General features: G+C 40.5%; 2 protein-coding genes across 8 annotated transcripts; one reads left to right on the top strand and one right to left on the bottom strand.

Moving 5' to 3' along the window:
• The first annotated feature begins 41,332 nt into the window (after positions 1-41,332).
• On the top strand, positions 41,333-93,985 carry NCOA3 (nuclear receptor coactivator 3). 4 transcript variants are annotated; one of them, XM_079321725.1, is made up of 25 exons: positions 41,333-41,472; positions 48,098-48,137; positions 64,673-64,743; positions 68,723-68,877; positions 70,064-70,171; positions 71,933-72,105; positions 73,602-73,708; positions 74,692-74,866; positions 75,393-75,581; positions 75,791-75,892; positions 76,686-76,826; positions 77,958-78,105; positions 78,978-79,366; positions 79,635-80,509; positions 82,049-82,184; positions 83,277-83,465; positions 83,985-84,224; positions 85,614-85,740; positions 86,421-86,592; positions 87,436-87,732; positions 88,200-88,304; positions 88,694-88,919; positions 89,145-89,316; positions 89,850-89,991; positions 90,825-93,985. In XM_079321725.1, the coding sequence occupies exons 5-25, from the start codon at positions 70,083-70,085 to the stop codon at positions 90,834-90,836; spliced, it is 4,206 nt and encodes a 1,401-aa protein (XP_079177851.1). In that variant the 5' UTR covers positions 41,333-41,472; positions 48,098-48,137; positions 64,673-64,743; positions 68,723-68,877; positions 70,064-70,082; the 3' UTR covers positions 90,837-93,985. The 4 variants fall into 4 exon arrangements, with proteins under 4 accessions (XP_079177851.1, XP_079177852.1, XP_079177850.1 ...); XM_079321726.1 differs by lacking the exons at positions 64,673-64,743; positions 68,723-68,877 and having other exon boundaries at positions 71,945-72,105; XM_079321724.1 differs by lacking the exons at positions 64,673-64,743; positions 68,723-68,877.
• Positions 93,671-143,069, bottom strand: SULF2 (sulfatase 2; the record flags this gene model as incomplete). 4 transcript variants are annotated; one of them, XM_079321735.1, is made up of 21 exons in its annotated part: positions 142,701-142,950; positions 136,835-137,081; positions 132,994-133,233; positions 128,440-128,591; positions 124,975-125,144; positions 120,546-120,696; positions 118,513-118,688; positions 115,348-115,476; positions 114,325-114,381; positions 113,540-113,669; positions 111,120-111,327; positions 105,506-105,749; positions 103,568-103,664; positions 101,781-101,875; positions 99,720-99,779; positions 99,141-99,310; positions 98,522-98,664; positions 98,194-98,317; positions 97,677-97,706; positions 97,337-97,392; positions 93,671-96,298 (listed from the first exon to the last, which is right to left on the bottom strand). In XM_079321735.1, the coding sequence occupies exons 2-20, from the start codon at positions 137,007-137,009 to the stop codon at positions 97,361-97,363; spliced, it is 2,583 nt and encodes an 860-aa protein (XP_079177861.1). In that variant the 5' UTR covers positions 137,010-137,081; positions 142,701-142,950. The 4 variants fall into 4 exon arrangements, 2 of the variants coding, with proteins under 2 accessions (XP_079177861.1, XP_079177862.1); XR_013776312.1 differs by lacking the exon at positions 97,337-97,392 and having other exon boundaries at positions 97,677-98,317; positions 142,932-143,069; XR_013776313.1 differs by lacking the exon at positions 97,337-97,392 and having other exon boundaries at positions 97,677-98,317; positions 142,701-142,919.
• Between the last annotated feature and the right edge of the window lie 1,110 nt (positions 143,070-144,179).

Below are 144,179 nucleotides of genomic sequence, written 5' to 3'. Positions count from 1 at the left end.
CTCTTGCAAGCTGGATAATTCCTGCCAACACCAGGATGCTGCCTCTTAGTCGGCTACAAAAAAGAAAAGTAAACATCAGTGTATCCTCTTAGCAGCACATTGACCAACACCAGATAATGCCACTACTCACCGCCTCCCAAAAATGCCCGGGTCCTCAGGGAGCTTTAGCCGCTCTCAGTGCCTGATGCCATCTTCACAGGATAGACCTGCAATAAGAGGAGACAAGGTGATGTGGCAGGGCTGAAACTAGACCGGACCCACGCTCCGCCCCCCAAACTCCCCGACTCACCGCAATAGCTCGGCCGATGCCAAAGGCTGCCCGGGTGGCACCTCCAAAGAGGAAAAGGCAAAGGGTTCGTCAGACATTCTTCTGATACTTCTGGAGAGCTCCCATGAGCGGTGAACAGAGTCTGTTGCCAGGTCAGTGAGGAGATCTCAGCATAATAAAAGAGCAAACACAAACAGTAATGGATACTTAGAGTCGCACCAGAAACGGAGACCTCGGCAAAAACAGCTGCTTCTGTAAACAGGTCACTGCTCACCTTGCCCACTTCAACTTCACTGCAGATAGCCAGCTTTAATTCCTATGAAAAGAAAAACAAAATGCTGTAAACACACTCATCATTTACTCTAGCCCCGGTAAATGCAAACTGTGACTGACCTTCTCAGGGGAGCCCTCTCAGCAGGGATGGGCCCTCTGCCTCACACTGAATCCATCTGCAGCTGAAAAAAGGTAGGACAAAAGTCAAAGCCCTGCAGGGGAACTTACCACCTCCAGATATCTTGGCTCAATCTGCATATTATCTTCTAGAATCCAATACACCCCACTTTACAAATTGCAAGTCCCTAGGACCGGTCCTATCCCACCTATGCCCGGACTATGCAGCAGGGCAGAACAGCTCCGGCCCAAATATGTGCAGGCACCCTGTGACACGCAGGACATGACAAAGGAGGGGAAGATGCTAGCTAAGGTAAAACTCTGACTGAAGAATGACTGAGAAGAACAAGAGAATGCAAATGAGATGACTGAGGGGAGACTGAAAGCGAGCCATTCAGGTTTACTCCACGAACTGCAGAGATGGATCCCGAAAATCTTCTCCCTATCTTCGCATTCTTCCAAAGCCCCGATCTGCTGGAATGGATCTTTGCAGGGCACGGCTGTCAATACAGCTCAGAAAAAGGCCTTGAAAGACATCTGACTGGATGCTTCAAAAAAAGAGATGAGATTCAGATGGCTGTCCAAGCTCCTGAGTCAAAGGCTTGAAGGCACCGGTGCCGGGCCAAGGAATGAAGATAGTGCAGGTGCTATGAATGACACCAGGATGTTTGATACTGCACTCAAAGGGCTAAGGAAAGACACATACAATACAACACACACAAGACGCAGACAAGTGAAGTGACACCCACCGGAACTGCTCTACCCTGTGCACCTCAGCAGGGAGATCAAATTGAGATTTGCCCTTTATGGGGCCTAAGGGGCTGCTTCATGGACATCCCCACTTCTATAGCTGCCTTAAGAATCCCTCCTGACAAGTCCAGACCCAGCATCCCCCTCTCCTCCCCTCAGCGAGTCATGCCCCTTCACTTATCTGTCTCATATCCAGGGAACCAGGGAAGAGAATCCATGTCAGGTGTGATCAAAAGCCTCTTGCAAGCTGGAAAATTCCTGCCAGCACCAGGATGCTGCCTCTTAGTCAGCTAGAAAAAGAAAAGTAAACATCAGTGTATCCTCTTAGCAGCACATTGACCAACACCAGATAATGCCACTACTCACCGCCTCCAAAGAATGCCCGGGTCCTCGGGGAACTTTAGCCGCTCTCAGTGCCTGATGCCATCTTCACAGGAGAGACCTGCAATAAGAGGAGACAAGGTGATGTGGCAGGGCTGAAACTAGACCGGGCCCACGCTCCGCCCCCCAAACTCCCCGACTCACCGCAATAGCTCGGCCGATGCCAAAGGCTGCCCGGGTGGCACCTCCAAAGAGGAAAAGGCAAAGGGTTCGTCAGACATTCTTCGGATACTTCTGGAGAGCTCCCATGAGCGGTGAACAGAGTCTGTTGCCAGGTCAGTGAGGAGATCTCAGCATAATAAAAGAGCAAACACAAACAGTAATGGATACTTAGAGTCGCACCAGAAATGGAGACCTCGGCAAAAACAGCTGCTTCTGTAAACAGGTCACTGCTCACCTTGCCCACTTCGACTTCACTGCAGATAGCCAGCTTTAATTCCTATGAAAAGAAGAAAAACAAAATGCTGTAAACACACTCATAATTTTCTCTAGCCCCGGTAAATGCAAACTGTGACTGACCTTCTCAGGGGTGCACCCTCAGCTGGGATGGGCCCTCTGCCTCAGATTGAATCCATCTGCAGCTGAAAAAAAGGTAGGACAAAAGTCAAAGCCCTGCAGGAGAACTTACTACCTCCAGACATCTTGGCTTTAATCTGCATATTATCTTCTAGAGCCCAACTACTCCCCACGTTACAAATTGCCAATGCCTAGGACCTGTCCTTCGCCTATGCCCAGACTAGGCAGCAGGGCAGAGCAGCTCCGGGACAAATACCTGCAGGCACCTGTGACACGACAAACGAGGGGATGACATTAAGCAGAATAAAGAACTCTCGCAGAATAAAAAACTCTCAGGTGGAAGAAGGGCTGAGAAGATCAAGAGAATGCAAAATGAGATGACCTAGGGGAGACTGATAGCTAGCTGACAAGACTGGAAAAAAATGCTAGCAGAAGCCTTCTTTCTAGCAATCAAAGAGAGGGATGCCTCAGAATCCTGTGGGCAGAACCTTCTCCCTATCTTCACATTATTCCAAGTCCCAATTTGCTGTAACGGACCCTTGCAGTGCACAGAAGTCAATACGGCACAGAGCAAGACTGTAACAGACATCAGACTGGGGGCTTTTAAGCAGAGATGCTACTTGGATGCTTGCTCAAATCCAGAGGGGGATGTTCCACGGTCCGGGCACCGGGCCGAGGAATGCAGACATCTGAGATGCTAAGAACAACTCCAGAGTTTCTGATATGCCCATCAAAGGGCTAAGGCAAGACACTTACAATGCAACACACGCAAAAGACGCAGACTGCACCACGGACAAGTGAGGTGACACCCACCGGAGCTGCTCTACCCTGTGCACCTCAGCAGGGAGATCAAATTGAGACTTGCCCCTTATAGGGCCTAAGGGGCTGCTTCATGGATACCCCCGCCTCTATAGCTGCCTTAAGAATCCCTCCTGACAAGTCCAGACACAGCATCCCCCTCTCCTCCCCTCAGCGAGTCATGCCCCTTCACTTATCTGTCTCATATCCAGGGAACCAGGGAAGAGAATCCATGTCAGGTGTGATCAAAAGCCTCTTGCAAGCTGGATAATTCCTGCCAACACCAGGATGCTGCCTCTTAGTCAGCTAGAAAAAGAGAAGTAAACATCAGTGTATCCTCTTAGCTGCACATTGACCAACACCAGATAATGCCACTACTCACCGCCTCCAAAGAATGCCCGGGTCCTCGGGGCGCTTTAGCCGCTCTCAGTGCCTGATGCCATCTTCACAGGAGAGACCTGCAGTAAGAGGAGACAAGGTGATGTGGCAGGGCTGAAACTAGACCGGACCCACGCTCCGCCCCCCAAACTCCCCGACTCACCGCAATAGCTCGGCCGATGCCAAAGGCTGCCCGGGTGGCACCTCCAAAGAGGAAAAGGCAAAGGGTTCGTCAGACATTCTTCTGATACTTCTGGAGAGCTCCCATGAGCGGTGAACAGAGTCTGTTGCCAGGTCAGTGAGGAGATCTCAGCATAATAAAAGAGCAAACACAAACAGTAATGGATACTTAGAGTCGCACCAGAAATGGAGACCTCGGCAAAAACAGCTGCTTCTGTAAACAGGTCACTGCTCACCTTGCCCACTTCGACTTCACTGCAGATAGCCAGCTTTAATTCCTATGAAAAGAAAAACAAAATGCTGTAAACACACTCATCATTTACTCTAGCCCCGGTAAATGCAAACTGTGACTGACCTTCTCAGGGGAGCCCTCTCAGCAGGGATGGGCCCTCTGCCTCACACTGAATCCATCTGCAGCTGAAAAAAGGTAGGACAAAAGTCAAAGCCCTGCAGGGGAACTTACCACCTCCAGATATCTTGGCTCAATCTGCATATTATCTTGTAGAATCCAATACACCCCACTTTACAAATTGCAAGTCCCTAGGACCGGTCCTATCCCACCTATGCCCGGACTATGCAGCAGGGCAGGACAGCTCCGGCCCAAATATGTGCAGGCACCCTGTGACACGCAGGACATGACAAAGGAGGGGAAGATGCTAGCTAAGATAAAACTCTGACTGAAGAATGACTGAGAAGAACAAGAGAATGCAAATGAGATGACTGGGGGGAGACTGAAAGCGAGCCATTCAGGTTTACTCCACGAACTGCAGAGATGGATCCCGAAAATCTTCTCCCTATCTTCGCATTCTTCCACAGCCCCGATCTGCTGGAATGGATCTTTGCAGGGCACGGCTGTCAATACAGCTCAGAAAAAGGCCTTGAAAGACATCTGACTGGATGCTTCAAAAAAAGAGATGAGATTCAGATGGCTGTCCAAGCTCCTGAGTCAAAGGCTTGAAGGCACCGGTGCCGGGCCAAGGAATGAAGATAGTGCAGGTGCTATGAATGACACCAGGATGTTTGATACTGCACTCAAAGGGCTAAGGAAAGACACATACAATACAACACACACAAGACGCAGACAAGTGAAGTGACACCCACCGGAACTGCTCTACCCTGTGCAACTCAGCAGGGAGATCAAATTGAGATTTGCCCTTTATGGGGCCTAAGGGGCTGCTTCATGGATATCCCCACCTCTATAGCTGCCTTAAGAATCCCTCCTGACAAGCCCAGACCCAGCATCCCCCTCTCCTCCCCTCAGCGAGTCATGCCCCTTCACTTATCTGTCTCATATCCAGGGAACCAGGGAAGAGAATCCATGTCAGGTGTGATCAAAAGCCTCTTGCAAGCTGGAGAATTCCTGCCAGCACCAGGATGCTGCCTCTTAGTCAGCTAGAAAAAGAAAAGTAAACATCAGTGTATCCTCTTAGCAGCACATTGACCAACAACAGATAAGGCCACTACTCACCGCCTCCAAAGAATGCCCGGGTCCTCGGGGCGCTTTAGCCGCTCTCAGTGCCTGATGCCATCTTCACAGGAGAGACCTGCAATAAGAGGAGACAAGGTGATGTGGCAGGGCTGAAACTAGACCGGACCCACGCTCCGCCCCCCAAACTCCCCGACTCACCGCAATAGCTCGGCCGATGCCAAAGGCTGCCCGGGTGGCACCTCCAAAGAGGAAAAGGCAAAGGGTTCGTCAGACATTCTTCTGATACTTCTAGAGAGCTCCCATGAGCGGTGAACAGAGTCTGTTGCCAGGTCAGTGAGGAGATCTCAGCATAATAAAAGAGCAAGCACAAACAGTAATGGATACTTAGAGTCGCACCAGAAATGGAGACCTCGGCAAAAACAGCTGCTTCTGTAAACAGGTCACTGCTCACCTTGCCCACTTCAACTTCACTGCAGATAGCCAGCTTTAATTCCTATGAAAAGAAGAAAAACAAAATGCTGTAAACACACTCATCATTTACTCTAGCCCCGGTAAATGCAAACTGTGACTGACCTTCTCAGGGGTGCACCCTCAGCTGGGATGGGCCCTCTGCCTCAGATTGAATCCATCTGCAGCTGAAAAAAAGGTAGGACAAAAGTCAAAGCCTTGCAGGAGAACTTACTACCTCCAGACATCTTGGCTTTAATCTGCATATTATCTTCTAGAGCCCAACTACTCCCCACGTTACAAATTGCCAATGCCTAGGACCTGTCCTTCGCCTATGCCCAGACTAGGCAGCAGGGCAGAGCAGCTCCGGGACAAATACCTGCAGGCACCTGTGACACGACAAACGAGGGGATGACATTAAGCAGAATAAAGAACTCTCGCAGAATAAAAAACTCTCAGGTGGAAGAAGGGCTGAGAAGATCAAGAGAATGCAAAATGAGATGACCTAGGGGAGACTGATAGCTAGCTGACAAGACTGGAAAAAAATGCTAGCAGAAGCCTTCTTTCTAGCAATCAAAGAGAGGGATGCCTCAGAATCCTGTGGGCAGAACCTTCTCCCTATCTTCACATTATTCCAAGTCCCAATTTGCTGTAACGGACCCTTGCAGTGCACAGAAGTCAATACGGCACAGAGCAAGACTGTAACAGACATCAGACTGGGGGCTTTTAAGCAGAGATGCTACTTGGATGCTTGCTCAAATCCAGAGGGGGATGTTCCACGGTCCGGGCACCGGGCCGAGGAATGCAGACATCTGAGATGCTAAGAACAACTCCAGAGTTGCTGATATGCCCATCAAAGGGCTAAGGCAAGACACTTACAATGCAACACACGCAAAAGACGCAGACTGCACCACGGACAAGTGAGGTGACACCCACCGGAACTGCTCTACCCTGTGCAACTCAGCAGGGAGATCAAATTGAGACTTGCCCCTTATAGGGCCTAAGGGGCTGCTTCATGGATACCCCCGCCTCTATAGCTGCCTTAAGAATCCCTCCTGACAAGTCCAGACACAGCATCCCCCTCTCCTCCCCTCAGCGAGTCATGCCCCTTCACTTATCTGTCTCATATCCAGGGAACCAGGGAAGAGAATCCATGTCAGGTGTGATCAAAAGCCTCTTGCAAGCTGGAAAATTCCTGCCAGCACCAGGATGCTGCCTTTTAGTCGGCTACAAAAAAGAAAAGTAAACATCAGTGTATCCTCTTAGCAGCACATTGACCAACACCAGATAATGCCACTACTCACCGCCTCCCAAAAATGCCCGAGTCCTAGGGGAGCTTTAGCCGCTCTCAGTGCCTGATGCCATCTTCACAGGAGAGACCTGCAGTAAGAGGAGACAAGGTGATGTGGCAGGGCTGAAACTAGACCGGACCCACGCTCCGCCCCCCAAACTCCCCGACTCACCGCAATAGCTCGGCCGATGCCAAAGGCTGCCCGGGTGGCACCTCCAAAGAGGAAAAGGCAAAGGGTTCGTCAGACATTCTTCTGATACTTCTGGAGAGCTCCCATGAGCGGTGAACAGAGTCTGTTGCCAGGTCAGTGAGGAGATCTCAGCATAATAAAAGAGCAAACACAAACAGTAATGGATACTTAGAGTCGCACCAGAAATGGAGACCTCGGCAAAAACAGCTGCTTCTGTAAACAGGTCACTGCTCACCTTGCCCACTTCAACTTCACTGCAGATAGCCAGCTTTAATTCCTATGAAAAGAAGGAAAACAAAAGTGCTGTAAATACACTTATCATTTATGATTCCCCTGCAAAAAAAACCAAGGACTGACCTTCTCAGGGGAGCCCTCTCAGCTGGGATGGGCCCTCTGCCTCAGATTGAATCCATCTGCAGCTGAAAAAAAGGTAGGACAAAAGTCAAAGCCCTGCAGGGGAACTTAACACCTCCAGACCTCTTGGCTCAATCTGCATATTATCCTCTCGAGCCCAATACACCCCACTTTACAAATTTCAAGTCCCTAGGACTGCTCCTATCGCACCCACACCCTGACTAAGCAGCAGGGCAGAGCAGCTCCGGGACAAATGCCCGCAGGGACCCGTGACACGGGACATGACAAACGAGGGGATGGCACGAGGAGGAAAAAACTGGGCTGGATGAATGACCGTGAAGATGAGAGACTGCAAAATGAGATGACCGAGTGGAGACTGATAGCAAGCTGACAAGGCGAGAAAAAGATGCTAGCGGAAGCATTTCTTCTAGCAGTCACAGAGAAAGATGGCACAGGATACTGTGGGCAGAATCTTCTCCCTATCTTCACATTCTTCTGAGTCCCAATCTGCTGTAATGGGTCCTTGAAGAGCATAGCGGTCAATATGGCGCAGAACAAGACTTTATAGACATCAGACTGGAGGCTTTTAGGCAGAGATGCTATTCGGATGCCTGCTCAGATCCAGAAGGGAGGTTCCGTGGTACGGGCACCGGGCCGAGGAATGCGGACATCTGAGATGCTAAGAACAACTCCAGAGTTTCTGATATGCCCATCAAAGGGCTAAGGCAAGACACTTACAATGCAACACACGCAAAAGACGCAGACTGCACCACGGACAAGTGAGGTGACACCCACCGGAACTGCTCTACCCTGTGCACCTCAGCAGGGAGATCAAAATGAGACTTGCCCATTATGGGGCCTAAGGGGCTGCTTCTTGGACATCCCCGCATCTAAAGCTGCCTTAAGAATCCCTCCTGACAAGTCCGGACCCAGCATCCCGCTCTCATCCCCTCTGTGAGTTTGAACCCTCCACTTATCTGTCAGATATCCAGGGATGGGAATCCATGCCAGTTGTGAGGAAAAGCAGTTCAGCCGTGTAGCAAATCGCTGCAATCATCAGGCTGTAGTCTCTTAGTCAGCTGCGATAAAGAAAATCAAACGACTGTACTTGCTCCGAGCAGTACAACAGCCAAAATCAGGTAATTCCATTAGTCACCGCCTCCCAGAAATGCCCGGGTGCTTGGGACGCACTCTTCATCCCCCCTCGCAGGGTGATGCCTTTTGGTGAGAGCGATCTCGGTGTAATTCAAGTGCGTCGCATAAAATGCGCAGATAACAAATGCTGAGAGTTGCGCCAGAGATTGAGACCTGATCAATAACAGCTCCTTCTGTCTGCCAGCAACTACTCACCTTGTCGCTTCCCCATGACTGCCAATATCCAGCTTCGTTAACAACAACAAAAAAATATTCCCTTAACAGAATCACCATTTATGGTTGCCCTGAAAAGGCAAACTGTGACCGACCTTCTCGGGGCAAGCCCCTCGCCTGGGATGGGGCTCTCTGCCGTGGATTTGATCCGGCTATACCTGAAAGGAATTAAAGACAAAAGTCAAAGCCCTGCAGGATAACTTAATACCTCCAGATATCTCACCTCAATCAGCAGATATCATCTGGAGCCCAACTACACCCCACATAACAAGTTGCAAGTGCCTGCTACTCAGCTACTCACCTGCTCCTGATCAGTCCTTCTATCTCTGGCTTTATCCTAAGTTTAAGCCAGTGGCTGTTATTATGATTGGCACCTGAGTTAGCAAGAGACAAAATACAGGGCATTGCTGTGAGCGAGGCAGCTATATCTATGCCCTATAAGGCGTGTAAATGCATCTGCTGCTCTCATGAAAAGCATTGGCGACCTACAAAAGGACATTTTGCACTGTGCTGCCTTCAAAACTGGCCCCCCATCCCCCACCAGTAATTTCTAACTGCATACCGTGCTCAGCCTCCTTCTTCTGGTCACAGTCCTCAACTTACTCATCTGAAGCCTTGATCTCAAATATCCTCTTTGAGACAAAGCAGAAGCCTTTTGTGAAAAGACAAACCTGCTTAAAAAAAATCTCGTGTGCCAGGTTGACACAACCTAGAATTTCAGGAAGTTGTATTCCTCCTAAAAAAAAACAAAATTAAAAAAAAAAAAACAAAAAACAAACAAAAAACAAAAAAAGCCAAAAATTGCAAAAGTGCCTTGTTGCCTCTGAATATGTGACCCAAAAGGAGAAACTGAAATACTCCCTGTGTTTAATGCTAATTCCTTTGCTGTATTTTCAAATCCTCTGCTGTTTTAGATACCCAAAACCATCTATTGAAAAAAACAAACTGAGACAAGGTGAAACAACCACTTCAGAGAAATGAAAGACCTCTTATCTCAGCTGATTCTCTCTCTGATTCCCAGAGAGGGAATGAAGGCCCTTAGCAAAGCCTGGAGTTAATATACCCCTGATTGGGTCCTCCTCCTCCTCCCACAGAAAAGGTGGAGCAAGTTCCACGAGGTATAAAAGGCCTCAGAAGACCTGCAGCTGTTTGGCTCCTCTGAAGTGAAAGTGAGGTGAGTGCATGCAAGGAGAGAAAGGTGAGTCTTTTTTCAATATAAAAGAAAACTTTATAGGAAATGAAAATGCTATCCTTTATAACAAAAGTACTTTGACAAAAAGGGCAGAAATCTGGTCAGAAAGAAAACTTTGTGTTTCAGCGGCATAGTGAGATAACTTAGATAATTTATTCAGCTACATAATTATTCATTAGCTATTGCAAAGAAGTACTACACCTATGCCTAAGTAGGGTGGATGACTAGGAATGACAAAAACTGTGTAAGTCTTACAGGGAACTCTACTTAGTGCTATGGTACAAAAAGAAAGGGAAAAATAATAAATTCTCTATAAAGAAAAACTCATTTACACCCCCCCCCCCCCCCCCCCCCAGTTCCATGATATTAGTCGAGAAGAGCTGTTTCACACTACAAAGGCAGCCAGGGTTCTAAGCAGTAGCAGCTTGGGTCTGGGAGAAATCTTGATACGTTCAGAACTTTAGTGTGTGGAGGCTTGTACGTGGCCACAGACCCATAAACATAAACTTGGGCCGTTTTCCCGGTGAAACAAAACTCACTCTCCTGGTTTCCAGATACCAGTTTGGAGGAAGAGTTTGTCACTCCAAAGGAAGTCAGGGTTCTAAATGGTGGCAGGCAGGACCTGGGAGAAATCCTAATCCGTGTGGAATTTTGGAAGGCAGAAGTCCGCTCCTGGATGCAGACTGTGACCTATTTCGCTGTGAAATAAAACTCACAACCCGGTAGCAAGAGTTTCCCTGGGCAAGAACATTGGTACTTTTCGCTTTGAAAAAGGACTCACCCTCCCAGTTTTCCCATACCGGTCTGAAGGAGGTCTTTGTCACTCTAAAGGTAGCAAGTCTTCTAAGTGGTGGCAGCTGGGGTTGGGGTAAAAACCAGATTTGTTAATACTTGCAGAAGACAGAGCCCACTCTCGAGCACAGGGACCTGGACACAAACAGGGGCTGATTTCACTGAGAAATAAAGCTCACATCGACACTTTGGTAAGGTCAATTTAGAGCAGGTGTCTGGCACTCAAAAAACAGCCAGGCTTCTAAGTGGTGCCAGATTGTTCTTGTGAGAGACCCTGAACTGTTTGGAATTTTAGCAGGCAGAAGCCATGTTTAATTCACGGGGCACTGGAGATAAAGAGAGGCCTATTTCTCTGTGAAATACAGCTCACTTCAACACTTTTGTAATATCTACTTAGAGGAGTATTTTGGCACTCAATGAACAGCCAGGCTTCTATGGGTTGGCATCTTTAGTCTGGGAGAAATCCTGATCTGTGCGGAATTTCAGCATGCAGAAGCTCAGTCAGGCACAGGATCACAGACATGAACATTGGCCTTTTTACTTTGAAAAAATATTCACCCCCCAGTTTCTCAATACCAGTTTCGTGAAGGCCTTTGTCGCTCCAAAAGCAGACATAGTTCCAAGTGATGACAACTTGCGTCTGGGAGAAAGATTGATTTGTTTGTTGTTTGAGCAGGCGGAGTAAATCCTCAGGCCTTGGGCACTGGACACGAATACTGGCCCTTTAACCTGTGAAGCAAAAACCCCGCCCCCACATTTGTAATGTCAGTTTAGATAAGGTGATGTCACTCAAAGAACAGCCAGGCGTCTAACTGGTGCCAGTTAGTATATGGGAGATTTTTCAACTCTTTGGAATTTCAGAAGACAGAAGCCCTGTCTCAAGCACAGGGCCCTGGACACAAACAGGGGCCTATTTCTCTGTGAAATGAAGCTCTCTTCAGCAGTTTGGTAATGTCTATTTAGAAGAGGTGGTTGGCACTCAAAAAACAGCCAGGGTTCAAAGTGGTGCTAGTTTGCATCTGCAAAATATGCTGATTGTTTGGAATTTTAGCAAGCAGAAGCCCTGACTCAGGCACAGGAACCTAGTCACAAACAGGGGTCTATTTCACTGTGAAATAATGCTCACTTCACCACTTTTGTAACGTCTATTTAGAGCAGGCTTTTGGCACTGGAAAAACCTCCAGGGGTCTAAGTGATGGCAGTTTTAGTCGGGGAGAAATACTATTTGATTTACAATTCTAGCATGCAGAAGCCCAGTCCCAGGCAAAAGGACATGAATAAGATCATTGGGCCTTTTAGCTGTGGAAAAAAAACTCACCCTCCTAGTTTTCTGATACCAGTTTGTAGGAGGCCTTTGTTACTACAAAGGTAGCAAGCCTTCTAAGTGGTTGCAGCTGGGGTTTGGACTAAATCGGGATTAGTTCATCCTTTTAGCAAACAGCCCAGTCTCATGAAGAGGGACCTGGACAAAAACAGGGGATTATTTCACTGTGAAATAAAGCTAACTTCACCACTTTTGAAATGTCACGTTAGAGGAGTATTTTGGCACTCAAAGAACTACCAGGGTTCTAAGTAGCTCCCATTTCTATCTGGGAGAAATCCTGCTCCATTTGGAATTTTAGCAGGCCGAAGCACAGTCTCAGGCACAGGGCCCTGGGAAAAAACATTGGCACTTTTCACTTTGAAAAAGTACTCACCCTCCCAGTTTTCCCATACCGGTCTGAAGGAGGTCTTTATCACTCTAAAAGTAGCAATTCTTCTGAGGGGTGGCAGCCGGGGTTTGGGTAAAATACAGTTTTGCCAATATTTTCAGCAGACAGTGCTCAGTCGCAAGCACAGAGACCTGGACACAAACAGGGGCCTACATCACTGTAAAATAAAGCTCACTTCAACACTCTGTTAATGTCAGTTTAGAGCAGGTGTTTGGCACTCAAAAAACAGCCAGGCTTCTAAGTGGTGCCAGATTGTGCCTGTGAGAGACCCTGAAGTGTTTGGAATTTTAGCAGGCAGAAGCCATGCTTAATTCACAGGGCACGGGAGGCAAAGAGAGGCCTATTTCTCTGTGAAATAGAGCTCACTTCAACAGTTCTGAAATGTCTAGGTTCTAAGGTTCTAGGAGGAGGATTTTGGTACTGGGCTCGATGTATAGGTACAGGATTCTAAGAGATTTGTCTGTGAGAGTCCCCGAACTGTTTGGAATATTAGCAGGCAGAAGCCATGTTTAATTCACTGGGCACTGGAGGCAAAGAGGGACCTATTTCTGTGAAATACAGCTCACTTCACCACTTTTATAAGATGTACTTAGAGGAGGTGTTTGGCAATGAATGAACAGCCAAGTACTAAGTGGTGCCAGATGGTGTCTGTGAGATCCTGGACTGTTTGGGATATGAGAAGGCAGAAGCCCAGTCTCAGGCTGACACAAACAGGGGCTTATTTCACTGTGAAATAAAGCTCACATCATCACTTTTGTAATGTATATTTAGAGGAGCATTTTGGTACTGAATGAACTGTCAGGGTTCTATGTGGTGTGTCTGTGGGAGATCCTGGACTGTTTGGAATTTTAGCAGGCAGAAGCCGTGTTTAATTCACTGGGCGCTGGAGACAAACATGGGCCCATTTCTCTGCGAAATATGGCTGAATTCACCACTTCTCTAATGTCTATTTAGAGGAGGCTTTTGGCACTCAGAGAACTATCAGGGTTCTAAGTAGTGACAGGCTGCGCCTGGGAAAAATTCTGATCCGTTCGAAAATTTAGCAGGCTGAGGCCCAGTCTCAGGTGCAGGGCCCTTGGCAAGAACATTGGCACTTTTTGCTTTGAAAAAGTACTCACCCTCCCAGTTTTCCCATACCGGTCTGAAGGAGGTCTTTGTCACTCTAAAGGTAGCAAGTCTTCTAAGTGGTGGCAGCTGGGGTTGGGGTAAAAACCATATTCGTTAATACTTGCAGAAGACAGAGCCCACTCTCGAGCACAGGGACCTGGACACAAACAGGGGCTGATTTCATTGTGAAATAAAGCTCACATCATCACTTTGGTAATGGCAGTTTAAAGCAGGTGTTTGGCACTCAAAGAACAGCCAAGCTTCTAAGTGGTGCCAGATTATTGCTTGTAAGAGACCCTGAACTGTTTGGAATTTTAGCAGGCAGAAGCCATGTTTAATTCACTGGGCACTGGAGGCATATAATGGCCTATTTCTCTGTGAAATGCAGCTCACTTCACCACTTTTGTAAGATTTATTTAGAGGAGGTGTTTGGCAATGAATGAACAGCCAGGTTCTAAGTGGTGACAGATGGTGTCTGTGAGATCCTAAACTGTTTGGCATATGAGCAGGCTGAAGCCCAGTCTCAGGCACAGACACAAACAGGGTCTTTTTTCACTGTGAAATAAAGCTCACATCATCACTTTTGTAATGTATATTTAGAGGAGCATTTTGGTACTGAATGAACTGTCAGGGTTCTATGTGGTGTGTCTGTGGGAGATCCTGGACTGTTTGGAATTTTAGCAGGCAGAAGCCGTGTTTAATTCACTGGGCACTGGAGACAAACATGGGCCCATTTCTCTGCGAAATATGGCTGAATTCACCACTTCTCTAATGTCTATTTAGCGGAGGCTTTTGGCACTCAGAGAACTACCAGGGTTCTAAGTAGTGACAGGCTGTGCCTGGGAAAAATTCTGATCTGTTCGGAAATTTAGCAGGCTGAGGCCCAGTCTCAGGCGCAGGGCCCTGGGCAAGAACATTGGCACTTTTCGCTTTGAAAAAGTACTCACCCTCCCAGTTTTCCCATACCGGTCTGAAGGAGGTCTTTGTCACTCTAAAGGTAGCAAGTCTTCTAAGTGGTGGCAGCTGGGGTTGGGGTAAAAACCAGATTTGTTAATACTTACAGGAGACAGTACCCAGTCTCAAGAACAGGGACCTGGACATAAACAGGGGCCTATTTGACTGTAAATTACAGCTCACTTCGACACTTTGGGTCGTGTTAGTTTATAGCAGGCGTTTGGCACTCAAAGAACAGCCAGGCTTCTAAGTGGTACCAGATTGTGCTTGTGAGAGACCCTGAACTGTTTGGAATTTTAGCAGGCAGAAGCCCAGTCTTACAGACACAAGCAGGGGCTTATTTCACTGTGAAATAAAGCTCACATCATCACTTTTGTAATGTATATTTAGAGGAGCATTTTGGTACTGAATGAACTGTCAGGGTTCTATGTGGTGTGTCTGTGGGAGATCCTGGACTGTTTGGAATTTTAGCAGGCACAAGCCGTGTTTAATTCACTGGGCGCTGGAGACAAACATGGGCCCATTTCTCTGTGAAATATGGCTGAATTCACCACTTCTCTAATGTCTATTTAGAGGAGGCTTTTGGCACTCAGAGAACTATCAGGGTTCTAAGTAGTGACAGGCTGCGCCTGGGAAAAATTCTGATCCGTTCGGAAATTTAGCAGGCTGAGGCCCAGTCTCAGGCGCAGGGCCCTGGGCAAGAACATTGGCACTTTTTGCTTTGAAAAAGTACTCACCCTCCCAGTTTTCCCATACCGGTCTGAAGGAGGTCTTTATCACTCTAAAGGTAGCAAGTCTTCTAAGTGGTGGCAGCTGGGGTTGGGGTAAAAACCAGATTCGTTAATACTTGCAGAGCACAGAGCCCACTCTCGAGCACAGGGACCTGGACACAAATAGGGGCATACATCACTGTAAAATAAAGCTCACTTCAACACTCTGTTAATGTCAGTTTAGAGCAGGTGTTTGGCACTCAAAAAACAGCCAGGCTTCTAAGTGGTGCCAGATTGTGCCTGTGAGAGACCCTGAAGTGTTTGGAATTTTAGCAGGCAGAAGCCATGCTTAATTCACAGGGCACGGGAGGCAAAGAGAGGCCTATTTCTCTGTGAAATAGAGCTCACTTCAACAGTTCTGAAATGTCTAGGTTCTAAGGTTCTAGGAGGAGGATTTTGGTACTGGGCTCGATGTATAGGTACAGGATTCTAAGAGATTTGTCTGTGAGAGCCCCCGAACTGTTTGGAATATTAGCAGGCAGAAGCCATGTTTAATTCACTGGGCACTGGAGGCAAAGAGGGGCCTATTTCTGTGAAATACAGCTCACTTCACCACTTTTATAAGATGTACTTAGAGGAGGTGTTTGGCAATGAATGAACAGCCAAGTACTAAGTGGTGCCAGATGGTGTCTGTGAGATCCTGGACAGTTTGGTATATGAGAAGGCAGAAGTCGTGTTTAATTCACTGAGCACTGGAGACAAACATGGCCCCATTTCTCTGCGAAATATGGCTGAATTGCCCACTTCTCTAATGTCTATTTAGAAGAGGCTTTTGGCACTCAGAGAACTATCAGGATTTTAAGTAGTGACAGGCTGCGCCTGGGAAAAATTCTGATCTGTTCGGAAATTTAGCAGGCTGAGGCCCAGTCTCAGGCGCAGGGCCTTGGGCAAGAACACTGGCACTTTTCGCTTTGAAAAAGTACTCACCCTCCCAGTTTTCCCATACCGGTCTGAAGGAGGTCTTTGTCACTCTAAAGGTAGCAAGTCTTCTAAGTGGTGGCAGCTGGGGTTGGGGTAAAAACCATATTCGTTAATACTTGCAGAAGACAGAGCCCACTCTCGAGCACAGGGACCTGGACACAAACAGGGGCTGATTTCCCTGAGAAATGAAGCTCACATCGATACTTTGGTAATGTCAGTTTAGAGCAGGTGTTTGGCACTGAAAAAACAGCCAGGCTTCTAAGTGGTGCCAGATTGTGCTTGTGAGAGACCCTGAACTGTTTGGAATTTTAGCAGGCAGAAGCCATGTTTAATTCACTGGGCACTGGAGACAAAGAGAGGCCTATTTCTCTGTGAAATGCAGCTCACTTCACCACTTTTGTAAGATTTGTTTAGAGCAGGTGTTTGGCAATGAATGAATAGCCAGGTTCTAAGTGGTGCCAGATGGTGTCTGTGAGATCCTAAATTGTTTGGCATATGAGCAGGCTGAAGCCCAGTCTCGGGCACAGACAAAAACGGGCTTATTTCACTGTGAAATAAAGCTCACATCATCACTTTTGTAATGTATGTTTAGAGGAGCATTTTGGTACTGAATGAACTGTCAGGGTTCTATGTGGTGTGTCTGTGGGTGATCCTGGACTGTTTGGAATTTTAGAAGGCAGAAGCCGTGTTTAATTCACTGGGCGCTGGAGACAAACATGGGCCCATTTCTCTGCGAAATATGGCTGAATTCACCACTTCTCTAATGTCTATTTAGAGGAGGCTTTTGGCACTCAGAGAACTACCAGGGTTCTAAGTAGTGACAGGCTGCGCCTGGGAAAAATTCTGATCCGTTCGAAAATTTAGCAGGCAGAAGCCCAGTCTCAGGCTCAGGGCCCTTGGCAAGAACATTGGCACTTTTCGCTTTGAAAAACTACTCACCCTCCCAGTTTTCCCATACCAGTCTGAAGGAGGTCTTTGTCACTCTAAAGGTAGCAAGTCTTCTAAGTGGTGGCAGCTGGGGTTTGGAGAAAAACCAGACTTCTTAATACTTGCAGAAGACAGAGCACAGTCTCAAGAACAGGGACCTGGACATAAACAGGGGCCTATTTGACTGTAAATTACAGCTCACTTCGACATTTTGAGTCATGTTAGTTTATAGCAGGTGTTTGGCACTGAAAAAACAGCCAGGCTTCTAAGTGGTGCCAGATTGTGCTTGTGAGAGACCCTGAACTGTTTGGAATTTTAGCAGGCAGAAGCCCAGTCTCAGGCACAGACAAAAACAGGGGCTTATTTCACTGTGAAATAAAGCTCACATCATCACTTTTGTAATGTATATTTAGAGGAGTATTTTGCTACTGAATGAACTGTCAGGGTTCTATGTGGTGTGTCTGTGAGAGATCCTGGACTGTTTGGAATTTTAGCAGGCAGAAGCCGTGTTTAATTCACTGGGCACTGGAGACAAAAACCGGCCCATTTCTCTGCGAAATATGGCTGAATTCAACACTTTTCTAATGTCTATTTAGAGGAGGCTTTTGGCACTCAAAGACCTACCAGGGTTCTAAATAGTGACAGGTCCTGCCTGGGAAAAATTCTGATCCTTTCGGAATTTTAGCAGGCAGAAGCCCAGTCTCAGGCACAGGGCCCTGGGAAAAAACAATGGCACTTTTCGCTTTGAAAAAATACTCACCCTCCCAGTTTTCCCATACCGGTCTGAAGGAGGTCTTTGTTACTCTAAAGGTAGCAAGTCTTCTAAGTGGTGGCAGCTGGGGTTTGGGTAAACACCAGATTTGTTAATACTTGCAGAAGACAGAGCCCACTCTCGAGCACAGGGACCTGGACACAAACAGGGGCTGATTTTCCTGAGAAATAAAGCTCACATCGATACTTTGGTAATGTCAGTTTAGAGCAGGTGTTTGGCACTGAAAAAACAGCCAGGCTTCTAAGTGGTGCCAGATTGTGCTTGTGAGAGACCCTGAACTGTTTGGAATTTTAGCAGGCAGAAGCCATGTTTAATTCACTGGGCACTGGAGACAAAGAGAGGCCTATTTCTCTGTGAAATGCAGCTCACTTCACCACTTTTGTAAGATTTGTTTAGAGCAGGTGTTTGGCAATGAATGAACAGCCAGGTTCTAAGTGGTGCCAGATGGTGTCTGTGAGATCCTAAATTGTTTGGCATATGAGCAGGCTGAAGCCCACTCTCGGGCACAGACAAAAACAGGGGCTTATTTCACTGTGAAATAAAGCTCACATCATCACTTTTGTAATGTATGTTTAGAGGAGCATTTTGGTACTGAATGAACTGTCAGGGTTCTATGTGGTGTGTCTGTGGGTGATCCTGGACTGTTTGGAATTTTAGAAGGCAGAAGCCGTGTTTAATTCACTGGGCGCTGGAGACAAACATGGGCCCATTTCTCTGCGAAATATTGCTGAATTCAACACTTTTCTAATGTCTATTTAGAGGAGGCTTTTGGCACTCAGAGAACTACCAGGGTTCTAAGTAGTGACAGGTTGTGCCTGGGAAAAATTCTGATCCGTTCGAAAATTTAGCAGGCAGAAGCCCAGTCTCAGGCGCAGGGCCCTGGGCAAGAACATTGGCACTTTTTGCTTTGAAAAAGTACTCACCCTCCCAGTTTTCCCATACCGGTCTGAAGGAGGTCTTTGTCACTCTAAAGGTAGCAAGTCTTCTAAGTGGTGGCAGCTGGGGTTTGGAGAGAAACCAGATTTGTTAATACTTGTAGAAGACAGTGCCCAGTCTCAAGAACAGGGACCTGGACATAAACAGGGGCCTATTTGACTGTAAATTACAGCTCACTTCGACACTTTGGGTCATGTTAGTTTATAGCAGGTGTTTGGCACTCAAAAAACAGCCAGGCTTCTAAGTGGTACCAGACTGTGCTTGTGAGAGACCCTGAACTGTTTGGAATTTTAGCAGGCAGAAGCTGTGTTTAATTCACTGGGCACTGGAGACAAAAACTGGCCCATTTCTCTGCGAAATATGGCTCAATTTGACACTTTTCTAATGTCTATTTTAGAGGAGGCTTTTGGCACTCAAAGAACTACCAGGGTTCTAAATAGTGACAGGTTCTGCCTGGGAAAAATTCTGATCCGTTCGAAAATTTAGCAGGCTGAGAACCAGTCTCAGGCTCAGGGCCCTGGGAAAAAACAATGGCACTTTTCACTTTGAAAAACTACTTACCCTCCCAGTTTTCCCATACCAGTCTGAAGGAGGTCTTTGTCACTCTAAAGGTAGCAAGTCTTCTAAGTGGTGGCAGCTGGGGTTTGGGTAAACACCAGATTTGTTAATGCTTGCAGAAGACAGAGCCCACTCTCGAGCACAGGGACCTGGACACAAACAGGGGCTGATTTCATTGTGAAATAAAGCTCACATCATCACTTTGGTAATGGCAGTTTAAAGCAGGTGTTTGGCACTCAAAAAACAGCCAAGCTTCTAAGTGGTGCCAGATTGTGCTTGTGAGAGACCCTGAACTGTTTGGAATTTTAGCAGGCAGAAGCCATGTTTAATTCACTGGGCACTGGAGACAAAGAGAGGCCTATTTCTCTGTGAAATGCAGCTCACTTCACCACTTTTGTAAGATTTGTTTAGAGCAGGTGTTTGGCAATGAATGAACAGCCAGGTTCTAAGTGGTGCCAGATGGTGTCTGTGAGATCCTAAACTGTTTGGCATATGAGCAGGCTGAAGCCCAGTCTCGGGCACAGACAAAAACAGGGGCTTATTTCACTGTGAAATAAAGCTCACATCATCACTTTTGTAATGTATGTTTAGAGGAGCATTTTGGTACTGAATGAACTGTCAGGGTTCTATGTGGTGTGTCTGTGGGAGATCCTGGACTGTTTGGAATTTTAGCAGGCAGAAGCCGTGTTTAATTCACTGGGCACTGGAGACAAACATGGGCCCATTTCTCTGCGAAATATGGCTGAATTCACCACTTCTCTAATGTCTATTTAGCGGAGGCTTTTGGCACTCAGAGAACTACCAGGGTTCTAAGTAGTGACAGGTTGTGCCTGGGAAAAATTCTGATCCGTTCGGGATTATGGCAGGCAGAAGCCCAGTATCGGGCACAGGGACCTGGACACAAATAATGGCCTATTTCTCTGTGAAATACAGCTCACTTCACCAGTTTTGTAATGTTAGTTTATAGCAGGTGTTTGGCACTCAAAAAACAGCCAGGCTTCTAAGTGGTACCAGATTGTGCTTGTGAGAGACTCTGCACTGTTTGGAATTTTAGCAGGCAGCAGCCACGTTTAATTAACTGGGCAGTGGACACAAACAGGGGCCTATTTCTCTGTGAAATGCAGCCTTAGACTGGGCTTCTGCCTGCTAAATTTCCGAACTGTTCCGGATTTCTCTCAGACTAAAGATGCCGCTGCTTAGAACCCTGGCTGGACTTGGGCTGCCAAAACCCACCTCTAAATGGACATTACAAAAGAGTTGAAGTGTTTCACAGAGAAAGTTCTAATCCTTAACCTAAATTTCTGACCGCTTTTGTTTGAAAGATACTGTACAGTATGTTGTCCAATAATTAAAAATTGCACAAAGAATAAGATTCCCAGACCAAACCAAACCACCCCCTTCACTGCTCCATCTTAATTTTGGGAGAAAGAGCTATAGAGTTTATAAATGCTCTCCTTCCATGCTATTCAGTCCTTTGCTGCACATCCCCAGAGAGGATTTACTCCTGCTTTTGTTCCCAACACCACCTCTCTCTCCAGCACAAATCCCACTGGTCAGACAGAGATGGAGCAGACCTAAGGCAATGGTTCCGGCAGCACCTGCAATTCCCAGCTCCCTGTTTCCTGGAATGCTCATCCGAGCGCTCGTGGCAATCTCGCTTCAGCCCAGACTTTCTGTCCTCAGAGGGAAACGCAGTCTGATGGGACACGGCTCTGGCACCCCATTTCCTCTTGCTGGAAAGCCCCAGGTAAATGTAGTCCCTCAGACCTTGCATCCCTGAACACCAGGAGAGCTGGCATTTCACCCAGATCCAGGATTCCCTAGGCAGCCAATCCCAGCAGGGAGGAAAAGAGGAACGCAGCATCCCTGTGACTTACCCCACAGCACGGACAGGACCAGGAGCCCTCAAGCACAGACCCCTGCTGCTGAAGCCTCTTGGCTTTGGCTGCTCAAACACCACAGCTTTTGGCAAAGACGGGAGCAGTGTAATGATTTTTCCTGTCCTGAAAGAGAGGAGGAAAAGAAAACAAAATTAAGTTCCCTGCAGAATTCAAAGGATCCCGGCTTTCACATTTCTGCTCTGATTGCTCAATACGGGGTTTTATCCAGGTGACACCAATTCAAATACAAAAGTGCCTTTTCCCAGCATTTTTATTCCAAACTATTTCAGAAATTAAAAGGATGCTCATTTTTCTTATTGCATTCTTTGCTTGATTTTAACAGAACCATTTTCATCCCAGACCCTGCTTGTCAGTTATTCAATCCTTTACTGCTGGACTTTGCACAAAGGGACACCCAGGGTGCAGCATCCCAAGAAATCCCAAAGAGAAACCCCTCCAAAAGGTTTTGAGGCGCTCCAGAACACAGCTGTTCATGCCTTGTCAGGCCACACCAATTCTGTCACATCCACCTGAGCTGTGCAGGTGAGACAAAGATTCCCCTTCCTCCTAGCAAATTGCTGTCTGAGACCACACATGTCCATCCAGGGCAGGACCTGAAAACAACGTGGGAAAGGCAAAATGAAAATGATTTCTGTCAGAAAATGTGTAATAATAATAATCAGAACTTATGGACAAATTTAGTAACATCAGTTTCATATGATAAATACAGGCCATGCCCATCCTTCCAGCCCAGGTGAAGGCAGGAAGGAGAACTACAAGAAGAGTCCCTTTTATGGATGTATATCCTAAAGACTCTTCTGCATTTTATGCTCTTTGTGTTCTTTTAACAAATGGATTGCTGCTAAAAACATCTGCGGGGCCAGAGGCACCAGGCAACCCAAAAGTATCAGCACTCACACCCACTGCTAGTACGGACGTATTCACAGTTCATCTTTGGCCAAACAAATCCCAGGTTGGTTTTGCTTTCCTGACAGACTTGGCCAATTTAATTCCCATTTAGCAAGGCAACAGATCCTGTTTGGCTTGGGGGTCAGAGCCCACCTCTGGCACGAGAACTCCAAATTAGATTGGAGAGAATCCAAGAGCAAATTGAAATCCCAGCTATGCAATAAAGTCCTGCTTCTGGCAGGTTCCTTGTGGCTTTTGGGGCACAGGAAAGGCCTTTAGACCAGAAAAACTGACATGAAAACCCCAAGCGAGCACTTGTCATAAAGATGTTGCGCTTAAGGTTACAGACGCAGAATTGCTTTGGCATTTCCTGCACCCACACAAACACATTAAAAGAATTAAGTGCAGAGTCCTGAAGCTCAGTTCTTCCAATTCTATTTTGGTCGTGTCACTTGACATACCAAAATCCACAGTAATACTTCAAAAAATGGAAAGCAACTCCCACCCTATTCCATTTTCCTGTTGAACAGTCCTCTTAAGAACAGGTTAAAAAAAACCAGAAGAAACAACCAAGACCTAGTAGCAACTGGTGTACCAGCCACCCACTTTCAGTAAGTTTTCATTACATCTGCTGGCTTCACTAAGAAAATTAATTTGTATGTGTAAAAACCCATCCACAAGGAGCAAGTGTTTCTGAGCCCACAGCTTGCAGGTAAAGGATCAGAGGGATCCAAAAGTGCCCAAAAAAGATTCAGGTTCACGGGACTGGGGCAGCATTATTTGAAACCGAAGTGCTCTGCAGCTGTCCCAAGCCAGGAGCTCACAAACAAAATGAGCTCCTCGTCCTGCCTCCTCTTCCCCTTTCTTCCCTTTCAGACACGCACAGTCTGAAGCTGACTAGCCCCAGGTGTCCCTAACGTCGCATGCTGGGACTCGCTCCGGGGCGGGCGTCGCTCTGCGGAGTGAGGGGACGGCGGCAGCGGCGGCACTCGGTGCCTGGCACAGCCCCGCGCTCGCGGCGCCGGGCGGGGGGTCCGCGAGGGAGCGGCGCGCGCGGCGGGGGGCGCGGAGCCGCGAGGGAGCGGCGCGCGCGGCGGGGGGGGGGTGGCGCGAGGGAGCGGCGCGCGCGGCGGGGCGGGGGGCGCGGAGCCGCGAGGGAGCGGCGCGCGCGGCGGGGGGGGGGGGGGGGGGGGGGGGGGGAACGGGGCCGAGAGCAGCGCGCGGCGGGGGGCGGGGCCGCGCGAGAGGAGCCGGAGCCGTGCCGGAGCGGCGCGGCCCCCGGGGCTAAAACCGCTCCTCTGGCGGGGGCTGCGCCGGGCGAACCGCGCCCGCCCCTGCCCGCCCAGCGCGGCCGGCACCGGGCCCGGGCGGCCCCCGAGCCCCCTCCGGAGCGGCCGAAACGGGCTCGGTTCCTGCCGCCGCTCCCGCCTGCCGCTCCGGCACCGCTCGGCTCGGCTCTGCGGCTCGGCTCTGCACGGTTCTCAGTCGCCCGCGTCTCAGTCCCCCTTAAGTCACAGCTGGAGGGCTATTTCCCGCAGTTTAAGCACACACAATAACAGAAGAGTGCTACTCCCCTCAATTTAAATTTCTTTTGTCCTCATAGCCCCCCTTTTTTATGGAGGAACCAGGGAGGGATGGACAAGATAAAACTGACTATGGAAAAGAAACAAGTTCCCACTACAAAGCCACACTGGTTCACCTGTTCAGCAGTTGCTTCCTCGCACAGTTTGTCCCTCAGCACCTCGCTGAAGCAGCGCTCCACATCCCAGCGCTCCCCCAGATCCTGTGAGGTGCTCTCACCTCGGTTCCACGAGGTACCCCCGGGAGCCCACCATAAACTGCTCTCCCCCAGCAGCTCCACACCGAAGAGAGCAGTGAAACCCTCCCTGTAACACAGCCCCCAGCAGGACCTGCCCCTCCTTACTGTCACTGCGAACACCTGGGGCTGCTCACCCTCATCGCTCACACCTGGGGCTGCCCTGTTCTCTCATCACCTTAAGTGCTCACACCTGAGCCGAGGCCCCGCTCACCGGGGAGGGGGCCACGCCCCCAGGAGAGGAGATCCCGTCCACCGGGTAAGAGACCTCTGCCCCCAAGAAAGGAGGCCCCGCCCACTGGGACCACAAAAGAGAGGGAAATAGAATAAGAAAGAGTCAATATAAAGGGAGAGGAAAATAGAGAGTTAGAAAAAGAAACAGAGTTACAAACAGGGTGAGAGAAAGGAAAAGACTTAGGGGTTAAAAGAAAATAGTAAGATACAGTTAGAGAAACAGAGAAAAAACAGACTTAGAGGGAAAGCGGGGTAGAGGGAAATAAGGAAATAGTGAGAAACTTAGAGAACCAGAGAGACACAGAGTGTTCAAAATAAAAGAGCAAAGCCAGAAATACACTGAAAAGTAATGTGAGAGGCAAAGCAAGAAAGACAGTGAAGAAAATTAATAAATCATACCAAATAAAGACAGGAGCCGGGGGAGAGGGGGTTGAGGGGAGAAGGAGTGGGGTATCTTTATTATATTCAGCTTTATTAAATGATTTTTTTTTATTTACACTTCATTAAAACACAGCCAAACAATGTATACAAAGGTGAGTACAGATACAAATTGAATTATAAATACAATCCATATACACGCTGTTAAATGCAAACTTACATACAGAGCAATACATGGAAATGCAGCAGCAAATGCACAACAATACCATTGACTGCAAGCCAAATACATATTAATGCAATATATCCATCCTCCTATTTCAGAACTGCTCACCGTAGTTTGCTTTATTTATACAGGAAATCCAAAGGACAATCGGCACACAGAAAACTCTCGTCTGCCACACGCAACTCCCTATGCTTACCTGTGACTCGCTGTCGCTCTCCTGGTTCCCGGGAGCCTCGGGAAAATCCTCCTGCCTGATGAAAACCCCGGGCCCTGGTCGGTCTGCGCCCGAACTCTGGCCATGAACGTCGCCTCGCAGACCGGCCGGGACCGAGGAAAAAAAAACCCAGCCGAGGGGAAAAAAAAAAATCCAGCCGGGGGGAAAAAAAAACCCAGCTGGGGGGGAAAAAACCCAGCCAGGGGGGGAAAAAACCCAGCTGGGGGGGAAAAAAACCCAGCTGGGGGGGAAAAAAAACCCAGCTGGGGGGGAAAAAAACCCAGCTGGGGGGGAAAAAAACCCAGCTGGGGGGGAAAAAAACCCAGCTGGGGGGGAAAAAAAACCCAGCCGGAAAGGAAAAAAACCCAGCTGGGGGGGAAAAAACAACCCCCCTGCCTGGGGATTTTTATTCTAAATGTAAAAATTAATTAAAAAACCTGAAAGGTAAAAGTCATGCACGCCAAGGTTAGAGCCTGTCAGCACACACACTCGCACAGGTGACGCAAGCATCGGCAGACAGACGCAAACTCTCACAGACAGACATGAACAGCCCCACAATCTTCAGCTGACACGCTGACTGCAATCCTTTCTTGAAACGCTCTGAAGAGGATGCTTGAACACATCTTCTGGCTGCTGGTCTTCAACACCGAACGGCAGATTCCGGGAAAAGCATCGGCGGCTGCGGAGACGGATATCTGCCTCGGGGCCTGTGAGACAATGGGAGGAGGTCAACGAGGGTTTACCTGACAGTTAGGAGATACCCCCACACATTTCCTACCCAAAATCCCATGGAAAAGAGATCAACAATAAAGTTTCATAGCTGCTCTACCTAACTGTGACTGTGTGCCAGGGCAGGGCAGCTCTGGGTGTAAGCACATACAAGGCACATACAAGGCATGACAAAGCAATCACCTTACAAGGCTTGGCAAAGTAAGCCCATATAATGAACCAGGGTTCATTCCCTCCTCTGGCTGATGGAACCTAAACCCAGGTGTTGTGGGATTCACAGCTTTGCCACCTGCTGTTCCACTCTGTCCCATGTTTGCAAAGCAGGAATATTCCTGGCTTCCATATTACATCTCAAAGCAGCAGCCCTGGGAGTACTGCTCAGACTCCAACCTGACTAGTCAGCCTCACATTCCTCCAAGGGCAGAAAAACCACAAACTGGTAGAAAATGGGTATTTTAGACCAAACAGGACCCATTGTAGAGGTCAAATATTCCACACTGTGTTCCTGAGCATTCCCAAGGCTTTTTGACAGGGAAGTAAAACTCCACATGTGAAGGACCACTTCCCATGTAACAACTTCTTCAGTAAAACTTCCCACATAAAAGCCCAGGTGTCTGTAGCATCCTCGGTAACACATTCCACATACAGTATCAGGTCCCTTGGTACATGGGCCACAGCAGAACCTTCCCCATTAAGGGCCATTTCCCTTGGAACAACATCCTCAGTAAAATGTCCCAGATGAAGGACCAGGTCCTGTGTGGCACCAACCTCTGTGCAGCAGTAAGCTTTATCTGGAACTCACAGAATCAACAGAATCACAGAATCAACGCCCGCAGCCCCGGAATTTTAACACAGGATTTTGTGGAACCAAGGAATGGAGGAGCTGTCCTGTCCCAGTTCTGCCTCCTCTGCCAGCAGCAGGGGTGATGCAGCTCTCAGCCATGAGATCACTTCAGTTCAACCTCCCAAAGGGAGGGAACACTTACTATGAATCCCAAAGTTCCAGTGCATCATCTGTCTGCTATCTCAGAACTTCAGTTGGTCTTTGTGGGAAAAAAAATCTGCGTTGGGTCCAAGAACTGACTCTAACCCCTGTTACCTGAACTGTCCATCTGCAGGATCAATGTTCAAAATAAACATTGGGTCCTTAAGGGCAGAGTCTGTTACCCTCTGTAAAACCCAAGGGAAGAACAAGGCTCAAAAGGCAGTCCCTGATGCCTCCAGCCCCTGCTGCTGGAAACACTGCCCAGGATTTTGTACAGACAGGACAGAGCCTTTGCACAGCTCTGTCCCGTGGGACCGAGGGTGGCAAACCTGAGAGACTGACAGAAATAGAACAAATGATTGATTCAAATGGACACTGGTGAGCCCCTCCCCAGAACTGTACCCAGCCCAGCTCAGGAGCTGGAACTGCTGTTGCAGGGCACAGCATCTGAAGGAACACTGCAGCCGTGACATTAAAGCCAGCAAAAACAAGGACTAAAGAGAAAAAGATCCTTACCTGGTCCAATGTCCCAATCTCTGGCTCATCCTCACAGGGGACACTGCTCCAGGAAGGAATCTCCACACAGCCCGTGAGACCGAGGCTAGGACGCTGCCCTGCCAGCAGACGACAAAGGTTAGTGAAGCTTTTGGGACATACTCTGTCCTCAGAGTGGTGTGACAAAACACCCATCAGTAATAAGGACAGCTTGCACCCAGGCTTGCAATAGACTTTCGTACGTTATTTCTTCAAAGTCTGTGCTTTAAAATATTTTGATATTGAAAGTGTTTAATCAAGATTTACCATGAGCTCTGCACCCTGCCATGCACCAAGCCCAAAGGAATAACTGGATATCCTCACACTCATCCAGCCTGAGGCAGCTCCCATGTAGGGAGAGTAGTTACAAAAGTATCCCAATAAAAATTTCATTTACTTCTAAATATCTTCACTGAAATTATTTTTATTCTTGTTTACTGTATAACGTGTGCTTTATTAATGTATTCCTTATCATCAATAAAGTATACGAGTATATTATGCTAAAATATAGTTTGCACAGATACCTTTGCAAATTCTGAAAGAAGCTGGCCATTAATTAATGCTGAACAATCAGCATCCATCTGGATAAAAACCCATGAGCAGAGCTGAAACTTGTTTTCATTGGCAGCTGTACCTTCCTGCAAGTTGTGTTATTGTACCTACCTAGCACACACAGAGATTTCACCCTGCTTATAAACCTTCATGTACTTCCCCCTGCCCCCCACTTGTGCTGCTGCAAAGATGGAAACTGCTAATGGAAGGTTTCAGAAATACAAACCAGCACCATCTGTATTTTTCACCAGGTATGAATGTAGGATGAGCATAACTTCATCACATATGACAGGTGCTAAAATTCCAGATGCTCCTTCAGCTTTCTGACTAATCTAAGATGCTCCTTGAGCTAGAAACCAACAATTTATGCTAGAAAAGGAAACCAGGTTCAGAAGAAATTCTTTTCTTCTATTTTGCCCTAATGATAAACAGGAAGGTTACTGAAACACAGTAATGCACATCATGCTAAAACTCATTTTGCTCCTATTTTCCATCTCTTACTAGCTTAGCAAAAAGGGTGTCCACAAATAGAGCAAGATTGCTTAAAATGAAAAGGACAAAGAACTCAGATATTTTAAATGAAGAGGCTAAAACAAAAATTTACATGGTTCATGCAGAATGTTTTAGGTGGAATAATTCTGTTCCATTACTTCAACTTCTTTGCACTTTGAGAGGACAAGGACTAACAGAGTTTGGAATGTAGGAATCACCATGTAATTATTCAATTTTATTGAAATAAAACTAATTTTTTTCTCCAGTACTAGAGAATCTCAGCTGCTTATCAATGACAATCAATTCATACCAATAGTAAATACTTTTTTTACCTCTGAGAAGGTTACAAACCTTCACAATAGCTTCCCCACAGCTGGATCTCTGCAAACACTTTTGGAAAACATTTGTGTAGATTCAAAGTCCCAGAACACTGCCTGGATTCCTTCTCTACCATGCAGGAGAGGGTCCAGGCTGGGGCACCCCTGAGGTCCTGGGGCAAAAAGGAAAGTCCCAATTCTAGAAAAAATTCCCCTAAATGAATGCCCCAAGAAAAGCCCAACCACAACTAAAAAACTTCCTGCCCCTAACCAAATAAAACAAAAAAAAAACCCCTTTAAATACAGAAAACTTATACCTATTTATACCTATTTAATTTCTGGTCCTATCCATATTTGACATTATATATTCTACATATATTACTCAATAAATTTTATGGAATTTACATTATAACATATACTACACTTTTATTATTTATTATGTACATGTTTACATTACTAGATCTTTTTTCTATTTTATGTAGATATATCTTTACATATATTTGTATGTTTATATTTTTAATATTATTTATTGAAAAGCTCTGCCTCTAACCAAATAGAAACAGAAAAACCCTTTATTTTTAACTATATTTAAATGTATTTTTCTACTTATATATATCATACTCTTTGATATATATAAAGATTTGATTAAGTTGATACTTAGTATGTATATATTAAGTATATTATACACTATAACATATATTATTTATATTATATCCTACATATATACTTCTATTTGTTTATATTTTAATTTATATATATTTACACGTACATATATTCATAAATGCAGATATATTTTTAGTTTTATGTTTGTATATATTGCATATTTGTGCATTTATATTTTTGTTTATACAAACTACATTTATATTATGGATTAAAAATCCTGCCTCTAACCAAATAAGACCAATAATAAATTTATTTAAGGTTTAGTTAGGTATTTTTTATATTTACATTTTTTCTGTCTTCTACACCCAGCCCACCCCGTCCCCCCCTCAGCCTTTTTACCTCCCAAAGAAGGCACAGAAAGGCTGCAGCTGCCCCGGGCAGGAGCACGGGGTTTTATTCGAACCCTTCCCACGGTCCATCCCCCCAAAAAGGGACTGTGCTCACACTGGGAAGGGGGGGCAGCCCACAGTTCCCCAGCCCCGCAGACACAGGCGGCGAGAGGCAGAGCGAGGGAGTGACAGCAGAGAGGACAAAGGAAGAAATCCCTCCCGCAGCTCTCACCTTGCTGGCTGAGAAAGCAGCTGCCTCCTCCTGCCGGCTGATCCCGGCTGCGGGCAGGGCGATGGCTCGGCAGCTCTGCAGAGTGTTCGTTCTTCCTCGATGTATTTGTGTTTCTCTCCATGTCCCCGGGGCCGGAGGGGAGCGGGCAGGGAGCGCGGAGCGGAGCCGGGACGGCTCGGGAAGGGCCCTTCCTGCGGAGGAGCCCCGCAGAGAAAGCCGCTCCCGCAGCTGCCTGCCGGTGCCCGCGGGGCTCCGGCGTGCCCGCGGTGCCGCTGAGCGCATGGCCCGTGTCCGCACGCCTGGCACTGCCGCGGAAAACAGCGCCGGGTGGGGGGGATTGGCACCGGGGCGCAGGCAGGCAGCCAAATAGCCGAGCAGGGACCTTCATTTCCCGCCCTTTCTGCCGCCACCTTTGGAAGGTCAGCCGAAGCACGAGCGAGGTGCCATCATGGGAGTGGCATGAAGCGACTTCCGCCCTTCCTCGCCGCCATCTTTGTGGTGGCCGATGCCACTTCCTGTCGGTCGCCATCTTTGTTGTGGCGGAAATGACTTCCGGTCGGCCGCCGTCTTTTTTGTGGCTCCCTTCAGGGCCCTCGCCCCTCAAAATGCATCATTCTTGTCACCTGCCTGATCCCGACGCGACTCTGACACCGGTCGACCGACCCTGCGCTCTCGACGCGGTGTTTCGCCGCCATTCCGACGCTAGAAAGCGTTAGGGTCGTGATTCCGGTTAAATATGGCGGTGTCGGTGCCCCGTACGTACTTCCGGTTGAATATGGTGGCATTCTTGCCCCGTACGTACTTTCCGTACAACATGGCGGCGCTCCTGCTCTTTACGTATTTCCGGTTCAAAATGGCGGCGCCCATGATTGTCACGTGTTTCCGGTTCAAAATGGCGGCGCCCATGCCCGCCACGTGGTTCCGGTTTAAAATGGCGGCGCCCATTATTTCCACGTGTTTCCGGTTCAAAATGGCGGCGCCCATGCCCGCCACGTGGTTCCGGTTTAAAATGGCTGCGCCCATGCTCGCCACGTGTTTCCGGTTCAAAATGGCTGCGCCCATGCTCGCCACGTGCTTTCGGCTTAAAAACGCGGCGTTCATGCTCGCAACATGCTTTCGGTTTAAAATGGCGGTACCCGTGACGCCACGTGCTTTTGGTCAAATATGGCGGCTCCAACGCGGCCACTTGGTGCAGGACAAGTATTACTGCGACTAAATAATCACGTGTTGCCGGAGATTATGGCGGCGGCCTTTCGGCCTTGTGATTGGGGACATTCCGTGCGGCGCCAATGAACGTGGTCGGGCCGACGGGGTGATGCGGGACGCCGGCCTCACCCGATGACATGGAGGGCAGGCCGACCCCGTGACGCGCGGGAACGGTGACGGTGCCGGGCGGGCCGACCCTTTAACCCGGGGGGCGGGCAGTCGCTGTGAGGCGAGGGGCGGGGCCGTTGCTATGGGGCGGGGGGGCGGGGCCGTTCCTGTGGGGCGGGGGGCGGGCAGTCGCTGTGGCGCGGGGGGCGGGGCCGTTCCTGTGACCCGAGGGGCGGGGCCGTCGTCGTGTCGCCGTGTCGCCATGTCGCCGTGTCGCCGTGACCCGATGCCGTAGTGCCGTGGGCGGAGCCCGGGCCGCTGAGGTGGGCTCCCCAGTGGGACCGGGGTTCCGTTCGGGTGCTGTCGGTGCCGGCCGGGGATCCCGTGCCGAGCGGTGCCGCCGCTCCCTCGGCGGGCGGAGCGCGGGGCTCGGGGACCGGGCGGCATCGGGACGCGTGCCGGGGCCGAGCGCGGCGCTGCCGCTGCCGCTCCGGGGTCCCGCCGGGGCTCTGGACTCGCTCCCGCCGCGGCGCGGGGACCCGGGGCCGTGTGCCCGCCGTGCGCGGGAGGGCGGCGGCCGCGATTGCCCCGCGCTGAGCGGAACCGGCCGGGGCGCGGGGACCGCCCGTGCCGACCCCGGCACCTCCAAACCCGCCGCTCCCGCCGCTGCCGGGGAATTTGGTTCCAGCGTAGGCAGAGAATTCTGTACTCCTGTAAGTAATTTCTGATGTGATTGTGCCACTTTAACAGTATTTGAAATGCCTCTCCATGCCCTGGCAGCAGCATTTTTTAACTAAACTGGAAATTCAGCCCTTCTGCCTGGGTCTCTGCACAGAATCATGGAATCCCAGAATGGTTTGGGTGGGAAGGCTCCTTAAAGCTCCTCCACTTCCACTCCCTGCCGTGAGCAGGGACACCTTTCAGTAGCTCGGGGTGCTCCAAGCCCCAGTGTCCAACCTGGATTTGGACACTTCCAGGATTCCAGAAGCAGCCGCAGCCTCTCCTTGCTGGACAGCAGCATTGAAAGGCAGAGGGAAGGTTCAGCTGTGATGCTTGTGTTGCATTTAACATTGTACTGTGTGACAAAGGTGCCTTTCATCTTTTTTTCTTTTTTTTTTTTATAAATTAAAAGATTGCCTTGTATTCTTAGAGTGTTGCATTCTACCTCTGTTGTTTTTCCTGGTAGTCTGGATCCTCTGCTTAGTTTTTTTTCTTCATTTATTAGATGCCCTGTGTGTGGTGGATGTCCTGATTTAGGGCAGTGATGACTTTCATGAAGAAATCTTTAAATGAAGACATGATTATCCAAACATTTCCCTTCCCTGCTGTTGTCCCTGCTGCATTAGAAGCTACTGCTTCAGTCCGAGGATGGAACAGGTGCAGGTTTTTTGGTATTGTGTAATTTCTACCAGTGGAGTGAAAGGGGCATCATTTTTACCCATTTTTAATATTTTTTTACCATTTTTTCCTTGAGCTGTTTTATTGTCTTCCCTGCAAGCAGAAGGGGGTGCAGATCCATGGTGTTTCCTCCTCAAGAGAGGCACTGAAGCTCTGTAGGTGCTTCTGCCCTTTTCCCCTGACCCTAAAGAGAAGAGACACTGTCCCTGCATGGACCACCTGGCTTCTGTCACAGTGTTTTTAGGACAGTGAGGTGATCAGGGGAGGAAGGTGGTTTCTGTGGCTGTGGGCAGCTCTTCCTGAGATCAGGGAGAGAGGACTGTGCTGTTAAGTAGGAAATGGATGCATTTTCCAGAGAAAGCTTCTTCAGGAATGAAGCTCTGGTGGCAAATATTGCACAGTTCTACCAGCTCCTTGAGAAAAGTCACAGGGGAGTCACAGGGGCATCAGTTGGGCTTGGAGCAGGATTTGCCAACCCAACAGAACCTCACTAAGTTCTCTGTGAGTATTTGGTGCTCAAGTACCACCTGGGATGACTGAAAGAAAATTCAGTTTAACTTGTACATGTTACCTGGGGTGTGCCCCACAGTACAAATCAGTTCTTCTCTGAGGTGGTGCTTGGCAGGGGGCTTTTCCTGTTAAAATACAGGCATGCTTGGCACAGCACAGTGAGGATGGGTTATTTACTTCAGCAGGAACTAATGTGTGGAGGATTTTTCAGGTTCCTCAGTGGTCAGGAACTCTTGTCTAACACTTCTTGATCTTACTCAGTACTTTTCTGAGTGATGCTCTGTGGGCTGCTGCCAAGGCCCAAGGTGAGGAGGGTTGCCCCAGTGTCTGCTCAGGTCAATAGCTAAATTTGTTTTTGCTTTTCTAGGAGCACACATAGTGGAGAACCATGTTGCTGTTTTCACTGAGCTCCTGCACTCTCAGAGAGAATCCTTTGCCCTCTGTTTGATGTTCCAGCTCTATGATAAAGATCTCGAGTCCCTGGAAACTGCTAAGTATCCTGCCAGTTTAACCAGTACTATAAACTCTGGATACCCAAGCAATCTCAGGAACCTGTGGTATGGAATACCGGAAGTCACTGAATTCCTATAAAAACCTCACAATTTATACAGGTCACATTTCCATCAGAAAGAGCATTTCTGTCGAGCTAATTCTGTATTTCTTGTTGATCATGTTAGACACAGATTTGCTGCAGGGCTTTTCTCTGATGACACAAGAGGTCTCTGTGGTGTTTGGGAGGTGGCTCAGGGCTCAGGGGTGGGTCGTACACAGGCTCCTCACCGGGCACAGCAGAGCCTGCTGCATACAGTGGCCTCAGTTCAGAGTGCCTGGAGTTGCCCCTGGCTGGGTTGGGGATCACAGGCCCTCTGGGCTGGGTTTGGTGAGTTTTTCTCTAAGGCCAGCAGTGAACACTACAGATTCCCTGGGGGCACTGCTGGATGGCTCTGTTCTAGCAGGACTGCACACTTGTGCTCCTGGAGCTTTGCCCTGGGTTCAGCCCACAGCTCATCTCAAAACATGGATAGCTGAGGAGATTTTTGTTTCATATTCATCATTGTTTTTCTCTTATACTTTTTTCACTTTTAACAGTTTAAAAATCATGAGGAGGTAAACGAGGAACCTGCTGTGCCCCTGGATTCTGTATTTACCACTTTGCTAAAGAGAGCCTATGAGAGAGGAAGCAATACCCTCCTGGAAGGTGGTGTTCAGACAAAATTGGCTTCCTGGCTCCCATCTGGCCAGCTTTTGTTGGGAGTAAAGCACGTGCTGTTGTACCTGAAATCCACAGTGGAGAACTTCAGCAGTGTAAGAGCAATACTGTAATAATATTGTGGTCATGTTTGGTTTATTTTCATGCAGAAGGTACAAATTACTTAGCTGTTAAAATTTAGGTTCCAGTTCTGTAGCTCTTTTTTCTGTACTTGTCTCTGAGGCTGCACAGCACTGTACAAAACTGCATGTAATTTATAAACAAATGTCAGTTCTTATTATTGAGGAGCATTGAATTTACTTTGCATGGGTCACCTTGCTGATCAGTGTGAGTGCAAATAAACTTGAGATTTCAATCCAGCTCCTGGGTCTCCTGAGAAGCCTTTGCAGAGAGTAACATTCACTGGCCTGTGTACCTCCAAATGTCACAATATAAATGAAATTCTATCACTATTTATTTGGCAACCTGAGACTTCTCCTAGAATCAGGTTTCTACATAGGGAAGTGGTTCCTTCCCCTAGAAGAGGCTGTAATCTAAGTAGTTCTTAATTAACTCCTATTCCTGTTGTATAATTACCCTTCTGCTCCCATCCTCCTCTTTTCTACACTTCCAAGATGTCTTTATTTTCATAGCTTGGTAAACTTTGGGTCCTCAGCTTGCTGACCTCTGTGTGGACCTGCTGAGCATCCTGTTGTGCCGGGGCAATCAAATAAAGCCGGAGCAGCAGCAGGAACAGGAAGAGCGTCAGGCTGATGGGATCTCTTTGTGGATGAGGAGCCTCTGATGACAGAAGTGTCTTCAAATGACAAGGTACCAAATCCCTGCACACAGAGGTACCTGCTAGTAAACTTGGATTTGGCTGATTCTCTAGGGAATAGTTTGCTGAACAGAGAACTGTTGTTAAGCTCTTGGAGGAGAATTTAGGAATGTAGAGCGTGAGGTTGCTAAACTACTGTGTGGAGATGTGACCCAGCTGCATCACCCACAGTCCCACCCTGAGCTGGAACATGTCAGGAGAAGTCCCAAATGAGATCACCTTTGCAGAAAAAAATGTATTCCTTCAGCCCTGTGTAAAGCCTTATTGAAAATTATGTACTTGAGGAGGGAATTTTTCCTCCTTTCATCTGTTCTGTGAATTTGTGGAGATTAGAGTGTGTTGATGAACCCCAGAATACTGAGTTTTCTTCTGCAGATGAGCTCAGACATGTCCAGAGTGTTCAGTATAACAACATAAATCCCACAGCATAAATGTTGGGAGAATGATATTTATGTGCTTGTAATTCATTAATATTGTTTATCCTCTGGCCAGTGAGTAGACAATTTCATGTTCAGTGAGTGTAACTGATAAACTGTGGAAAACAGGCTGATGAATGAGTTTATTTTTTACCCTGCACCGTGATTACCCATTCAGTGACACTGTTACCTCTGTGTGTTACAGACCCTGGAGGATACACTCACCCTGATTTTCAGATTTTCCTACCCTGGAGAGCTGGTTCCTGGCGTTGGAGCTGCGCTCTATTCCTCAGCCTGGTCTGAACCCTGTCCCTGTGAAGCTCCTGTCAGCTCATCCCAATTCTGGGGTGCTCCAGCTGCTGAAAACAGGCAGCCCCACCCTGCAGAGCATCACAAGGGATCACAGACACGTCTTGTCCAAGTATTTCGAAGCCATCACCAAGAGTGTCCTGGAAGAGCTGCAGACTGTGGGGAAGGACAGAAGCCAGGTCTATCCCAGGAAGTCTCACCAGCAGCAGGCTCTGGAGGAGCTGCACATGTACATGACTGCAGCCCAGCTGAAGGAGATCCCTTTAACCATGCTGCAACTTCCTGAGATGAGTTTGACTTGTCAGAAATCTGAAAAATCCCCTAAAATAGGGAAGCAGTTAAGCTTCTATGGACAAATCTTGGTGCAGCTCCTCACAGACAGCTACCAAGGACATCCCCAGCAAGGAGAACTTCTGCTGTCCGCAGAGCACGTTCAGGCTTTGGGGAAATTGATGTCAGCATCGGCCAACAAAGATTTGGAGTGAGTTTTCCTTCAGGCTCTCCAGAGTGAGCCAGTCCTGGCTCTCGCAGGTGGTGTCGAGGTGCAGGCTCACTGTCTTGCCCAGTGCTCACACACCTCCCTGGCCATTGTGGCCATGCTGATCCAGCACTCCAGGACTCACCTGCTGCAGTTGGAGCTCTGGTGTCTGAGCAGTGCCACTGGGAAGTACCTGAGGAAGCACATGGAGAGCTTTCTTCCGCTCGTTCACGTGTATTTGCAGTGCAGAGACCTGGATGGTTTCAGCCGACCTTCCACAGGTAAAGGCACCTCTGAGCCCTGCCAGTGATGCAGGAGCCACATTCCCTGTGCAGGATCTGCTGGCCTTAAGGGCTGGCCATGTTCACAGCACAGATAAAGGTGATAAGACTTGGATGTCTGACCTCTAGTGACTGTCTTGGAAGTAAGGTGAAGAGCTGTTCTGAGGCTTGCCTGTTAGACTGAAGCCAAGTACTCTTACAGTTACTGCTGCCCAGATTTCTCTTTTGAAGCCCTTATTTAATGCTTAGTGATTGTGGAAATTTGTCATTGTGCTTCTCCTGGTTTAGTACAGGATGTAAAACCTTTTTCTCAGGCATGGATAGAAGAGTGTCATATATACAATATTATTTTTTGTTATTTATCATATACATAATCTTTATATTGCTGATATTTTTTGTCTATTTTATGTTTATCTATATCTTGATATATTATATATTTGTATGTTTCTAATTTTAGTATTATTTATTTAAAAGCTCCACCTCTAACTAAATACAAACAAAAAAACCTTTATTTTAAATGATACTTAAATATATGTCTCCATTTATATTTTTCATATTTATATCTTTAATATATCTCACCAAGATAGGGGACAGTCAGGGAGGAGCACTGGCCAGCAGTCAGACATGTGCAAGGCTCCTTTAGCAGAGGAATGTTTACAGATAGAAGCAATTCCCTCCTTTGCATCTCCTTTTTATTTAACACCCCCCATAACTCAATTGCTATCACAAGGAATGTGCAGTCCTGCCTTTTCCCTGCACAGTGTTTGTACAGAGGACCTGGGCCCAGCAGGCACCCGTGAGTCATTGAATAAATCCTGATTTATATATCAAAGGTTCTCCTTCTGGCACTGCATGTTTGCAGATCTGGGCTGGCATATTCGACTCCCCTCACGGCCACAGCCAAGAACAATTGATCAGATTTTGCAGAGAATTCCCACTAAAACTTAGGTACAATCAGTGAGCAGAAAATCCTTTGGGGTTTAGCTCCGTCTCTCATCTCTTCCAAGTGGAGGAAGATGGCCTTTTGTCACACATCACAGCAGCAGTGATGGATCAGGGCTTTTTTTTTTTTTTTTTAATTTAATAAAAGGGGTATAAAAATAAACCAGGTCTGATATAAATGTCTCCAAAACCCATTAAAGCTTTTTAAACCCAAGATGACCATCATGGTTCCCAAGTTCAGTCTTCTATTTGTACTGGTTTTGCTATAATGAAATCAATCAGGTTATTTTAAGAAATAGCAAATCATCATGACTAAACCTCTGGCTCCTCGTTATTTGCACTTACAGTCTCTTGTAGGAAGGTCTGCGGCCTTTTTCCCATACTACACTGGAGAGAGGATGGACATTAATGACACACATATGCACAAACAGTCTTTCTGGTTCTTCAAAAACTTTTAAAAAGCCTGTAATAAAAATGATATAAAGTAATATTGTGTCTCAGACTGTTCAAGAAAAGGGAAAGGAGAGCTTTAATGTCCCACTGGGAGATGTTGAATAAATCTTCCCCATGGGTTTGCACACAGTAATAAAATCTTTTTGTCCAAACAAAAATCAGATTTTTTTGATCAAACAAGTTAGGTCTGTATGAGAACAGCTCAGGAGACTTTCAGGGCACACAGTGAGGATGGCAGAGTACAGAATGTTAAAGATGAAGTGTTAGTGCCCTGAATTATTGCTCTGATGTAGCCAAATTTTTTCACAAAGAGATGTAATAGTTTCTCCTCCTTGTTTCCGAGTTCCCAAGCCATCCTGCAATTCATCACCTGCACTAGTGCAGAACAGCCTGACGTGGGTCAGTAACATATCCAGCTCCTGAGCTCCGAGCCACACGTCCCTGACCTAAAGAGAAGTCAGGAACACAGAAACAGCTGTGGGAGAAAGATCAGACAAAAACCTTCTTTCCCTGTAGGTGAACTCCGATCCACTCCTCACTTCCACTGGTCACCCCAGTGTCCATTCTGCTGCCCACAGTGACCCCAGGCAGGTCCCTTTGCCTTTCTCCTGCCCCTCTCCAGCCCGAGGCCGCTCCTCTGCTCGCTCTCCCCGGCCTTCTTTTGTTAGAAAGATACTGGACAGTAAATCGTACAACAGGCTTTAGAAACTGCACAAAGAATAAGAGATCCAGACCAAACCCAACCACCCCCACCACTGCTCCAGCCCAATTTTGGGAGAAATAGTGATAGAGTTTATAAATACTCTCCTTCCATGCTATTCAGTCCTTAGCTGCACATCCCCAGAGAGGATTTACTCCACCTTTTGTTCCTGACAGCACCTCTCTCTCCAGCACAAATCCCACTGGTCACGGACACAGATGCAGCAGACCTAACGAAATGGCTCCGGCAGCACCTGCAGTTCCCTGCTCTCTGTTCCCTGGAAGGGTCATCAGAGTGCTCGTGGCAATCTCACCTCAGTGCAGAAGTCTAAGGATCCTGGCTTTCACACTTGTGCTCTCATTGCTCACTATGGGGTTTATCCATGATAGGTGACACCAATGCAAATATAAAAGTGCCCTATTAGTCAATTTTTATTCCTAACTATTTCGGACATTAAAAAGATGCTAATTTTTCTTATTGCACTTTTTGCTAATTTTAACAGAACCATTTTCATCCCAGACCCTGCTTGTCAGTTATTCAATCCTTTACCGCTGGACTTTCCATAAAGAGACACCCAAGGTGCTGCATCACAGGAAATCCCAAAGAGAAACCCCTCCAAAACCTGACAGAGAAAGGTTTCGAGGCGCTCCAGAACACAGTTGTTCATGCCTTGTCAGGCCACACCAATTCTGTCACATCCACCTGAGCTGTGCAGGTGAGACAAAGACTCCCCTTCCTCCTAGGGAATCGCTGTCTGAGACCACGCATGTCCATCCAGGGCAGGACCTGAAAACAACGTGGGAAAGGCAAAATGAAAATGTTTACTGTCAGAAAATGAGTAAAAATAATAATAATCAGAACTTCTGGACAAATTTAGTAACATCACTTTCATATGATAAATACAGGCTGTGCCCGTCCTTCCAACCCAGGTGAAAACAGGAAAGAACTACAGGAAAAGCAGAATCCCCTATTTGGATGTATTTCCTAAAGACTCTTCTGCATTGAATGCTCTTTGTGTTCTTTGTGCTGCTAAAAACATCTCAGGCCCATATTTTATGAGCCACAGGCAGGACAAGGTGAGGTACACCTGAAGAGCCAGAGAGACACAGGACCTTGGCACACCAAGGATAAGAGCAGAGGAAGCAGGGGAGCTGTGGGGGGAGAGCTGGAGAAGTGAAGGAACAGGCATATTCTTGTTTACATTCGTCAGTGCTGGGAATTTGGGAAACTCGTGGTGCTGCATGCATCGAGGACATAATGCCCGCAGCTTGGTTGTTTTCCTTTGCTGATAACCCTGGGCTGCACCCCCTCTCCAGAGGAGCAGAGAATTCCTGCAGGCTAAGGGTGAGTCTGGTCCCACTCCAGGAGTGTGTCCAGTAAAGGAGGAGAGTTGTGTGGAGGAACTGACCCCAGAAATCAAACCCCACAAACATTGAAATGAACTCCACTGAGCTGCAACACCAAGCCTTCAGAGCAGGCAGAGGCACGGGGCGCAGGCAGGACCGACAACTACCGGGGGGCGGAGCGAGAGGCGGGGCCGTGCGGTTCTGGGCGGGGCGAGAGGCGGGGCCGGGAGGTGTTGGGCGGGGCGAGAGGCGGGGCCGGGCGGCCCCCGGGGCTAAAGCCGCTCCTCTGGCGGGGGCTGCGCCCGGAGAACCGCGCCCGCCCCTGCCCGCCCAGCGGGGCTGGCACCGGGCCCGGGCGGCCCCCGAGCCCCCTCCGGAGCGCACAGAGCGGCTGAAACGGGTTCGGTTCCTGCTGCCGCTGCCGCTCCGGCACAGCTCGGCTCGGCTGTGCACGGTTCGCAAAAAACCCAAACTAAAAAACACCCAAAGCCCCAAAATTCCACTGTACAACCCCCCCAAAACCCATCAAATTCCCAAAAAAATCCAAAAAACCCCCAAAATCAAAGAATTAAAAATTCCCCAAATCCGCCTCAAAAATAAAAAAAAGATCCTCTAAAAGTACCAGAAAAACTGTAAAAAAAATTTCTTCAAAACACTTTTAAAAATCCCTAAAAAATACCCCAAAACAACATTAAAGACCCTCTAAAAAAAACCACAAAAGCTCTTTAAAAACCCCTTAAAAAAACCTCAAAAAGCCCCAAAATTCCCATTTAAAACTCTCCCCAGAAAACCTTTTAAAACCCCCCAAAAAACCACAAACCCTCTGTAAATCTCCAAAATCCCGCCAAAAAAACTCCTTTAAAAATCCCTTAAAAAAAAAAATATTAAAATCCCGAAAAATCGATCGGCAGGCATTAGCGATCGAGCCCGGAGCAATCAATTGGCAGGCATTAACCTTATTACCTTATTTAATGGGGATTTTTGGGATTTTTTTCAGAATTTTGGTGGGTTTGTTGTTTGTTTTTTGGGTTTTGTTTTTTTTTTTTTAATTTAAATGGGATTTTTTGAAAGGCATTTTTAAATGAGTATTTTGGAGGAAGTTTGGAGTTTTTAAAGAGGTTTTGTGGTTTTTTTGGAGGGGTTTTTAAAGGTTTTTGTGGGAGGGTTTTTAACACCGGCGCGCTGGCGGCAGGCTGATCCTGACAGCTCCGGCAGCGAGCCCGGCGCGGACTACAAGTACCGTGAACGCCGTGTCAGGGGCGTATGGGTTCCGTAAACACCCGCGGAGCCGCACTACGAGTCCCACAATGCCTCACGCCGCCTGGTGTCTCTGCTCGGGTCCCGATTTAAATCCAGGCAGTGAGGAAAATGGCGGTGCGGAGCTGAGTGTGGGACACGGAGATGTAGCTAGGCTTTGGCTCATTTCCCAGGTGAGTGGGGCTTGGAAGCATGGAGGAAATGAGGGAACGATCGGAGAGAGGGGAGTTCTAGTTCGCGTTTCTCTGCTTCCCTGGTATGGGACGGCGACGGCGGAGGGAGAGCTGCCTCTTGCCGGGGAAGGGAGAAGCTTGGGGGTGGCCCTGAGGGGCGGATTTTTTCTGTCTCTCGCCTCTCTCCTCAATACGAACGTGGCTCCCTGAGGGGAGGCGGAAGGGGACCGTAGATGGGCTCTGTGTGAGGAGAATTCCCAGGCCTGGAGATGAGAAGATTCCCCGGGCAACGTGTCACTGCCTTTACCTCTTTCTAGCTATTGTAAGTTCACTGGTGGCTGAGTTTTGAAGGGGCATTCCTGCGGCAGTCGGGGGAATTGATGCGCGGACTAAAGGCTTCCCGTATCGCTGTGTGATGCATATCTAAGTATGGTGATTTGGGGTGGAGGCTCCTCGTAGAATACAAAGAGACCTGAGGTCACTGGGGACTTGGCTTTAGAATCGTCTGACCCACGGTTTCTCAGAGCAGAAGGCGGGGTGTGGGTAAAATAATTCGGTTAGAATGGCCCTCCCTGCCATTCATCAGGGCTTGTCCGGTACCGAGGCGGTTCCAAAGACTTTGAGACCGCATTCTCCTGGTCATCCTATAACCTCGGTGAGTTTTAGACCTGACTTCACTTGTCTCCTTATCCCTGGTAATAAGAAAAGGGATGAAAAATCCTGCAACTGAAAGATCATTTTCGTGCCTCTTAACCATTTCTGCCTCGTAGTTGTAATGAAACCGTGTTGTTGAGGGTCGCGCGCTACTGTAGGTGTTAGTGTTTCTGGGATATAGATAAGGTTAGAGTGAGTTAGAATGTAGCGTGAGGTTGAGATAATTCCCACAGTTCTCTTCCTTTGGTTCTAAAGTTGGCTCTGTTTGTGGTTTTTGCGCCTACTCGTAAGCACGGTCAAATTTCCCTTTAAAAGTGAAGTTTCTCTATTTGTCAGCTCATATTCAGACTCATTTGAATCCTCTATATCTTCTTCCCCTTTTAGATAGAAGTTAACAGAAAATGTTCTAACTGCACTATCAGGACAAAACAAAACGAAATCTGAAAGTGTGAGGGATGGCAATATCTAGTGTACAGTATCTGTAATCCAGTTAAAATGAATTCTTACAATAAGCTTAAGATTCTATCATCACTACTATGAAAATAAATATTTTCTTATGGAATATTTCTATCTTAAATGTTCTGCTTCACATGAAACAAAATTGTATATTCTGAATATAAAATAGAGCTTCACAGAAACTAGTAGTATAGGAGTGAAAACCAAAGAATAAAAGCTTGGGTTTAGAGAAGAGAGACAAAATTGGATGCTTTTTGGGAGGTTCGGGTTTTTTGGGTTTTTTCGGTTTTGTTACTTTTGTTTTATAAACAAGATTGTGCATTATAGCATGCAAGTTATATTTACTGTTAACTGCTGTTACAATGGGCTGTTCAACTGACTGTTGTAAAGAATTTCCTTCAATTCTGTTACTACTATTACTGTATTATTTTTTTTTAACTAATGCCAATGGATTTGATGGATCCATTGCTGACATGTGAAGATAGAAGCTGAGGGATATAGGAAGCAATAGACAAAATAAGCTCAGCGTTCAGCCTCACTTTAAGTACCTCTCCTGTTTCCTGATTACAGTGTATTGTTGCCAGTCTGATTTTATTTGGAAAATTACTTGGGTGCATTTTGGGCATTATACCATAATGTATAGCTGAGACAAAATGCAGATTAGGAAGAAGATGCAGATCTATTTTATAATAGAACCTTATCATCATGGTGGGATTTTTTATATTAATAATGGACAAGAAATCACAATCAAAAAACCTTCAAGATTAATCCCTGTGGTACAGCTTCATAGAGAAGGTGGGGGGCATTTTTATTTTTCAAGAACGCTGGTAAAGAAAAGGTGTGTTGATTATGTTTGCCTGCAGAGTTAAACCATTTGTAGCATGTGAAAAGGTATTGGACACTACAGTCTGACACTACAGGCTGCTTCAGCTCCTGCATTTAAATGAGTCTCTCTTGAATAAGTGATCTTCAGTGACTGTATGATACAGGATCTTCTGCATTTCATGTTCAAGCTTTTTGAGTATTTAGATATATCTGAAATATTCTTCTGACTTGATTTAATAATAATTAAAAAAAAAAAAAAGGAGGAGAGTGGGGTGGGAGGATTAGTATAATTTATGCCAAGGATATAAGAGGGTGGTGAAGAATGTCTAGCCTGAATGCTGGAGCAGCCTGCCTATGCAGGTGTTTTCATTTGTTTCCCCCCCTTTACCCCTGGCTAGATCGATTGATGTTTCTAGATGTGGGGTATTAGGAAAGAGGCAATTGTGAAACAATTTGTCTGCTACTGATTTAAATCTGTCATGGAGTGTATTACCACTCACTTTGATTTTTGTGTGTTGCATTTAGTTGAGTGAAGGTGCAATTATTTTGTGCACCATATAAATGGGATGCATACTTCATATGGATCCTGTTACTAATACTTAATTGGTGACTTTTTAAATTCGCAGTTATCAATAAACTAATTTTTGAAAAGTGAAACAAAATTGCCTTGCCTTCGATCTCATGAAGGATTTTTAGTCTTTTGTGTTCAGTGTCTAATAACAGAATGCTCTGCCTCACTGAAACATTCCAGAGTGAACAGGTAATGGAAAAGAAGTTGGATTTGGTGACTTTTGTTGCCATATCTTTTAATGGAAGGGTAAAATAAAAGATGGAGCAAAACAATTTACAGTGAAATACTTATTCTCTCCAGTATTTTGGGGAAATAATTGTTCAGGACAGCCAGTCAAGAAAAGAGTTCTCTGTTCTGTGTAAGTAAGTCCAAAGAACTAAATCTAAATCAAAGATGGCATTCTTCTGGTTTTGCTTTGTGCATTCAATTTGTAATTCTAACACTTTACCTGTTGCCCTGTAGAGTATATTAGCACCTTAACATTGCTGGGTTTGTTGCATCACGTTCTCTGGAGGCTAGTAAGTCACAGAAAGAGATAAACCGTGCTACTTGCTTTTTGCTGCTATGTGTGTGTCTGAAGGAGTAGCAGTTAATATAGTCTATGTGGATAAACTTTTTCTGAAACGTTTTAGACAGACATTAGGAGCATACACAAATGTGCATGCGCACATAAACAATCACTATACGGAAATGTTAGTGTTTTTTCTGAATCTTATGGAAGAACTAGTAAAGGTTTAAAAATTAATTTCTTGTGTTAATAATGACAGCTTTAAAATGGTTTTCCATTTTTGGCAACTTACATCTTAAGGAGATGATTTCAGACAAAAATTTTCAATTTCTTTGCCAGTGATCTGAATAGGCTTTTCAGACATATTACTCTTTAATATCTTTTCTTTCCCCATAAAGACTATGCTAGAGAGGTTAGGTGGAAATAGGGAATTGTGACTTGATTTGCAGTTCTTTTTGTGCTCGGTCCATCTTTGCTGCTGCCATGAACTAAAGCAGACATAGGCAGCATCTTCTGTTATAGTACCCTCCTCATTTTATCTTCTATGGCAGCCTTTTTGATGTTTAGAGTAGAGATTTCTGGGTCAATGGGCAGGACGTCAGTCAGTATATGGCTTAACTTTCTTAGGTAGTAATTGAAAGAATCCCCTCCTGATCAGTATTTCAAATGTTTATCTAGTCATAGATCCAAAGATAGTGCTAATGGCAACAAAAGCAAGAGTACTTTATCTGCAAACCATTCACTTTATTAAAATAGAGCAAAGCCAACATCTCCTTTTAACCTAGAGTGTACATTTGATCCATCCTTTTAAAGGAAGGCAGTTTTTCTAATCACCGCACAGAAAATTGAGAAAAGAAAACATCTTCCCTGGCTGAAGTAACTTTCAAATACTTTCATCTTACAACTGTAGGTTTTTTGTTGAAGCCCCTAATCTTTGATGTACCTTCAAGGCTGATGAATAAGATTTGTAGTGGTAAGGTATAGAACTAGTGCTAGCAAACTTGCCAGACTGGGATTGACTGTGTGAGAGACAATAAGCAGGTAACAGGGATGATGCGTAGGATTCAGGAACAATGGAAAATGAGTGCAAATTTGGGAAAGTTGATGGACAGCAATCACTTGATAGTAATAGAATAGCTTGTGTTGTCATCCACTGTAATTTCTGTTCAAAAGTACAGCTGCAAGGTAGTTTTATCAACTGCTTTGTCTTCTCTTAACCCTCAATCTCTCTGCAGCTGAACCTCAAGTGACTTCTGTCAAGATTACACAATACACAGTTTGATAATATTTCAACTTGGCCAAGCAATTCTTTTGGTATATGAGCAAAATTTTTCTTTTCCCCCTCATCTTAGCTCCGCTTTGTAGTGATGAAACTTTTGCTTTAAACTAAAGAGAAGGTCTAGACAGAAGTTCTTTGAGCAGTATATTTGAGGAAGCTTTTTAAAAACAGTGGAAATTTCCAGGCTTCACAAAAGAAAACAAACAAACAAGCAAAAAAAAAAAAAAAAAACACCACACCCCAAAATCACACACGCAAAAACCAATAATCCAAAAACCAGCCAACCAAACAAACACATTTAGGGTCGGGTTTAATAACTGCTTTGCAAGAAGAGAAATATGAAAAGGAACCGCAGACATTCTGGATGTCAGCCTGAGAAATTTTCCACTGTTTTCTTTAATAACATGCAGCCATGCTTTTATTGCCGGAATTTCAGTTAGGAATCTTTTCCAGACTGAAACTTCAAGCTATTTGGTGAGCAAGTGCTTGCTGAAAATCAATTGTCAAGAAATAAAATCTCATATGCAAGATTGTGCATAAACCACTCTCATGTTGGGTATCAACTACTGATTATATTACTTCAGTTTCTTGTTTCACAGTGTGTTAACTGTTTTTGTTTCTACATGATCACTGCTAGATGACAGTACATCTTTTCTTGCTTCTGGAATTCTAGACCAACATTTCCAGTAAGGATTGTATGCTGCTAAGCTAGAAACCTTCATTATCTTATCTTTAATACACAAAGGAAGAAAGACAATAGGAAACACATCTTTTGTAAAAGAGTTAAGTCTAAAGACCATTTAATGGTTATTTTTAAAAATGATTGTAGTTTCAGATACAAACTGAAGGCATCTACAGGTTCAACCTCATTTGTCTACCTTAAAGCTCTTTTCTGAGTAAGTTGCTCTTATTAACTAAAAGCTACCTGACCTTTTTCCTAGATGTAGAGGACTCTGTACTCGGAATTTGTCTTGTCTTTCTGTCACTACAGATATTTATTGTTGGCTTACGCTGTTTTGGGGTAGGGCCTAAAGAATCTTTTGCATATTGGTTTGGGGGTTTTGTTTTCTTAAATGCCAAGGTGGGAGCTAAGCTACTGTATTGTGTAAAAAGTAAGCAATATCACAACAAACTCTTGTCTTTCTAGTATTAATTGAAAATATAAAACCAGAACCCTTTACATGCATTTTAATGTAATTTTGTCTTCTTAAGACAGCATAGTACACTTTAAGAGCTCTCAAGCTAAGTCAGGGCCATTGTGCTTCCTTTTCTGTTACCTCTCTTTGTTGGGTTACTTTATTTTTATTTTTTAATAATTATGTAAAAATTTCAACATCTGACTTCCTGACTGCTCATAATCTTTTCTCACATATTCAGTTACTGCTAATGAGAATTCTAATGACTAAAGTTAAAAGTAGAGTACCTTGTTGAACTTGACATGAACCTTAATATGTTTTCCACCTTATATAAGGATTGTGTTGTGAATTGTTCAATTGGTTACTTGCTGATTGAAAGTACTGAAATTACTGCCGTTGCTTTGTATATCTGTTGGATATCTCATATAAAATTATTACTTTACGAATTTGATATAAGGTTTAAGCTTGAGATGGGATTTCTAAGTCATAGTGAGACTTCTTCTTCCTGAAGGCAAAAATGCATTGCTGAAAACATAAGACAACTGAAATGTGTTTATTGTCAAAGCCTAAAACCAACTTACTCTGTTTATTTGGACTTTGGATAAAGTTAGGGTGGCAGATGAGATATTTCATTATAGTGCTAGATGCTACCCCCTTACAGAAGTTCCAGTGTTCTTTGAGCTTGGTTTTACATTTATCTTTATTCTGCTTATTGCAAATTCTTTCATTGACTTAATTGGTAAGTTTGCTAAATACTTGATAGAAATTAAGATTGATCTTGACTGAAACAACTCTGCACTGAGCAAAAGCTTAATGTGTGAAGATTTGGTCAACTTAAAGAAAAAAAATTAAATACTTCTTGTTGTTTTGGTAGTAGTTTCTAGAGTGGTTTGCTTACCTCTGATATTTTATTCTTGTCCTCTACAAATGTAGATTCAGTAAATATAGTTTGTAATTCCAGTCAGAGTGGTCACTGCAGAAGAAGCCATGGTGATGTAAGAGAACTTTTTTTCCAGGGTGACTGACTGGATAATATCCCTACCACTTGGCTTAGGAAACTTGTCCTTACTCTAGTAATGCTTTGGTCTTTATTCCTAGTGTTTTACGTGGGGAAGAAGAAGGTATGCTATAGCCAGTAGATCTTTGTTCAATTTTCCTCCACTCAGTAAAATAAAAAATATGCTTTTCCTTTCTAGGCATTCCTATTGGCTTCTGCTGTAGCAAACACTGTGCTAGGTAAGTTTTCTGTCACAACTACTTTTTCTCTGCATCAATTCTCATAAACTCTTGGTATTTAGGGAGTTAAAAAAGAAAAAAATTATTTCACTTCCCTTAGAAGAATAAAGTTTTTTGTTTTTTGGTTTTTTTTTTAATGTTGTATGTTAATATGGTATATAGTTTGCTGTCTTCCACCCCAACTTAAACTTGAGGAAATGCATGGTATGACCTGGCCTTGGTATGTGTCATGATATCTATCACTCTTAGGCTTTTGGGGAATACTTGGACCATTAAAGGTTGCTCGTCCTAAGATGTGGGATATAGAGTGCTAGTATCCTTCTTTGTATGTATCTGCCTTTGGTTTTTAATTCTCTCTATCATAGGTACTAGAGTTTTCTTCTTCCTGAGCTAACAGATAATTGTTCTGAGCAAAGTATTCATGTTATGAATGATGAAATAGGATTTCTTAGCTAGATCTGTTCTGGGCTCAGTGCAGATATAATGCAAATCACAGTTGGGTATTGTTTGTTTCAGGTTTGGTCATAACTTCTGGGTTAAGCAATTTAACCTTCAATACTCAATTAGATTGATGTGTCAGCTTCTATACCTGTTGCTGGAGAGTAGTGAAACTGAAAGCTTGTCTGGACATTCTATTCAGTGGGATTTTGGTCACAAGAGAGGAAGCACCTCCTTTGGAATAATCTCTTGTCGCAAGTTCTGCCTCCATACTCTGCAGTTTAGCAGGTGCTCTAAAATAGACTTTAGGTGAGCTGGCTTGGTTAGAATAAGGTAGGGTTAAAACAAAATCAAGAAAATGAAAGTAGTCGGTTGAAGACAAACTTTTGGAGAATGATCTCTTCCAAGGACAGAAGAATTTGTGGGTTTTTTCAGATAGTTGTGCTCATCGGTTCCTAAGCCATGTTTTGCAGACATATGACATCCTGAGGTAAATAGTATGAGGTGGAGACAAGTGATAAATAACTTTTGGTCTTGACTGGATGCAGGTACTTGTCTGAGCACATTGTCTGTCATAAATCTACTTTCAATACAAAATGATCACATCAATTTTATTCTTTAAGAGGATTAATTATATCAGGCTTAAGTTTTGTGTGCTCTTGTGTTCCCTTCATGGTGTGCTGTGATTATCCTGTTACTGTTTGTACTCTGTTACTTACAGGCCTCTTCTATATGAGCATATAACAAGTTTTTGTACTGATGAAAGCTCAGGAGTAGGTAAAGCATTGTAGCTTTTGAAACTTTCAGTGGACTATTAGGTACACTAAAAAATACCTACTGGACTTTGAAAAGAGAAGCTATTCTATGCCCAGAGACAATTACTAATCACTTTTCTCCTAAGGATTTTAACAGGGCTCAAGAATATAAACTGACTGCAGTGTTCCTAAACATAACTTCCTGTGCTGTGTGGGATGAACTGTAGCAGAGTCATTCACTGGATGAAGGCACTGTGGCATTTACTGATAAGAATATGCATTGCACTGATCACACTTCATAGCCGATCTCCTCCAGTTGCATGACATGAATGTGTGACCGTGTGCTCCTCAGTTAGTTACTATGTTTTATTTGCTTATCAGATGCTAATATGACAATTTTTCAGTTGATGTGGCAGAATACTACCTTTGAAGATCAAACAATGACTCTCCAGCTCTGGGTTTTGTTGAATGTTAGATACAATTTATTTGGTCTACTGGTAATGGGCACTGAAGAAAAAACACACATAAAGAAAAAGTAATAATAAAACAACTTACAGCTCTATCCTGGCATTTCCACCAGAGCACTATATAAGAATACATAAAATTTGCTTCCTGATGATGTGAAACTGCACAACTGCTTAGCCATTTATCTATAAACAAGGAAGGAACTGGATCTGAAGACATTATAAATGCTTTTGACATTTGAAGAGGAAGGGTATCATCCCATCTGGTTTTGGTAGTCATTGACCTTTTGTGCTAGTTTCCAGAATGGCTGCTAATCTTCCTAAAATTACTTGGAATTTCTATGCTAATGTTGATAGTGTCATTTTGGAGCGTCCTGCAGATAAACCTTAGTGTTTTAGAAGTGCCATTTGTATAAAAACTTTCTTGAGTAAGACTGATTTTCTGCCTGCTTGAGGAATCCTTGGGAGCTTAATGTGAAATTTGTTGACGAATGGCTTTTTAATGAAAATGAAGATCCTGCTTCTTTAATAGAACTTTAGAAAAACTAGAAGCATAAAGTTTTTATGCAATGGAAATTCCTCGTAAAGAATAGAAAAGCTTGGACCAAAAAAAAAAGACACCAAAAATAAACACAAACAAAACCGAAACCAGAGGGCACTGAGAGCTTTACTTAAAAGCATGACATTTTTTATTCATAAATGGGAGGGAAAAAAGATCCATGATGGCAGGAATGAATGTTGTGGTCAGGATATTGTGTGTCCAGTAAAGATGGGACTGTTGATGTGTGTATGCAAATTCTGAAGCGTACATGACATTAATAAAACATGCCTCTTAAATCAGAACCAAAAAGACCATGGTAATATATCTTAAACAAAGTAGGATCAATTGTAATGTTACTTTCCTGTCTTAGTGGCCCATTGTTATAATGATTTATCTCAGTATATTATATACTACATCTCAGTTTATCTTTGGGCTGTAGTACATAATTCCCTGATGAAACTCATTGTTTAATTATGCTAGCATCGATCCAAACACCGTGAGCAAAGTTATTGCTGGTTGATTAAGGTGTTGTTCAGTCAAGTATTAAAAGTCTCTAAGGACAGGGATTCTGTAGGCTATCTGAAGGTGGTTCCTGTGTTCAATCACTGTTTATAAACTGAAATTTAACTTGCTGTGGGTAGTAAAGCTTGCCTATTGCCCTTTTCTCATAGTCCTTGGAGAAGACTCTGTGACTCTCAAATCTCTAATACCTCTCTGGGTAGTACTGCTCTGTTTTATGTAGCATTGAATAAAGACAGCAACCTTTTTATTAATCCACCTTGCTTAATTTTAAGATAATGGAGCCCTTAAATCTAAGACTTCATTTGACAAGAGACATACGCAATACCACTACAGTTTTTTTGGAGCAGTAAATTGTAGCAGATGCTCTGTGATAACCTGACTGTATTGTGGAAAGATTAATTAACCCGACTGGGGGGGCGGGAGCTAGTTTCCACTCTGTCCATACTTTGCAATTCCACTGAAGATACTCTACTAAGCTCCGTTTGCTAGGAATGAAATATAGTAAGGAATTTGAAAAACAAATAGAGGAAAGGAGATCCTAATTATTGGAATGCTCAAATCTGTTAGGATAACATAGGTAGACAACTATATATACTGTATATACTCAATATATACTGAGTATATACTGTATATACTCAATCAGTTTTTAACTACAGCATTGAGCTTGAAACATTTCCATATTTCAAGGGCAAATTTGGGTTTAGAAAGGGCAACTTTGTATTAAGTAGCTGTACTTACTCCTTTCAATTAAATTAATCCTATATAAGCGCTGATGCTATGCTTGGAAAATTTGAACTATTTTGATTTTGTTTCTTCAGTAGCTTATTTTGGTTTTAGTCATTTCTGATCTTGTACTCTCAAATCTGGGAGTCTAGTCATGCCAAAAATTTATTGACTTAATTAACAGGCCTTTTATTATTTTTAGTCCTCTAATTATTATTAGATCGTCAAATACCAAGATCTAATCTTAAAGAGGATGTGTAAATTTTTAAAAATTATCTATTTTAGTAGCACGATGGAAAAGGATACTAAGTAGAATTCTGAAAAGCATCCTTAAGACATTGGGCATTTAACTCCCCTTAAAGCCAGTTTGTGCGAGTCTGTGTAGGCTTGCACAATATGAAATCTGTAATGGATAGATGCCCTCCCCTCTCCCCACAGCACTCAAACACTTTTTCAGGATATGAGTCTACATTTTTAAAAGCGTAATGTTTCCAGTGTAAAATAATATATTCGCTGACATTAATTCTCTAACTTAGTTCTTGTGCAAATAACACGAATAAATGTTCATAAGTACTGCATCTGCCAACTAGCAAAACGGGTTAAAGGCGAGGCAATGTGATTTATGGAGTATATTTCTTTCATGCTCATGGGCCCACCCTTATTGATCGGTATAAATATATTCCAACAGTGATATTGGTGATTTAAAGGTCAGTTTGAAGTCTGCTCTAAAATAATGTTCTTAGTCAGAAGTAGTGATCTGTCATAATCAAGACAGTATATGTCAGTGTTGTTTACTCTCCATTGGAAAAAAACTGTGCATTCTGATTTGATTGTCTCTGGAGCTTTCTGAGTACCTATACTGGACAAAGGCCAAGTTAAGATACAGGTCCTTGACAGACATCTGATGTCCATTTATGATACGGTTGTCTATTACTGTGTAGTAAATGGGAAGTGATTGCTGTGTTACTGCTTATTAGATTTTGTGTGGAATTGGCCCCCATCAGTTCACAGTAAAGACTACTAATAGTCTTATTTGTCTGTTGTATTGTCTATGCAGTGCACAGCATCAGGAATCTGCTTGCATTAAGAATGTGCAACAAGGATTAAAGAAGTGTTGAGAGATGAAGCTGACAATACTGTCTGAAGGTTTTTTTTTAATGACCTCAAATCCTTAGCACTTTCAGTGTAAGTTTTTGTATGTCTTTAAAAAGCTTAAGGAAAAAACAGTACAATTTGCCATAAGGAAATTTCTACTCTGTTTGCCAGCAAGGTAGTCATTGAGCAGGGCGCTGCCTTGGTCACTAAACTGACTGCACCTTCTACATGGGTTACTTGCCGGAAGGCTGGGAAAGTGGGTTTTTAGCACTATTGGCTGAGACCTCCAGCTACCGCTTCAAATGAAATCTCGATTTAGGAGGGGAGGTAAGGGCGGTCTTTGCTAAGCCCTTGATCCTGCTGCTGCCTCATGCTTTGTGGATGCTGGTATGGGTGTGGCAGTATAACCTAGAAAAATGTCATGGTTCAGTAGCTAGTGTTCTGCCAGGCACTTTAACTGCTTTGTAGCTGGCAGGTTTATAGAGAAGTTGCTCTTGGTCTTGGTAATATAATGATAAAGCGTGTTTTGGTCTGTCAGCATGGAGGAGCTGTGCTGCAACAAAGCTAACTTGGTTAGATAAAATACTTGAAGATCTTGGACACCAGTTTAAAACAAATCTGAGCATTTTTGAGTACTTTGAATAAGGCACTTACCAGCTATACAGTTATCTTCATTGGAGCAGCGAGATAAAGTTCTGTTTGTTTAGACATTTGACCAATTTCTCTTCCAAAGCTTTAATTTCTTGGACTGAATAAAAGGCTACACTTTGTTCAACAAAATTCTCTGTTCATTGCTTAAATATCTGCACCAAAAACTAGTTCTGAGGGGTATGTCAGGGACAGGCATTAAAGAATTAGAATAGGCTGCTGCAATGGAAAATTTTAGGCATCCTTAAGCACAGATGTAGTTGTGCTTGCAGAGGCACTGATATGCTGTAGTTTATTTTTCTATTTTAGGCAAAGATGCCCACTCAAAATGAGCAAGGTTCCTTTCTTTTTACTGTAACAATTTGTGAAGTATAAGTTTAATTCAGTAGATCATCCTAATTTCGGCCTGAAATTAAACATCTGTTGCAGTCCTGGGTGTATCAAGGCCATTTTATTAAAGATTAAGTATATTAAATTGAGGGTGTGTATGTCTATGGGTCCCCAGATGTCCTTGTTGGAAATGTCTGTTGATGTATGGTTTGAAATGTTTTTTTCAGTAATAGATTTCTTCCACCCTGCTGTCAGTGTGGTGCTCCAAATTGTAGAAAAAGCAAAAATAATTCTATTTCAGTTTGGTAGGGTCTTACTTTCATGACCTGTTAGTTTTAACAGGGTTAAAAGCTACATCTGATTTGCCTCATGCATAATGCAGATGTGGCATGTTTTAAAAACAACTTAACTTAAAATATCTTTATAGGGTTTAAAATGTCTTTTCATATTACAGGTGAATACGGTTTACTTCTAATTGTTTTTGTAAGCTAGGTGCAGTATTCAGAAACTGGAAAAATGCATACTGTAGGCTTCTGTAAAGAGCTTGCATGCTTTCCTAAAACACATTTTTCCTACATGACTTCAGAATAGGACACTGTGGATTGGGTGGGGCTGCACAGTCTCAGTAGGACTGAGACACGCTGTTGACTCAAGGGCAGTCTCTTAATATCTTCGTGAGCTGCATGATAAAACATACACAGGGGGAAAAAAAGAGGTACATTTTTGAGGAAATTGCATACAGTTTAGTAAAGGGTCCTCAGAATTAGTCATTTTTTGCAGGCTTGCTGGTGCATCATTGTGAATCTTGTTTGCTTGGAACAGTAATTATACACTCAGACTTTAGTTATTAGGTTACTTACATAGCGATGTAGTAAAAGATTCTAAATTTTACTCAACTTTTGTAATTGGTATATTTTTGGAGACAGTCAGTGCTAGCAATTGCCAGGATGGGATGTCTTCCCATCCCCAGCTGCAGCAGTAGGCATCTTTCTTTCAGGAAGTGACCTTGGCTTGTATTAATCAATTTCAGAAAACACAGAAAAGCTTCTTGGTAGCATGCTGACTTGATATAAAATTTTATAGTATCCATTTGCTTGTAAAATGAGGCCATCTTACAAAAAGAAAATTCATTTATGATATCTTACTGTAAAAGAATTTCTCTAAAATAATACTGCATTCAGAGAAGGCAAAACAGCAAAACCAAACTGCACTTTCTACTGAGAGGAATGTATTGAGAGCTTTTTGTAAGAGTAATTGAGTCAAATTGGTATTGGCAAAACTACATCCTAATCTAGCTAAACTGTGAAAATACAGCATTATTTGATGGCATTTTCTGTGATGTCTTTCCATTTTGAACTACAATAGGAAAGCTTGGTAGTAGGGCATGAACTCAATCAGCTAAGATTTTATGATGTCTTCAACTTTCTGACTTTGTGTTTTAATCACTTCCTGCATCTTTTGTTAGCAGCTCTCGAGGCATTAAACTTAAACTTGTAGTAGCTGCCTTAAGGTGCCGCGGTGTCTATTGGTGTAGATTAAGAAAGGAATCTACCTGTGTCAGTTCAAGAAATCTGTTTAACCTTGTTTAACCTTGTTTAACTGTTTAACCTTGCCCACGAGCTGGAAATTGGTTTTCTTCAGCTGCTCTGAAGTGGAGTGGCTGAGTATTCCTGAAGCAGGTTTTAAGAGGTTTTGCATTATTATCTTATTGCCTAAAACTATTTTGTGAATTGAGTTGCACAAGTATGATTTGCAAAAGTATGACATACGTAAATTTGATTGGCAATGTTTTCAGCTGGCATAGCTGTTTTGTAACAATCTTTATCCTTTTTCTGGACCTATGTAGAGGTCTGAGACCAGAGTATCTGTCACCATTACAAAGTGCACTGAAAGCTTTTAGTGTTCCGGGTAAGGTAGTTCACTGATTTTGAAACTACATGCTGATGGAAAATTAGTAATAGCTGCCAACTGACTATTGTTTTTTCCCCCTTAGCTTGTCATGTGCCTTATCTTGTACAATCTCTCTTGGCGTTGGGATTTGGAAAACTGAGATGTATTTTCACCGGCATCCTTACCATATACCTTTTCTGTATGTCATTGGCATATTTTGTCATTTTACCTCTTTGCAGTATATTCAGATCCTTGTCACCCTTTCTGCACCTTGTTGGAGATCAGACTATGCCAACATACGTGCCTTCAAATGTTTCCCAGTTTGACTGTCTCCTGGTTTGGAATGGTTAGTTCCATGTATTTTACTTTGCACATTAATGCAATGACTTGCCATTCTACTTGGTATCAAATCAGTGCTGCTAAAATCTCTAAGTAAGGCTACCCCTTTCTGCTGTGGTGAATCATACTCTTAGGTTACAAAGCTAAAGACTTTGCCTGAACTACATATTTACATACTTCCCTTCATGCTGTCTAGTATTACAGTGTCTCTCGCTGCACTGAGCTGAGAACTCTATCCACATCTTCACAGGAGCTTTAGTCCTCTTTCCTTGCAAGACCAATAAAGGGGTGATAAATCCGTTTCTCTCTTTGCTTAAGTGTAGTTGGACATTGACTTTTTTCAAGTTCAAATGCCAAAACACAATCATAGATTGTGTAATTCAGATTTGCTGTCATCAACATTTTCTCCAATCTCCCAGAAAAAATCTGCTGTGTGGCAGCACAGATTTTAATGTACCCCACTGTGGACTGATTCACCTGATTAATCTTTAGTTCCTGAGGTGAAAACTGCATTGTTAGTAATGATACAGTGGAACAAGGAGTCTGTTCTATGTTTGTGCTCCAGTTCTGAAATAACATAAGTGAAGATGCATCTTTACTTTTTCAGTGCTAAACCAAGACAATCTATTACAAATCTCGGGTCCAGAGCATTTTTTACTTTTTTGGTAAAGTTTTTTGTTTTCCTTTGCTTTTGCTTGTTTTCCTTTGCAAGGCTCTGAAGATCTGAGGATTTTTGAAGGCAAGAGCCATGAATACCATGTCCATCCTTCATGGAGTGGATGATATCCTGTTTTATAGTTGACATCTAGAGCCAGGCTATTATTACTGGTACTATGAGGACTGGACAGCAGTACTTGTTGGGCTGCCCAGCCTAATGCCACAGCACAGTGAATTCCGCATTTGACGTGAAGCAAAATGTATGACTGCAGCTCTGGACTGTGCATTCAGAATCTTTTCTGACAGTTTTGTGTTGGTGCTGTCCCTCCCCTTTCTCAAGGTTGTTCCTGTTTGCCAGCACAAACAGGCAGCTCATAGCTGTAGCACCTCCGGAGGTAAGTGATGCTTTGATAATGCCTAGTAGCAGTTCTAGCCCTCTGCTTACTGCCATGTTTTTCAGCTAAAGCAGGGGAAAGGGGCCCTACTTTTGCAGGTCTCAATTTCTGTCTCGCTGCCATACTGTTTCCGACGACTCCTCTTTCCTTTTATTTCCATGCTGAAAGCAATGCTCACTCCGGAGGCAGCTGCTCGTTGTTCTGCTGTTTGCTGTTCTGCTACTCGTTGTTCTGCTCATTCGAAGGGAGGGGAAGGCGAGGAGAGGCCCTTTTCCCTCTCTCTCCGCTCCCCGGCGGGCCGGGCCGGGCCGCAGGGGGTTAAGAGCCGCTGCCGCCCGCGGTTCTGTCTGGAGCCGCCGCTTGCTCATTGGTTGCGAAAAGGTGAAATTGAAACCACGGTAAACTTTTGACCCTGTGGCAGTTCTTGTGGAACGCCTTCCTCTTGCCAAGAGCAGAGGGCTTCTTTTCCACCCCCCTCCCCTTTTCCTGTGTTTTTTCTCTGTGATCGTGCTGTGCTGCATGCAGCCTCCCCGGCGGAGGGGGAGGACGAGAACAAGCGAGTAGTTTGGTTGTGTGTCGCTAACGGCAGAGCTAGAATTTGCTTTAATGAACGGCTAGTACCAGCTATATTCTAAAAGTCCCATCGCTGAGGTACTAGGAGTTCATTCTTTCACTTTCCAACATGTTTCTGTATTGTTGAAGGAAAAAAAAAAAACCCAACTAAAAGCAACCTGAAAATTGATGCCTACGATCGGAGCTAATCAGAAAGTGGGGAAGGGAGGTAAAGTCACATGGTGCGTTGCTTAATAAACGTGTTGAGTTTTTTAGAAGATTGAAGTGGTGTCTCCTTACTGAAATCCGATGTAGAAATGTCTCAGTATTACTGCTTAGTTCATACGTCTGTGAATTAAATGCATACTTACCTAACTAACTACTTTTCTATTCTTCATCTTCCTTAATCAAGAAAACACCCAACACCTCAGTCTGAGAGACAAGTAGCGTCAGCTGAATTTCACTTCCAAATTGCGAAGTGTCGGGGACCCAGAGTAGCCAATGTTAGGAATTTTTATTTGGGGTGTGTGACACCAGCAAATTCTGGACCTAATTAATGTGTGTGTCGTTTTCATACTATGCAGGTTTATCACAAACCCAAAATATCGGTGGCCAAGAAAATTCATCTGCCCTGTGCAGCTTTGCCAAAACAGACAAGTAATAGCAGCATTGCATTTTCGATGAAATATGAATACGAAATTTATTTATTTCACGTTTCTTTCCCCTTAAATATGTGTCTTTCCACTGACAAAAGAATCGCTGACGATTACTTACTGCATCAGCTTCCATTTCCTCCCTCACTAGGTCGGAGGCACAGGTATCTGGGCGACCTGTTCTTGCTGGAACAATAAATTTACTGACATTTAAGTGCCACTTAATCAAGGAGTCACTCAGCACCTTACCTAGGGATAACGTTCAAATCTCTTCCTCAACAAAGAAACCTGATGACTGACTATTTCAGTTTGTTGTTTTCACACCTCTTCTGTCTTGTTCTTGCAAATAGTTTCATCGGATTTATACAGCGTGCTCTTTTTCCTAAGAGATTAAGCAGGGGAGGGACCCACGACTGCTGTGATTTGGACTCTAAAAATTCAGTTCTGTAAGCAGTTTAGTGGTTAAGAAGTGTTTACTTTACAGCAGTGTTAATATGGTAGGACAGAATTGTGGCGATTTGGTGTGGGCTGGTCTTGTAGTGCTGCTGTTCTTGATGCCGCTTTTTCTGGGAATTGAGGGAGTCTCCCAAAGCATTGCAATATTGAGGGAACAGTGATTATTAAATTATTTATAGCAGATCTTCTGCACCCTCATGTATGCAATTCTCCTTGCAACTGCAGAAGAAACTTGCACTTAGAGTGATCATTTGTAGCCTCCCTGTTTATTCCAGCTAGTGTTCCTAAGCAGCAGCTGTTTTACAGTTTATTTTTTCCCATTCCCTGTGATTCTTCGTGCTGTCCTCCCTGTGCCTGTGTACATCCCGTCTGCTGCTCATTGTCCTCGTGGCAGTTCACCTGCCTTCATGGTGGAGCTGCAACGAAGCTGCACATCATATTGCCTATCACACTAAAATGGATAAATGCTCTTCTAAAGGAGAGTCAGTAACAACTGTCAGAAATTAAGAATGACTTCTGAACTCTATTTCTGAAGCATGGTTTAATGTGTCTTAGACTTCTCCTGAACAGTTAGATGATTGCATTGTGATAACATTGTGTGTACATGTCTTTTAGGGGTAAAAGTCCATGACTAATATTTTTGCTGCCCATACTAGCAGTAGGGTGGGAAATGGGAAAAAAAAGGTGGCACTGATATTGAAGCTACAGAAGCACAAATTTTGTTAGTCTTGTAAATACTATAATTTCAAAGGACCCCACTGGAGGGAGTGTTTTTCAAGGCATTATTGAGAGCTAATTGCTGATAATGAAAATTGCTAGTGTAACCATTTCATGTAATGAATGTGGCTGAAAAGAATGGTCTCATGGATACTGTGAAGACATTTTGTGACCAAAGAGAGTTAAATGAGCACTCACAAACTGCAAATATGTGTTGGTGTTGTATACTGCTTTATTCTGTGTGTTTATTCAGAATAGATCTTGATGTTGGTTTCATCTCTCCATATTCCACAATGGGGTCTTGCCAGCTGCTTTACAGCTGCCATTTTAGAATTTTCTGCCCCGCCAAGGTTTCTACACGGTGAATGAGAAATTTGCAGAGAAGTTCATGCTATGGTGTTTTAATCTATTTTTCTCTATCTAGAGCAAGCAGTTTCCTAGCTAGAAAGCAGTTTTATATCTACTTTCTTCTAAGCAAAAGGATGGAAAGGTGATTTAGAGGAAATTCTAGAGCACAGCCTCTCAATTTGGAAAACTATTATATGTTCTGAAGCTCATCAGAAGTATTAGTGCATGCTTCAAACGTCTATTGGTTTATTAAGGCTTGGCAGTTCCCTGTAGATCAGCTCCTCACTGTCATGCTGGCATAAATGATGAGGAGTAGATATGTAGTAGTTGGACTTCAGATTTTTCTTTGGTTTTGAAATATTACCATTGTATCTGTCTTTTCTACTTTTATATCCATTTCAGTTGGTGGTGAAACTTACTACCTTCAGTGTCATGGTTTCATCGTGGGAAGCAGTAAGTGGTTTTTCCTGGCTTCTTCCTCAATAGGTTTGGCTCAAAATCATCCTGTCCAGATCCTTGTTGCAGCTTTTCAGTGATAGGTGAACTCTTGGTCTTCTGCAGCAATAATGGCTTGTGTTTCTGGATTTCAAATGCTATTTCAAAGAGCATGTTTATAGCAACTTATTGAAAGACATATTTTTAAAAGTTTTTTGATGTTTTTGTTCTCTGCTCCAAAAGCTACATAGGTGTGACAGTTCTTGTCCAGAATTCACTTGAGAGGCAGCATCACTTTCTCTCTCACTCCTGTTATTACGATACAGTTGTAAGAGGGCCACTGTAATCACTTTTATGTCTTGAGGACTGGGGATGTGTGGTGATGTCCTCACATATGTCTAGAGATGTCTAGATTAATATTCCACACTGCTTCTAAGCTGCATGTAGTTCTGTTAAACACAACAAACCTCATAGGACAATTGTACTATCTTTCACAATTTCTTTGATTTGTGTGCACAAGCAGTAATTGATTAATTTCCTTTTCCTTCTTTCCCTATTAATACTGTTTGATGAGATACCTGATTTTGATAGTTTAAACAGGAGCTACAAATGATGTGATGTAATGAAGAAATAAATACAGTGTTGTAATGTGGTAGAAACTTCAGAATATATGTCTCATGCAGTGTATATGCCTGTTTAATGAGGGAATGTCTACTTATGTTTTCTTTTCCTGTTTCTGTGTTTGTTTCATGACTGCTGCCTGATTCATCTAAAAATCGAATTCAGCAGAGAGATTCAGCAAGAAACAGACTAATTTAGTTATGCTACGTGAGGCTTCTTAACTGCATTTTACAAAATTATACATGTCTTTGTGTTACAAACAAAAAAGGCTTGCAAGCCTTCCTTCCCCACACCCTCCAGTATAGCTGTATAAGGCTTCTATTATCTCTGTTTGTATTGAGATGTCACAGATGTGTACACTCTTCTGGGTTCTTTTCTCACATGAAACTCTAATGACCATTCCTCCTTTGATTCCTTTCTCAGGCAAATTGGCATAGGCTATACAAAATGAAATTTAGGTCACAAATAATTTTTAAATTATTCTATTTGAGTGTTTGGAAGATTTAGCTGCCAGTATTTGTATATACTGGAAATCTATGGTAAAATATGGTAGAAGATGGTCAACTTAAAAATATTGCCAAAGGAATGTGCAGTTTTAGTGTGAAATGTAAGTGTGCGGTTAAATTTTAAAGCTGTATTTCAGCTATCGTGAAATGTAAAGGCAGGTCTGTTCACCTGTGCTGTTAAAACGACTAGGAATATTAGGAACGACTAATTTTAAAATAAATTCTTAATTTATGTATTTTAATTTCGATATGAACACATATGTTTTTGCTGTGATTGCTGTGATTTGAGATTGACAACTCTCAATACCATATTTCCTGTCTTGTCAGAAGAGTGGATTTAGATTTTAGATCTTATCACAGATGTAGATTTTCTTGAAGTACAGGGAACACCACATGCGTTTCATCTCTTGATTCCATATATTGAGGTGTCATGGTAGACAATTTATATTTGCTCAGGGATCCTTTTAGTTGCACTAATGTGCAAATGGTTTAGTTGAGCAAGTAGTTGCAGTGGTCTTCCATTCATTAAAAATGATTTTGCTATAAGCAAACATTTCTTTTTCATGGTCTTTAGATAGGTTATTTATGTATAGATAATGCAAGCATTTACAGAAACAGGAAACTGTTCTTTATTTCACACTACTTGTACCAACACTCTTTTATGTTTGGCTACTTTACTTTATTTCTCTGCATTCAAAAGGTAAACAACTGTTGATGCGGCATAATTTTTAGTTGTTTGATAGGATTCTGAGATTAAATTAAACATTTAGCTAAATTATTTAAGGTGCTTCCTGTTACTGTTTATTGTGTTGAATTCTGTTCCTTCAAATACAAGTGTCCTTGAAAGTATTGTGTATTTCAGATGGCCTCAAATTCATGACTGCATGCCTCCCAGTTTCTTGCACTTTTTTTTTCAGAGGGTGATCAGTGCTCCTGTTCAGTACTAGAGGTTTGGTTGTGTGGAACTGCCTTTCAGTATTTAGGAGGAGGGACTGCCATTATTGTGAGCATGTTGTTACATGTTCAGTATCACATCATATCACATCACATCATATCACATCACATCATATCACATCACATCATATCACATCATATCATATCACATCATATCATATCACATCATATCATATCATATCATATCACATTAGTGGTGTTCTGTTGTTTCCTACTAGTTACATAAGTTTGAAGTCCCACTGTAGTAACCCAGGCATTGCATCCTATTTCTTTCTTTCTGGTATTTGAGCTAGAGATTTTTCTGTTTCCATATATGTATATATTCAGTAAATATCATGTTGTTTTTTTTAAAGTAACTGTTTACCACCTCTTTTTGGATACCAATCTTGAAGGACTTACATTAAAAATATTCTGAAATACATTCTATAACAACTCAACTGAAGCCATCAGCTGTAATGAAAGCCCAGATTGCCTCTTCCAGCAGAGTGTCTTGGAAATTAATCAAGATCGAAGATCCCCCTTCAATATTTTCTTGACTGGCTGTGTTTGAGCATACCAATTCTCACTTCCAGGATCATGCAAGTAAGTGGCATGACTGCATCATGCGCAATTGCCTGTTCCTTACAAAAGCTATATCCTGAACAAACTCAACTAGCTAGATAAGCTGCTACCTGTTTGCAGCTGGGTTCTGAGGACAGTGATTGTTCTGAGCTAATAACATGGCTCATGTAGCTTTGGAGCTGCAATGAGATCCAGTGACCACTTCATCACAGTGCTTTTTTTGGAAGCTGACAAGTGACAAATTCTTGCAAGTGTTTGCCAGTGTGTGGTGAAGGCATAAGGATAAAAAATAGTCCTTTTTATAACTGTGTGTTCACTGAGGCTTTTCTCTGTCATACATTTTGTTTGCTGTTAGCGCAGTCCTTTATCTGTTGCTCTGACTGGCAAACCAGGATGCCTAGGAAACAAACTAACGAGTAATGACGTCCCAAAAATAGATCACACACGTTATTTATCAGAGGAACAGGAGACAATCTCCAAGCATCTTCCACCTCTGACAATCTCTTAACAGAAAGTGTCCTGTCATATTAATACGTGCAAAGTGGAAAAGGCTCAGGTTAATTGTCATGTCTGAGAAATAGCCCAGGAGTGCATGGTGTTTACTAAACATAAACACTGCAGGGGAATTGGTAGGAATGTGGGGCAGAGAAAGAGTTGAGAATGATCAAATGCCTGTGTTTTGGAATAGTATTTTATTATTTACTGTACGGATGGAGAAAGTGCTGGATTAGCACAGTGGTATATTAATACAACTAATATTATGTAATACAACTAATTTTATATAATAATATATTATTATATAATTTACTGTGTGCTTCATAATATAAGTATAGGTGCTTTAATCTTAAAAGGTATTGAAAGACTTTTTAGTATGAGCTACTTATAGTATATAAAAACCTCTTCATTTACTCAGTGTACGTAAGTCTGTTTCAGTCGTTTGTTACATTGCACTTTCAGACTCACAAAGCTGTATAAAAGGTTCAGTGGCATTTTTTATCTGCTGCCCCTGCCTTAGAGGTTTAAAAATACGTGGGTCTTACACACTGTAATTTTAAGTGTATTGTATTAGGATTCATTTTTTTAAAAGACACGTTCATTATCTCTGAAACATTTAAAGATGATTGCAAATGCTACCTTTCTTATGTCTTCTTTTAAGAAGTGACTGTTGTGTTTACCATATCTGGCACATTATATGTAGGTATATTTGTAACCTGAGCACAGTGTAGGGTGTTCTGTCTTTAGGTGCCTGACATATTGTTGTCTGTGGCACAGGTGACAATATGACTTGTCATTTAGCTATCTCATCCAGACTGTAATGTAATGATCTTTCTTTATGTGTTTTAAAAGTTTGGTCAAAAAACCTACCGTATGTAAACTTAGATTTGGTAGCCAAAGCTGTGTTGGATGCTAGGTTTCTACATGGTGTGAATTGATTATCTTTGTAGCTCATTCATCCTGAGAGTGGGTAGATCAGTCAAAGGTCAGTATGTTGAGCTCATTGAGATCAAAACATTCTGAATGATGTTTTTGTTTCAGCACTCTTGGATTTTGGTTGAAAAGGCTTTAGACAGGACATTGTATGCTCACATGTTGAAGGTTGTGCTGATATGATGAGATCTGATGGGGAAGTTGACCGCACAGCCCCAAATGTCAAGTGTTTAGTGCATTCTGTGCTTTGATATAAGCACCCTAATAACATAAACTAATTAATGTGAGGCAAAACAGACAACAGTGTTAAAAGAAAATGTGTTTTTTGTTGTTTGTTTGTTTTTTTAAAATTTAAGATGTTAAGCAGTTGGCTAATATCTCTGTATTTAGAAGAGGAGCCTGTGAGTTTATAGTAGGGACAGCAGAGTTTAATGGTCAACTGTTCAAGGTATAGCAGAGAAGACCGTTACTTGCAGTTACATACTATATATTATTTTTGTTTTCCAGGACTTAAAATGACTTCTGATTCTGAAGGTCTTCTGAAAGATATGCAGTGCTTGAATGTTTGCTAAGGACTAGTAAGTGACTGATCTCATATTTGGACTATATATACCTGAACATTTTTAAAGCTACACTTTAGTATATGAGAAGCATGTACTTAAAAAAAGGAAAAGGATGGGAGGGAAGAAAGAAGAAAAAAACCCAACTCAGACCAAAAAAACTTACTGCACCACTGCCAGAAAATGAAATTGCTGCTTATATTCCTGTGGATTCCTATGTAAGTGGAAACATAAGTTGTTTCTGTGGTCAGTCGTAGACCAAAAGAATCTTTGCATAATATCAGGAATATTTTGAATCAGAAGCTTCACAGGAAACCTTTGATATTTTTAACGTGTATTTGAGGAGATACAAGGTTGAAATAACAAATTTCCACTAAATATACAGAGTTGTAGAATGGAATATCCTCTAGTTTTATTTATTATCAAAATTTAAGTGTTGCAATCTGCATCTTGCAAAAATTTGTGACTTATATTTTGGCTTTTAGGAGGGGGCGGTTATATTTAATATTTTAACATTATATGCAATTTTTAAAATTCCAGGGCATCTTCATGATTCATGTGTTTGATTTAATTCTTTGTAACTGATTTATTCTGAGTAATGCTAAGTTCTGCTTAGTCAATTTTTCCAACAAGAAATCAGCTCAGACAGAAGAACTTCCAAGGATACAGGATACCACAAGTACATATACTTAATATGGGAAAAACTTGGTGGTTGCATGGGACCAACAAAGTATTAAAAATGTTTTCATGCAAAAAACATTATTTAAGAAACATTTTGTATTTGTTTTGTATTGTATAGTTGTGTGTTTTGGAGGGTAGTCAACAGTTTCAACAAAACAGGTATAAAAACTAAATCTGAAGAAAGCATGCAATTGTTTGTATTTTTGGGCCTCTGCTAGGACAAAACCTTCTTACTTGCCATGTCCTGTTTGGTGAACAGGTCTTTCATCTACCAGTTTTTGAGAGCAGGGGCACAAGGGAATCATGCTTGAGCTGGACAAGGAAACAAGTGCAATGAAAGATGAGCTAGCAGAAAGCAGTCTAAGGGATATAAAGTTAATAGCTTTCCAAATTCTATGGGGATAAGTTGAGTAAGACCAGGGAGGAAATATTTGAATCAAACAGAAACTTTCACAGTAGAAATGACTACTGTGCTTAGTAATTTCACCATAGTTTTGGCTTGAATGCTGTGTAGAAAATGGCCTAAGGACTTTGCCCATTGCAAACATGCTGCACTGTTGGCATGTGCATCATTTTCTTGTTACTCCAGGGTGGAATTTTAGAAGGCAATGGATTTTACCCTGTCGGAATACTGAAACCCTGGCAGGTTGGGAACTGATGCTCGTAAATGTTCATGATTTCTTTAAATTCAATGGTTTTGTTTGGAAGGCTGTACATACATTGTTGCAATGGATAGATTACTAATTACTATAACATATTTTATCTGCCATGTGCAAAACCCAGTACCTGTTTAGCAACTCATTCATGCTTTTCACTGAGAAGTGAATAGACTTGATATATGGAAAGGGTGTAGGCATGAGCACCTTAATAATGACTGGTGTTTTTTCAGCACAGTTACTGCTGAACAAGAAGATCTTTGTTATTTTTGTTTTCTTGGATTGAGAAGAATGTTGGAAAATTTAAGACTTTGTGTTGGGAAATTTATACTGATGTAAAATTCAGCAGAGTTTCTTGCATTTGCCCAGTTTTATGTAGTAACTGAGCTATTCAGTCAAATTAAACTAGCTTTTAGATTAATTTTAATCATGCAAGTAACAGAAATAATTTCACTCTAATTCTTTTCTTTAAAAAATACTTCATTTAGGTAGGTAATATTGTGTGATATAATTAGCAGAGAAGCCTTCCCAGCCACCATTACTGTCATAAGCCAGAAATAACATTGTTGCCTCTTAGCTCAGAAAGTAAGTTTACAAAGATGCCTGTGTTAATTTGTTTTACTTTTAGTAGTTAAAATGCATAAAAGCATCAACTTTTGAAACCTGTGTTTCAAAGCTGTCTTTTGAAATAATTAGCTCCAGGAAAACTCCCCAAAACCCCTCAATAGCCTTCCTTTTGGAAAAGCTTCTTAGCCCATTAGACATTACTGGTTCATCTTCAATGAAGAAATGTAACACCTGGTACTTTTAAAACTGTCAATTTCTTTCTTTATTAACTCACTGAGTAGTAGCTTCTTTTGCAAATACTATAGCTGGGAAATTAGTTTGGCTGTTAACAATTTGTACTGTAAATCGATTTGTATTAGTAAGCAACTTCTGTTATTTCTTTAGCTGAACAGTTACAGAGTTCTAGACATGCCTTGCGTGTACAGCTTGTAATGATATTCTTAGCAAAAGGAAAATGCATGTGCAGCAACTGCAGCTTCAGGCCTGAATAAACTACCACTGGCTACTTGGGTGTAAGAGTAGTAGCGGAACAGCCTGTGCAAAATTACTGATTAAAAAAAAAAACTGATTAAAAATATCAAAATTACTGGTTTTTCCTTCTTATCCAAGGTCCTATATTGATCACGTTTCTGAGACAAAGTGTAGTAAGTTTTGGTTTTCTACTGAATTACATTGTGAGTTATCTCTCAATACAAGTAGATGTTAAGCCCAAAATGACATTTCTAAATAATTTAATACTGCCATGTAACCTTCAAAATTATGTTATAGTGAAATGTCTGTCTTAGCTCAAATTTTCAACTGCTTAATATGTTTCAGATGCTTCCTTCTCTTAAACAGAATTTACTCTTGGCTTAAGACATACTTGCTTTGTCCACACCCTTCCTGAGCTAGCCTTAAGACTTACATTTTAAGCTCTTCCTTTCTCTTTCCACATTAGCTCTTAAACCTTCAGGTCTGTCTATATTCAGCCTGTAAATGTAGTTACAGGGAAGGAAGCAGCACATCCTGGAAGTGTATGCAGGTGTCATCTTCAGCATGACTGATGATACAGCGTCAGCTGTGAGGTCTATAGACATAAGACCTTGAGTCATATGTAAAGAATGATAAGTATCAGCTTCAGATAATCAACTGCTTCTTGCATGATCATAAGCTATTTTTATACTCTCTTTTTCCCAACTGCTTACTTGTTCAGATGAGTGAAGCTAATTGAAGGAAATACGATCCCTGCAGTTGTCCAGTTCTGTACTGTCATCTAGTGGCCCAACAGTGTATTTTTCTTGAACTTTTTGTGAAGTGAGCCATTATGTATGTATTTGGGAGTTTTTTGCCCTGGAGAAATATATGAATGGATAAAGGTCTCCAGACTTGCTCTTCCATCTCTCAGTTGGGTTTGTTTTATTCATCCTGTTTCATCAAATATTTATATGTAAGACCAAGTTCTTATCTGTGCAGTTCACGCCTGTAGTACAGTGTTAGGCATCTTTTGTAATTGTTTATTTCAAATGGAAGATTATGTTTGATTGTTGGGTTTAATTCTGTTGTCATTTCAAAAACATGTTATCCTTCCTTTTGTGATATATATCGGGTTGGCATGAGGACTATTATGATACAGTTTTATGTTAAGCATTGTAATATTTTCTTAGCTACAAAGAGAATTTGTACTTTAAAGATGCCATTTTATTTCTGGGCTTCTTAGACATGCTAGAGTAGTCCAGTCCTCTGTCCTGTCTAGCTTTCAAAATTTTGCACTGCTGCGAAAACAATGTTCTTTTAAATTCCCCATGTGTAGAATTGAAAATCTCCATGCTTCTTCGTGCAAATCTGTTCTTGTGTGCCTTTGTCCTCTCTGTTTAGACTTTTGAAAAAGCTAAAGCAGATTTTCTTCCCCTCCCCCCCACAAGAAGCCAATAAGCAAAAATTCAGTCAGTCAAGGTTAGTAACCTCAAAAGTAATGCACACACTTCTTTTTTTTTTTCCTTAGATATCTTGTCCTGGAAGTGGTTAGTTGATTGGCTGCTCTTTCTTAGGGACTGGCTGTCTTTGCTGCAAGAATACACTGCTGACTTGTGTTTAACTACCTTCTTGTTCCATAGCGTGCTCATATTGTGTTCTGCAGAGCTGCTTGAGCCAATTGGCCATCAGCCTCTGCTATGTTAACGTAAACTTCATTTAGTTCTATCGTGTCCTTGGGATATGTGATCATTGACTCCTAGGAATTTGGTCATCCCAGGCCAGTTTCTTTTCACAGGTATCGTAATGGTAGTTTTTGCTTGTGGAGACAAAGAACTTTTTCTGTAAAAGATTTTAGTGCCTAGATTATGTTATGCAAAAATGTTCTCTCTAACTGACAAGTCTAACTCTATAAATTAAATATTTAGCACCATTTATTGCCATTGTAAAGAACTGCAGTCTGAACTAGAATGCAGTACATTAAATTTACACTTACTTTGGAAATTTCTGTAAAAAGGATAAAATAACTGCCCAGATTTGTTTTGTCTTGCTATAGTACAAAAGACCAAAACCAATTTTTTAGATTATTTTATAGTTCTAGTTGTGTTCTAAAATACTCCAACTAGATACATAGCATGGTTCCATTAAATTTTTCCCTCCCTCAGCATGTTGTTGATCCTAGCATAGCAGGACCAGACACTGCTTTCTTCTTTTATCTGTGTCTGTGCTCCTTTTTTCTCTTGGGAGTGAGTGGAGATGAGTGTCACATAGATCTAATCTGCTAGGTTTGTTTAATGTAACTAGACTTCAACAAAATTACCTGGTATTTTCTTGGGTTATGGCTCAGTCTTTGCTGCAGAAGCAATAGAAATGAAAGACAGTTGAAGTCTTTGCTTGCCTTGGCCTTAAAGTTTTAGATAATGGTATTGATTTTAGAAGGTTTAGCATGAGATGTGAAAACTATAGTAACATGTGAAGATGGTTATAGTAATCTGTTGGCTTTATGCAGAGATGGGTTTGAAAATCCTGTAAGCTCCCTGGTACACTCTAAGGGTAAAAATTATTTAGTTCTGCAACTGTATGTTGGTATAACATTAATTTATTGCTTTCTTTTCAGGGTACCTAAATATATGTTTAAATACTGAGAATCTTTTTTTTTTTTAGACTAATTGGAGCTATACAGTGGTCCCAGTTCAATGGTGCACATTTTAAATATCTCTGAAAAAAATTAAATGCATTTTTAACCTTGACTTTTGCTTATAGTGATAGAAAGCTTTAATAACCTGTGTTTTGGCTAAATACAGGGCAGATTTTAAAGAAAGGTAAGCAAACATTTTTTAGTAGGCAAAAAGCTTATGGATTTGCATTAAGAAAATTCACTTGTAAATCTGATCAAAATTAATTACTTATCTGGATAAGTTCTCTGTGTTTTAAATTAGTATTTTTGAGCATTTTATTCACAATTATTATTTAATTGCTTTTAGTTGCTGATGCGTGGTCAAAATGAGTGGATTAGGAGAAAACTCCTTAGATAGTTTGACTAATGAGTCAAGGAAGCGCAAGCCATTGTCCTATGATACACCAGGTGGAAGGTAGGTTTATATGGAACTTCCCTGCTTTTTAATGAGTTTTTAAAAATACTTCTCAAATTTGCATTGTAATTTAAAGTAAGTTCTAACCAAGGAATTTGTTCAGTTGAAAAACTCTAGGCCAGCTTCTGTTGCAAAGATCAGTAACTTTACTATTAGGTGTAGATATGCCAAAGTTGATGAACTGTTCTTTATGGTTAGACTCCTGTGGAAATTTTAATATAGTGGACATATCATAAAATGGATTGAGTTGAAATGGACCTTGAAGATCATCTGGTTCCAGTTCCCCTGTCAAGGGCAGGGATACCTTCCATTAGATAAGGAATCCCTTTCAAAGTTATGATCGAAAAGCAAAAGAAGAAAAACCTCTTTCTTCAGAGGAATTTTAAAGGCATAATCTCATATCTGGTAATTGATTTGGCAGGCCTCATTTCAGGCAGTTACATTTAGCAAAGAATACTGCAAGAGGTTGAGCTCTTTGCTGGTTTGGTTGTACTTCCGTTTCTTTCAAGTTCATCTCAAATTTTAGCAATGCATGCTATCTTCCTGCCCTTCAACCAGCTCTATCAGATGCTGTTGTCTGAGGGACTCAGTTTTCTGTTCCCCACAAGCTTCATTGCTCTCCACCACATGCAGTCTCTTTCATCCTTTCGTGTTCATCTTCCCATAGAGTATTAACATTTATTAAATTTGTCCTCAGGCATTGTGTGTGCTAATATTTGTCCCTTTTATGTATGCATCCCCAGTGGTCCATGCCAATTGCTTTAATCATTCAACAGATTGTGTATGAGACCTTTAAGTGCTTGCACTGGATCCCACTGGGTTTTTTTATGAGTGTCCACCATTCCATTTTCTCTTTCCCTTTCTACAGTGTCTCTCTGTCCATTCAGGAGCTCTTTTTCAGATTGTCACCCTTCATTGTCTTTCTTTATCTTTCAAACTCCTGCTTTGTCATATATTTGTTTTCTCCACTGTTGGTCCATGCATACTTTCCTAAGTCCTTCACTTGCTTTCTTCTCAAAGAATGATTATTCTCTTTCAATTACCTTGATGTGTCCATTCTTGCCCCTGCCCTGAGTCCTTTTTCTGTTCTTGTCATACTGTGACATTTCTGCCTGTTGATTTAGGCTGTAGACAGTCTCTTTACTCAGCACATTAACCTGGGTAGAAAAAGGAATTTCAAACATCCAGCAGCATTAGGTTCTGTGATTCTGCTTTTCTTGCATGTTGAGATGGCATTTAGGTCCTGATGCCTAGAATTTTTTTAAGGTATATACACCTTCTATAGTTATCTCTTTACAATCAAACCGAAGGGAGTTAATAGAATGCTAAAATTTAGTTTCATTTATCTAGTAAATTTTAAGCAACTGTAAACAGTTTCTAAGATTAAAATATACTTTCTGTATGAGTGCTACAATTTTATAACAAAAAGAGCTGCTCTTGTCATTAAATTTGGCAGTAGAGTAATAGAGTAAAACGAGGATGATTCTTTTTTAATTAATAGCTTTCTTCTATTCTCTTGATATAAATTTGTACCTAAAATTCTTTAAAAATATGCAAACCAAACACGAACCTCAAACCAAACAGCAGTGTAACAAAACACACGCATTTATCCTTCAGATTTATATTTGCTGGAAGAATAACTGCTGCTTAGGTAATAGTTATGGATGAGTGTTAAGTGAAGTACATTATTGTTCACATAGTGAGCACAGGTTTTGTATGGGATGGTATATAAGTATACAAAACAATGTTTTTGATTCCTAGTCTGGTGTGCAGTGGTGAGAAGCGTCGACGTGAGCAGGAAAGCAAATACATTGAAGAACTGGCTGAGCTGATCTCTGCTAATCTGAGTGACATTGACAATTTCAATGTCAAACCAGACAAATGTGCTATTTTAAAAGAAACTGTGAGACAGATTCGACAAATAAAGGAGCAAGGTACAGTGCCCTGCTAAGTCAAAATTAATAGTTTAATTTCATTGTGATTCTTTTTTTTAAGTAATAGTTACTTGCAAAATTGAGCAGTGGTTTCTACAATAGCATGTAACTGAGCAGGTCTTTGGACTTTGACTTGATTCAAGCCTTAAATGCGGCTTAAGTAATTTTCTGTTTAAAAGTAAGCAAGTATGTGTCATCACTTTTTCTTGAGAATCAGGATTTTAAAACTTTTTATGGCCTTTCTTACCAGTTTTGCACTGCAGACACGGTTAAAGAAAGGAGATGGTACTCTACCATCTGCTTGTACACTATACCAAATACTCACCGCTATGAAGAATACGTACTGTTGCCCTTCACTTCAAGGAAACATATCCTTTTCTTATGAGCAAGCCTCCATTCAGAGATAGTGATTTTTTAATGGACTTTTTAAAAACTGATTTTTACTATGATTGAATGTACTCAGCCAATTCAGCAAAAGGAAATAGAGCAATGCATCATTGGCTTGGTAATTTCTGTCAGTTAGGGTAAACCTAAGTGATACAATACTTTTTTTTAACTGACAGCTGTATGCAAAACCCATGTTTTAAGATGTAGAATGAGTGATACGTATTATTTCTTTTTTTAAACACCACTCCACCCCCATCTCCATCTCCCAATGACTAGCCTCCCAAGCTTATCTGTGTCATTTGAGGAGTAAAGCGTTAGAAAAATGGAATATGCTGTGGTGTGTATCTTACCTGTTGCTGTAAATTGCCACATCTTATGAAGACATGCTACAATGATTTTTAAAAATCATCATCTTTTTTTACAGTTTTTGTAGTGTCATCTAGCATATTCTAATGTTTCATTATAGAGTTGAGATGATGTGCTCCTCTTCTGGTCTGCTTAACCTGCAAGTACCACAAAATAAAGTTCACAGCATTTTCTCTGTAATTCTGCTACATGGTGTGGATTCACATTCCACCTTCCCCTGCAATCAGTTAACTTAGGATATTTTGATTCTTAAAGTATGGTTTTATTATTCGCATGCACACACATACACATATCTGTACATACAGATGCACAACTGTTAACATGAATCAAAGCCTTTTTACAGAACAGTGGCAATGGCATCTGAAGACTATGGCCAATGATAATGAGATGATCAAATTAAAACACAAGAAAGAGAGATATATATAATGAGTGTGTTGAATGGCTATTGAAAGACTCAGCAGGTACGCATCAGACAGTGTCTGAGAAACAACAAGAAATGTTCACAAAGCAAGTTCCTCATGTCAGCTTCAACTGCCAAGTCAATTTATGTGAGCAAAGAGTTTGGCTTTATGTGACCATGACATATTTTCTAGTCTTAGTGACCAACAGTTTATGAGCCCTCCTGTCTCTTTTGTGCTTCTTTTTGCCTTTATTTCTTACACTTCTTAGATCTGGCTTGTAATACTAAAATGTGGCCTTCATGTGAAAAGTCACCTTACAGAAATGTACCTCTTGGCTTTCAGGAAAAGCAGTTTCTAATGATGATGATGATGATGTTCAGAAAGCTGATGTATCATCCACGGGTCAAGGAGTTATTGACAAGGATTCATTGGGACCTCTTTTATTACAGGCAAGTACAAATTAGGCCCTAGTAAACCCCTGTGGAACCAAATATGTAAGGCAGGTGAAAATATTGCAATAAAGTATGCAATCCGGTAGTAATGAAATAGTATGCAAGCACCATGCAGAAGTATGTTTGAATGGATCAGGAATAAAATCTATCATGTTTTCTTAATTTTGCTGAAATTCTATGTAGAAGGAAATAGAATAGTCTTTGATTTTGTCTCATATTCCTATCCTTTATTTACTCCAGCAGTCATTAGCAAATTACTGCTGAAGCAGAGCTTATTTGTGCAAGGAATATTTTATTTCTTGTAGGGGATAGAACTTAAATAGAGGAGTTTTTGCAAGGAGAGGTTTGTTATATGTGTTTGCATTTGTGTTACTAAATTATGAAGCATTTTAAATTAATGTTGCCATCAAGTAAAATAACCCAAAAATAATAGTAAACAAAGGTACACAGCAGATAGCCTTTTTTTATGCCTAGAAAACCAACCTGATATTTACAAGTTTATAAAAGTATTTTTGAAGCTTAATTTTTTAACATAGATATTGAATTTCTCTTTCAATTACGAACATACAGTATTTTGCTTGATCCTCCTATCTCATCACTTGGTAGTAGAAATGTCTTCATGTCTTGCTACTTATTCCTACTGAACTTCTTGTTTCCATTTGCTAACTATTGAATTCATATTACAAATTAATGATCTAGTGTTCATATGAATCAATAATGAAACAAGGCTGGTTATCAATGTGAAAGCTGAATGGAATATTGCATGGACATATTAATTATTATTATTATTATTATTCTTTAAATAATTCCCTTCCAGACACACTTTTCCTCAAAGAAGAATTTAAAATTTCATCTCTGTCCTGAAAAGAAGTTAATATATTATAAATTGATGTCTGTCACTCACACAGTTTTTAAACTAAATTATACTCAGAATTAGTTGGTATGTCTTTTATATGATATATTATCACATTAATATTTAGGCATTGGACGGCTTCCTCTTTGTTGTAAATCGAGATGGGAACATAGTATTTGTATCAGAAAATGTCACACAGTATCTGCAGTATAAACAAGAAGATTTGGTTAATACAAGTGTCTATGGTATCTTGCATGAAGACGACCGGAAAGACTTTCTTAAAAACTTACCGAAATCTTCAGGTAGTAAAAGTTTACTTATTGCACTTACTATACTATTTGAAAACAATCAGAGAAGAAAAAAATGCCTTATAAAGGACAACTTTTCAAAACAGATTACTAATATAAAGAATATTTTGCTACAGAAATATCTTAATCTTGATAAATAGTACTGAATTTTTACAATAGCATGTCATCAGAAATAAATGTGCTGGAAATTTACACTTTACTTTAGCTTTTGCAATTTGTTTGCCTATAACTTTGAAATAGCGACACTAAAGGAACCTTCCCTAATACCACAAGGCTAGCTGAAGGAACTTCTTGGTACTCCTTCAAGTGGCTGAAAGTGTCATGCAAAAAAAGAAAGAGTATTTTTTACTTGGTTCTCAATACTCCTGTTTTATACCAAGCTATATTGATGGTATATTGAGAAGTTTTCTTTAAAATAGTCTTTAAGATCTGTAATCTAGGAACAGGGTATCTAAATTAAGAAGAATCAATTATGATTGTATCTGAAAATCTTTATGAATTCTTACTGTGTTCTTTAAAGTTAATGGAGTTGCTTGGGCTAATGAAACACCCAAACAGAAGAGCCATACATTCAATTGCCGGATGGTGGTGAAAAGCTCTCACGATCCCTTTGAAGATACAGGTGGCTACGAGGCTATACATCAAAGATATGAAACTATGCAGTGCTTTGCTTTATCACAGCCACGAGCTATGATGGAAGAGGGGGAAGGTAGGAATTTTTGTGGAATTGTTGTGCGTAGAAATTTCTGTGAAAAGCTCTTTGATATTTTCAAACCATTTTCAAGAACAGGGCAACTTTAATCCTTACTGTTTGTACTTCCATTTTAACAACACAAGACGCTTCAGCTATTTTATTAGATTATTCAATACAGTAAACCAGGAGACAATGAAAGAAGAAACGTTCTTTTTTAAATACAGATTTGCAGTCCTGCATGATTTGTGTGGCACGTCGTATCACAATTGCTGAAAGAGTATTTCCAGCAAATCCAGAGAGCTTTATTACAAGACATGATCTTTCAGGTAGGAAGTATATCCAGGAGGAAGGTATGAAGGAGTCTTCTTTGTCCATGTGCTCTTGTTCTAAATAAATGCAGTATGTATTGTGTATCTGTAGTTACTAACAGAATTCATACTGGGATTCCCAATTTGCTTTTTACAATATACCATTGTTGGTAATGAGGGGTAATAAAACCTGTGGCAGGCATTTTCTTCTGTGTGTTACTGTTTGGTAGGTTGGTAAAAAGCATTACATGTGTTTTAACGAGCATTGCAAATGGTTGTCATTCTGCTTTCGTTACGCAGAAGAAATATTTTAGGTCATAACTGATGTGAGTGGAAGTCCTTTAGAATGTTTGTAATTTTATACAATACATGAACTAACATTTAAAGTGGTTTATACTGTTTAAATCAAAAGAGTTGTATAATATAAATGGGATTTTTTCAGATGCCAGTTTGTGTTTGTGGTGTTCATTCAGCGTAGTTGGTCAGTATTTTAAAAAATTTTACTCTATGTACGTGCCTTGGGTGCCTGTAACCAGAGACTAAAGTTACTGTTTTCTGATGCTCTGACATGGACCTGCGGGTGATTAACTTCCTCTTACTCTGTTACATAAATCCCTTTAAATATAGTGATGCTTTAACAAGCAGTATCATAGTCTCATATGGCAGATAATTCATAAATGTAACATCTGCATGCTCAGAATTCAGTGGTTAAAAGTGTTATATTGGAGCCTTATGAAATGTACCATATTCATACAAAAAAAATTGTCATAGTCATAAAGAGTTTAACTTTTGTATTTTCTTTCACGTTAAGGGAAACTTATCAACATTGATACAAACTCATTGCGATCTTCCATGAGACCTGGCTTTGAAGATACAATCCGTCGGTGTATTCAGAGATTCTTATGCCACAGTGATGGGCAGTTGTGGTCAAACAAACACCACTATCATGAAGGTAAAAATCAGTTTACAATGTTGCTTCTCCTAGGGAATGCAATTTTTTCTGAAAAACAAAAATATTAAATTCTGCCTGTGTTCCCTTTTTTTCCCATGTTTTTTGTTAATTACTGTGATTAATTTACCAGCTGAAGGAGGATGACCTCTTGAGAACAAGGAATTCTACTGAAAGTTGTTTTGTTTTTCAATTTGTTTGTTTTGGAAATTGTCACCTGGAAATATAAAATACCTGGAAAATACCAGATGCATCCATACATAGATACAACAATGACAGAGACAGTTACAGTTCTATGATGTCATCCTTAATTATCATTAGCTTGTTATTTTTGGTTAATGTTACTTTAATGTTATATTAATTCACCCTTTCCTTTGTTAAAGATCCCCTCCCTGAAAGTGATAACAGTTGATGCCTTTTTCTTATTCTCAAGACACAGAGCTCAAAATATTTTCAGCTTTCCAGTGCCACAGATTTTGTAATGCTAATTTGATAACCTTGCTAGATAAGTGAAGTAGTGCCACAGTCTATAGTAAGAAATATGATGTTTTCTAATTATTCCAAACTGTAGTCTTTCTGAAGGATTTACAAAGTAGTTAGAGCACAGAGGATATTAAATAAAGAGAAACTCATACTGTCAGAAAATGGATTTTCCAGAAGTTCTTCAGCATAACTGATCAAAAGAATCCTAAATTAACAAGATGCAAAGCTCAAATTAAAGCAAATAATTTCCACAATTTTTTGATTGAAGAAAACTTAGAAATGCTTCCCCAAGCCAGAGCCATGGAATCTATAATCTAGCCTTGGAGGTCTATTGGCAAATGCAGAAGTTGTATCTGGTGAGCACAAAATATTGCAGCATCAAAATAATCTCATTTGCTTTTATTGTCCCTCTATTGATAGAGGAGAAATTGTGGAATACTTCCTTTTTCCTCTCTATCTGTCTCAGGTATGTATTTTTATTTATTTATTTATTCATTTATTTAGTTCTAAAGTTTTATGGTTTGTTGTTTTTGGTTTTTTTTATTTTAATCCTCAGTAAATGAAAAGTGTTGTGTCAAAAATATCTTATAATTCATATAAATAATTCTTGGGATTTTAAATATTAACTATATTTGTGTATTCCCTTTACAGCTTATACTCAGGGTCATGCTGAAACCCCATTGTATCGGTTTTCTTTAGCGGATGGTACAACAGTGACAGCTCAAACGAAGAGTAAACTGTTTCGAAATCCTGTAACTAATGACCGCCATGGATTTGTCTCTACCCACTTCCTTCAAAGGTGAAATTAATAGTATCTGTTTATGATTTAAGTGTCACAGTTTTAAAAGATACATCTGACCTTGAAGATAACCTGAGAAAAATAAAAATTTAAACTAAATACTTTGTCCGGTACTAAAATATTTTACCTGATTGAAGTTCAGATGGGGAATAGTTTGGGAAACAGAGCTGCATAGCATACAAATAAATGTGTAAACCTAACAGAGTCCCATTTTAATTGTGTGGCAGAAAGACAGTCACAGTCAAAAGATAATTTTTTTCTATACCTGCACAAAGTCTGTGTTATGTTTTTATTAGTCTTTTGTGGTAGCATTGATGAAATGCTGAAAATATAAATGCTCAGTCACGTGCTTTTGCAGACCAATTAAAAAGACAACAAAATCCTCTCAGATGCATAATCCATAACTGAAATGTGTCTTAAGTAGTATTTCCTATGACCGGTTCTTGTTCTTTGTAAGACTAATTGAAATGTCACTTTGGAGGGAATGCGTCTCCTGGCATTAGAGTGCTCCAGATGCTGAAAAATTGGTAACTGAGGTTGTTCAGGGTCACACATTGTTGATATGCACAGTAGAATGGCGTCAGGCATTGACTCAGGAAGGGGGTGAAAGAAGGAGATCTTTGAATCTGATTAATAATCTGACCATTGATTAAAGCATTTTGAGGCAGTGATACTGTATGTCCTTATAACTCAAAGCTCCCAAAGGACCAAGCATTTCTGTAGTGAATAAATGTGGAAGCTTGAATTCTCACTGCTCTTTTTTTGGAAAAAATATTTGGGCAATTATTTAATAATGTATTTGTAGCACATGATTCCAAATAAGGTTTTAATTTGTTTTCTTTGGGTTTCTGGGGACAATGTTGAATTTACAGAGAACAAAATGGATATCGGCCAAATCCTAATTCTGTTGGGCAAAACATCAGAACAGCTGTGACTGGAAACACAAATTCTGTTAATGGCCTTATGAACGTGTCACCTGGTCAAGCCATGCCAATGCAGAACAGGAGCTATGGGATGGAAGATCCCAATGCAGTGGGTCAGCTCACCAGCACTCGGTATAGAGTCCCTGGGAATATGGGGCCAGTGAACTCTGGACCCGGAATACAGTCCTCTGCTTATCAGAGTAACAGCTTTGGGTTAAATATAAGTAGCCCACCACATGGTAGTCCTGGCTTAACTTCCAACCAACAGAATCTAATGGTATCTCCTAGGAATCGAGGGAGTCCAAAAATGAGTTCACACCAGTATTCTCCAGTTACAGGTATTTTATTTTTGCTAAATGCTGTTTTTTCTTTTCAAGCTGTCTTTTCTCACGTCTATCTGAATTCCATCTTTCATCCATTTTAACCATTCTATATGACCCTATATATGCTACTTGTGTAGTATGTAGAATGTAGTATACCTGACTTCATGGTAAAAATGTATTTTAAAATTATTAACTCAATGTGGCAGTCATACATATTCCATGGGAAGACTAGGTACAGGCAGTACTGTAACCTAATAAGTTTGGTCTCTGTCACATGATACAGGTATGCACTCGCCAATGGGATCTGCCAGCAACACTAGCAGCAGCACTTTCTCCAGCAGTTCTCTTAGTGCTCTGCAAGCCATTAGTGAGGGCGTTGGAAATTCCCTTTTATCAACACTTTCTTCACCAGGTCCAAAATTGGATAATTCCCCAAACACTAGCATAACTCAACAAAGTAAGACAAGTACCCAAGACTCCCAAAGCCCTTCTGGTATGTATTGTGAACAAAACCAAGTGGAGAGTTCTATCTGCCAGTCAAACAGAGATCTTAGTGAAAAAGATAGTAAAGAGGGAAATCTGGAGGCATCTGAAAGTCAGAGAGGACCATCTGAGAGCAAAGGGCATAAAAAACTGCTTCAACTACTCACATGCTCCTCAGATGAAAGAGGACATTCTACAGCATCAAATTCACCTTTAGACTCAAATTGTAAAGAAGCTTCTACCAGTGTTACCAGTCCTTCAGGAGTTTCCTCATCAACATCTGGAGGGGTATCTTCCTCCTCAAACATGCATGGGTCGCTCCTGCAAGAGAAGCACAGGATTTTACATAAATTGTTGCAGAATGGTAATTCTCCAGCAGAGGTGGCCAAGATCACAGCCGAAGCTACTGGTAAAGACATGTATCATGATGCTAGTAACACACGCTCCTGTGGAGAAGGCACTGTCAAACAGGAACAACTGAGCCCAAAGAAGAAAGAAAATAATGCTTTACTAAGATATCTTCTAGATAAAGATGATATTAAGGACCCACTTTCCAAAGAGTTGAAGCCTAAAGTAGAAGGTTTGGGTAATAAGATGGGACAATGCACAAGTTCTACAATTCCTACTTCAAGTCAAGAAAAAGAAATGAAAATAAAAATGGAGGCAGCAGAGGAGGTACAGTATTATGTAAAATGATGGCAGTGAACTAACTAATACTTTGTTATTACAGTGAATGACTAAATATAGAACACTCTACAGAATGTGTGTGTAAACATCTCTGAAAAAGTTCCCTGCAAATGATGTGGAACAAAAAACTCAGGTTTAATTGTGAATGAAAAAGCACAAACAGAAAGAACTACAGAATATGTATATAACCAGATCTGATGTCCTGAAGTCCTGGACTAATGTTTTTAAGTTATGGTACAATTAAGGTAATATTTACAAATTATTCCTTAAAATTAGATCTTAGCACATGTTTGGTTTTATGGCTTAGGAGGAAGTGGGGCCGTAACTACCTCTGTAATTAGCTGGCAGTACAAGAGCAAAAGGTAAAACATAATTTCGTTTTGAAAATATAAACAGTACACAAAATGTGTAATACTTGAAATAGCCATGATTTGGTTTAGTTCGTTTGTTGGTTTTAGTGCTTCTTTCCTTAAATGAGGGAATATATTCTTCCAAATATATATATATATGTATACATATATTCAGCATTCATATAAATACATACCAAAATGTATAAATGTATATATAATTTGCATAAATAAAAACAAACAAAAAAAAAATTTATGCTGAAATTCCAAGAAATGTCATGATACAGAAAACTAGCATCGTGGAACAACTACTCTGAAACCAGCAGTACACTTATTAGGAACAAATGTTCTTAAAATTATAGTCTGTATATAGCATTTCTATATTTAAGTCCTAAGATTTGGAACTTTGAAATAAACAGTACTGCTCAGTATGGCAGAGTTTACTGAAGATATATTGATTTCTTAGACCTTGAATTTCCCAAATCAGTAATAACTGGGCAAATCATTAAATAAAACCAAAACATTCTTTTATATTAGCTCCTGGATGCCTATAAATGAAATTGTTTGAATACTACTTGCAGAAAAGTCACTAAAAACTCTGTAATAGTACACAACATGTAGTTTCAGTACTTGCTCCTGAGATGTAATTAGGGTATTCAGAGAAGCTTCTTTTGTGAAGATGCAGATCCACTATGTATGAATAATTTTTTCCATTTAACTGTATCTGATTTAAAGACAAATTTTTAAAGAAAGTTAGGACTCCTACTGACCAGAAAAACCTGTGCACAATTTTTGTGTCCTGTAGGGTCTTGTAGTGATAGATACATTATTGCTGAATAGGTAGATACATTATAGCTCAATGATACACTTTCTCTATATTGTTTGCTATCATTAGTGTTTTTATCTTTCTAATTTGTGAGGATTGAAATATTTATATTCAGAAGTGTTTCTCATGTTAGTTATGTGTGTTTTGTCTAATTCTCAAAATTACCCACGCAAAATACTCTGAAAAAAAGGTACCTAAATGATAGCTGAAGTTCTTTGGAAGTTAAAAGATAGTGTCAGTGAATTAAAACATTTGTCTCCGAGTCATATACTTTAAGATAAGTGAGCTAAGTAAAAATTGAAGTATAGCCACATGAGAGTAAATAACCTTGGTATTTTACTGCATCATTTTCAGATGAATGGAGACTTGGATAATTTGGACGCAATTCTAGGTGATCTTACTAGTTCAGAGTTTTACAATAATACTGTGTCTGCAAATGGAAATAGCCCTGGAACAAAGCAAGCATTATTTCAAGGAAATGCCCTATTGGGTAAGGAATTAAATCTACCACCTGGGTTTTAAAGTTAGGGTTTTCTTCTTACCTGATGTAAACATAATGTGTCCTTAAACGCTTAGAGAATACTTTCTTTATCTCCTATATCTTCAAGGACAAATGTAATGCAAAATGACTAATTATGCTTTCAATAGGCTATTATGTAAACAATTAACTATCTTGACAGAACTCACCTACACAATTAAGTTCCTTGTTTTATGGTTTATTCTGACTTTATCTAATGTAAATTTCTCAGAGACAAGTCATCAGGAAAGCTGTTTGTGAGTTGTAAATTAAAATTAGGAATTTTCATCCCTTACTGATGCCTAGGGATATAATATAGGATTGGTGTCAAGCTTTTAATTTCTTTCTTATTCTATGTGAAAACACCTTGTGACCAGTAAATTCTAATAGTTATTCCTCCTTGACATCAAAAGGAATGCCCTTCCTTAGCAGGATGCTGAGGAGGAGGGGAAGCTGACCCTGCTCACAGACCAGCATCGTGGCAGTTGTTGTGTTCTCTCATGACACTCTTGGTCATGACTCTCATGGTCATCTCTCGATTATATAGGGCAGTGGATTGCTGAGATAACCAAAGGTGGTGAAACATGCATAATGAAAAACATAAAACCAAGTGAAAGAACACATAAGACCACTGACACTATTGGCTGTGAAGCACAGTGATTTTTGGGTTAATTGTCTGTAGGGGACATTGTGCTCAGGAACACACCATGTCTGGATTCCAGCTGTTTCAAACAGAACCATTTTTTTTTACCTCCATAAGGAAGTTAATCAAAATATGGGCAGTCCAGTTACAGGTATCAAGAAGTGTGTAATACTAAATTCATTACAGAACTTAAATTTGAATGAACCACTTTTCATGTCTATGGTCAAAGGGAAGTGCCTTTGACTTTTTCTGCAAAAGGTTCTAACTATGCGTTCAAAATGGGAATTTTTGTTGTGAAAACATAAGCAACATAACTGTTTCTGGCTTGCTTAAGATCGAATGTATGAGCTCATAAAGAGATTAATTAATAGCATATTTTATTTAAAATGTACAGTTGCATGCATCTTTTAATTCTTTAACAGGTGTGAAGAGTCCCCAGTCTGTGCAGACTACTCGCCTACCTTTTAACAGAGCCTTGTCTTTAGACAGCCCTATGTGCTCAAGTGCTTCGATGAAGAATGTCAATGCGTTCTCCATGTTGCAAAAGCAAAACTTGATGGGTGGAAGCCCAAGAATAATTGGAAACCAAGAAAATTTTGGAGCAAATCTGGGTTTGTTGGCTGTATACAAACAGTTCTTATTTTAAAGAAAGTAGCTTTTATGTCAAAAAAGTTTCAAGATAAAAATACAAATTTCATTTAGAAGAAACTTTAACGAATTTTAATTTTACCATCATTAATAATTCTGAATTATTATCTTAGCTAAAATTATAAGAACATTGCTGTTTACTGTCTGTGTCATTACCAGTACTTTAAGCAGTTAAATTATTTTTTACTATTTAGAATTTTTAGTTTAACATGTGCTTTTGATATGTAGAAGCAAGAACAGTTCACAGTGGCAGCCAGTCATTATGAACTTCACGTATATTTAGGCTCATACAGTTTTTGAATGATTTAGAACTTGGCATGGTGAGCTCTAGATGCTTTTGTAGGACTTCAGTCAATTGCTCTGACATTAGCAGAGCAATGTCAGAGCAATGTCACTTGGTGAAATAGCAAAATAATTCTAAAACCAAAATACATAATGTACTCCAGATAATACATTTTTGTATTTTCTGCTCTTCATTGTAGCAAGTGCTCCCAACAGAAATGTGGCGATGAATCAGCATCAGTCAGGAGACTGGGGCTTGCCAAACTCTAAAGTGAACAGATTAGAATCCACAAGTTCTGCTTCACTGTTGAGACCAGGAGATGAACTTAGTGCAGCCCTCCTGAGGCCCCCAGAGGAAGGGTCTGTGTCTGCGCTGCCTGTTCGCTCTCACAACATACCTGGTACTAGGCCAATGCTGCAAGAGCAAATGGTTCCCATGAGTAAGTTCTTAACTTCTTATTTTCCTACATAGCACTATCTCACCAGTTTCTTGGCAAGCATTCACCATAAGAATTTTGGCACTTCTGGTAAAATGCTAGATTTTCATTGAAAGGCTTTTTGAGGTAGAGACTCTTACTGTTCCCTATGACATTTTATGACTTTTTGGTGATGTTCTTGTTTTCTTCTGGTGCTGTGTGTCTCATACACAGATAATTTGTTCTGGGTCCTGAGATGGGGGTGGGGAGGGAGATAATTTTTGTGTGTTTCTTTAGTGCAGTACTTCTCTGCTAAATTCTAGGAACTAAATGGCATCTGTGATTCCACATGTGAAGATACTAGCATTGTGGGTAATTCAATTCATTGTATTTGATATAGATTTTTTTTTTTCTGTTAATTTCTTGGTAATCAATGTCTTTTGAAGTTTTGCTCTCAAGTATTTCAAAATTCTTCTCACATGGAGTAGCCAAATTTCATATAAAGCCACATTGCATGTACTGTTTTTCTTCAAAGTCTCTCATGTGTACATGGGAGAAGATAAACTGTATGTCTAAAATATGAACAGCCTTAAAGCCCGTAGGTTTTTTCTAGTCTATATGTCTAACAAAGGTTTAGTGTAGAGCTAAAATTCTCCAGTCTCCTATGCCAATTGTATGCCCAAAATAGCTTAAATACACAGCATTCCTTTCTTATCATGGAAAGCTACCAGGGATGTCACCACTTCTCTTAAACAGACTTACTATTTCAATGCAACAAACACATATAAGATTAAGTACCGAGACAATTTGTGCAGTCCTGACTAAGTCAGAGTTTTCCAGCTTAGCTTCCTAGAAATCATTGATGCTAGGTGATTCATATAGATACTGGAAAATAATGGGATGTCATAAACTCTCCTATGTAGTGCTGTATGTCCCTGGATAGGTAGAAGGAAGAAAGTACTCCCAAAGAGCAAAATGTTATGTACATCGTGTTTCTTTTGATTTCCCCTCTGTATTGGAATTTAAAATGCCAGATTTTGATGTCGCTATGACAGTGTACATTTGCTGGCACCCAGATGTCATTGTCCAGAATTTTTGTAGTTTTTTTTTTTTTTTTCATGTAAAGTGCTATGTCTGTCATGCTCCAATTTAGAGGCTAAAGGATTAGAAATAGCAATTCTGCTCTAACAGGGTAGTGGGTCTAGACCACTGTCTGCTGTATTTAAATCTGTGGTCTGTTATATATGAGAAATTATGTGGACTGTGAGTTTATGTGTGTATACACTGTAAAACATGATAATGGAAAGCTCACGAAGCTGCTTGACAATTTGTGATCATTCTAATGTGAACAGCAGGACAGCAAGATAAGACCTTTTGGTCTTCAAAAAAGTACACAAATGTTTTACCTTGCAGGGCCAAATGAGATCAACATTGACATGGGAGGGAATCCATATGGACAGCCTGGACCTTCTAACCAACCTGGATTGTGGCTTGACAATATGATGACCATGGAGCAAGCATCACGGGGTTTGCAAAACAGGTAGAATTGGGGAAGGTTTTAAGGTAATTCTAAATACAACTGTTTGCTGTCTGTCAGAAGAATATGACATGGAAATAAAATTGTGTAGCATATGCAATGGGGATAACAGATTTGAGCTAGAATTCCATTTCTGGAATGCTGGTCATCTGACACTGGATATTTTTTTAACCCAGCTCCACAAAAGGCATTGTTAACAAAGTCTAGTAACCACTGAGTTGGGAGGCACAGAAAAAAGAGATGGGAGACTGAAATTGTATCTCTGTGGCACATGGCAGAAACCAGGAGAAAACAGAATTTATATGTGTTCAAGGATGCATGGAAGGTGACTGGACATTTTAAGACATAAATTTGGGACTTAGGTCTTATTTAAGACTTAAGTCTCACTTCAGTCATCTGGGTGACTATAATACTTAATCATATCCTGGTCAATATATTATATAAAAACTGTTGTTTTCCTTGTGATGGTTGTAATGAATTTCTTCACTGAAAGAATGGAATGGTCAGGCGTTGGAATGGGCTGCCCAGGAGACACCATTCCTTGATGTGCTCAGGAAATGACTGGATGTTGCTGTAAGTGTCATTGACGAGGTGGTATTTGCTCAAAGTCTGGTCTCCGTGATCTTGGAGTCTTTTCCAACGTTATTGATTCTATGATTTTTGTGGGTTTTTTTTATTTATAGACAGCTAGTTAGAAGCTCTTTGGATGATCTCTTATGTTTGGCACCAAATATGGAAGGGCAGAGTGACGAAAGGGCACTTCTGGATCAGCTGCACACACTACTGAGTAATACAGATGTCAGAGGTCTGGAAGAAATTGACAGAGCCTTAGGAATTCCTGATCTTGTAAACCAAGTAAGTAAACAGATATTTTGGCCATTTATTTTCCAAGGACCAATATTTTGTTATTTGAAAAGAAAGTGAAGAGAGCCTCCTCATTTACTTTGTCTCCTCACATCCTCATGCTCGTATTCGTACATTTTCCTTTGGAAACCTTTACATTGACTAGTGATTTTCAATGGAGAAGCTCAGTATGGATTAAATTTCTTGTGCATGACAAGAAATATAAAGTGGCATAATCTTACAGAAATTTATTGTATAATGCCTTGGTTTATGTAGGTGGAGTTTGGGGTGCAATTCATTATAATTCTGTAAGATTAATTTGATGTAATTCTATTATATATATATATATATATATATATATATATATATATATATATATAATGTAATTCTATTGGGTTTCCTTACTAGTCTGCTGTCATGCTGTCAGCTGAGTTTAGGTTGTGGATTATTTGACTGGCAGTGATGTGGATAATTCCCTCTCCTTCAGTTCTAGGTTGAATTTGCATGGCTAGCAAATAGGAAAAAGAAATTCTGTGAGTAATTTGGAAGTTTCTAATACCCACATGACACTATCATTTGAACAAGTGGCATCAAACAGTGCAGAAGGACTTGAATGGTGACACTGGTTTGCTTGTGTATGTAGTGTGCAGCAAAATTGATTTTAAAAGGAATTACCATTATTATTATTAATCACTTTTGGTATTTCATTAGTTTGGAGACAGAACTAACAGGAGCTGTCCACGCTATGTTCTACCCAAGAAATTGCTGGCTGGTGTATTATGCTGCATTAGCTTTATTGCTTCTTTAGGAATTCTATATATACTCCTAGTGAAAGCACTTTTGTATCTGTTGAAGGGACAAGCTTTGGAACCCAAACAAGATTCATTTCAAGGTCAGGAATCTTCAGTTTTGATTGATCAGAAGCCTTTGTTATATGGTCAACCCTATCAAGGGCAAGGGGCAGCACTGCCAGGAGGTTTTAGTAACATCCAGGGACAACAACCATCTTTTAATTCAATGATGAATCAGATGAGCCAAGCAAGCAATTTTCCTCTACCAAGTATGCATCCCCGAGCTAACATGGTGAGACCTCGGAGCAGCACACCAAAGCAGCTGCGCATGCAGCTCCAGCAGAGGCTCCAGGGACAGCAGGTAATTTTTTGCTCCTATATTTACACTTCTTCATGTTTCAGAATAGAATCACTTGCACACGGAATCGTGTTGCTTTACATATATGGCAATGGACATTACAACAGAGGATTGAGAGGGTGGATTTTAACTTTTAGCAGTGCTTCATGTTGAAATGCCTGATGCCTGCAGGAGTATAAGAACATTTATTAGGACAAGTGCTTCTCCTTTGTCAGCCTCCCTGGCTACAGATTGGTTTGTTTAATGCTGCACTGTTTAAAGGGTTTTCCTTTTTGTGTGTTTGAGCTGTTTAAACAAATAGTTTGGTTCTTCAGGTACATCAGAGAAGGCAAAAATTAGCCATTGCAGTTTATGGATTCAAGAGGTCTGTAAAGAAAGTGTTTTTGCAGGAGTTGCCATTAGCTTGAAAATATCAGTATCTGAACAAAGTAATTTTCAACCCTAATAGTGCTAAAATATCTTTTTCTAAGTTCATGAATCAGACCCGTCAAACGCTTGAAATAAAAATGGAAAATCCCATCAGTGGCACTAATTCTGTGATGAGACCAGTTATGCAGCCACAGGTGGGATCCCAGGTAAGTACATATCACAGTAGCCACCTGTTTAGAATTTCAATCTTCTTTCATGGCTTTACAGCATTCCTCTTTGGTTTTGTTTCTCTGTATAATTTTTTAAGAGTTTTTTTTACCTCCCTTTACCTTCCTGTGATTTGCAGTGGAATTTATTCATTAGGTCATGCTGTCAATTCAGTATGCCAGGTTTTTCCACATAAAATGCCAACATTTGTTTAGCACCAATAACAATTTAATGAAAAGTTTTCTCTTAATATTTTCATTATTATTATATTTTGTACTGGCTGTGGGTTTTCCTTGACTGTCTGGGTCTTAGGAATGAGTTTGACTCTGACATGATTTTATTTGTAAAAACGTCTTCTAATATGATTTTTCTTCTCTTTGGGGGATAGCAGCAAGGTTTTCTTAATGCTCAAATGGTGGCTCAGCGTAACAGGGAACTAATAAGTCACCATTTTAGACAACAGAGGATGGCAATGATGATGCAGCAGCAACAGCAACCTCAGGCCTTCAGTCCACCACCAAATGTGACAGCCTCAGGAAGCATGGATAATGCTTTGACAGGCCCTCCAATGGCTCAAGTTCCTTCACAGCAATTCCCCTATTCATCTAATTATGGTACTAGTACTAACATGTTTAGCTTTTTTTTTTTTTTTCTCATTTGTCTGGTTTTCTTTTTTATTAATCCAAACTACCTAAATACCAATCATTCTGAAAAATGGAATACACTTCTACAAAAAAGGATGACTTTTCCCCTTCCAAGCACTGCAAGAAGATAAACTAGAAGTACTGGGTGATGATAACTGAAGTATTTTGTATCTGTCTCCTTTGTTTTATTTTAAGGAATAAGTCAGCAACCTGATCCTGCATTTAGTAGAGTATCAAGCCCTCCCAATTCAATGATATCAAGAATTGGACCCTCCCAGAACCCCATGCTGCAGCATCCTCAGTCAGCAGCAATGTACCAGTCCTTAGAGATGAAGGGTTGGCCCTCAGGAAGCATGGCCAGAAGCAGGTGAACCTCAGCATTAGGATTACAACCTGTTTCTCAAAAGGTGTCTTTCATTTCTGATGGAAGTAGAAACTATGCTAAATAGCATGTAGTGGGAAAAGGATTTACAAGGTGAAAAAATAACTGTCTAGTGTCTGTATTGTCCTTCATCCTGTTGTGGTTTAGGAAAGAAAATGATGAAGTGTATTTTATTCTTATCTCCATTGCATCATATTGCACCTCTACAATCTTTGTAACTAGAAGTAATGTTCAGTCTTTAAATATGAACTTAATATTTAAAGAAAAAATAACTTGGGGGGAGGGGGGCGGGGAAACAAAAAATATGAAATAGTGTTACAGTGGATGATACAACTATAGTAGTAGCCTCCAAAAAAGTTATGTAAGGCATTTGCATACAACTGTGCATTTCAAAAAACTTAAATTCCTTTTGGAAGGGGAGTTTCCACGCTGAACAGATACTAGTTAAAAATGGTGCAGGGAAGGCAATATATCAGTGTGTGAACTTCTTGGAAGGTGATTTCATTTTTGTACTGCAGCTCTTTTCCGCAGCAGCAGTTCAGCCACCAAGGCAGCCCAGCAGAGTACAGTGTGATGCACATGAATGGCAGCAGTGGCCACATCAGGCAGATGAGCATTAATGCCATGCCTATGGCAGCACTGCCCATGGCTCCAGACCAGGTAAGCTGTACATCAAGATGATGAAAAGATTTCCTGTCTCACAATGAACCCAAGCTGGGATTAGCTGTTGACTTTGAAATATCATGAGTAGGATCAAGCCTTAAACTGCCCAAAGAATGATTAAATACCCCAGAAAAAACCCCATGGACATTGTGAAATGCATCTGCAGCAGATGTTGAAAATTATATTTAATAGCTCTTACGAGTCAGGCTAAGAATCCTGATAGTGCAACATCCTTCTGGCAGACGTTGATAATAATTGCCCTTACAATACCTTAGAATAACTTGTGTATGTGTATCTAGAAACTGTGGAAAATTTAGACCCCTCATGTAAGGTGAAAATGCTAATAAGCAGGCACTGAAAAGAAAACTGAAGTACAGAATTTTTGTACACTTTGCTACAATCCTTCCACAAAATACCTAGAATGAGCAACATAATACTGACATAAGCTAAATCTATTCAACTAAAAAGTACCTAATGAAATTTTGTCCAGCATACCTGAGGAAGCAGTCGCAATAATGAAGACTTCTGGGGGAATAAGTGAAGTTTTGGACGACTTTAATACAACAAATGCCTTTTATAAAGAGGCCAATATAAAGGTGAAATGTCAGATTTTCAAATCTAAATGTCATAAAGATACCCAAATAGTGTGTTTAAGAAATTCTGGGACAGCATTTATTCTCTAGAAATTTATTTTCAAAGTGGAGCACTAAAAAGCTATTCTTCTGCTTCTAGGCATTGGTTGTCAGTAGTTCCTTCTTGCAAATGCAGTATACAAACCATTTCTTTCAGCAAAGATGTCTTCTCTGATGAAAGTATCTTTTCTTTAACAGAAATACTGCTGACATCTAGAACCACATCTTCAAACAAGAATGGCTGAATTCACTAATGTTAGAAAGGAAAGTGATGCATTCTTCATGGCAAGTTACACTGGGCTTACAGAAACCAGTGATAAATTTCCTCATCCAGAGGAAAACAAACAAAAACCCCCTACCCAACAAAAGTACATTTTAGCAGAGGGCAGCCTATGTATTACTGCATGATTTCAGGTACAGAAAAAAGGTCACTAATACTTTGACACTCTTCCTCTAGAAATGTAAATTTGATAAGGCCATTTAACAGATTTGATGGTAGACTCCTGGTATACCTTATCTATTTACTGTAGCTATCCAAAGCCCTTTAGCCAACAAAAAGGCAGACAAAAAGTGCCAGTGACACAAGAAGTGACAGTGGTAAGAACTTCCTGATTTCTCTCACAACAATATCTGACAGAGAATGTAGTTCTTAGCCTTGACTCTTTTATATCACTTCCTGAATATAGATGTTGCTTTTAGTCTATTACCTCAAGAGTCAGGGATTTCCCAAGCAAAATAGCAGTGCAAAATCAATTGGCACGAGCTAGTCCAAATACTGTCAGTTGAAGCCATGGGTTTAAAAAGAGATGATAAGCAATTTAAATTATTTAAAACACAATTGTGACTAATATTTACATAATGCTGTGCAGCTGAGTGCACTTTATAGAAGAATATATAATGGATTAATGCAATGTCTTTGATAAGGACTTAATATGAAGGCAGGGTGTACTCATGTTCCTTCTCAAACACAGTCTCTTAAGAATTATTTGAAAAGACTGCATAATGTAATGTTTTCTGTGTATGGAAATTAGAGCAATAATCTTTAATCTTTATTTGAAAATAACTTCAGAAAACTCAAGGCAAGACACTGCAGTCAGAATCAGAATTTTGCAGTCTTTTTGTGAGTAAATTTTGTAAATATGGTCTTTAAAACAATGTATTATACATATGTACTATATATATGACTTTTGTAGGTCACTAACTCATTTTTGCAGAGTTTGTGAAGCTAAATATTTAACAAAATTGATTTCTGGAAATGGAGTGTAGTTGAGGTCCAAATGGATTTTTTTAAAATTAAATTTAAGGACTTCGAAGCTGGGTGACTGTGGCAAACATATTTCTCTTCTTTGGTCTTCAACATTCATTTATTTTTACATCTTTAACATAGAGCTTTTTATAAAAAAAAAGACCAGTTGTTCATGTTTTCTCCACCTGTGAGCACTTTTGTCACCTTTTTTTTTTTACCTAAGGCAATTTAAGGCTCTGCATTGTAAGATCTTACAGCTTGTCAGGACAGATGTGTCTGTCTGTAATGAGTTGCCTTCTCAGTTGATGAATCTGGATGGAGTCTTTTTGGTCAATTTTAATGAACTCTAAATGTTCTTTGAAAATGTTTATCTGTTGCAAATATTTGTTTGTTATGTAACATCCAGAAATCTTTAAGGATATTAAACCCACACTTTAACCAATTGTCTACACCTCATTGGATTATTCTAATAGTAATGAATGTATTTTCTAGGCAGATTTCTGTCCATAGCAGTATTTAAGTCTGGTTACATGTTATTTGCTGATAGCATGGGGTTTTTATTTCCCCCTCCATTTTGGGTGCTTGAAATGAAGATCCCTTTGCACTTTTTGCAGTTACAAGGAATTAAAGTGCTAAACCTTCACAGGGTATGACCCAGAAATGTTCAGGATGTGTGGTGCTTCTGTTGTTGTTCATTCTGTAATGGCAAACTGATTACTCCCAAGTAAGTAAAAGAACCAAAAAACCCCCAACCTAATATGTGTTCCTTTTTGCTTATTCTTGGTACTGTTATCAAGAGGGGTTTTATTGTTCAGAATATTCGGTGATCTCCCATTTTAATAGAAGTAAGTTTCAATAGAAATATTCTCAAAAATTCATCCTTAGCGCCTAACCAGCTGTGTTTCCAAGGGAATGTAGTCAATTGCTCTATTTCATGGAAGCCTGTCTCTTCCATTAGTACTCAGTATATAGATTATCACAGCATTTATTTGAAATTTTCAGTCCATTTAATGTGCGTTTATAATGCAAAATTTTTAAGAGCCTAAGGAACTTTCATTTTTTCATTTATGGAACATATCTATTAAGTGCTGCTTCTGAGGGGTGAAAGGCAACAATCCCTTTTTATATCAAATCAGAGTAGAACAATATTTGTATTTTGTAGTTGTTCATTATACTGATGGAATCTACAAACACCGGTTGCTTTCATTAGGTGAGCTCTTAGATTATATACTGCTATATGCATCTTGCAGTACAATTTTTTTTTAAATTAGCAATTCTATTTATACATCTATGTATAACTGGTACCTATCTAACTGACATTATAAAGGTTCATCCTTTTCTCGTCTATTTAAGAATGTTGGAGCTTTCCAGTACCTACTTTTTTTTTTTCAATGAAAGGATTTTTAGTTTAAACTTGATGAAGGGGCAGGGGGCATTTTTAAAATGCATTGATGCCATCTTTCATGGCAGCACTAAATAGTACATCTAGTTGGAATCTGTTGACATTTAGTTACCACCATCAATTTTGCTGTGGTCCTATAGCAATAGATTTTCTGAATGTTTTTTTAAATAAAACCCATGTAACATATTCAGCAGTAAGAGATGTAGCTAGTACAGCAACCTCTGATCACTGCTGCACAAATGAGTGTTGTTTTGCAATGTCTCTGTTACTTTTTTGATCACAGAAACCATGTGTTTATTAAACTCGTGTGTAGTATACTTTTTCCCTGGCCTAAAGGACTGCTTCAGAAGTGAGATTCAGACCATGTTTCTGTCACAAGACAAACTTACTTGAATGTTGCACCAGTTAGCACACCTTTTATTATAGAATTTATGTGCAGACCACCAGATGACAGAAGATACACCAAGTGTGAAACCATGTAATTCTGAGAGCAATATTTTAAAAAATTCTCAGGAGAAGGCATACAGTATTGAGAATTGCATCTAAGTTTAGTTTATATTTTAAGTATTGCTTGAAATATCTGTTCTTTTATTCTGCAAAACAGAGAAGTCATGGGGACTGATTTATAAAAGAGTTGGTTGTAAGGTGCCCTTCAGGTTTTTGTGTTTGGATGTTAATAATAATGTAAATAAAGGCTTCTATTTAAAATCAGATCTTGGTATCGCTGTCTGAGCAAATACTTTTAAAGCTGATTATCCAGTAAGGTCAGAGAAAATTCCCTGCTATCACTGATGAAAACTGTGTATAAAGAATGATTTTACATTTTATCCTAGTTGGCTGTTAAAGATGAGGGAGTAACAACTGAGACCTTTCACTTATGAGACATATTTAGCACTGACACCAGCTAGAATTTGTCTTTTTCACTTAAATAGCAAGCTCCAGAAGAGCTGAAAGAAGAAGGTGGTATCTTCCCCCAAACTTGACAACAACATACCTTTCATTAAATATCAGCTGCTTCTTGAGTCACATCCAAGTCTCTCAGCTCAGTATTTTCCATAAAGGGACAAGGTAACTCTTCAACCTTCTCTGTGACAAGTAACAGGTGCAGTAGCACTGGCCCTGCAGGATTGTAACAGTCACAACCCCACCTGGGCAGAGACTAGGCTAAACACACAAGGGTGTGCAAATTCTGCATGCACGCTGGGAATGGCTGCTTTTCTCCGGAAAGCAGCAAAAATGTGAGGGTTTTGGGGAACTTAATTGTTTTTTTACTTACTTTTATAGATCCAGGATCTCATCATCTAGTAGACTTTTCTGATAATCCATGAAATTGTTAAGGTTATAATGAAAATACATGGCTAGATTAAGACAGACATTCATATTTTACTTCCATACTTAAAAAAGCTTGCAGAAAGTTTTGGGTAGTATATTTGACATACCATGTGGTACAAATAAGTCCAGTCTTAGTAAGCATATACAAAGAATTCCACTTCTGTTGTTTGAGTGGGATTTTTTTTTTCTCATTCCTAAATTCAAGTCCATTTTTTGATTAAGGGTTGTGGTATATAATGCCACTGATTTTCCTAACTGCAAAACCAGGAACGGTTTCAAAATAATTTCCATGCTGTATTTTTACACTGCATTTCTACAAGAACAAGTTAAGTTTGCATTTTGAAAAAAATACCTCTTTGTTAGTTAGGAGTGAAGGCCACAGTTGGTTGAGTCTGTCCCATGAGCACGCTAAGGCATTTGCCTTTAAGCATAGGTAGCAAGGTAACATGAAACAAATGAAAAATACAAATCTCGCCACTAGTGCCTGTACTACAATGTATGTATTAATGTTCCTATGAAACTACTCAAACAATTCTGTACACTGTGCTTCCTTAGTAAAATTATAGGGGTTTTTTCCCTGTGAAAGTCTTTGAACAGTAACTCTCATTCAGAGCATGTACTTTTTTGCAGAGTAAACTACAACTAGATTATTGGCTACAAGTATTGAACTCTCAGAGCTGACATTTGTAAAAATAAGTGTAAAAGTTACACTGCTAAACAAATGCTGCTTTCTTAAAGGAAGTGTTTTGGTTTTGAACATGCAGTATAATATTATCACATAAAAAATCTTCATACAAATCTGATTTTGTTAAAATTTAAGATATACATTTACTGAAACTTTTCAGTACTTTTAAAAATGAATAGATTCTGACTTAGCATTTGGAGAAATGGTGTGTGGGTGTTACACTCTTTTTTATTAACAAATTTCTTCACAACCTGAAAGAATTTATTTTCAAACAGTACACTGATCAATATTTACACAACCCCTCCAAAAATCTGGCATCCTGTTAGTCAAGATTTTCTCTAATCTTCATAGAGGTGACAATATGATGAACAAGTAGACATGGAACTAAAATGTATTCTCAGAGGAAACTGAAGAAATTCCATGGTGTTGAGAACACTTAGTGCTGCTGACTTCAGTTCCTGAATAATTTCAAAGTTCTTTTCAACCATTATCTTTACCCCAGTGATAAGCAAAAGCATTCTTGTTTTCTATATCTTGCTTTAGAATTGTACTTGGCTCTGAAGTTTTTCTCATGACCTCTAAAGACACAGGTCAACTGGAAATTGTTTGAAGGTCCCTTCAACTGTCTGTGTAAACACTGCTGCAGTGGCAGTCCTCTTTGGGATGTGGCTGGCTTTGCTCCTCTGTCAATTCCTGAATCAGCATTAGATGTGTCTTCTGGAAGTAAAATGTCTTTTGAAGCAGGTGAGGTATAATCCAAAGCAAAAAAGCAGGTACAGCAGTGGATTTCAGAGACCTGCATTTCCCATAATTTCACTGCTTATATTCAGCTCACTCAGAAGTGCAAACATTCTATCTATTTCAGCCTCTAAGTTTATCCAGTCCTTCAGGTGGATGTTACAATTCATTGAGTCTGTATATGGACTCAAGTCCTGGCATGTTTGTGTCCTCACAGAGGTGCAGCAGCTGGGGGAGATTAGCCCTCCCAGCCTTCCCACAGTTGTCCTCTTTAAAACAGAACAAATGCAGTTTAGTATATAACATTCTAGTCAAAAGTAGCAAGAAAAGTATTTTTAATGGTTCCACGCAGTAAAAAAGCAATGGAAACACCAATAAAAGCATGGCATGTATATGACACAAACAATCCAACAGTGTTTGAAACTTCAATCTGTATAGAGCTTGTTAATTTCAACCTTCAACCCAGTCTTAGATTCTCTTCAATTAGAAATAAAACCACTCCATTATATGAGCACTCCTCTCAGGCAGGATGATCAGACTTAGGCCTAGGAAGGGACTTGTACCTGTGTTTTCCACTGCACAGTTTGAGAGCACTTTATGATTTTTTAATGAATTAAAGTCTCTGCCTTCTTTTTAGAGATTGAGAGACAGTAACAGGAAATGGTAACTTTTTAATATACTTCAATTTGTACCACACCTTTGAGCTCTGGCAGTTTGAAAACTGGCAGACTCAGTTTGAGAACTGCCAGATCATCATCAAGTTTTAAAGGGCAGCTCAGTAAGAAAAAGGCAGTTTTAGACATAAGTGTGTCTTGTAGTGTACTTTCTGTTTTAAACTTCTCTTTTTCTGTTCACAGCACAAGGCTGTAGTTGAATAAAAGCAAGAAACTACATGATGCTGCCTCACTACTCATGAGAAATTACAGTCGGTTTTGTTCTTTCTTTTGATTGTGTGAAAACCACTAGGTAGCTGCTACTAATCAAATTTAGGACAAAACCAGGTACTGGTCTTTAATTTTTACTGGCAATTGACCATAATGGTTCTTAACTGAGCATCACTTGGCTTGTTTGAAACTGCCTTGACCTTAATACTCCAAGATTTCCAAAAAACATGTACAAGAGTTTTGTGCAGCAATAGTGTCAGTAATGATGGCAGTCTCATATTTCTTGTATAATTTAGAGGACTTTCCTCCTAAGTATTTTTGTGAGAATAGATGATGACTGTGAAAAAAAAGGTGATGCATGAAAAAGAGAAGGGAAAAGCTAAGTAAAAGGTTAATGCTTTTGGTAACTTGCTCCCAACTCACAGTGACTTGGCGATGATGGTCTCTTCACATCTGGCCATTTTCGACGCTGAAAATGCCTAATTTTCAAGTAGCAAAAGAAGAAAAAAAGTTAACCATCACCAAGAAAACAACAGCACCACAATCTGAAAGATGAGGAAGGAGAATTCAGCAGAATTTTGACTACTAAGATCAGAACAAATAGCTCCAATGTTTCCAAAGTGAGTGGGGTGGAAAGGTTTTTCAAATGCCCTTTCAGGCCAGGCCTTTCCATGTGTTCCCACTCCCGCACTTAGCTCTTTCAGCATGAAGGTAGTACTTGTAGTACTTAAGAATACTAATGTAAGGGTTTTTTTAAATGTACCTGTACTGCTCGTAGCTCCCTCTTTACGTCCTAGGTGAAAGAAAATTAACAATGTTACTAACAATTGCCTGTATCAGGTAAATCACAATTTAAAAAATAAGGACTCAAGATTTTAACAAATTTCCTGATGCCTTGAGTAACCTAGTATGCCCTGACGTCTGAGCAGAAGTCTGGAGCAGAACTCCAGAAGTCCCTTCCAATTTGAATGACCTGTGAGCTTCATAGTTGCTATGGGGTAGTTTCTCCCTCTTTCAACCAGCATTGTTCCTTCCTTGTCTTCTGCATCTCAGCAATATTTATCACTATGCTAAGGGTCGTTGTTAATGTTAAAAACATGACATAATACAAACTGAACATGTTTGTAATGAAAAATCTGAGAATGCAGACATCACCCTCAGCAGGACATTACTAGCAAAACTAATTCCTAAAATGCTTTTGACTGATTCAAGTTTCAGAAAGGTAAGAGTCCTTTGGGGTTCTTTGAAGAGTTTGTGAGTGCAATGGAAGAGGCACTTACCGAGATCCATGTTCCTAGTTCTTGGATTGCATTGCTTGTAGCCTCTGCAACTTCTGAGTTCCATGAGCTGGACATGCAGTTGATTAAGAACATCTCTGTCAAGCGTATTCACTGCATTAATTAGCTGCAATAAACAGGGGTTCTTGTTAGTAATGACTGCTCTGTAATTTGGTAACTTTTGGTATACAGGTAGCTTATTTGTAACAGGAAAGAGCCATGTTATACTAGTTTAACTACATCCTTCAGCAATACTGCATGATTTCAATTTATTGTTGATAAGTAATGATGTATTTCTTAAGCTGTGGTCTCAAGATCTGTGATTAGATACCTGATATGGATCGGTATTGAGATCAAAATACTCCAAAAATCCAGTAGCAAATTCACAGAAGAGGAAGTTGTGGGTCTCGTTGATTGTCCTCAAACACCAGTACGTGTTGTTGTTGGCACTGGTACAGGCACAGAAAGGGCCCACTGCAAATTGAAGAGTTATAAAGACATAAGCTACGTGCTTCTGTCTTTAGCACTGCTAATTAATTTCTGTTTGTGGTATTACTTTATTCAGACAGTTCCTCTCATTCTCACTCCTGAGGGCTGACGCAGAGAATGCCTTCGGCATCAACTCCTTGTTCTGTGCAAACCTAAGCCACATGACATGACTATTACAGTAACATCTTGTCTAGTGCTTTCTCTGCTTGTGAAGCATTCTAGATGGTGAGATATCTTGCAGATCAGTATACCGTATTCATATCTGTAGCTTATTTGCAGCTGGTTTACCTCCTTGCCTTTTGTGCAAGGAGGTAAACACTGAAACAGAGATTATTTACTATAGAGAAGACTATATGGTTTTGGTTAGAGTGCTAATAAAACCAGTAACTACTAACAACCCAACATCCCAGGCCAATCTAGCCAAAATTTGCTCATTTATTCATGGTTTACAGTATTCTTACATGTCCAGAGGGGAGCAGTTTGCCAGTGCTGGTTGTCGTGGGTGAAGCACGTCAGACCAGGCATGCTGCATGTGTCATTATTTTTAATTCTCTTAAGCAATTTGCGGAGTTTCTTCTTCCGTCTCTGCTCCCGCAGCAGCCACAGCCTATCTTTCTCCTGAAGGGCTTTCCTGAACACATGAAACATTAGGGTCACACAAACTCTGTTAGACTTGAACATACCTAAAACACCCTGAAACAGCTAATAAAATAAGCTGCTTGGAGGGAAAGAACCCACATTTTAAATTAATTGTGCTTCATACAAATAGAGATGACTCTGAAATTCAATAGCATTGGGAAAAAATAGCAGCCAAAGAGGCTGGTAGGCCCAAGGTTTGCAAAGTGCTTTTTTCAAAAGCAGAGACCTTATGTTAGAATTTACATGCATTTTGATATGGGTTTCGTTCCTTGCCCAGGTGTCTCTGTGTTTATGCTTTTTAATACAGGATAAATTGAATACTACTACTATTGCCTAGTGTGTAACTAGTGTGTACGGACCAAATATATTATACATTTTCCACATCCTCTCTCTTCACTTACCTTGAAGGATGAAGACTGGATCCTTTGTGTCTCAGTTTGCTCTTGTGTTTTGAATGGTAACTGGAAAATAAAACAGCATTGCTGGTGAACAACATCAAGACAACTGCCCCCGTTCTGATAATTACATACCAGACTGATATGAAGCAGATTTAATCCAGTGCCACCTTCTTCCCTTCAGTTTACTAGTGCAGGTGTTGAATAAAGGCAAACTTGCTCGACTGGATCAGGCACTTCCCAGCCTCACTGCATCTCAGATCCTTTGTCCACAGTGACACCCGGTGTGCTAACACTGCATTGCAACGTAAATCCTTGTCCAGCTACAAGTTACTATCACTTTAGCTTTAACTGGTTGTTTTTCTACATGAGGCACGTAGAATAAATAGATTGTAATTAAATTACATTTCTACAACTAATTTGTTCAGATAATGACAAGTTTGTACTGCTCCTGTTATTTTCCTTCTGAGTGCAAAAATTTGCACAGCTTTAGGGATGAGGTGTGGGGGTGTCCCTCCATTATTACTAGCTGGAAGTTCCAGGAAACTTTACAAGATGAATTGAACTGTCCCCAGAAAGAGCAGTATCTACTACATTCAGAAATAGGCAGAGTGTAAGCAAACATACACATTCTTGCTAGGTTATTATTGCTTTGCCTCTCCAGAAACTCTTACAGAGTTTTGCAGGAAATTCCTTTCTGCGGAACTACCAAAGTTAAAAAAAAAGAATAACCTCAGTCAATAGCAATATTTTCTTATTGATAAAGTTACTATCGACACCAAAACAGCAAACACAAACTTAATTTAATACATGTTGTTTTTCTAAACTGTACAGCTGAATTCAATTAGTTGCCAGATAAAAATCCCCTTCAATCAAATCTTTTAAATTCTTAATACTTTTGGGAGCTTTCATAATTTAATCAGTATAATATAAATTAACAAAGTAAGATTATTAAAGAACTATCTTCTTCAGTCAATTTTTAAATCTTGCATAGATGCTGGGCATTTCATGAACTAATTCTAAATGCTAAATCAAAGCAATTGCAATGCAAACACTTAACCAGTAACTCATATTAACTATGTAACTCAGATGACTAATTTCTTTGATTTCAATGGGATTAGGCATTTTAATAATGCTATGCATAAATAAAAGTGTACCCTATATCAGTCTGAAAAATTACGTTTTTACATTTTCTATAAAACATTCACCAAAAATAACTTCATCTTTACAGTACACATTAAATAAATTAATGTAAACTCAGTTTATCAGTTTTGAAAGCAGTGGATTATAAACCAATATAAACTTTCTGTCTATTTACCATCTAGAATGATACATCTTAAGCAGTTTTTGGCAAGAAATAAGCTTGCAAGAAATTTATGATCTTGGTATTTTAGTGGATCTGCTGATGAAATGGTGTTGCAGGATCGATCCACATTGGCCACATCCACAATCCACAACAATGTCAAACATTGGAGTTGTAGAGTATGTTGCATCTCTGAGGTTTTAATCATAATGTTCAAAAGGGCATTCTGTGATACCAATGAGATAGAGAAGTTTTATCCACACCCTCTCACAGAGTCTACTCGGGTGCTTTCGGCACACAAAGCACAGCTGCCTCGTGGTTTTGACTCCATTCATGTACAGCCTTCTCTTTTTTGGTAGCACTCATACCATTCTGCCACTGTGGCTGCAGTACTCAGTGATACCTGGCTCTCAGCAGCCTCAGAGTTGGCTCTGTCATCACCTTGAGCAGGAGAAGGTGCTCCTGGGTCTCTCTCTGAACAGCTTTTCTCAGGAACAAATTCTGCTTGGGTTACCTTTTGATTTTGGAAAATTTTCTGTTGAACTTATTTGCAGAGCAAGAGCTCGATTGTCTAACTGAACTCCTGCCTGGCAGATGGTGGGCCTTGTTCTTGTGCAACAGCTCAGTGTGCCCCACAGGTGTACCCAGGAGTACAGTAAGCAAGCAGCCACTGAACAAACCAGGTCCTGATCTCTCCTGTGAGGACATAAATCAGTTACAGTTGCACACTACAAATAATTATTCAGAAGTACGCAAAAAAATACCTTCGCTTGTTACAACCACACTCTTCAGGTCGCTTCTTCTTTAGATGACCTCTCACCTCCCTCAGGTTTTTTATTTTATTTTGCAAAGTTTCAATCTTAAAAACAATAAGAAAAAAAAAAGAAAAAAAGAGGTTGAAAAACCCCAGCATGATTTAATCCTATTCTAACCTTCTCATTCCCATTCTACCAAGAGCTTCCTCTTCACTACCTTCTGTGGCTCTCACCACTGACAAGCATTTTCATATTATCTAGCTTTCCTGAAGAAAACAACAGTAGGAGAAAGCTGGTTCAGTTTGCCTTGCTCTGGTTGAGTGTGGAAGCAAAATGTGGGGGACACAGCTGCAGGGAGACAGACACTCCTGCATCCACTGGGCCTGTGCCTCTCGTGCCCTACAGCACAGGTACAAGGGGAGAAAGGCTGCTCAAAGGAAAACAAAGTCCATCAAGTTCTGCGTGTTCTGACACTGAGAAGGTGGTGGGGCAGGAGTGGATATCTCCTCTTCAGAGATTCTAAAAAAACAAAGCAGCAAGATCCTGTCATTTTGCATAGCAGGCTTTAGCAGTGTCTGGGCACATGGGATAGCAGTCAGTTAAGTGTGCCACCCATGGGGTTTATTTTTACCTAACTGCCTTTTTTTCACTAAATGAAACTCCTGCTTTTGCTCAGTCTGGATTACACATAGCATGGCTCATTCCCACTCAGATACTGCACGCCTCTGCCTCAATCCTCTACATAGCAGAAAAATTAAAGTAATCTAATGTGAGCAACAGTCTCTGCAGAACTAGCATTAGCCATCAGTGACCATAGGTGCAGCAGAAGTTCATGACTGTTGAAGCAGACACAGAACAGCATGTTCCAGCAAAATGGATCAAGAATCCAGCCCTATCACCCTATATCAGGAACACAACTGGACATAAGTGGGTTCTCATTTCCTTTGACGCTCCACATTGGCTACCTTTTCTGAAGAAAAAATAATTACAGGACCATGGTGATATTGTAAGTGCCCTTTTTTCATCTTAGCAGACTAGTAAATTTTTAAGTATCTGCCTTGTGTGCCAATCTCTACAATAAAGGGGGCCCAAGAAGTTCTTGCATAGAACTTTACTGTGAATTTATGTAATTTGTTAAGAGATTACAGGATGCTTCTCTTTGGCGTTTGCTCCATCCTTACCTGGTCCTTAGACCCTCTTTCATACACAATACACATTAAGGGCTTGAGCTTATATTATTGAGTATTAGTGACAAAAATGTCAGATAAAGTTTTACTGGCATATTTCATAGGGCAAACTATCTCCAGGTTCTCCATATACAGTCCTACAAAAAAATTCAATTCCAAAGTGCAAGGTTAAGAAAAGAAGTAGCAAGCAAAAGAAATTAATTCTAGAAGCATCAAAACTAATGAAGCTCACTTTTCCTTGGACTTATGTATTTGATACTAAATGACTATATTCTGAGAGGTTCCCCACTGGAGAACAGGGCTACTAAGATGCTAAAAAGATCCAGATTAATTTTTTCCCAGGATGGGGACAGCTTTAAGTCTTATAAGGCATATGGTATTTCTCAGCTGTGCCTTCAGTTCCAGTTCTCTCCTCCACTCAGCATCTTGTCATCACAAACTTGTAATAATTTATTTCTGAAATGTCTATTCTGAAATCCGTCAGCAAGTTCAAAAGGTTCCAGGGAGGGACAGAGACACCCAGAGGCAGACAGACACACAGACAGTCAGCATGATCCTATCAGCCAACAGAAAATAATGCTAAAAACACACATTGAAAACACCACTGACCTCATGGTCAATATGAAGTTTATGGTCCTTCCAAGCTTGCAGTGACCTGTACAGATCAGTGTCACACTGAACAGTATCGTTCTCCAGGATATAGCACCTTGGCACAGAAAAGCAAACAGTGTTTATTACAGAGGATGCACACACACACACACACACACACACAGCAATGCAAACAGTCGCTCTTAATAACACAGCTCCAGGACAAATAAGACCATGGATTGAAAATTACATGCAGAATTAAAAAAAAAAACAAAACGTTCCTTCAAGAAAATACAAGTGTGCTATGAGCCAGAAAAGAAGTCTAGGTTTGAGTTGCCATTTTCAAGTAGAAAAATTTGATGAGAATATTTCTGTCAAGCAGAACCTGCTGACTGCTTCATTTCTATATGTAAATTGTGCTACACAGAACTCTTGCTTATTCATTAGACTTTCTGCATAAATAATCATTACTAACTAGAAAGCATTGAAAGCATTGCTCAAAAGCAATTTCCCAATGCATAATTATGTGATGCACGGGTAGGAGCTTCTAGTACTAAAAAATATAATAATACTTCCTTATATAATAAGGAAATAAAATACTTCCTTATAAGATTTATTACTACACCATACAGAAAAGAGAGGAAACACAAAACAACAAACCAGAAGCAAAGAAGCTTTGTTGTTTTCTACTAAAGTGATAAAATCTTTCAAGGGTATCTCCTTCACTTTGAAACCACAATGCCCTCTGACAATATAAAATCTGCATGTTTCACTAACTTCTGGTGGAATCCAGTTTTAAAATTATTTAATAAAGAAAAACGCAAAAATCACTGCTTGACTGATTTACCTGGAAACTTTATTGGGGTTGAATACCATGCAGTCATTTCTGAATGCTTTTTAAAATTAAAGCTGAATATTTGCAATACTCCTTTATTTTCTTTCAACCACCTCACACATGTTGTCCCACGGCCTTCTTTTCTGCTAGGGATGGCTCATGAATAATGTACAACCTTCCTGACAGTTCCTTGTACAAATTTGGGATTCACTCACTAAGGCAGCAAAAGTCAATCCAATTTGTTCCAGAAGAAAAAAACGTACAGTGATTCATGGGTCCTGAACATTCATGAGAGATGGGGTAAGAGGGTACAATTCTCTGATGACATTTCCTCATATTAGTGAGTTTCTAATTCACTTCTGTGAACAGAAGTCAAATGGAAAACACAGATATCAACAGCAGCAACCTGGCACCTGCATGCTTACATGAGCTAGTCATTGAACAACTGAATGCATGTAATGATTGGTGGATTTTCTGATAATTCACAAGTGGAAATGGTAACTAAATGAAGTAAAGTATAGCTGAAAGAGACATCATCAGTCCCTAAATTCACCACTGAGGAAATTATTTTTAGCTGTCAGAGTGGTCAGACAATTGCCTTCCCTCTCTCTCAGTATGTTCCATTTCCCAATGCTCCTGGTCCATCCAACTTCATTCATAATACAGATTTTGCTCTCCTAGCACTTGTTACAGAAAACTCTGTACAAAGCAACCAGTGACACAAAACCAGTTCATGCTCCAATCAGGGCCTTTGGTCTCCAGCCAGGCCTCTGATTTCCAGGGGTAAGGCCTCTCCTGGTTTCATGCAGGTTTAACACCCCTGCTGCCAACAGTTTTGCTTGTTCTCAATGGAAATATAGGCACTAATGAGTGGTTACTATCTTCACCCAATGCAGAAGACACAAAAGCACTGCAGCAGCTCTTCAGGAGCTTCATGCCCCTCTGAACTGACAAAATTAAAACAAAACTGGAGACTATTATACACTTGGGAATAAGAATTTGAATGAAGCCAGACTGGGTATCCAAAAGGGACACAACATACTTGGCACACTTCATCCCACTCACTTGTGTAAAGCAGTCACTTAAGGAGCAAAAGCTTTTAAAAGTCTACCATGTGCACTTACCTGTGGGTCACTTTGATTAGATTAGGGGCTGTGTACTCTGCAGTGCTACCAGTGCCACTATATTCCCCCATGTCTCTATCTTCCTCCTCGTGGAAAACAGCCCTGTGCACCTTGTGCCTCTTGGTGATGTTCCTCGTTAAGATGGGCTGGTATCCATCCTCTAGAGCCCGGTTATAGGCAGCTCCATCCAGCCCAACAGCTACAGAACGGATAGAGCGATTCCGGACAAAGCTTGGTTTGAATTCTGCGTGGAAAAAGTGAGAGAGGCAGAAACAGCATGTTACAATTTGCTCCTCTTTGTGGTTCTTGGAAGGAAAAACCCCAGCTCATACTGTGCTGTTTGGAATTAGCTGGATGACAGTGTTTGTTGCAGTTGTCCTGTGAGCTGCTGCTTCCTTAACTTTGGCATGGATGGACGGGTGGGTGGATGGACACCTCAGGGTATGAGAGGCCAGGTACAAGGCAAACACAAAAGAATGGCAAAGGGGAAAGAAAATGCTCTAGTCCAGCACCAGTGAGAACAAATAGCTCCTTTAAATGGATGCTTGCTCTTCCCCTACGATCACCAGATGGCAGCCACACCTTAAGCACTAACTGTGACAGTCATGAAAACCAGTCACCCTCAGGGACCAGTTCTCTGTGCTTTTCTGCTGAATACCATACAATTCTTCCCTGCTAGGATTCCTGCAACACATTCTTGAAGTTGTCCCAATATTCCCAGTGCTCAGCTTGAGCCTTTTCCCAGTTCTATGCTCATTCTTCAAGGCTAGATCCTTGATTTTTCTGAAAGGGATTAGTACCTGAATCTTCACTTTTATCAACATGCAATTCTTCTCTTTGCAATTTTTTTCCTGATGTGCAGCCCAGACAGTTTCTCCAGTAGCACGACCCTCCAGTGCTATGCACTCCCTCCAACTCTGCTTCTCCATTTACAGCTCAAAAGCAAAATGCAACGTTTATTATGAATTGCCACTGTGCAGTACAAGATTCACATTGATCTTTTCCCTATGACTATTTTCCAAAGTTCTCTGTTCCAGCCCAAATCCCCGCCTCCTCTTCTGTTCGGTCTGGAATGGCACAAAGAGAACCAAGTTATGAAATCTAAATCTATATTTAAACTTCCCTGCTATATGATGGGGTCCATCTCTGACCGTATTTCCTGCTCACCACCAGTGACTCCTGATCATTGTGCCTAATGAGTCATGCTGACTCATTAGGCACAATCATCTCATTCCTTGAGAAAAAAGTACAACTTAGGTACCATAGACTCTCTTGTGCTCCCTGCCCTAGGCTGTATATGAGACCTGGAGTTACCACAGACATTACTAGAAACAACTGAGTCCCTCGGATCCTTTGGTCACTTCTAATTTAAAGAGACTGAAACATACAGCACACCTCATGAGATGGGACTCCCCTCTGCAATCTGATAAAGGGAAAATTCAACCAGTGTGCCAAATGACAAGACCAATCCTTCCTGCAATCCCAAGCTCCACAGAAAGGCCAGCTTCTTCAGTGGGATAACCTCTCCAGCAAAATAAGCAGGGGAAAGAGAAACATGGAACCAGATGTCGAACAACCAAAATTGACAAAAAAGTACCTTAACTGTCACACTCTGGCATTAATGCAGAATGACTTTTTTCAATAAGCCTTACATTCATTTCAGATAGATTACACTGTCTCAAAAGCCATTTTGCAGATTGTGGGAAGCAAAATAAACACCTACTCCCACCTGAAACTGGGCCAAGTATGGTATTTTTGTCAGCGCCACACACAGAAGGCAGAATACCAGCTAGATTGTCTGGCTTTGCACATTTTCCATGCATGGTTCAAAGTTTACTGTTGATATTAAGCCAGATGAGTCACAACTGAAAGGATAAAAAATGCCACAAAAGACCAGCCCTATTTCTGGCACCCATTCAGGAAATGTTTGAATAAATGAGAAGGAAACTTCCATCTTTTCCAAGGTAGGAGTAAGTTCTAAAAAGCTACACCTTACCAATGAGATTCAAAGTATAAACTCACATTTCTTCAATCATTCCTTCATTTTATCTTGCTCAGCTCAACCAACTAAAAATTAATCTTCCAAGACTAATACACCAAACCCAGAATGCTGGACCTCAGTAGATAGCCCCAGGGAACAGCCAGGAGCCAGGTTACTCCTCTCTTTGCAGCCAAACTAACACAGCCGTGGCACTAATTGGTGTGGAGTGAGGCAGCTCATAAAGGACTGCTTCTATTGCTTTATCCCAACACGATGCCCACAGTGCTGACTCAGTGCTGTGATTAGGATCAAATTTTGAGGTAGTTAAAACATTTAATAAGATCAATACTCATTTGTACAGTGCACTCCCATCTGCTAAGTGCACTGCAAGCATAAATACTAATATTTAACTACTTATTAATCAATCCTTCCCCAGGTTTTACTCTCCAATCTATTTACCTCTGTAGACAGCCTAGAAACAGTCAATCCAGGGCTCTTAAATACCTGGCCAAAAACATCTGTGTTCCTTTCTTCAGGTTACTGAATTCTGGCTTTGGTAAACTCTCTGAATCTGATGCCTCTCTTCCTCAACAATTACAGAAACCAGCTGTCTTAGAAATGGTATTGCTAAGAAGTTGCAACCTCAAAATTGAGTTGCAAAATGGAGTCCAAGAAAGCCAACTCACACAGCTGGTATTGCACCACTTGACCATGTTTGTCTTCACTGGAATCTGAAAGGAACAGAGTTTTCCACCAATGTCTATGTATTTTGCATTTGGTAGACAAAAGAGATTTTTTTTAAATTTGGTTTCTTTTTTTGATTCCTCAAGGTAAAACTGGGCACTTTAAAGACATTTTAAAAAAATCTCAGGTGTCTAGAAATATGGATAAAGTTTAGAAGTACTTCCTTGTATCCTCACAACTGCCATTAAAAATCATACTTCAAATGCATTATCTGTAAAATAATGGACTTTTTTTAAGTAACAAAGAATGTTATTAAAAATGTCATTTTGATCCTGCATTGAGACCACCTCAAAAGTAAAATGAATGTCAGAGACATTAAAATTCAAATGCACTAGCCTCTTTGTACACATCTCTGTTTCTTTATTATTCAGTGTGGCCTATCATTATTTTCCTACATGCAGCTTAAGAATTCCTTTAATCACATGCACTTGTTCATCACAGGAAGAAGAGATCAAACCCACAGCAAGAAAAACATAATAGCCACAACACAGCCAAAGATTTTGAGAGCACATTATTTACTTTAAACTTTCTATCTGCTGCAAGCTCTGTTTGATCTTTCTTAATAAAAATAAGAGCATGTTAAAGAAATAAAGAGGACAAAAATGCAAACATTCCAGACACCTAAATCCAGACATACCAAATACTAATATTTCTGGGTTTCTGGCACTTAAGCGGTTTGCAGTCAAGTTGTGTATTTTTTACATTGTCCAAATGGCACATATATGACACAGCCCTGTTGTGAAACTGACCTTACTCAATTCAGAAAATAGTGTTGCCTGCTAAATGCACTGGTGCACCTGAAAATGCATTCTAGACCACACCTACACTAGAAAGTAATTATTTTATCAAAACATCTGGTGCTCCAGCCCCTATACCAGCAATTTAGTCTGGTCTTTTAGACCATCTGTTCTCATATGTGACTGATTTCAATCTTCCTGAAAGACCAATCTTTATGCCCTATTAGGGTTTACAACATGCTTGATGCACCCTAGATGGAGGGCATCTATTCTGCTTTTCTGCAAATGATTTAGATTGGAATCCAATAAAATGACCTTTTGCAAATCTATCCCTGTTGTGCACAACAGAAATGAGTGATCAGGGCATTTCCTTCAACACTCCGCTACATGACCCCTAGCTCAGTTAGAAACTTCTATTTTCTGTTTGGTAGTCATTCAAACTAATGCGTAGCATTTACTGGCATTCAAGCAGGGCTGCAATGCAATCTCATGCATGTATCAAACTCTGAGTAGCAGACCCCAAAGGTGCCCTGACAATTATGCAACCCAGCACAGACCACACTTTATCCCAAGTCTCATGGAAAAAAGTCCCAAATACGCATAATGAGTATCCAGGTCACTCTTAACTAACCACAGGCTAGTGAGACAGCTTTAAACATAAGCTGTTTAGAAAAACCTTGGTATGTTGCCTTAACTCGTACTGCTCTGGGCACACATTTGGTGTGTGATTTATTAGAGAAGTGCATGTAGAAGAACAGCCAACACCAAATGAAAAGGTCTCTGTCAATAGGTCCAAGCCAACCTCTTCCCTGTATAGCACACCCTGGATGTGGGAAGAGGGAAAAATAAAGCATCTGTGGAGGTAAATACTTTAGACACAAGCAATGGCAATGTGATTGTCAAGACCCTATTTTATGTTGCTGAAGTTCATGCCTTAATGTTCGATGAGGCTAATGAGCTGAAGGGTATAGTGTAAACTCTGTCTCTTCTGGCAGAACACAGGGAAATACAACCATTCTGATCCCCCCGTGAGAGGGAGCAAGCTTCACTTTTTTACCTCAACTTCCCACATACAAAAACTGAAGGTAATTATTCATTTAAATACCTCCTTTGGATGTTGTGAAAACTAGTCAATGTTTAGAAAACAACAATGAGAAATACTTAAGTAAGTGTTAACTATTATCAGACAGCATTATGTTGCCCTCACTCAAATTGTTTTTCTTTCCTCATTACATGCCTTCCATCTGTTGACTCTTCACGACTTAACTTCCTTCTGTGACTTAAAATAATGTAGTTAAATAAGTACAAATTCTAGTGTTTTTTACAGATTGTTGACTGTACCCCATATTTAAACATCAAGTATAGTTGAGGGAACCAGTAATATTTTTTCAACTAAGAATTTGCTTAGTAACTACCAATCAGCTTGCAAGACAAATATAATGTGAGAAAATAAATTTTAACTCCGTGTTTCAAGTTTGTGCCATTATATAGAAAGACTAATCTGCTAAATAATTAAGGCTCTGTATTTGTGGAGTGAGATGAAAGAAACATTACAGGCAACTAATAATTCTGTGTTGCCATTTACTTCTAATCTATAATTAGACTACATACTTCAAATATAGATGTTAGACTGACTAAGGTTTAACAGAGTCAGTAAAATGGGCTTTCTGAAAAAGCACTAATCTGTGCCAAGGAAATGAGAAACAGTCATCCCCTTCGGCTGTTATCTCTGATTAAAAATCAGCCTTGTCTCTGCTGACTGAGCAGAAGAAAAGGATGTTAGAAGCAAGCAGTCTTCTGTAACGAAATCCACACATCCTTATTTAAAAATAAATTACTGAGGTAAAAGCTCCAAGCATTGCAGGAGCTACTGAAAACTGAAGTATTTGCTGTAGAACACTATTCATATTCCATAGCCTATGTAACTGTGCAATCTGCCTTTTCAGCATGGGCACTGGATTTCCCAGAACTAAACATTCTTCCTAAAGACATACTCTCAAATCTGATTGTCCAATATAAGACATGCTGTTTCATAGTTGAGATACACAGGAAATATGCTAGCACAATTCAATGTAACAGTCAAGATAATTATGTGAGTTAGCAAACAACAGCTTTCTAAAGCAGAGATACAAGATGCAGTGGGTTTGCTTACTTTTCTTGGAGAAGAATTTCTTTCTCTGTCTGATGTGGCTCAGCTTGTATTCATTCTCTTCACAACTGCAGTCTTCACTATTCCTGCTGTAATACTTGGGCAAAATATTGGAGGTGTCTTTGCTGTTGCTTGCAGCTGCCAAGTCTGCCATTCCCTTGCACTTGTGCAGCTTGAGTTTTCCACTGGCATCTTCCACACACTGCCATTTCTGGAAAAAAAATCTGGTCATTAAAAACCTATCCCAATAGTGGTCTGTCTAATGGCCAGCTCCAGTAATTTATCAGATACTCACACTTCAGATTCCCTAGGATTGCTCAGATTTCTCTGTGCATGGAATAGCAGGTACCCAAAATTTGTTTAAGTCAAGAGTTCCAACAACTCAACTAATTCAACTAATTAAGCTTTCAAGTAACTCTGACAAAGATGGGTACTTATCTTTGCATCAGGATGTGAAAATTCACTTTTTGTACTGAACACTCCAAGTCCAGTTAAACAGAGTGTCCTGCAGGATCAGAAGGATTGTTAGTTTGGGCTCATTCTATTTACAGTGCAGAGCTGTGAGCAGCACCATCAAACAGACAACAGCTGTTTGTCATTGGAGAAGTTAGTCTTCCTTCACTCCAAAGAGCTTTAGGGTGCACCCATATTTAGACACAACTTATCCTCAAATAAGCACATTCATCTCCCAGTATTCCTACCATCTAGACAGACTACTAGTACATAGCTGCTAGAGTAGGGGTTAGATGGATTGAGACTCCCTTGAGAGCCCTTCACGGATTTTGATTGACTTGATTGTCTGGCAGTTTTTCCTGATGTCCAACGTAATTTCTTTTTTTGCTCAATTTCATCCTATCACTTCCTATTATGCCTGACCAAACTGCTCAAAACAATTCTTCTCCTCTCTGTTTCCTCACAATGAGGATGCAGCACAAGCATTTCTTATTGCCACATCTACACTGCAGAAATTGTTGGTAATTTTGACTATGGATTCAACATTTTATAATTCTCTTGAAGAAAAACAGTGATTAAAAAAAAAGCTATATTTCCCCATAAAACTTACTGTACAACATTGTAGTGCAAACAATACATTTTCCTCCAGGTCCTCAAATAACATTTCAAATTTATAAAACAACGGCTTGCTCCCATTCAACTAAAATTTCAGCTCAAGAGTTGTGATGACAAACTATTGCATACAGTATTCCTTTAAGCTTAGTATTTTTACAAAGAACAGAGCATTATAATTGCTCTGTATACTAAATCTGGCATAGAAGCCCCAGGAGGAAAAGAACACTTAGAAAATTCTTATAACCATAAATTGGATCCAAACACCTAAGGAACAATGGACTCATTTCACAAGTGCACTGAACTACATGATCAGTAGAGCCAGAAGTATGGAGTCTGGCCTTTGACAGTAAAAAAATGAACTACTGCAGCCTAAGTAGCCTATTACTGACTATATCTTGGTAAGTCATTCATATCCTGCCTGCAAGAACAACAGTTCTATTCCACAGACTAACTTACCCTGACAGCCCTCTGGGCTGCCGGGATATGAGGTAATGCCCATGTGACAACAGACACATCAGCATTCACCCCTTTGTCCATAGAATGTGTTACAGTCCTTGGAAAGGGGTTCTCTGACCCATACCTGCATGAGAGAGCATTAACACAGAGTCAATTTTGCCAAGAGTGGTGAATTCTCTGGAGATAGCCATGCTTTGCCTTTGCACTGCTCACGTAAATTTATAAAATCCTCTTCTGTGCATGTCAAGTCCTTGTATTGATACTACCCTAATTTTTTTTCACATTAATTTCTTCTACATAGCTTGTATCGAAAGTGAACATATCGTCCTATCTGCCCAAAACAGTTATGCAACATGGGAAATGACACACAATCAATGAGCTTTATGCCCATATGCAGTCTGCCTCCAGACATAAGCGCACCTGTGTTTTCCCAGCACACTTTTTGTTAAGAGGAGGGATATATTGCATTAACAGAATTTTAGTTTCCCATTACTATATGCAATTCTAAGTAACAACAACAACAAAATGAATTAAAGAGAGACTTCAAAGCAAAGCAAGCTGTATGTATTTGTACAAGGCCAATGTGTTATGTACATTGTAGCTTCTCATCACTAATGAATCCCAAACCACATTCTCTTTGGGAAATAAAACATTAAAACAGCCTAGGCTGTTTTCTTAATTGTAGTCAGGAATCAATACAGAACACTTGAATCAGCAATTTCCTGACTGGCAGTCAATCTCATATATGCTGTAATAAAGCTTTAAGCAAAGGCCACAGAATAAGCCACTGGATTTGTATGTTGGCATCGATGATGAGGTGAAGGATACTGACACAGTGAAGGTGTTGAGCTTAGCCCAGTTCCAACTGCTTACTTGCAGTCGGGGTAATAATGCCCTACCTGGCCAAGCTGTTCACAAGCTGTTTGATACTCAGCTCGCTGACAGAGCTCTTTCACACGCTGGTATTTGGGCAGAAAGTTTTCTTCTTGGGCATCTACCTTCTCATTCTCCCTTTTATGGAGCAGTTTACTGGAAAAGAATAAAAAAATATTCTTACATTAATATCAACCCCACATACAAATACAATTAGCTGAGAAGACTCAGAGGAGTAGTTATTTTTCAAGTCCATAGCATCTCTGGTAGTCAAAATGTAACAGTGACACTAGCACTTAGCCTGTCCAATAACACACAGGTTATTCATGTCCTGCTCTCAGGGAGCATACAAAAATGTGTAAAATCAAGACACTGTGTTACATGCCTAAGTGACAGGCAGTGACAACTGTCAATATAGAGAGAGTACATCACATTCTACACTTTGTAAACTCCTCGTGTCCCCATTTATGTATCAAGGCAGAGATGCAGATGCCAAGAGGAAGGGCTATTCATAATCCCATGATACAAGCAGGAGGGTGGGGGACAGCAGCTGAAAGCAGAATGGAATGCCTTCCCATCTCTCAATCCAAGTAAACTCCCCTGTCCCCACCACAAGAGCACATTTCTGCAGGCTCTAGGCAGAGGCCATGCATTCCCTCCAATCACACAATTGCTGCCATTAGGCATACTGCAGTCGTGTCCCTGCTGGCACAGCTAAATGGCTTTAGACTGCAGAGTGCTGCTTTGGCTTCAGCTATTCAATATCCTTCTACTTAAAAAGACTGAGCTTTGTGATTAACACTTTCCTCACCCTCTTTCCACTAGGAACGAGTCTCTCCACACCTTCATCTTTTTCTTTAAATGAAACCTAGGAGGAAATGAAGAGAGGAAGATGCAATTCCCATACAACAGTAACCAAGCTATGCCTCCGTTTTCTCTCCCACCCCTAATTCCAACAAGAAACTATGTAACCATGCCATGTAATTGCACAAGAGGACATCCAGCTCTACCAAATAGGAACACATGCCTCTCCTATGAAAACCATAGGACGTTTTTCTCACAGGAACAAAATCCACAACTAGTTTACACAGTACAATACAATTTCTTCAACATAAGCATGTTTAAGCCTTAACTGGATATTAATTTAACAAGAGATTAACTGGGATTAACAAGGAATTTTCCTTGTTCTCAAAGGATCACAAATTAAATCAGGATTTCCTGACTCAAATTTGGGCTCTTACCCCGCATCTACCCAAAAACTATCCTATTCTAAAGCAGCTACTCCATTCCCCCTTCCCCCTCACCCAGCTGCTTGTAAAACAAATAGTTCTCCTTTCCTTTTTTTGCTGCTTTTCTCTTGCAAGCATTCTCCAGCAAGTCTAATTCTCTTTCTCAGTCTTTTTCCAATGAAAGTACTTACGGAAAGTGTTAAATAAAAACTGCAGGTTTTAGTGTTAGCCTGTCTTTATATTACAATCTGACACACAGCCAACACCTTCAATTATTCTACTATTTATTCAATATGAAATGCTTTGCTACAAATGATGCCACAAAGACATTTAAATCTCCAATTTACATAGCTAAAGACCTTCATGTGTAACCCTCTCACTTCTACACAGACTACATTTAGTATATACAGATGCCATGTATGCCATACATCTAGAATATGAACGTGCCAAAATGAAAATAAATAACTGAATGATGTACTCAGTGGATGATGTACTCAGATAGATGTGATTTTATTATAATTTCCTTCAAATTTTCTGCACACCTCTGAACACCTGTCTGTTGTACAAACACATGTATATTTCCATGCAACATTTCAATTTCTTACCTATTTACTGGTCTCTCAGAATCCAGAAGTTTTAGAATGGATTTGCCATCCATATCAGATGGAATATCCAATCCAGCAATATCTAGAATTGTGGGTGCAAGATCAATATTCAACACAATATGAGGATTCCTGAAAAAACATAGGACAAAACAGTTTAAAGTCTATACATTAATAGCAAGCGACTCCAACTTCCACAGAGTCCAAGAACCTGAAAAGGCTTATTTTGTGACCTCTGCAAATAAAAGAGGACATAATTTGATTATTTTCCATGAAGAGAATTAACATATAATGTATAGATAAGTTGCATAACCTCAGGGAGACTAATGCAAATATTTTAAACTTTAGTGCAGAACATTTCTGAGAAAGCAAAGCAGCTCATAAGGTAAAGCTAGTTAATTTTTGCAAAAGACAGTTTAAAAAACATTGGAAAAACTGCATGGATATCTTACAAAATCAAAATGTCTGCCAAATATGCTGATGTCTTTCTTAAAAAGCAGATTTGGCAAGCAGCACATGCTTTACCTGTTTCAAAATCTGGTATTTATAGAAATGAGCACTTCAGTTCCTATTATAGTAGGCATGTTCCAAAGAGAATATGAGAAATTTATTGCTAGGCATTAGTAACAACTAAAAGTGCCTGTTAATTTATAGTGTGAGACAGAAAAAGGAAAGGGATGAAGAAAAAACCAACACAGGGGAACAGTTATGAAGAAAAAAAGAGAAAAAACCAGCTTCAACTAAAACAATCTTTCGAAGGGCACAAGTTTGCACATTCTGCAAAAACTTACAAATAGCCATCCTCTGGTACTTTGCACAGTACAGCAAATGCTCCTCAACCACCACAGTTAACATTACGTGAGTTCAAACTGACTGCAGATTTGGATAAAGTACTAGCATCGACTCCCAAGCAGTCAGACAGCTTCTATCCCTAAACCCGCTGAACTGTCACAGCTAAATATGAGCATCTAGCTCTGATACATGAACTCATATCCATCCAGCTCACAATCCCGTAGCTAAATGAATGTCCAAAATTTTGAATAATTTGACTTGGTTTTACTATAGGTCTACTTTTGCAGAAATGCTTTACATTTATGCTCAAGAACCATAGAGCATCCTGACTTGGAAAGTACCTACAAGGATCTCAGAGTCCAACTCATGGCCCTGCACAAGCCTGGACAGCCACAAGAATCCCAAAATGTGCCTGGAAGCACTGTCCAAAACGATTCTCGAGCTGTGGCAGGTGCCATGACTGCTTCCCCTGGCAGCCTGACCATCCTCTGTGAGAAGAGCATTTTCCTAATATCCAACCCAAACCTTCCCAGTCAGAACTTCACTCTATTGCCTTGGGTCCTGTCACTGGTCACCAGAGAGAATGAGCTTATTGCTACGCAGTGTTGTGCAGCATTAAGCATATAGAATCCCTGTGTTACAATGTGCAGGCACAAAGGAAAGATGGGACCAGATGGGCTGCAATACATGTCAGTGCAGAATTCCAGCTCAAAATACAAGAGAGAAGAAAGCTGCTAAAGTCACACCATTTAATGAGATACTATTTAAAAATTACTATGTCTTTGAGAGAGTAAGCAAACAGGCACTGAGGAGAGCATAGGTGATGAGTTAAATTGATGCACCTGATTTGATCTTAGTTACTAATAATTATGATGTAGGATATTTGGTAACAGAAATGAGAGGTTAGCAATGACTTGCTACAGTGATTGCTATTAAAATTTCCCTGCTGGAAAAACACAGGGCTCACACATCACATGGATGACTGAAGTTCTACCATTTAAAGAAAATGAGACTGAGGGGGAAGATCAATTTATTATGTGATGTATTCCCTCTCCAAAGTGTTTTATCCTGTTCTTCCTATTTGCTCTTACTGTGATAGGCTCTGTTCTGCTAAGGATCTGTCAGGCTGACTATTTCAATTCTAACGGAAACATGTTTTCATCTTCAGAAGTCTTTTAAAAATAAAATTCAGTGGGAAGGTTTCAGATCTTTTATGGATATCTGGGTGTAAAGATCCTTGAACTACAGTAGACACAGCGTGGCTGGTCTCTAGCCTTACATGTTGCAGAAGCACTAGCTCAGTCACTTGGGCCATTTTAGCATTGACTCTCCAGGAAGGCCAAAAACTGCAGTCAAATGGAAGGAGAGCAGGTTTTTAGAAGGCTATTCCAGCTCATTTGAAATTCTGGGCTGCTGCAGACAAAACTCTTTCAGTGCTGAGGTAATATGTTTAATCCCGTATGAGGAATCCCTCCCTGCTCTTTAGAGAATATTGTTTTTTCTCACATGCACAACTGCTGAAAATAAATCAGAAACAGTGCAAAATCGACAGAATTTAACATTTTTCTGCCTTCAGATAATGTAAATCAGTGAATTTAATCAGCATATGGAACGAGATGTTTCTAATAACTATTTCCTATCATATCACACACTAGATCCATTCCTCTGTGGTAAAGAAAAAACTGTGTAGAAGATTGTGTATGTTAATTGGGCTAAAATATGCACACTGATATAAATATTAGGCAGCAATTTATGGCACTCTGTCCAAAATCATTATCTAAGTGCAAATATTTGCTATCTAAAATAGTTGCTTAGAAAGTGTATTTACTTAATCTTTTAGTTGATCAAAGCTACCATTTTAAATAGCAGTTACAGTCTACATGCTTGTGTGCATCCAATAAACATCCCTAACCATGCAGTCTCAAGGAATGAGCCAAAAAGAATATTTTGGGGATGATAATATATAAACTGGTCTTTATAAATTGAAACAAGTGACTCCAGTGTTCAGCAATAATTATCTACATTATACGGTACATTTTTAAACTTTAAAGTGACAGTTATGCATATAATTTGCACTCCTCAATAGAATGCAAGTGTTGCCTACACTGGACAAAACTCAAAGTGTTTTTTCAATTATATCCACAAAAGTGCAGTGGCATGTGTTGCACACCCATGCAAGCAAAAAGGCAATGGCCTTGAGTTTGTTATCCCATCCTGTGTTATCAGCTCTGCTTTCTGCAGAGACATTTTTCTGCCAGAGAGAAGCAGGATGGGGAGAACTTTGTGTCTCCATTTGGCTGCCAGGTCAATACAACTAGAGAGGGGAACATGAAGTTCATTTTCAGGTCACAACATCCACAAAAGGAAAGAACTTACAAGGACCCAGCCTCCACATTTGGTCCTCGGACATAGAAGGGAACTCTGATATCAAACTCATATGGCATGGACTTCCCTTTCACCAGTCCAAACTGCCCAATATGATAACCATGGTCTGCTGTGTATATTAGATATGTATTTCCCAGTTCTCCTGTTTCAGCCAACATATTGTAAATCTGAAAAAAAGCAAAACAAAATATGAAATTTATTCCACTGAGTAGCTCTACATGTAGAATGCTGGATATCAGTTTCTGCCTGTGTGTAACACACAGATAACAGCAGCTAAGGATGGCACTGGCTTATCACAATGAAACTCTGAATAATACATAATCAAATTTTAATTTTACTAACAGAATATTGTGGCTATTACAAGATAAAATTATTGTAATACCTTGTTTTAAGGTAAAACACATTAGCATGCCATTTCAAAAATGTTTGGGTTCAGTATTTTGCATGACAGCTGTCAAGTCAGTACTAAATACATACAGTAACAGACAAAAGCTTCAAGGTGCCATTTTGAACTTTTCTCTCCACCTTTATATTTTTCTGCAGTAAGCAGTTTTAAGAAAATGACAGCCCTTTGAATCTCACACATATTCAGGCAGCACTCAACAACCCTGCCTTCAGACAAATGACTCCCCATTATGCAGAATATCTGCAAAATATCTTCCAGATAAAAATAGCTCATATTTTCTCACTATGGAGAATTATGAGATTTACATAAGAAACTATGTGAAATGTACCAACTTGAGCATCAAAGATCAATTTTTATGTGACATTTTCACTTGAGAAAGCTGAGAAGGTGGTGGGATACCAGCAAAGTGGTGCCTCACACAGGTGCAAAACATCAGTACAGGAGAAAAAATAATGTGTTGGTTTGGGAGTTTATTTTTGATTCTTTTCCAGCTTGTTTTGTTTGCTGGTTTGGCTTTCTTCAGTTTGGTTTTGGTTTTGGGGGTTTTTTGGGGGGTGAGAGGGTGTCATTTTCTTGTTTGTTTTACTTTTTTGGAGTGTATGAGATCTTTTATTGTTTTTTCTTTTTAATTTGGAAAGACTATTAACACATATAATTCAGTAGAAAAAGATTGGGCTAACCTGATAATTAGAACTAAAAACCAATCTAACTGACTTTGCCTGCAGTGAATGCACCCAGAGTGAAACCATTTTACTTAACAGAAAATACAAACTGTGTAGTAAAAATCACCAATTTCCCCTAATGCTGTTATTTGATCCATCTAAATAGCTAAATTAACATGAAGCAGGGATCATTAATGATATTAATAACAAGCTTAGGCAACGATATTCAGATAATCTCATTTTTGCCTCCTCTAATTTTATGTTCCACCTGCTTTGTGTAATAATGCCAAGAGATAGCAGAAAAATTGCAACACCTTTAAATCTGTAAAACCATTATTTTATAGTATAGCTTTTAGTGAATCCAGAAATTTTGTTGATGACACATGGTTTGCATTAAGAAATCTCCTGGTTATACAATGACAGTTTTAAAAGAACCAATCTATGTATTTATTTACTTCCAGCATTTAACCTCCTGGGATGGGTTTACCCCCGGGCCATGCCATTTAGGACTTTTGTATCATCACTTTTTGCTGCTGTTGTTTTCTACTCTTAGAAGTTCAATGTCACAGGATCAAAATAGACACACATTTAGTTAGTTATTTCCAACAGGTAGCAGGATGACTTTTTCTTTATCAGAGGATTCATTTTTAGGACTTATGATGTGCAGTTTCTCAGGCAATCCCTTTTTCTTTCACTTTATCAGTAGTGGTTCTGGGGCAACAAATCATCTTGTTCACACCATCCAACTCGGGGTACCTGTCATAAGGAGATGAGGAACCTTACACATTGAATAAAGAGACAAAATGATCAGAGGTGAGAAAATTGCACACTATTAAAAAACTGATGCAGTCCTCCTCCTCCTTTCTCCCTTATCTTCGCAGGGAGGACAATGTGGAGCTTAACTCAAGAAACCAGTACCTGTTTAGTCAAAAAACAAAAGTGCCTGTTAATCTTACCATCTCCATGGAGTCATCCACAGACATGAGTGTTTGCAGGCGCTTTCTCTGTAGCATGTTAGTGAACTCCATGTGTATAGGTTTCATGGGACCAGTATACCTCATTATCCAGTGCTTGTCTGGGTTTGGAGCATAATTATAACTTGGAGTACTATGGAATAGAGAGAAAACCACAATGTTTTAGCCAAGAAGAAAAAAGTCATAGTAATGAATATTAATTTCTATTTGATCAACACTATAGGAAGATCTGAGGTACATGAGATAATATTAAGATTACTTTTGAAATGTCTACTTACATGTTCTGAAACATGGAAGAAGGAAAACCATTTGTCGGGGGGGATAAAAACTATGAAAATATTAAACACGCACCTTATCTTTCCAGTGGTTTCAGACTATCAAGTATACATTTCAAGGCCATGAGACTCAGCTTTAGAAGTCTTAACTCCACAAGTATGGTCACAATGAAGCATGTATTACAGAGCTCCTACTCGTGCAATTGCTTTGTTTTCACTCTGCCCACATTAGCACCAAATACTACAGCTGGTGCAAGCTGTTTAAAAAGAACTATAGAACTTCCTGTAAAGGTGCTACTATGTTCTTTAACAGCTTTTTGGAGTACAGCACGATTAGCTACTTGAATATTTTCACACTTATGCACCAGAGGAGCACAGGCACTCAGCCTACTGGCTGCATGTGAGCAACAGAAGTGGACACACAGCTGGATTTTAAAAACCTGTGAAGAAAAGTGGGATGAGGAAATAGGGTAGTATTTTGAAGAGTCATTCCAGCCACCAACTGAATTGCTTGAAGTCCCTGCAAAATCCCAAGAATCTGGGACATCTGAGATTCCCCTGGAATCTCACTGTCCCTCCAAGTTCTCATGGTCCTGGGTCATAATTAAAGTAATGAGGAAAAATACCATCCATAGTTTCACACGATTGGAAGTTCCAGCAATCACTTTTCTATGCATAATTACATTACTTTAGTTTAGCTAAACCTAAATAAAAGATGTATTTTACCACCACAATGTCAACTCTCTGCACCGCCAACTCACTAAAAGCTATTATTATAGCTTACATTTGCAAGGAATACTATTATTATGCACTATATTTATTCCTTGTCACTTCAGGTTGAAGACCACATTTTACAATTTCTTTACATCATGGCTCAAACACATCAGAGTCTAAAACAGGGAGAGTCTAAAACATTAAAGATTACTTTTCCTATGTAATTTTGTTAGGCTTCCTTTTTTCATTCAAAGCAATAAACTCGGTCTATGCAAATGCACAAGCCAAGAGAGTGACATAGTAACACAAGAAAAAAAATCAAATATACATTTACTTTCCTCTTAGCAACACAAAATTTCCTGATAAATTCCTATTTGGGAAATTTCTACTTTTGGTTTTATAGAAGCAATAGAGCAGCAATCAAAGTTATTAAGCTAAAACATAATATAAATTGAAACTTCTCATCAAAATACTGTATATCTAATGTATCTTTGAATATGACAGTCTTATGAGATTTAATATAAATATTAAACTAATAATCTGACAGTGATATGTTTTATGCTGAAAGCTTCTGTTAGATGCCATCTGAAAAATGTGCATAGGTGGCAAGGGGAGGCTTCCTCATAAAAGGAGGAAAGGGCTGGTGCCTCTTCTCTCTGTATTGTTAATAATCTCTTGAATTTCAGAATGTTATGTGGTTGAAATAAAGACATTGCCTCTGAAAATGCTGACAGTTATGGAAACCATTGCTATTTGATGCCCAGAATGAATCAAAAATGCTTTGAAAACACCTTTTCCACTTTGTGACCTCCTGGCTGATTTGAAACTTCCCACTATTTAATCCTACCAAAGCCCACAATTTTCTTTGATTACTTCAAATGTAACCTTTTAATCCTTAACAGACTTGTCTGTCTTATGGAAAGAATACAAAAATTAAATAACTCCTAGAAGCTAGCTGAGACAACTTCTTCAAACCAGAAGGGAAGCCCCAGCGAGATTGCAACTGACCTTGAGAAAGATGGATGGCAAAATGCACCCTCTATTGAGGCAACATTTCTGATCACTGTTAAACTGCCCAGCTGCCACATTCTCTACAGCTCAAAATACAGGCAGCACTAAAGAAAAACCACGCAGCTGAGGGATTTGCTCTGGGAATAATTTTCAAACAAGACAAAACTGCATATGCACATGGAGAGGAGCTGCAGTACAGGGCAGAATGGTCACACCCACCAGAACACGGTAGAGAATCAAGAGAACAGCAGCACCAATGAGCCACACAAATACACACAGGAGCTCAGAAGCAAAGCACCACCCTGACTGCAATTTGTACTACTGGCTTTTAGCTGTTATTAGCCATAGCACATGATGTAGTATGTGCATCAGTCTAAGCACTACCATCCTACTTTCCCTTGGCTCTTCTTTTCACAGAATCCACTGTCAGACCTCACCTGAGCTACCACAGGAAAAGGTGGAGGGTCACACCACATGGTGTGGTGCCTTCTGCTTTGGGGCCTACGCAAAAACTTTGTTCAGGATATTGCTTACTGCTTTGGGGCAATTTGTAACTGTCCACCTGCATTCTGGTCCTTCCTTACAATGTCCACATGACAATGAAACAGTAACAACTGCCTGCAACCATATATTACTGAAAGATTTATCTGTCACTGAAATCACCTGAAATTTGGGAACAAGAGGAAAAATGGAAAGTAGAGAACTAATTTGCACAATTCCCTCACTGTATGTACATGTTTTGCACTTTTACATTTACTCTTAAACCCAGGCCAATGAAAACTCTGGTACATTACTATTATTATCATTATCATTACTCTTATTGTCATTATGCAGTGCTGGAAAATGTCTTTAGAAGACAACTGTAAATTTCTTTATGCCAGATGTACATAAAATCCTATTTCACATTCACATCCAAAATAAAAACACAGTTCCTTAATCTACCAGGATAATTAATATTTTTACAAACAAAACTTCTTTTCACAAAGTGATACTTCCTGTGTAACTGTTACCACCTGTAAGAAAAGACACCTAAAATTTAAAAAAAACCTGTAATTACTTTATAATTATGAAGATAAACCTAATTTGTGTGAACAATAAAATTTAAAGTACTAGCAAAGAAAAATAGATGTATATAATCTGTATTTTTCATTGCTCCAATTCTTCTACTCTTTTTCATTCAGCTAGGAAGTAAATTGCTACAGAATGTCACATGAGAATCATCTCTGAGATCCAAATGCCTTCCAAAGGAACCTAATAAAACTAAGGTCAATACTGGATATAAGCCATGAGAAATTGGGCATTTCTTTAATTTTCATTTCAAAGAAAATGAAAGAGTGTAAAATGGCAAACAAACAAGAAACACTTCATTGCTGTAGATCTGTGACACAGATTCTCTTGGACACCGCAGAAAACAAAGAAATATATAATTCTAAGTTACGCAGTAACCAGACAATAGAACAAAATATTTTTCTCTCAGACTCTATTTCAAATAAAACAAAAAAGCTCAAATGGATTTCACTGGACTTTCAGATAGGCCTGACAAGCTTTGGCCACCAACTGACAATTATTTCCATTAGTTCCCAGCTCCTCCACAAACTCGAAGTAAAACAGAATTCCCCTTAAAAAAGGAGGGGACAACATACAGGAAGAAAGTTACAGATGTTGAACATCAAGTAAGGCATGAAGCCAGCAGTTAGAAAACTATAGGAATGTTTTCATTCCATCAAGAGGTGATTTGGAAGAAGAATTCATTTTACTCCATGTGAGAAGATACCTGTAATGCAGCATTAAGACCTGTACATGTAAAATGTCTCTCCACTATAAAAAAGAAACATCTCAACATGGAGTTTATGAACATGTTCCTTTAGGAGCCTGGTGATACTGCTTTGGGGATCTGTTCAAGACAGTGTATTGGGTCATGAACAGACACAGCAGCTCATTCAGAAATGATCCTGGAGCTGGTGCCACAGTCCTGGATTTCTATTCTTTCCATACATAAAACAGGAGCAATATGTACTGCGTACTATAGGTTAGAAGTAAGTACAGGGAGAGAGTTTCTTCCCCTGAAGAGATTATAGCCCAAGAACCCGATTTTGAACACCCTGCTCAGAATAAAAAGTTCTTTACTTCCCAAATAGACTGCAACAATGTCCATTGAATTCAACATTAATCTTCCCATTTATCTCAATGAGCTACAATTCTGAGTTCCAGATGCAGCAGCCATTCTCAAGATACTTGTACTAGTCTAAAGAGGTACCAAAAAAAAAAAAATTTGGAAATTCTTCTTACATGTTTGTGACAAAGTTATGCCAAGACTACTACAGAGAAAACATCGTTACACCCCTGAAGTACCCAGAACTTCCATATTCCAGAACCTGAAAATCAATCAAAGGTTTTGTTTTTTTCCTTACATGTGTTCTGAGGCATTAGGAAAGAGTTGTGAGTACTGAGGGGCTGAATCTTCAGGACCATGAGGAGCAGCATGGCTTATAACCATCAGTACGGGCCTGTGAGGATACATCTTCTTTGATATTCTAAAGAAGGTAATACTGTCATTGGTAATCAGATCAGTCAGATAATCCTGCAAGTAGAAGCAAAAGTATAATGAGACACTTGAAAAGGAATTTCAAACTCCGGGGGCAATAGGAAGGAGAGGTCTGAGGTATCATAAGAAATTGGAAAAAAGAAGCTACTACACTTAGAATGGTACAAGGAGGACGTAAGTTACCGATGTTAAAAACTCAAAAAACTAGAACCAAATAATTCTTTCTTCACTGCCTAGAAATACAAAAAACAACAGCTTCTAGCTTTTTCTCAATGGCAGTAAAGGAGATCAAACAGTACCCTTTCTTCCTAAAGTGGGTAACTACATTATGAAAAATACAATACTAAATACAATGACCAGGTATGAATTAAAAAAGAATAAAAATCAATGTTAGTATCTTCAAGGTGTATAGTCCAACCTTACATCATAAAAATACCTTGAGAATCCAAATGGCTCGATGTTTTCTTTTTAACCTCCTTCTGAACCAGAAATCACTAGCCTGGGGAGATGGTGGGCTAACTGAACCAGACTTCATAAGGTATTACAGCGACAATCTGATAGAGATATAGCTCTATCACATATATTTTTGAGAATTAAGAAAACTTCCTGTAGAAGAGTTGGACTATATTTTCTAAGAAGTATCATTATCATTTTTATGATATCTGGAAGAGCTATAGGGATTGAAGACAGGATTTCTAATGACAAGCCATGCTTTCCTTCAGGTGCTTCTCAGGAAACACTACAGATATAAATACCCCTCAAACATAAGTAGGATATGAAACCACACCTCAAAAATCCCCAAATACCTGCTGTGTCGCAGCAGAATGCAAAATCAGACATAACATTTGCCTCTGGTCAAGCCAACAAGTACAAGGAGTGGTTCAGACTGGATTACATCTCCTTTTGGGTACAGCTTTCTGTCCACGCTCAAGACACTTGCTCCACTTCTGTCAATGTCCTTGGTCTGAGAAGTCAGCTTGTCATTCAAAGGAAGTCTTTTCTATTCACTATATGTACTTCCCCCCAAGTTGTTTCTTGACTATGCCAGAACAAGACTGGCAAAGTCTCCATTTATAATTTTACACATTGGTCCCAACACAAGGCACAACTGTTATGAAACTGTCATGATTATGACAGTTACTGGGATGGCATTTTCACCGTAAACAGGCATTAAGTGAAGGACTTCCACTCATAAAAGCACGCAGGGGAAGGGAAAATGTACCAAAGAAGAACTGACTTCTGAACATGCTTTCAATGCCTGAGACAATATTCATAGTTGAGACAGAATACTTAAGTACTCTCAAAAATGCACTGCCATTAATCTTCATCATGCTGCTTCTTTAAGCTGGTCAACCACTTTAAGTGTGCAACTCATTTTCGATTTAGCCATTAGAAAAGTATACTTCTCCAATTTAATTTTAAAGATATAGGTTTCTACATGGTCAAAGTGAAAATCACTGCAAATCCAGGATCTACTGGGCCAAAAGACCAAAGAGAAACATTTAACTGAACTGATTTCTTAAGGATTTTTTTTTAAAGGTCCGTATTGTAGAGGTTGCAGTTGTACAAAGATAAAAATAATTTTAAAAAAAGTGTTGACAGAAACTGAAAAAGGAAAATCAAAGTAGAATATATCCTAGAAGAAATCTGAAATAATGTCATTTTCAGAGGAGTTTAGCAGTAACTTTAGAGGACAAAATAATCAGTGGGGGTTTTTTCTAGTTTTCCTCTGGCACATAATTAACATGAACCACGTTAAATAGATAGGGCTGAAAAAAACGATTATCTGATTATATTGGTCATTGCTGGAAAATCACATTTCCAGCAACAAAAAAGGCAGGAAAGAAAGAGAAAGAGTCTTCAACTTCAGCTTCTGTTTGCTCATTTGAACTCCAGTGTTAACAACCACTGCCGTTGTTCTGCACACCATCTGTTTCTGTAGCTGTTTATTATTCATAATTATGAAGACTATAAAAAGTTGGTACTTTCAACATCTTTATTTTCTATTTATTACCAAACTGTAAGAAAACTAAAACAAGTAAAAATGTAAACATTTTCTAGTCTTGCGTACACAAAACAGTGCTGAAGGTACTGGAACATAAAGCTCCCTGTTGGCTCTTTGGTACAATGGAGATGGAGAACAGTGCCTATGAAATCACTTGACTGACACTGTTTCACTCAAGACATATTTCCATCATAACGTTTCAGTACACAGCTACAGAGATGAGCTCTGTCATTCTTCATAGATCAAAAGGAAAATAGAAAACCAGTAATTCTGTACACTAGTCTGCCTCTTCCCCTTAGCAGCTGGTGATGGAAAATGTAACCCTAGAAGACTGTGAAGTTTCATCTCTCAGCACAAAGTACATTCAATTATAAAGGGAAATAGGGCAAAAGAAAGCAGAAATCACAGACAGGAAATCCCAGACATCAAACTTTTAAAGGAAAAACTGACTGTGAACACCATGCTAATGAAACACAAATAGGATGGCAGGATTTCCAATCAATAAGAGAAAGTGAACAAAACGTGTTAAACAAATATACATTACAAATCACTCCAGAGTGAGTCAACTTCCTTAGCTATACACTAAAACTAGAGCAGTTCATGGACAGATTTAATTACTATCATATTTCAGAGTCACTTCTGCCTACCTTAGGGCTTCAAGTAAAGCTGGGTCCTTTGGAAGGGAACGCTTTAAGCTGAAATAAACTTATTCCTGACTGCAAGCAGGTATTGAGCTGTAACATGTCAGATGAAGAAAAAAAACCCCAGCCATTTGACAATGACTATGAAACATTTTTGTAAGTTTGGTCAGGATGTAAGATCCTTGAAAGGATATTAAAAACATATGCATCTGTATGCACAGAAATGCAAACATAATAATTAATTCTCCATTCATTCAGAATGTACCAAGATTCAGTGAATATTCTGTAATATCATGGCTGTGAAAGACATTCTTTAAAAGGGTAGAGGGAAGTGGACTCGTATTTCATTAATGCTTGTGTAACTCCACTGCCACAATAATTATTGTACAAAGCACAGAAATAGTTAACATGAAGCATGGAATCATATAAGTCTCCTTCCACATCTTCAGCTTGTAATAGGTAACACAGTCTCAAACAGTTTACTTGTTTACACTGTTAGTAAGAATGGTTTCAGTAACAAAACCCTCCCAGAATGGAAGGTAGCAATACCCCAACACTACTGTTACTGGTTGTAGATAATGTTACATGTGGCAGCTTTCCAGTACAAAAAGAGACTGAAACCATCAAGTGCAGCTTTCTTGTGGTCACGTCTAAATGTTAATAGAAATAAATCAACAGGACCTACCCTGGAGTAGTCATATCCATGCTTCTCCTTCACTCCATTCCTACAGAGTGTGTAGTTGTAAAATCGAGAATTTTTAAGTAATCCAACCCATTCTTTCCAACCAGGGGGCACATAGGAGCCATTGTATTCATTAAGGTACTTTCCAAAGAAAGCTAGGGGTACAAAAAGCAGAAGCGTAGTAAGAAGGCATAACAGAAACATCATACTTAAACAGATTCATTCCTTTCTGTTTTTCCTTAAAATAACTTTGTTCTCTCCATTACAACAGATCTGAGATAAGTTCTGAGTCTTAATCTTGCCTCTGTTTTTTTTTTTTTTATTTATATCTCCATAATGTAGACATTTTGATTTACAACCTATGTACAGGAGAAACTGGACCAGGATTCCAATTATACTTTCTTTTTCAGTCCTGATGTATTTGGAGCCAGACCACACATTCCTCCTCCCAGACTCTTCTCTTCATATTCTTCATGCTGCTGAGCTGCATCTATCCACCTATTAGTGTCCCCATGAAACTGAACCTACTATTAAGAGTGTGAAATTAAAACTCACATTTTAAGATATTAGCACTCTACATTAAAAAAAAAAATGCTGTTCATTAGGTATTTTGAAAACTTATTTAGAGACTCCTCTTCTGACCTATTTCAACAACTTCCAGATATTAACTTGGATTTTGAGCATTAGTCTTAATTACACATAAAGATTTGTTTACGTCTGTAAAATCTTTTCCTTCTATATCTGATTCCAGTCTTCCCCAGCTCAAAGTCAAACATTTGCCCAAACCCTTAGTATAGTGATGGAGTGGGGGGAGGGACACAACACTTCTGTCCTTTTTTCTAATGTATATCTAGCAAAAATTACTTTTAACACATTTTGTCTTCTGATAGACAATCAGAGGAAAACAGATGAGAAAGTACTCTCAGCATTGCATGGAACAACCAGCTCTCCAGGCGTGACTGGTGTGAAATGGCATTTTATTAATTCTTTGTATAATCAAGTAAGGGCTGAGCACCACATAGAGACACCGACACATTACAATACGAGCAGTAGCTTTTCCCTTTGCTAATACGTTCATTTCACTGAATAGGGTTTGCTGTGCTATAGGGTGCTGCTCAACAGGAACGAGGAGGGGAAGTTAATTAAAATGTGTGCTGCATTTGTTGCATACTGAGCCACATTCAGCCCTAATATAAATTAAGGGAACTCTCAGAAGAATCACTGAAGCAAGTGTCCTGCCCGGCTGCAATTGACCCACCATCCCTAGTTCTTCTGAATTTCTTAAGATGAACATGTATTTTCATTTCCTGACTGCAGAGAAGGCTGACCAAATACTCTAGAATCAGTCATCAATTTAAGACCTCATCATTCAGCCAGCTGGATGAACAGAAAAGAGAAGCTTTCCTCATTAAGTAAGGTCAAAACAAACTTTTAATCTGTATTCCAATACAATATCTTGGTATTTGTTGCTGTAGGACTAAAGTATGCAACAATTTACAGAAAGATGCACACGTTCATAGAAAACAGATCCTTATAAATATGAACAGAGGAATGCTTGGCAGAGAACTGCCTTTCAGAAATGTTTGTCACAGGATCTCTTTGTTTCTTTTCCATTCTAATCATGTCCTGCTCTAGGCTGAAGTACCAGCATCCACTGTTTTAAGATATCCATGATTCAGATGTAGCTCACAATGACTTATATACAGATTATTTAAGTAAACCAATTCAATTGATGAATCAAACTGTCCTTCTTGCCCAATTTCCCACATTATGCTACAGGAGAATATACTGAGATGGGGAACTCCAGTTGTGGGAAGGTGTCATGGCTATATAACACAAACACACGTTGCTATTCAGGACATTGGAAGTTTGAAGTTGTGGGAGCCATTAATGCAGAACATAATGTACTTGCAATGCCTATTGTCTCAATGGCTTCCCTTGGAGAAAAAAAACCCTCCCTCTGTATTCCCACGATGTTTACCTGATCGACAAAAAGTGACAGCAAGCCTGTGCATGACAGTCAAAACTCTGGCTGTTACAGCCAAAGACTGAACTTTCTTTGAGCTGGGCCTCTCTATTCTTTCAAGCACAGTGCCTGACAAAGTTGGTCAAGCTTTTCAAAGTTCCAAAGTTAAAAAATAGAAAACTGACAACCAAAGTTGAAACCAAAGAAACAATTAGGGGAAAGACACACCTTTTCTATCTCCTATTTTTCACTTGCAACTTGTGAAAGAAAAATGTGCACCACACTGCTCCCTCCTGCCTGCATGTGACTTAGCACATTCCCAAAGGTGTCAGCAGCAGCACAAGTTTCTATAGATCCCAGCCACAAATTCCACTACCCCAGAGAACACAGTACAGTGCAGAAAGATTGATCCCCAGAAGAATCATCTTTTGCAACACAAAAAAAAAAAAAAAAATAGAGAAATCACACTGGACAGAGAAGTGGCAAAGGAGATGTGAAACCAGCAGCAAAGAAAAACAGATGGAAGCCATTAAGTGAAGCAGAAGAGTACAATTTCTGCCTTCAAAACTACACAAAAGAGAAAAGATGAGAGAAAAAACATAGGGAGATGGTCTGGGTTATGATTTGATTAAAAAGGTTTCTCACTCCAAGGTTGTGAAGCGAAATACAAAAGCAAGCCTCACAAAGCTTTACTCCTCATGGCCTCTTTTTCTACTCTTTAAAAAAATACAAAACCAAACAAACAATAAACTCATCCAAACCAACAAACCAACCAACAACACCAAAACCAATGAATTAACAAGCTAAACTGTACATCTGCAGGGCAAACCAGTACTACCAAAGGACCGCAAAAATAAAAACCAACAAATTAATTTGATATCTTCCTCTGTCCGCTGTAGTCATGATGCAGGAGAACTCTCCATTTCAGAGAAATTTTATTAATAATCTTCAAAATATTCTTCTTAGCAGGTTTCTTTTGAAACTTGAGAAACTGAGTAGACAAGGTTCTCAAGTACAATCTCCTGCTGTTTCTGAAGGAGTTAAAGTTAATTCATCTTTGGTGGGGGCAGGATTTGGAGGGGAAAGAAAAAAAAGGTAAAAAATTACCTTATTACTGTTGACATCCTTGATAGTGGACAACTCTATAGACTTTAACTAGAGAAAAGAAATGAATGCCAGCCTCCAATTATGGCAATTTCCATTTAAATTTGCATAACAACATGCCACATTTAACTACATGAATGAGGATCTCATTTTCACCTTATAATCACTTTGTACCTGTAAAAATCCTATTTCTAGGAAAATGTTCCAGGAAATTTACTTTCCAAATTAACAGAGGCAGACTGAAATCGCAATATAGGTTCACTAAGATCTTGGGCCTAAATTAAACCATTAAGTTAATGTAAAAAATATAAGACATATGAATACCAGGACACTTGCAATAGCTATGCAAGTTAGTAAAAATTGCAGGATCTTGAAATGCAGCCACTGGATATAAAAAGTACTACAACAGACAAAGCTGAATAAACACTAACCAAATAATCTGTGAAGAATAAAACATGAACCTTGGTTTGGTACTTATATGTTCATCGGCATTGGTGCCAGGGAATGATAAACGGAGGGAAACAGCAAGCAATTAATAAGGTATGTGCACTTCCCCTAGTTTATTTCTTTCCAGATTAATTCAGGTCTTCATTTTAGAAAAATCACTTATTTAAGACCAAGACTTTGAAAGTAATAATATACAGAACTCAAGTGAATAGTTAGAGAGGAAATAATGATCTTGTTACAATTAGTATTCAAGGCTTCTACTAGTTTCTGGAAACATCTAACAACTATGAATTCACAGGGAAAAAATGCATACTACTAATAATAATACAATACTCCAGTACATATGCACTATAAATAACATAAAAAGAACCATGTTTATGAACGATTCCCATCCTGACAAAAGGCATTAGCAAGAAACGTAAAAAAACCACTGTCACAGGCAAGGGCCTAAACCTGCTGTCAGGGGAAACAAGATGGAATTAGGTGTGAAACATATGCTACATGTTTTCTGAAATCCTTTCCACATGATACCTGCCCCTGAGGAGCACACATGCAAAGAGGGTAATTTCTTTCTCAGGAGTATATTTCATCTTGCTGATTATTCCTAAATACCTTTCCAGGAATTGATTGTCTAGAGAACCCATACAACTGACTGCCCCAAAGCACAATTTGCTTAATATATCAGTTCTGTGAAAAAAAATCAAAACACTAACTCCTTTTCATAGCCTCTTTCTTGGGTGCTCTGCACACTCGAGGTAATTGTAGACCATATTCTAGGTTTGCTAGGCCTTCAGTTCAAGCATGCACAGTATTTTGTTCTTTCCTCCTGAAAAACAGAAATCTTGGGTTTTTTGTAGGCTGTTTGTAAATAGAAATTTCCTCAAGTGAAAATACAAGGAAGCCAAACCAACACCAAGATTTAAGTTCTGGCATTATACACTGCAGCAGTCAAGAAGAAAATAGAATTAAAACATCATATACATTAGCCTCTGTAGAGTAAGTCTAAGGAAGCTGTCAGATGGACATAGCCTTGATCTTACCTGTCCTATAGCCTGTATTGTTGAGGTACACTGCAAAGGTGCGTATTTCATGCTGGGCCTGCCAGGATGGAGAAGAACAGTTCTCATTGTTAGTGTAAGTGTTGTGGTTGTGGACGTACTTCCCCGTGAGGATAGAGGAGCGGGACGGGCAGCACATGGGCGTTGTCACAAAGGCATTGATGAAATGAGTGCCCCCGTGTTCCATGATGCGCCTTGTTTTATTCATCACTTGCATAGAACCTGAAAGAAGGAAAACATTTCAGAAGTACTTTCTTGTTTCAGACACAAGAGCTCAGATGTTACATTAGAGACCAGAAGGAAGCACAAGTAGTAAGGGCATTGTTTTCTCTGAGTGAACCCAAATCCAGAGAGATTACTCATGCTGCCTCAGTGAAGTTCTCCCATCATTTCAGTGTAAGATTTGACTCAATCATGTTGACATTGACCAAAATACTTCTTTCATTTCTCTCTCTCTAAATTCAAGATTTACGACCGTAACTGTCTGCAGCATTTCTACATCACTTCTGGAGCTGCTAGTACTGTTCCAGCAGCTGAGGATAAAAACACTTTATGCAGCAATCCTGACCAAAGCTTGTATACTCTGTAAGTGTTATTTAATCTTTGGTTTCACAAGAAACCTGATGTTCTACCTTCTGTGACAGCCTTATTCAGAAGGCTGAGGGCTGTAACCACAGAATCGTATCGTTTGAAGACCATTTAGCCCAACTACTGCTCAAGAAGGGTCTGCTAGAGTTGTTCTCTGGTTAAATCATTCTATTACCTAATTTGAGGTATAAGGAAGTATTGATTTCTGTGATTGTCACTGAACCAAAGACATCAAAAAGCTCCCATAATAATTTCCATAACAAGTCCACTGAGTTCTATCTTTCTGCTTCATCCATTCTGGTAGTCTTACTATCTACATTTTCTTAGGCTTGATTCTGCAGCATCAGATTTTCAGACGACTACTTGGGGCAGCTAACACTATATGGTTTTATATAACCATTGTCTAAAAATAAATAAGCAAGGAACTTGGATAAATTGGGGTAACATGGATAAAAGTCTTTTTGACAACAATTACTGAATGTCACAGTGCTGCCAAATGACAGCACTGACAGACAAGACTTTGGTCAAAGACCGGATCTTTACCATAGACAACCACCTAGCTAAATCCGGATTCATATCAGCACTCTTCCTAAACCCAGAAACACCAAGGATCAGAGAAACAAGAAATTTAGCTTCCCTCCTCTTATCAGTGCCTAATAGTTAAAACTGCATCAGAACAAGTTAGGAAAAACTTTCTTGATCTAGGAAGAATTCCAATTTTCTAAAGAATTTGTCATGGTACCTGTCAACAGCATGATCTTGCAGAGGAGATTAAACTTGCTCATCACCAACTCTCCCTTCTTGTTATGAGCAGAGAAAGCCAATTGACAACATGGAGAGGAAGGGATGGGCTCATAAATAAATATCTCCTAAATAATGAGATCTTTCTCCAGCTAGACTATGAAATAAGCTGGTTTGTTACAGCCATAGTAGTAGGGCAGGCAAGCCTAACTCAACTGGATATGCTGAGTCCACCACACAGAGGACATCAGCATTATACTAGCTTTGACTTAAATGGCTCTAATGGGGAAAAAAAAGTCTTTGTTCCTAATTAATTATTCCTTGTCAGTATATTCCTGTTCTTTATATTATGCTTGTCAATACAGAAAATCTGTCAAATACAAATGTGTCAGTAGTTCTTGGTGTTCTCATTTGTTCTCATTTGTCCTCTCCCATTTCGGTTTCCCATGGATACAATAATTGTATCCATTACAATCTACACTCATTCTCCTTTGATGTCTTCCAGAGATTCTGCATACAATGTACCAGCCCTTCATCAGTTTTTTCCTTATTTCAGTACAAAGCTGAGTTTTGGTTTCTCAAGTAAAACTCATGATTAATAGTAACGTGAATTCCAACAAACAAACAAACAAAACCACCACTAAAACACCTCCTTTCAGGAAAGGGAAACACTGTCTTTCTGGTAAGCTCCAGCTGCTACTGGCACATTGCTAAATCCATCTTCAAATAAATAAAGAAAAGGCTGTTAAAGGCACTTGAGATTGTGCTATACTACTCCCTTTCACCTTCAAAGCAGCTACAAAAGAACAATGAAAGCTAAAACACCCATCAGTTACAGAATACTCTTAGAAACAGATGAAATCTTACCCACAGTTTTCTCTGCTATGCATTCATAGCTTCCAACTTTTCCTTAGCTTTTATTTGTAATTCACATCTTGTTTTCATCTTTCTTAAATACACTAACCACCACCACCATGGCAAATTTTATTAACTTGGACAGCTCACCAGATAAGAGATAAGAATAAAATTATTCCAAGCAAATATTGGGTCTCCCAAAATCATTACTGGCAAATGATGAACATCCAATTTCAGCTTCATCAAATGTTGTTTTCTTAGTTAGATCTTAATTTGCATGGACACATGCCCATTATCCTTGAAATTGGAAAGCATCAGGTTATCAGAGAAGTGAAATATACTGCCCAAAGGACTTAGACAATTGCATGAGAAACACAAAGGCAAGCATAAAAGAGAAGATGATACATTTTTTTAGACCTTTCAAGCCTGCAAGAAAAAAACTTAGGTTCTTTGGGATATACATTCTTGAAATTGCTTCAATTGTGATCCAAATAACCATTAAAAAAAGGTGGCAAGAACAACAACACTATCCAATCCTGATAATTTGAATGGCGTTTAACTTCATGAGATTACTTCTGTACAGGCTTTCTCACCATCTTTAAGAAGAATGTGACATCTATGATACTGCAGTAATATTGATAAGAAGGAAACATACAGTAATATTGATAAGAAGGAAACACCTGTAAAAAGACTGCCACATTGCTGTGATTAACTTCCCAATATGGCAAGTGTATGAGGAGTACGAGTTGATTAAATGTATGTTTTACTTCTTCTGTGAGGTGCGTTTGCCAAATTTTCCTATCCATGCTAGAAATTGGATGCAGAAAAATTTGGCGGCAAAACTCCCCCCACCAAACTACACATAAATGAGTTCTCATTTTTCAGATGAACCAGGCTTCATACACATGAGAGTATCCTTCTAATGCAAAATTATTAATGTTAACTGGTTTGTGTTAATGACTTCTCATAACTAAAGACAGCATTTGGTAAATACAAGCTTGTTCAGGTAACACAATAAAAGCCAAACTCTGTCAGTTAATTCACTATTCTAAATTATTAGGCAAAGCATGTGTTTAATATTAATCTCCTTTCTTTAGCAATTAACATAGCATTGATAACAGAGTAGTCTTTTCATCCTGTGTCATTTTGGTCAGTAATCAACTACATATCTAAATGGACAATTACAAGAATGGTAAAACTGTGTTAGGTAACATTTAAGTAAATAAAATGAATATTGTGTTTGTAATGAATGCCTGCAATCACACATAAGAATTTGGATAATTACATTGTGCAACTATCAGTTACGAATTTAAATCTACAGTTTTGGCATGTAGATTCCCACGTTATACTTGCAATTGCCAGAAGCAAAGTTTAGGTGTTTAGATGAAGACAGACAGGCATGAACTGTGTATTCCTACAGGAAGAGGAACTTTAGCATTTTAGGACTAACTCTTGTTGTCCCTCAATTGCAGGCATATAGAAAGGATGTTCTAAATAAAGGCGGGTTTAAGCTTGTTCTTCCTATCATTTTTCATGCTGAAAAAAAAAAAAAAATCTTATTTTGAATGCAAGAATCCAGCTCCAAGAAAAAGCAGTGCCATCCTCATTGGCTAAAATTCTCTTTATACTGGGCTCTTACCAAGTTCTACATCCTGATCATCAGTAAGAACAAGGATGATGTTTGGACGGATGTTTCTACGGTCTCTTAGAAATCTTCCCTTCAGACGTTGATTTAACAGGAAAGTTGAACTTCCATCCAACAGTGATAAAACACTCATCATGAACAATCCAAGGACAATACTATGCTGTGCCATGTTGTGCTGATTTAATGTTCTCTCTGAACAAGGTAGCTTAACGGCTTCTATTTCTTTTTCTTTGTAGGTCTCCTATAAGGGAGAGGGAAAACAAGAATTTATCTATATTTTTCACCCCTCTACATCCATCAAGAGCCAGGTTCTCTCCAAAGAAATAAAAAGCAATGTACTTGAAATAATCTTAACTCCCAAGAAAAAAAACACTAACCGAACTCCCAATACAAACAATTATTTTTCTAGCCAGCTAGAAGCAGAAACTTGAAAAATTAAATTCATAAGCTGTTATCAACATAGGCAATGAAATTTCATTCAAAGATCAGATCTGGCAGCAAGTTCAAGGATTTAGTAGGGTTTCAAATTCTTTTGTTTTCATACATATAAATAGTTGTCACCTTCCTCCTTCTTTCTTAACGATCTGTTTACATATGACATTTTTGTTTACATAAAAAATGCAGACGTTGAAGAGAAAAAAACCCATATCTACCATTACTTTTAAACAGGACTGTAGCAAAATTTACTGAGCTAACAACATATTTGCAAAGTCAGAGAACACTCAGACAGAAGATCTGTTATACATACATTGATTTATCTTATAAATTCCATTAAAGAGCAAAGCCATCCTGATCTTGGAACTACAGTATGACTCTGAAGTCTACTACAGCTTTGATGTTTAAAACACCATGATTAATAATGAACACATTCGAAGGCACATTACTGCACATGTTTGGGAATGAATGCACCAAAGTGATTTCCACTACCTATGACTGGATTGTAAAACAGAGCATATGCCCCAAAATTTACTTGAATGCAAAACAGAGCACACCTAACTAGTACTACTCCTGCTAATGAGGCAATAAAAAAATCTTAGCAATTCCTACAAGGAGATTACAAGAAATGACTAAGCATGCTGAAAAATCTTTGAAATTGCAGTTTTGCTCAGTCATCTTCTGCTATAAAGGGATCTCCTCTTGCTTTCAGAAGTCAAAATAACAATGAAAATGTACTGAAAATATCAAGTACTAATTATTTCATCAGATATAGCAATCAATGAGTCAGTTTTTAATGAAATCCCTACTTGCTCCCCATCTTTTTCTGGACTGGTGCCAATGACCTCTTGTACGAGAAGAAAAATCAATTAAAAATTACACAAGAGAGATTCTCTGCTTTTTGTAAAGCTCAGAAATGCAAGAGCAGAAAGAACATAGCACAATGTGTTTTACCCCAAGAAACATGTTGGCTATTCTGTCCCTGCAGAAAACAGTTTTTACTCCAGCAGATTATTTCACAGCCACATTATTACTTCCTCTCTGTTAGCAATTGCTCCTTGAGATAATCTTTCTTAATCAAAGTTTTCATGCAATAGCAAAAACACTGGTATGAAAAATTATAGTCAGTTTCTATGCTCACAAAAGAAATGCATATTGAATTTTCACGTAAGTCAACAGATATGTTGCTATACTATGATGGAATATTTAAGGATACTTCCCAAATTTGCACAATAGTAGGGTTTTGAAGAATTAAAAATCCTCCTTCCTTACTAGTCTGTCCAATGAGTTTTACAGGTGGGAAAAGTTACCTTTTTTCCTAGAAACTAAGAATTTATTTAAATGTCCTAGCACTTGTTCCAATGGGTGGGTAAAGACCTTTCAAATTTTACAGATGCAGCTTTAGTATCTGCTGCTGCTGCTAGCCGGGCTATAGCAAAAGAAAAACTGAGATGTCCAATCAATTTTCACTCCTTGTACTAAGAATTCCATCTGCAGCAGTACAAGTGGAAAGAATCATGTCAGAGTCAATGTGTTGCTACTGTCCAGAGTCATCAAAAGCAACCTGAGAAAGAAATCTGGATCTGTTTCAACAGGGGAGGACAGAAAGAAAGTTTGCTTAGCAGGCACGTATTCCTGGACACAAGCTTTTCGAGGGATGAGGTAGAGAAATGCCTTCTGCTCTTCAGAAATTACTACATATGTACTTAAGCTAAAAAAAAAATAAACTGACAGTACAGATGTTTTCATTACACACAAACTTTTTCTGAATGTCTGGAAGTTCATGTGGGCTTTCTCCAGTCTACACTAGCCAATAACTTCTCAAAATAAAAGCATTTGCTGGCTTTTCTTATTGCATTTGGAAGGCTGCCCATTCTTGCTACATCTGGCCATAACTACCTTCATTACTGTGCTGTGCATTTAACAGTCTTTCTTACATTTTTCTCATCTTTAAAACAAATGCATGGAAGTAACCTCATGACTTCATTGCCATGACCTCTCCCTTTAGCCGGTGCTTTCCTCACAGTTTATTGCCCCTCACACACTCCATTTGTAACTAAAAATAGAAGCTGTCCCCAGCTCAGAGAGCTGCTTAGCTATCTATGAAATACTTAAGACATTTGGGGATGCACATAAACTGCTCTCGCTCAGCTATTTTATCCACACTTTTACATTTGTGGTTAAAAGAAATAGTGATCTCTGAAAAGATCCTGCGAGTGGAAGAGAGAATTTCATGTCAGGTAAAACAGGCATCTTCCACCAAACTTTTCTCACTCTCCCACAATGAATATTTTTCAGCTATTGGGATGTGTTATGTTCCCATTGTTATCAGCGCAAGTACTCCCAGGAATCAACTCAAAGTACGTAATTATGTACAAAAGTCATAGCAATAACTAGGCAAGAAAATTAAAGCAATTTTAGAAAATAATCTATTTCTTAAAGTATGTTTTCACATGACATACATGCCATAACTAACAGCATATATACAGTACCATCCAAAAGCTACCCTTAAATAGTTATGAGAAAAGCAACATGAGTGTCTCTTATGGACTGCCAGTTGCCAAGTACAGATTGTTTTTTTTAACCCCTAGTCTTCAGTGAACTTCCAGGAAAAATCACAACAGTTTCAATTAACACTTCTTTTCCATTTCAACAAAGTTAATCTGCAACTCACAGATAAAGCCAGAACAGTTCCACTGCAATGGCCCAGTCTGCCTTTACTTTTAATATAGCACCCTCTCCAACGATGCATTTTGATCTGAGTGGTACAGATGGTGCACTGCTCTCTGTGCCTCTGCAGGCCATCCTCCAGTATTAAAGATGCTTAATCTGTAGTGGTTCTCATGAGAACAAGGTATATGTCATACTTTCTTCCAAATTGCACATATGAACTTGAAAAAGCTAGTCATCTATGTTTTATATTTAGGAAAGTGCTGTAAAAAATTTATTAAATCTTCAGATGGGGCATGTAGCTGAGCTTTTGTAAGCCCATCAAACCTCTTAGAAGGCTGCTTTTGAGAAAGTGTGGTCATCTTACTTTCTTCTTTGTGGCAACACAAAATGTTATACTTACTCACGTTATAAAAGATAAAGCCAGACATTCACACTCCATTTATGAAAGAACTCAGCAAAGGGCTGTTTCCAAGTAGCATTTACACCAAGAAAAGACTTCTTTATAACACTGCCCTCAGTAATTAATGTCAGTTCTATAGCAGCAGAGGCAGAATGCACAGGGATGACTAATGTCAGTTCTAACCCAGAGGGTATTTTTAACATGCTATTGATCAGTATTACTGGGCGCAGATATAAGAGGCACCATGTATGCAAAATTAGTAACTGACAGTAGCTTGCATGGTGCTCCCAACCTCACTAATGCAAAACCCAGCACAACAGTCCCTCTGTGTAAGCTCTGTACAATTTCACTGAAGACAGGTAATTCAGTTATTAAAACATTAACAAGAATAACATCTGACTCCTTCTGTAACTCCGCATCAAATGTGTAAATCCGCTTCAAATCTAGTTCTAGAAATTACTAGTAATGTAATGGAATAACTAGTAATGTTTGCATTAACTAGTTCTGGGTTTATTTGTTTTGATTTGTCTTTCTTTTAAATAAGTAAGCTGAAAAACAGAATAATATACGGAATTGGTATGACAAGTTCAACTTGCCCAGCAGCCACCACAAAACAGGGTAACTGCATGTCAGCCACAGGATGGAAATATAGAGTAAAGGAAAAACTAGCTAGATAGAAGCAATACACACCTGCTCTCAATATGGCTGGAGACAATACCAGGTGGATTATTTAAGAAAACCTGTGTCAGATGTGTCATTGGTCCAACGTTTAAATTCATTGAAATACACGGTGCTGGAGCCATTCCCTAGCAACCAACCCAATTAAATCCACTCTGCCAGTTAAATGGATTCAGCTGTGTTGCTGTTCTTTTAACTGGAGTCACCCCTTTGCATCAAGCTTTGGTAATGCTAGGTCTTTTCTCACTACAGCTGTCAACCACCACTTCAAACCATTATATTGTAAGAGATAAACACATTTTCATATGTGAATTGGGAAGACTCTTGTTTGCAATCTAACAAGGTTCCCAGGGGAAGAGTGGTATCAACATTACTGCTCTAATCTAACAACATGCTGTGTCTGCTTATAGTTTTCTACTTTCTGGTTCTTTTTTTCCCCAGGCAGTCAAAAATTTATGAGAAAAATTCAAAAATCAAATCCTCAATGCTAAATGTGACTATTGAAGATTACAGTTGTGCTTATCTACAGTCAGGAACAGAGCTGAGTACTAGAGCACTGAATTACTATTAAGACACATTCTTCTAAATTGCTTGCCTTATGCTGGTGAACACTACACAGAAAGGAAGTATTTATCACAGAGAAGCTTGGTCATATTACAAAATATCATTCATATTTTGTAACTTTATTTTAAATAAAAAAGAATTGCAAATTAGTTATAAATTTCCCTAGGACTTGATATTTTAAGAAATGTTTTAAGTAGCTCAGTCTACTTTCTTTCTGTCCACTGCTTGCATATTACTGTTAGAGTTTCCCAGCGACACACAGAGAATTAGTCCTCTGATAGGTTAAATTGCCAATCAGATCCCCTGAATACACAATAATAAACACATTTTTCTGCACCATATACAATAACCAACAACCTGAAGGAAACAAAGAATTATTTTTCTATTTTACCTATTACCATCACATAATTATATATAATAGATGCAATCTTAGACTTTAAAAGTAAATATACTAGCTTGTATTAAGTATAGTAAAAACCACAGACTTACACTTCTGAAAATACCTTAAGGGAATAAATACAAGCCTTTAAGATAAAAAAAGTAGGCATTGCCAGATACCATTACACAAATACGTTCTAGGAAGTAAACACATTTTTTTGTAGCTGCATACAGTGGGAGAAAAAAAAAGTCTCCCTGTGTTTATATAGCTGCAAAGACACACAGGCATTCAGACGCACACGCTGCCCGGATCCGTGATGTGCCGAACGTGAAGCCGAGCGCTATGACATCAATTGTCATTGGGGAACCGTTTTTCGCCCAGCCCGCGCCCTCCGCCCCTGGCCAGAGGACGGCACGGCCCCCGGCCGCTGCGCAGCCCCCACCCGCCGGGCCGCGCCGGCAGGGCCGCAGCAGGGCGGGGCAGCTCCGCGGAGCTTCCAGCAGGGCTGCCCGAGGCCGGTAGGACATCGCCCGCAGTCGCCGGCCCCCTCACTCAGCTTCCAGCCCCAGTCGGTGCCTATCCAGCTACCTGAGCCCCGCCGCCCAGCCTCCCCGCGCTGGCAGCCGCGATGTGCGGCCAGCAAGCCCGCACGGGGCACGGCCGCCCCGCCGTCCCCGGCTCGCCAGGCGGGGCGCGGCCTGCGGAGCTCCCCTCGAGCGCTCCCCACTCACCGCGGAGCCGCGCTCAGCCGTGCCAGGCCGGGACCGGCGCACCCACCGCCCGCCCGCGCAGCTCGGGGCACGGCGGCGCGGGGAAGCGCATCCTCCGGCCGCGGAGCCGGGCAGCAGCCGAATCCCGTTTCCCGAAGAAGCGTTTAGAGGAAGCGCTCGGGCGGGTGCTGCCCCCGCCTCTCCTTCCTCCTCTCCCTTCTTCTCCTTTTCCCTTTTAAAAAGTTCATTTACCTCGATGATCCTCCTCCCGGGATTGACGCAATGCCCTGCGGCGCGCAGGGAGAAAACCTGTTCCACCAGCCCCGGGTTCGTTCAAAGTCCAGCGGCAGCACCGCGGCGAGGACGATGGCGCAGCCCAGCGCGCAAGGGGGAGCCGGGGAGGTCCCAGAGCCAGGCCCGCTCGAAAGAGAAGGGACCGACGCTGAGCTCCCGCCTGGTGCACGGTGTCTTTATAAGCTCTTCTTGTCCCCCATCGCTAGCGTTTGCCGTGCGCTACCAGCCACAGGCAGCAGCTGCCCTCCAACCCCAGTGCTGCGGGGCGGAAGGAGGTGGCAGACTCCAAAGGGGCTGAGGGCCTGTGTCTGTCCCGGCCCCGGCCCCGGGACACCTGGAGGGACAGTCTAAAGGCTTCTAAACGGCCACGCTAACACAGACCACGTTCCACTGGTGCAGTTGAAATGAAAGGGCACAATATTCATCAGTAATTAAGAAAAACTTAACAAAGCTCTTCAGGTAGGGACTGTGCTCATAGAAGGTGATGTCTGCACTACTTGCAACCAGTTACATTTTACTCCTGGAACTATTTTGGGTAACTATCCAAATCGGTAAATTGTTCAGTGGAGCCTTTAAAGACCTCTTAAACAAGTATCTTTCAAAGACAGTAGTAGATGAACGTGTCAAAAAGCCCCCTAAGATCGTGTCCTGGGGTGACTTTATGATGCTTGTATCCCCAAATGTCTGTTCTGCTGGTTTTGAATATTGAGTTCTGCAGCTTTAGACTGGATCAGGAGTGAAGGGGGAAGAGAAGAGGTGCTGAGTTTGTTATCAGGGACTGCACTTACTCCCCTGCATCCTTCACACAGACTATGCTCTCTGCAGTGGACAGCAGGAGAGAGCTCTCCTTTGCTCTTTGTTAGTTTCTGGCTAGCTGAGGCAAAGAGAGCAGCCTGAGTAAGCTGGGCTGTGACCCACAGAGGGACTCTTCTGAATTTCTCATCTCTTCAGAGCAGCGAGAAGTTTTGCTGTTTAGTATTTGCTCATTTTTGTGCTGGGAAGTGCTTTGCCTGTTAAATAAACAGGTTTCTTTCCACTTCTCCCCGAGGAGATATTTCCCCAAACTAGATGGGGGAGAGACTGCTTGAATCTGTTTCCTAAAGGGACCCCATTCAGAGGTTCCCTCCCAAATTTGCCCTAAACCAGGACAGAACAAAACATTTTCTTCTACCATTCCCATGCTGCTAAGCATCAGACACGCAGCAC

Source organism: Erithacus rubecula (assembly GCF_903797595.1).
Source record: "Erithacus rubecula genome assembly, chromosome: 18".
NCBI classification, from domain to species: domain Eukaryota; kingdom Metazoa; phylum Chordata; class Aves; order Passeriformes; family Muscicapidae; genus Erithacus; species Erithacus rubecula.
This window is presented reverse-complemented; position numbering and strand designations above follow the sequence as displayed.

Coding starts and splice junctions, on each gene's coding strand:
- NCOA3 (XM_079321724.1), top strand. CDS start 70,083: ATGAGTGGATTAGGAGAAAACTCCTTAGATAGTTTGACTAATGAGTCA. Junction 75,582..75,790: donor TATGATGGAAGAGGGGGAAG/GTAGGAATTTTT, acceptor TTTTAAATACAG/ATTTGCAGTCCTGCATGATT. Junction 89,317..89,849: donor GGAAGCATGGCCAGAAGCAG/GTGAACCTCAGC, acceptor TTTGTACTGCAG/CTCTTTTCCGCAGCAGCAGT.